This window comes from Cyanistes caeruleus, chromosome 8 (assembly GCF_971803275.1).
Source record: "Cyanistes caeruleus chromosome 8, bCyaCae1.hap1.1, whole genome shotgun sequence".
In the NCBI taxonomy this organism is placed as follows: Eukaryota; Metazoa; Chordata; class Aves; order Passeriformes; family Paridae; genus Cyanistes; species Cyanistes caeruleus.
In genome coordinates, this window is record NC_141708.1 from 28,397,176 (window position 1) to 28,515,229 (window position 118,054).

General features: G+C 41.2%; 3 long non-coding RNA genes across 5 annotated transcripts in view; all 3 read right to left on the reverse strand.

The window, feature by feature from the left end:
* LOC111931446 (uncharacterized) overlaps window positions 1-12,820 on the reverse strand; it is an 18,933-nt gene extending 6,113 nt beyond the window's left edge. The window contains exons 1-2 of one of the 2 annotated variants that reach the window (XR_002865545.2): window positions 12,738-12,820; window positions 11,886-12,043 (exon numbers count right to left, since the gene is read on the reverse strand). This is a non-coding gene — a long non-coding RNA (uncharacterized LOC111931446). Of the gene's footprint in view, window positions 1-11,885; window positions 12,044-12,545 lie in introns of both variants that reach the window. The other variant, XR_002865544.2, reaches the window with a different exon arrangement.
* Window positions 12,821-29,881: 17,061 nt separating this feature from the next.
* On the reverse strand, window positions 29,882-100,939 carry LOC111931445 (uncharacterized). 2 transcript variants are annotated; one of them, XR_015290080.1, is made up of 11 exons: window positions 92,675-92,744; window positions 92,040-92,098; window positions 86,870-86,954; window positions 86,430-86,545; window positions 79,146-79,198; window positions 78,791-78,907; window positions 67,012-67,062; window positions 64,525-64,614; window positions 61,531-61,654; window positions 30,707-31,008; window positions 29,882-30,387 (listed from the first exon to the last, which is right to left on the reverse strand). It is a non-coding gene; the product is annotated as an uncharacterized LOC111931445 (long non-coding RNA). The 2 variants fall into 2 exon arrangements; XR_002865543.2 differs by lacking the exons at window positions 29,882-30,387; window positions 30,707-31,008; window positions 78,791-78,907; window positions 92,040-92,098; window positions 92,675-92,744 and adding exons at window positions 47,920-51,048; window positions 97,243-97,360; window positions 99,283-99,366; window positions 100,845-100,939.
* A 3,874-nt stretch (window positions 100,940-104,813) lies between these two features.
* On the reverse strand, window positions 104,814-105,693 carry LOC147651953 (uncharacterized). The gene is made up of 2 exons (XR_015290081.1): window positions 105,570-105,693; window positions 104,814-105,209 (listed from the first exon to the last, which is right to left on the reverse strand). It is a non-coding gene; the product is annotated as an uncharacterized LOC147651953 (long non-coding RNA).
* Between the last annotated feature and the right edge of the window lie 12,361 nt (window positions 105,694-118,054).

A 118,054-nucleotide genomic window follows, 5' to 3' on the forward strand; every position in this document is an offset into this window, starting at 1 on the left:
ATATTTACATGGGTTCTCATTCCCCATCAGGCCTGTCTCAGATTCCCTGGCTGTTTTGATTACCAGTGACCAGAGGGAAGAAAAGGGCAGGATAGGAGAGTAGCAGGCACATAACAGGAATACACACTCTTACTTTCTATCCCTTTGAAGAAAAAGGATTTTCTGGGCTAGATTTTCATCTCCTTCCCCTTTTTATTCAGAGTGACAGTTATTTGATCCTGTGTGTCATGTCAATAGTTTGGACAAATTAATGTACACCCCTTGGGTGATATTTAGAGTAGGAACATTGGCTAAACTACTACAAACCATTGCATTTTCTTAGCAATAGTAACACCTATTTTAGCTATTTTAGCTTGGAGGAGTTGCTTGGGGCTTTTTTTTTTTTTTGTGTCAGCATCTGATTGCAAGTCCCTAGGAAAAGTTCTTGATTAAGTGTCCATACATCAGATGATTCAGTCGCTGCACAAACATGGAAAGACCTCGTTGCACTCATTAGAGGCCAGCTCATGCTTCCTTATGTGCTGGGATAATTAACAACACACTGCACTCTGCAGACAACTCAAACATGGCAGGAACGGGGTAAGGACAGAAAAAAAAAATAAAAAAATAATAATACAATCATTATCCATTACCTATTGAGTTTTTATGCAGCCCAAAATACCTCCAGGAAGGGGCACTTAGTCCATACAATTGTCAGAGCATTAGACAGCTAAAGTCAGCTCCAGTTCTCCACATTCCACTACAGCTGTGCCCATTAATTACCATCCATGAATCCTATCCTTTAGATACTTATCTGCCAGGTCCATGAAGAGAACTCACTTCCCCCAAAGAGCACAAGACAATAATCACTGCTGGAAGCAAATGTAGGAGGGAAAGGTATTACAGACCATTGGCTGTCTCCTGAGCCATCCTTACAAAAATTTCTTTGTAGGAGGAACAGTGGAGGAAACACATATAAAACCAGTCAGGGGGTGCACTTGTCAGATGAAGAGGATGCAGATAAGGACCAGGGCTTTCTCCTTTTACAGGGTGAGTGCAGACTGGTGGAGTTCTGAAAATATGTGCTGGAAAGGACAGAACTATTGATCTGTATTAAAGGGAAGGACATGCTTCCCACATGCTGGTGGGAAGGGAAAGGGTGGCTAAAAATACAACAGTAATTCCATTTTTCAGTCAGAAAGGAAAAAGAGAAAATGCCTTCCTATTTTACTCAGCAAGTCAAAGACATTGTGATTTGTAATCAGATCAATAGAGCCAGCTCCTAATCTGCTCAATTCCTCACTTGCTGTAAGCCTACACCTGATCTGTCAGCAGCAGGGGTGAAAATGATTGATCTGTGACTTTGTTGGCATAATAAATGCCAGTGTACATAGAAGAGGATCATGCCTAACACTGGCTACCAGCTCAGGCTATCAAATCATACCAGCTATATATCTAGCTATAAACACAGATGTTTTGTTATTTTCTGTCTCCTTCTTGGAACCCCTGAGTGTCTGCAAGGGGTTGTGAGGAAAATAAGAGGGGGCCGTGAGTCTTGGTGAGCAGGAAAACAGCACAGACAAAAGTTTACCATTTGATATTCTTGGTGCTTTTTATTCCTTTTTTTCTGAAAAGGCTTTCAAGAGCTATGCCTTTCCCTTCACTGCCTCTGCCACAAGTACACAACCAGCCTTAAATATAGAGGAATTTGAATTTCTTTAAGCAACAAAATATTTTCAGTCCTAAAGAACAGCCTATATCCTTGTCTGAATCTTCAACAACTTCCCTTCCTTTTCACTGCTTTCCTCCTCTTCCCTTCCACCCTTTCCCTTTTCTGACCCTCCACCTCTTCTGTCTATGTCTGGAGCCTTTAAAAAAAAAAAAAGACTGGACTCCCTTTAAAGGCTATTCTCAGTCAGAAGAACATGTATTTCGTCAAGACTCACTGCTGTTCATATTTCCACAAAAGCTTCTAAATGCAATAAAAGCAGTGCAAAAAAAGATACATTTCCTGTTGCTGTTTAAAAGATGAAAGCAGAAAACAGCTCAGAATTAGCACCCCAGTTCCCCTCCAAGATGAGTGTTTTTAAAAAATCCAAAGTATAAGAGCAGTAATAACAGAGAGATGCCATAGTTTCAAACCTTTTCTTTCCCTTGTTCTTTTCTTTCTTTTCCTTTGTCTTTTGGCAGCTGTGAATAATTCTGCACCCTGGAATTGTTCTGCAGGCTATTAATGTCTGTGACCTTTTGCATCAACAACAGCTCTAGTTCCCAGTCATTTCTGGAAGTGCTACCTAACATGAATTTAACATGACTGAGGCAGCCTCCTACAGACACACAGACACACAGAGCCCTTTCTGAGATGTGCAGGAGGGTGCTTCATCCCATCCATAGAGAAGAAAATTAAATCCCTTCATCAGAGAGTTATCTGCCTTGCAAACAGCTGTGTTTCATGGCAACAGGCAGCATCCACCTCTGTTACAACCTCCCCAAGCCTTCCTGGGGAAATAAAAGCAGGGAGGATGATTTCATTATATAAGGAAAATAAGATCTCATTAAGTCTGAGCCATGATGGGGTTCTCCTTTGAGTTAGCTCTGCTGCTGCTTTTACTTTTTAAGAGTGTGTAAAGAACCCATATGTGATCAAACAGATATCAAGAGCATTCTCCAAATCTATGATCACATGCCTGCTACATCAAGAGGGCCTCTCGTTCTTTTTAGATTCATTTCATCAAACAGACTGGAGTCTGGTTCCCAACAGCACAGCAGTGCTTCAGGAGTCTCCCATGATGAAAACAAATAGCAGGTGTCCTCTTGAAATATAAAGCAAGTGCTAAGCAGATATGCAGGATGAAAGGGATCAAAACATAGATGCTTTTAAAAACACTTTAAAATGTTAAGGTATGCCTTTCTTCACTTAGGAGCCAAAGAGTGGTCAAAAGAATTTGTAAAAAGTTGGTTTTGTTTGGGTTTTTTGGTTTTTTAAACAGGTTAAATTAATTGCCTCAACAGGTCGAGAATTACCCAGCTTAACTCCCGACTGTGGTTTATGCTTCTTATGTCCAGAAACCAAAGTTAAGATCATGGGTGTTGTTTTTCCAGTTAAAATCATGAGTGAGATGTTAAAACAGGCTGTAGAGATGTGCTGGACTCCAGCAATGTCTAAAACCAGACATGACCATTGTAGAACAGTGTCTGTGTAAGCTTTCCTTAGCAAATAAGAGATCAAGGAATTCCAAATATGTTCCTTGCCAGCTGCCATCAGACATTAACTTTGCTGACAAAATTTTTTTGTGTGTCTGTTTCTCCTGGTTCAGGCTTCTCATTTTATTTCCAGTCACACAGAGCAATGAACAAGGCCTTCTGGAAAATTTCCCCTGAAATCCATTTGTCAGGGCAAAATGAGTTTCTGACAAAACAAAACATTTCATGAAATTTGTCCTTCTTGTGGTATATATTAAATGTTCCTAAAAATCTGTTCAATTAAATTCTTTTTAGATGAAGCTCTTCACATTCTCTGATGAGGAGCTGATTATTTGTAAAGCAAACTAAGAATAAAAAAGTTCTGGCCTGGTTTTTGTTTACATTTTCCTTGGAAAAAATCCCTCATCACACAGCCCTATAACAAACTGGCTGCCTGATCAAGGAACCACAGCACCAAGGAAAGCAGACATGATATCCTTCTGGAAAAGAACAAAACTAAATTGCTTCTCCTATAATAAAGATTTTTGCAGCTGAGAATAAGGGGCAAGGGGATAACATTGTAAACGTAGGGAAATATTTCAGGATTCCTGAGAAATCCCAAGTTCCTGGAAATGAGTGATCCTCTCAAAAACCCATCTTCCAAAGTGGAAGAATACTGTGATTTCCCAGACTGTCTCTATAATACACTGCACAATGATGAACCTTCATCTGGAAATCACTGTAATCCAAACTGTGACTAATATTACCAGAACTGTTGTTTTGAAATGACTCAGCTCCTGATCACCCACTGCAGGGAGCACTTCACTGTGGAGTCAGTGATTTGAGATGAGCCCAGGAAAGGAGCTGCTGCTCACTAAGAACTGCTCAAGAGTCACATTCCTGGGAATGAAGAGTGGAGTTACTCAAACCATGAATGGTTGCTCCTCTGTCGTGTTATAGCTGATAGGGAAAGGCCTGGATACCCCTGGAGCTGGTACCTTGGAAATACCAATCCATCTGCATGGCTCTGTGAGCACTGGTTTGGCAGAGCAACGTGGGGACAGCAGCACATCTGCTGCCTGGATTACACTTGGTTTAGAAAGAGAGGCACAACTGTTGATGTATTCACGAAAAATTACACATTGGGAAAAACAAAACAAAAAAAGAACCTAAAAAAAATGCAAATTTGTTTTGCTGTATCCAATATGTTCTTGTCTCTTGTCTAAAAGACCCATCTGGTCTAAAAACATGCAGCACCTGTGTAAATTGTTATGTATTCTTGCTTGAAGTGTCAAATATTCCTTGTTGTGAAAATAACTAATGGATAATAAAGGGAATTTTTTTTTAATACACTTGCATGTTGATGTACCCCTGACTTTAGTGTACCCACATTTGCTGGATTCTTCAATGAAAGGGTTTTCACACAAAGATGGGTTTGCTGGGCAGAGGAGAGAAAACAGATAAAAAATGGACAAAAGACTTATTATCCCACTTTTCATATCTCAGAAATAACTTTCTTTACAACTGTCTAAGCTGGGCTCCTCTAGCTCTTTTCTGATGTAGAAAAACAATATTCTCAGTCTTTCTAAAAGGTAACTAAGTCACAGAGCAAAGAAAGAAATTAAATACTGCAGAAGTAATCTACATCTCAGACATATCCAAACAAATCCCAGTTAGTGATGATGCTACATATGTATTTTTTTCTATCCCAGGTAAAGGCTATGTCCCTTGGGGTTTTTTGGTGCAGTACTTTTAACTGTCAGAGAAGTGCAGCAGAACTTTGTTCCCTAAGATTTGACTGCTGCAGCTCAGAATAAAAGAATGGGAAAGAATGAGCAGATGGTGTTGAGGTCACTGGCATAACATCCTGGGCTGTAGAAAGAGACTTCATCCACACCCTAAAGTCTGCAATGCAAACCTGCCCATTTCCTAGCTGGCTGAAAAAACAGATTATGATTCAATTATCTCTTTTGAAAATACAGCAAGGAATTCCACTGTGATCCATATGATTTGTGTTTGAAGGTCTCAAAGCACTAGAATAAAATAAACTTTGTGTTTTCATGGTTATTATTATTGCAATGATTGCATTAAAAAGGAGACAAAGTCTATGAAGTCTGACAAGGTACATGAAGCCACTGCCCTTGGTTGGGAACAGGCTCAGGCCCATGGAGACCTCAGGTCCCACTCCAGAAGTTTGCTGTAAGTTAAGGTGGTCAGCCAGACTCCCACAGCCAGAAACACACCTGTGTGCTCTCCAGAAGGGATGAGGAGATGCTTCTCACCTGGACTTACAGCTCTTCTGTTTTCCAGGAGAATCAACTAGCTATTGTTCTGCTCATTTTGTAGCAGAAAAAGTTTTCTCTCTACTCCTCAGGTAATTCTGTGCAAAGTCAGGTAAGTCAAGAGTAGGTGAAAGATCCAGAAAAAAGTTGGAAGAACAAGGGCAAAAATCATGCTTAGCATCCTGCTCAACTGAGCTATTACAATGCTGCAGGAGGATTTAAATGAATCAACTTAATCATTCTTCTTATTATCATTGCAATTAATTGCTGGATTTCTAAGGCAGCATCACTTTGTTACTCAGTATTTTTGTGACTCTTCACCTTCCTCATTTACTTATCTGGTGTAAATTAAACACAGCTTGGGGAGCTGCCTGTTCTTAAGCATTCTTTGTTATGCAGTCTTCATCATTTCAAGTTTTGAAATGTAAAGTACATGTTAGAATCCAATTAGAATGACAAATGAATCATGAGAAAATCTAATGGCATAAAACAAATGTGAAAGCTTAAACAGTTTCCAATTTACGCTCATATTGTATATAGGTGATGCAGCTCACCTTGCCAAATGGCACCATTAGCATTTAGATTTCTGAGGAACACCATATGCACTGAAAGGATATTGATTACTGCACGCTGCTGGAAGGAAAATGAAAGCAAAGAAAGGCGCGACAGTTCTGGATGAGGTGTGATTTCAATTGCTTTAATCCAGACTGAGGGATTAAGGAGATCATCCCTCTATGGCTGGAGCTGTTCCCTTGCTGCTAAGGTATGTGCAAACCAAAATTGTCCCAGGTTCCTGTGTAAATCCATTACAGACAAGAAAGGAAATGGCACCATTATCTCTCTTCACCTGTTCATCTCCAAACAGACCTTCCAGACTCAGCAGGACAATCTAGGGAATCTTTTGGGGTGCAGGTCTCAGATCAGAAAAGGGAGAGGTGTTGGTTTGCTACACCAAGAAGTCAAAAGTCTGTTTATTTCAAGAGATATTTGAGAAAGGAACAAGGGAGGGGGTACAGGAGAGAGATAAGTGGAAAGGTGAGAACAAAGGAAGCAGAGAAAATGGTAATGATTGCACTAAAAAGAGAGATAAGCCTGTAAAAACATTAGAAATTAGTTTAGTGCATAACAGAATTTAGTATTCAATCATCTGAGCAAAAGTATGAAAGAGGGAGGAGAAGCAGAGAACAGAATAAACACATAAAGGAGGATTGAAACATTAATGGGACTGGAATGGGGAGGGAATGAATGCTAAAAAATAGTTCAAGGAAAACAACCAGGGCCTGCACTGCTGAGGCCAGACAGGTAAACACAGAATTAGAATAGTCTGAGGATTTTTTTCTGCTGCTGTAATTAAAAGCAGCTCTTTTTATCAATTACACTACCAAGCTGTGCCAAAACATACATACCTACAGATATAAGCAGATACAACAGGACACATGCATGAAACAGAGGACAGTTATGGTAATTTTTAAGCTTTCAAGACACCTGAAAGTGCCTGTCAAAGGAAATTTGTTCAGGGGTGAGTAGCAGTGATTAACAAACCTGGCCAAGTTTACATACAAGTTCTTAACTTTGATGGAGAGCAGAAAAATGATGCTGTATATTTTAATATTTGTGCAGCTGCTGTTCACCCACTTTCAAAATGTTCTCTTGGTGGCAGACACCTGCAAACGTGCACGGAATTCACTTATCCTCCAAAAGGGAAAGAACAGACAGGTACCAAGAAATCCAACAGGAAGAAATTATCTAAAAAAAAAACCACACACACAAAAACCCTGAGGTACTTGTTAACATGTTCCCTCAGCATAGCAATATTGCACAAATATTCTGCAGGACAGTGTGCAAGCTTCTGGGAACACATTAAACCTTGGTTCTCCAAACTTTGCAAGTAATTGCTTAAAGGCAATATCCCTAGCAGCCAACTGAGGCTGAACATCTGGGTGGTGGATGCTTGATTCCTAGGTGGAGCCTGAAGCCAGGGCTGCAGGATGTTGGAGAAATGGCAGATGACATTTTCATGCTCTGCTTCTGCACTGCTCATTGCTGCCCTCGGAGGGGCTGCATTGTTAGCAGACCATAAAGGTTGTGTCTGAATGGATTGTCTGAACATTTTTTTCTGAATGAGGACTTCCAGATCAATACCAGACCTTTAGCATTCCAATTGGTCCTGTGCATCTTCTAGAGCAAACAAACAAACAAAGCAAGAGAAATCACAAGGACATGTTTTTATAGAATTTAAATCTAACCTGCCATATAGAAAATCTACAATAAAATTGCACTTTGTTTTTCCCTTTCTGTGACTTACTCAAACTGTAAATGACTTTTGGTAAAGATCTCATGGCCACAAGTCCAAGACTGTCAGTCGAACATAGAAATCCTTCGCCTCCAGTGTGCAATGGAGCTGTCTTTGAAGAATTGTGTGCAGGCTCAGAGTTTGGCAAGGAACCTGATGTGCTGGTCCAGTGTTTGTGCCCACGTAACTCTGCATCATTAGAAATTAATAGATTTTTTTTTTTATAGAAACAGGAAAGCTAGACAAAGAAAGCTCCTGCTCAAACCACGACTGCTAAATGCAAAATCAAACCCAAAGGCCCTTCAGTTCCTAATGGTAACTGCAAGAAAAGCTTTGAAATAACTAAAGATTTTTCCCAACTTTTGCTACTGCACTCACCTCTGTGCTAAGACCCTCTGAGGTTTATATGATCTTCTTGACATAACAACAGTGCAAAATACCAGACTCATCCCCTATACACAATATATTATATTTGAGTCCATACCCCACCACACTCTTGCCACACAAGCTCATCTCTTCCTAGTCATGACAAATGACGATGATGTCATGATCGAAAATATGATCGAACATGCAACACCAAGCAAATAAGATTTTGGAAGTTGGTTGGTTTTGCTGTATTTTCTTTCATTTTTTGTCATAAGTGTTGTATAATCTGTGTGGAGATGAGCATGAAATCTCTTATATTTTTTTTTAATTGCTGCTTTCACTATCAGTTTCTATTACCTTTTCTTTTTTCTCTCTGCTCTTATGTTTGACTCTGTCACACAACTTTTGCAGAGAACTGAGAACAACCAACCTGCCAGTAAAAGGGTGCCTGCTAACCCTGGAGAGCCTGCAGCCTTCCCTGGCAAATATATGAATGGCAATTTGAAGATTCTCAAAGCCACATGAAAAACAGTGTCTATCGCAGACACAACTTCTCTATTCACTGTTAAAAGCACTTCTGCATCTTTGTACCTTGCACCACTGAAGTCTGCCATTTGTATAGCAAACACAAGTCAAAATGTCATAAATGTCACTTACTAAGCATCAGACCCAAGAATGAAGATAATCTGAAATGTTCAAAAGAATTTTGCCATTATGAAAGATGAGATTGGAACAACATATTTATTCAAAGTTCACATCATATGTCATTGCTGTAGTTCACTATATGTGAATTCCTGGAAATATGACTCTACCTGTGTCTGCATGCAAAACAATTTTTGTGTAAATGTGCATGTTAAGGGTTGTTATGGTTCTTTTCACATCTCTTTGTAAATCCCTCTTGCTGTTCTGCCCTCTGTAGCCTTCCAAATTTTACCCTTAGGTTTGAGTTGCAGAAATCAGGTGATTTATTAGAAACAATTTTTCTCCTGCCAGTTTGCACCCCTTGTGGTATGGAACAGCCAGGGCACTTGATGGCCACCCAAGAGGTTGGCAAGAGCCAGGGCAAAGAAGGGAGGGCTGCAACTCATTTGGCCTCAAATGAACACTTGAAATCCTTTGCTGCATGAGCAGCCAGCCAGGATTTTATATAAAAGTTGTCAAAAGTAGGACCTTGAATTTCAACAGGGTTGATTCCACAGAGGATCGTAGATTTTGCTATGTTTTGTGTTTCTGATAGGGATAGCTGTATCATATGGTTTAGGAAGCTTTCAATCTGTGCTTGTTTTGTAGTAAATATCTGATTAAACTACTGGGAAAGCCAGGGGGAAAGGATTAATAAAGCTATTTAGTACTGTCAGCCTTCATAATGAGATAAAGAGAATTTCAAGGACCAAGGAAATAAAAGAAATGGAAGAAAGATAACATACAAATAGCAAAAGTAGCTGACTACATATTCACTCAAGTATTGAAGGTATTTTGGAGGTGAATTTTGCACTGTTGGTTGACAAATTTAAGTGTCTGATTGACTGACTGATGTTTGCTTGAATCTGAAGAGTCTCAAGGTGTTTGTTTTACTCAGAAGGTAAAACCTTTCCAAGCCCATTCAATAGCACACAGCAGATCAGCATTTTCCTCTGTCTAATTCAGAGTTTCTGCTCATTGGCCAGCAAACACCAGGTCTCAGTGAAAACCAAAAACTAAATAATCTTCTCACATGTGACCCTAATGATGACAGTACTACCTTTCCAAAGGAATTTGCACACTGTCTCTTCTTGTAATGAATTTGATCCTGCTGCTTGTGGCCTTGTTTTCATTGCTGTAAGTCTTTATCCAAAGGTATGTTATACACAGCAAGTGAGTTTTACATAGCTGCAGCAACATCGTTCATGTTCTGGAAAGTTTTTCCCTCCACAAGCTAAGTATGAAAATCTGAAATTAATTTACAGTTCCCAAGTGACTCTGATGGACTTTGCACTGCATTTTAGATTGAATTTTCCCAGCAGAAAGTTTGGCCTTCAGTGTTGAATTTCTCCAATTTTAATCCAAATATAAGTTCCAGTGTGTTGCTCTGAGTTTACTTTTTTCTTTTTCCAGGAAACTTCTTTCTGCATTATGTGAGTTATTATAAGATTAGTGGCATTTTCTGGAGTTTATGAGAAAATCCCTAGAAAATCTAACTCCTCTTATATCTTCTGAATGAGATAAAGAACAGCCTGCCCATTATCTTTGTATTGCCTATTCCCTGGCGTGACCTTATCTCGTGCTGCTACAAGAAAATATTTATTGGCATTATTTCCAAGTCTACTCCTTCCTCAGGCCCCAACAGAAGTTTTATAATGTTCAAGCATCCAGTAAAGGTGTGTAGGTAGTAAGAAATACTCTATATTGTGAGATAAGCTGCTTGGTGAAACTTTCCAACAAACTAAGGTTTCACAGGTAGGTTTTTGATGTGACAGACAAAAGGGGTTTGGCTTTCTGATCTGATTGAAAGACAAAATAAGACTCGATTCCAGGGAACAGCCCTATTTTATGTACCAGTCATACTAGTCAGAAGTCTTTGCAGTCTGATCAACAAGTTTGGGCTGAAGTAGACCAGCTAACTTTCTAATGCAGTCTGCTTAACCCTTGTGAATTTCATTTCAGGAAACAGAAAGCATCTGGATGGGTGGGGTGAGGTGCTATTTCATTTCCCACGTGTAGAAGAAGGGAATTTTCCCTGGAGCCGCTGTCCTGTGCAGAGCAGTGCTGAGCACTGTCCCTGCACAGCACGGGAATTACAGGGCTCAGCAGGGGAAGGCAGGAGAGTCTGGCAGAACGCTGACCCAGCCACACAGGACATCTTCTGACAAGGTATCTAAATCACAGCAATTTGTGAGACCAGCAGAGCCCAGATGAATGGCAGGTGTGAGATTTATAGGAACTCTTTGTAATCCTGCAGCAACAAACCCTTTGGAGAGAACAGATGTGAAGGGGGAAGAAACAATATGATGGAGGAAAGAAGAAAAGCTGAACAAAGAACAGACATGTCCCTTGTAGGAACAGTAGGGAAGGGGAGAAGAGAGAGCATTCTTTCTTTCACATGGGTTTATTCTTCATTCTAAATATGTTATATTTCCCTCCAGAAGTCATTTCCACAGTTTCTTTAAATTTCAGCTAGGGAACTGCTCTTTCCACTGGTAGTTTTTCAGGCAAATGAAATCAAATTCCTGCCTAGATCAGCCCTAGGCTGTCTCCACCACCAATATTCTACTGTCAAAGTAACCAAACTATTCTGAGTAATTTTCTTTTTGCAGCAAACTTTCCTTCCCCTCCTCTAAAGAATTTCCCAACAGGGAGGGAGAACATATTTTCCCTGCTTCACGTGACCCTTGCACAAAGGAAAAAGAGGCACAAGAACAGTGAATTTCATTTGTGCCTGTTTTGTAGTGTCAATAAGCTTACAATCCCTAGTTATTTTCAGGATGGAACAACCTACTTTTCTCAACTCATTTTTATGAATTTTGTTTGGAAACCTCCCCAGAATAATCTAGGAAGCAGAAGATTAAATGTGCCATCTTCACAAGTTCCCTATTTCACCTGTGGCAGTCTGACATGTGAGAAAGGACCCCAGTACCACTGCAGTGAGCCCCTGGAACAAAAAAGATCCTCACATGGACAGAAAGCTTGCACACATATTTCTGACTTCAGGGCTGGGGCCATATTTTGTGAAAAGTCTTTCCAAACATGTTGTGACACAATGGGAAATGGCAAGTTAAGAAATGTGAAAATGAGAAAGAAATTACCTCCAGTGAAGAACACATCCCTTTGTATCTTGGCACTCTTCCCATGGATCTGTTATGTGCTTCTCAGCACTATTCTGTCTGTACCACTTCCAGGACATTCTTGGTAATGTCAGGGGCACTAACAGAGGCAGGAAAAAACACCTTCCATGAGTTCTGGGCTAGAAAAAAAGGAAAAATGTGACTTGGAGTTTATAGCTCAAATATAAAAACAGTTAAAACTAAAACAACTCTTGAAAGGAGGAGAAGAAACTGCACAGGTGGTTGTGGCCCTCAGCCAGAGCACCTTTTGCAACCACCCAGAAGGACCAGAGCAGTGAACTACACTTCACCTCCAGCTTCACATAAAGGACATTGTTGTTGCCTCTCTGGTAAGGCAGGTTTAACCATGCAAGTGGTAACAGAACTGTCCTGGAGAGCAGAGAGACTGCTGGATCAGGTATCTGTTCCTCACTAAAAAGACAGACAAGGACTTCATTTGGATTGTAAGCTTACATTTATTACTGCTTTCCAGGACCTCTATTTACTGAGGAAACGTGGACTCTCTTCTATCCTCTATATAACCTAAAAAGTTCCCAACACTTCAATACCACAGTTCATAGTTTGTGTGTGTCAGAAAAGGTAGTGGAGATGGAAGAATGAAGAAACCTTTCCCTCCAATACCTTGTGAGGTTATTCAACTAAGATCACAGGAACAGCAAGAAACATCTTGAAAATAGGCATGCCATTAAAAGAACTCCTAGGTTTCATTATGCCGCTTACATCTCAGCGAGCACCACTTCCTTTTGATAACTTTCCTGATATTTGAAAAAAACCCTGTACTATCCTGCAAAAAAATAACATGAAATACAGTACATTTTGTCCAGTAAACATGCAGAGAAAAAGCATCATTGCAACAGCACCACTGTTTTCCAAGCCTGAAGCACAGCTGAAGGTTCTTTATCATTCTATCTGTAGTGCTTACACCTGTGAGGAGCATAACCCGATGAATAAGGATGTGATAATGTTACAGAAACCCGCTGATAGCAGAGCAGCTCCTCTGACATCTGATTTGTTCCATGTGGCTCACACATTATTCCTTATTTCTCTGCTGCAAGATTTCACAGAATATTCTGTGTTGGAAGGGGCCCACGAGGATCATCAAGTCCAACTTTTAAGTGAATGGTGTGTACAGGGATCAAACTTATGACCATGCTCTGACCAGCAGAGCTAACCTCAGGGTTTTACTGAACATTGTACCACAGTTTGCAATTAAAATAAAACAATTATTAAAAGTTCAACTTGGCACAACAAAAAATAAGCTCCAATTTTGGGAAAAGATTTTCTGGGACCCTCTTTATTTCAACACAAAGTTCACAATTTCACTTTCACCTTCTGAAATTCAGCTCTCATAAGAACAGCGTCTCGGTGTTTCCTGCTGCATCATATTCTGCTCCCTCCATGCACAGATGACCTGGTGTTTAGACAAGTCCCTGAGTAACATTTCTCTATCAGGGAATGCTCAGATTCTCTCTGAACAGTGTAAGGAAAGGTCCCCACCTCCTCGGGGAGTAGGTAAAATTGCACACAAAAAAGTTAAATCTGGGTGGAAAACACATCTTTCTTCTTGCACAACAGTGAAAGTTTTAAAAAGTTATCCAACTCTGAAATATGAGTATTACAAGAAGTTTGTACTCGATATACAGAGACAAGTAAATATGTTTCTGGGTCAATCAAATTATTTGGGGCTCCTTATGTTTGTGCTACTTTCCCACATTTGTCAAGCTTAGTGGACAGGGTGACACTGATACCTGGGCTTCTTCCCATGAGCAGGACAAAATCAAGCCTGGATCAAGGAGGGGCAATTTATGTCACTCTATGGACAGAAAGCTTTGAAAACATTTCTTTCTGCTTCTTTGGAATTAATAAAATCCGTGATGTACTTGTTCTGGCGAGGGAGGTAAATAAGGGGGAATAAGAAATGTAAAGAATTATATTGGCCCTGCAATATAATATATATATATATACATTACATTCATATATATATATATGAATCAAGGCTGTTAGTTTGCCTTTATAACATTGTGTGTTTTTTGATATTTTAGTGCTCAATTCTCTATCATTATGACAGTTCATGCCAGTTGGTGATTGGTTTGGTGCTGGAAGCATCACACAAGAAATACTCTTCATAGTGAAGGGCCATTACAACACATTTTCTGAATGACCCCTGGTAAGAAACTCCTCCCAGACAATCAGTGCCATTCCTATAGGGTTGAAAATACTCAGCAAGTTGCCTTTTCTCTTTGTATCACCTACATGAAGGAAAAAAAAAATAAATTATGTATTCTCCCCAAAACTACCACTGTGCAGGTAGATCAATCCATTGTCACTTTAGCAGCAATACAGAGAAATTGAATGGTGTCCTTTAATGAGTAACATTATGGCTTCTTGGAGCTCCAGAGTACTTCTTGGAGGCATCTCAAGAACACAGAGACTGAATTTTCAGTTAGAAGAACAGGATTAATGAAAGGGGAAGTGGGCATGACTACAAGGAAGATAGGAGAGATGAAGCATACCCAAGCTGCTGGAGAATATCTGTAGACCAGGTGTCCAAAAGCCACTGCTCAGAGCAGAAATATGGATGTCACAGCAGTCCAGACTGTGGTCCTCAAGTCTTTCTTCCCTTCAAACATAAACTGCTTTTCTGCTAAGAGATCTGCAAGTCACTGCTGGCTTTAGTTACACTTCAGAACAGTCACAGGTCTGACAGGATTTGAGACTGAACACTGGACAGATTATTGACTCACCATCCTCCATGCAAATCAACCTTACACTGCCAGGCAGTTCAAGGTTGTGCCAAAGGCCTTCCCACCTTCTAAGGACATCTAAATTCATTTGCAGGGAGATGAATCTTGTTGACTGGTAAAGGCTGTGACTGGAAAACATCTGGAAGTTTAACTTCCTAAACTGTGGTCCTGCTAAGGACCACAAAGCCCAGGAGAGAAAATCATGAGTTTGTCATTGCTGACACTGGCATAACAGAAAATTATTCATGTAACTTGTGTGTATGTGGTGTCTGTGTATATATATATATCTTCAGGTGCTTCTGTGCATCAGTGGAAATCCCAATGGCAGTTGGAGAGTTCCAAGACCCATTTTCTGGGATTTTGCAGGCAGCAGGTATTTTTTCTGAGCCCTGACACCATTTGCAGCAGACCCCATGACTTTTCTTCTGGGTAATTTCCCAAACTGGTGTCTCAACACTACCTTTCATTCAGTGTCAGTTCTAAGCAGGCTTCCCTTGGGGATCACAAGAAGCCATACAGCCCAGATCACAGCATCTTGAGAGGTCCTGCAAGAGGCATGAGAACACCTGCTCTTTTAACCAGGGCCATAGTCAGCAGTAACTGAACAGGCAAAACTAAGAAAAAAGAAAGTAAGTACAAAGCTGGAGGGCAAGCAACAGAAATCAAACCAAAGCTATAAAGACAAGTCGGTTCTTCTCTTGGTGTCCCACAATACCAGGTCTTTGGGGCTTTTAATTTTAACTCAGCAGTATTTGTAGGCCCTGTGAACATGTTTTTCATTGATTGTTCTGGTACAGTCCCAGGGGCAAAGACCCTGCCATTCTTTCATTGAAATTCACTCTATGTGCTTCTCTTCATGGTAGTTCATTTTCACAGAAGGGGAATTGAGCTACTCTGACTTGTCCCCAGGACACACAACAGTGGATGGAAATAACACCCAGGCTTTGTAAAAGTTCTTAATACAATTACTTTTTGCTTGAGGCAAAGCAAAAATCAATAAAATGTGTGCATCTGATGTGAAAACCTCACATTTCTTGGCCTGTATCAGTCCTTGGATTTTCAGTTCACTGTGGAGGTGGAAAGAACTGGAAAAAGTCATGTGGAGCCCACACTAGAAAAAAAAAAAATCACAAATTGGCACAGAAGGTCCAAGCCTGTGAGAGAAACAAAATTTGTAAACCAGGCTAGTGGAGAGCCACATATTCCAGTCAGCTATAATCAAATACAGGGCCCAACATTCACAATTAACTTCCAGCATTAACCAAATATTTTAAGTCTTGTTTCATATTTCTCCAAACTATGCTGTTTCCATGGGTAAGGAAAAAGCACTAGTTTTGCTATGAAAATAACAAAGTTTACCTACTTTCCTTAAAATGAAAACATTTGACTTAAAAAAAAAATAAAAAGAAAAAAGAAAGGCAGACACATAGTTTCCCCATGCATCAACTTTTCAAAACTTCTCAATTCTGCAATTATTGAGCTTAGGGCTTGGAAAGAGGAAATGGGTCTAGTGCTCAACAGAGATTGCTTGAGATCCTTGCTTTCAAGGTCTTCTGCTTCTACAGGGAGCAACAAACTCCAACAAACTTGTAGCAAATACAAATGGTGCTAAAGTTTAAAACAGGAAGAATTTCTAGCCAAAAGTTCTTAACCTGTTCCTTGAAAGAGAAAAAGACAAAAGAGGAAAGCTCTCTTTTTGCAGCAGAGCTGTGCAAGATGCCTGAGAGGAGGAAATAGAAGTAAGATCAAGACTCTCCAGACTCCAAGAAAGCCTCTCCACATCCCCAAAAAGTGCTGTGGAAGGTGTCACAAGACGAACAGGGACATTATGAGTGCTGAATCTATCACTCAAACTCATGCCACTGTTTAGCAATGGCTTGGTGCTCCCTTCCCAGGAATACAGCAGCCCATGTTTGGATGTTAACCATCCAAACATGTTTGGATGCTTAACCTGGGAAGTGTTCAGACTGCAATAGAAATTCCCTTCTCATCACTGCAGAGAAAAACAGTGAGCAGCTCTTAGCCTGCTGATGTCCTTGCCATCATCTCCTTGGTCAAAGCTCCAAGGTACCTGTTTCTTCCTGGTGCTGCTGGATGTTTTCATTCTTTGTTCCTTCACAAGGGTGAAAAACACAAGCTGTGAACTTAGAAAGCAAGCAGGGAAGGTGCTTTCTTTAATCAGTTTGTTTTGCTTTTTTCCTTAATTAGGCAAGCACATCTTTTCCTGGCTTTGGCTAAGACCCAGTGTCCTCCCCACTCTATTTTCAAGGACCCAGCACCTCCTTTGGTTATTTTTGCTGGCATTATCAGTTCATGAGGGAAATAACTTATTATTAATATACTGAGGGACTCTAATTTCCCCTGAACTTGGTGATTACAGGGCCTCAGCCTGAATACATACACATTTCTGCTGCATCTTGTCTAACAAGATTTGATTGAATATTAATTGAGATTTCATAGTAAACTGACCTGTACTAATTTGTTCATTATTTTTGTAAGACAGTTTTGGGCTGGGTCTTTGACATCTGACCAAAATGACTCTTTAAATTATGGTGTTATACTTGTAGTACTCTTGTAACAGATAATTTGTAAATGTAATGCACTGGCCAGAATGGCATGTCTACAGTTATTGTTGAAAACTTAGAATGAAAAAGAAATTAAAATTCTAAGGTGCATCTCAGTAGCTCCATAATCACGTTTGGGCGTGCTAATAAAGGTTGATACATTCTTTGATACTTGATGCTATTCCCCAGTGATAGAAAGCAGAAAATTCATGACATTTTGCTAATTAACTTGAGCACTTCATTTTATGATATGAGCAAGTAAAACGTTAAGCATGATATTAATATTCTCTGAGAATTCAATACATGCAAATGACTCAAAGTGTTTCCAAGCATACTTCAAAGGCAAAAGCCAGTTTGCTGTAGCCCAGATGCTGAGTGTATTACACATCTGCACTGATGCATTTCGTACCAATACCATGGACCAGAAATCCCCAGTGCAGGCAGGAGCTGTGACTTCCAGCACCACTGTCACCCCCCTTCAAGAAATGACTCTGCACTCAGGCAAATGGTAAGGGATTCTGTGATTGAGAGAACAGATATTTTAGTAATAGATATGGTTTCATGTGAACTTTAATTTGCCTGTTTTCAATTAGCTTGTTTCTTTTACCACGCATACTAATTTGAAATTGTGGTTTAGACACATTTAAATAGCATTTGCTAATTAGCAAATTAGAACCTGGCAAATCAGATGCAAATCACTGATTTATATACACAATGTGAATGCTCTTGGCTCCATTTCTCCAGCAGTTATTTAACTATGGAAAACTGAAGGAATACAGAGTGTAAAACCTCCCTTCACATCGTAGCTGGGGCAGGGAGTTGCTTGGTTATTTCAGTTATTTCAACAATGAAATGAGCCACTCTATTTACATCAACAAATCAAAGCCTTGTTTTGAGCTACATCTGGACTGAAGATTGAGAGAAGGAGTATTTCAAATTTCAGTATTACTTCTTTACACTTCCAATTACTTCCACAACAGCCATCTTGTATATTTTTTGCAAGGATAGGGAACCACTGTCAGAGAAATATTTGTAAGAGCTGTGTGGCAATTGAAGAAATCATGTTTGCTTGCTAAGGCTACTCCTGTTTTACTCTCAGGCCAAAGTAAGCCAATCATTTCATTTTTTTAATTGCTCACATGTTACTCACACATGGATAAGTTCCCTGAAGAGTATTCACTGAGCTTTTAGTTCTAAAATGCATGAGATACAGATCTCAGATTTAGCCTCGAGCCTTTTCCCTCAATGGTTGTCAAAATAAAGTATAAAGGAATTCCACCTGAAATTGACTGTGTTTCAGTGAAAGTCAAGACATTTCACACTACAGAGAAGATAACCTTGGAAAATCCCTTTGTTTCAGGATAAGAGAGGCCAGTTTCCCTTCTGTTTAGAAACTATGACTGCCTTTTTTAGGCAGGATTCATGTTCACTTGTGTATATTATTTTAACAAATTGTCTTCACAGCAGGAGGGAGCTTCTTGTTTTTAAGATAAATTCTTAGCAGCTCCAATTGTGGCCACCTACAGACCAGATTTCATGCAGAATCAAGAGTCCCTATCTGAAAGGTGAAACAAAGGAGCTGGTAAGAGAAATAACAACGTGTAAGATGTGGGGATGAAAATATACCAAACTTTATAAGGGAAACAAAACAAACCAAAAGAGATGATATAAGTGAAGAATTACTGGTATGCTTCTTTCAAACTAACAGAAAATAAATTTGCTGAAAGGCCTGCCTGTTGCTGGGACACCCCGAAACACCAGGAGCCTCTTCCTCTTACTGAAGCAGAAGGAAGCAGTGGGTTTTTTAAAATTTGTGTAATATGAGGCAGCTGAGCTAAACTCTCTGACAAAGCCCACCTGAAATTTTAGCCACTGATTCTACACACTCTGCCCTTCTGCCTGAATCTTGGGAGTCCTGCCCAAGTCGGGGGGGGTTGAACACACACCTCAGCCTTTCTAGGGCTGGGGCCTTACTGAAGCACAGGCCAGCCCTGTGGCACATGCCACTTCATCATTTGAGGTCAGTCCTTGAAAGGGAGCATCCAAATCAGCATGGAAACTTAGGTCAGATAATGTAATCTAAAACCTGGATTAAACTGCTAAACTTCAAAGAAACAGATTATTTTTCAGCCAGATGTGTGAGGGCAGGCACTGACAGCTGGGAGAATTTGAAACGTGGGCTAAAAGCCAACAGAAAAAGGTGAAACTTCTCCCTTAGTAGCTGAGTGGATTTAGTTTAATGCCAGAATACCCTCATCCTACATGTATCCTACCCACTGCTGCCTTCCAGCTTCCAGGAATGCACACAGCACAAGGTCTGGAAGTTTAGACACAAATGTGGTGCAGGAAGCAGCACAAAACTCTTTCTCAACCTAAATTAGTTGAGTCTCAAAGAAAGCAGACGAGGACATGACAAGGATCCTGTGCACAGGAGCTGTCACTGCCATCCAGTTTGAATGTGGTGATCAAGGACCTTCAAACAAGTGAAATGTCCTTCAGTGAAAGGAATAAAAAGATGAAAGATATTTTTGTAAACAGAAAAAACAAAGCTGTCACATACAAAATTACTTCAGAGTGGAAGATGAGTTTGGAGATGTTTTCCTAGTTTGATCTGGTATTCATCTAAACAAACTAATGGCACTACCTATATTCTATATTGTTAGGAAAGAAACCTCTTTAAGTTCTTCTATGACATGTGGATTTAAGACCTGCATATTTATATGAAAAGACCTGCAAGTAACTTTGCATTTTAGGTGGCCAATTGAATCCTCACTCTTTGAATCCATAAGCATGTAAAAGCTAGCAGTGACTTTGCTGTCTTGTTTATCTAAAAATCAGGAGTTGAAAGGCACAGAGAAATAGCCCACATGAAACACATGAATAGTTTAATGACAAACAAACAAACATATGAGGCAGCAGAGTGCTGCACAGCAGTATAAAACCCAGATAAGCCTCTATAGCATCTTCAACCAAAGCAAAAAGCGGTACGTATGATGAAAGAAAGAAGCAGGAAAAAAAAGGAAAAATGGTCATAAAATATTAATAATTTCAAAACCTACAGTGGCCAGGTGAAGAGCAGGAGAAAGGAAAATAACTCATTCATCATCCAGAACAGGTTCCTGAGGAGCTGATTCATGTTAAATCATTCATGCAATTGTTTTCTGAATTAAGGCCTAGAAATCAAAGGTGCAGACTTGTAAACACCGTTGGGTGTCACAGTATTGAGCACAACCTTTTGCCATCCAAGTAGTCCAAGGGAGCTCCGGTCAGATACCTGGGCTGTGTGTGCTCTCTACTTTTAGAATCCAAAATAAAAGCTTCTCTGAGTTCCTCAGACAAAGAAAATAATTAAAATAAATTAAGCCATAGGTATGAAGTAGAAGTGTAAGTTTTACTTTTAAGAAGGTAGAAATAGCTTAAACACCTTAAGAGTCTGTGTTAGCTAGTGAAAAGCCTTATTACCCAGTTTAAAGTTCAGTGGTAATACCCTTCACAGATTCAACTTAGCTCTATGTCTAGAGCTAATGGTAATGTCTAGAGCTATAATGAAAATAAAGCTTGCATTCTTAGAAGAGATAGGATTATTCATGTACACAGATAATACCCTATACATAAGATTTAGGTAAAAAGAACATTGCTTTCACATCCCAGAAGGAAGCTTAGACTGGTGTAGAAAGTTTTGTTTTAGAATCATGTTTTTAGGTGATTGGATGATTTACAAATTTAATCCCCTGTATCGGGCATCTCACTCACTCACTCACACACACACACACACCCCCACACACCCACCTGGAGAAGAACAGCAGCACCATCATCATCACCAACTGCTTCTGCAGGCTGGGACAATAGAACTCCACTCCAAGAAGCTGCTGTTCCAAATATCGGGACTTTATACCAGAGAGCTGCTGCTCAGAAATCGGAACTTGATGCCAAAAACTTTTAGCAAGGACTTTAACTCTCTGAACTCTACTTTGAGACTGATGCTTTTATACAATAAATATCTTTCTAGCAATCAACAACTGCTCATGTGTCCTTAAGACCTGGAAAACCCCTTGAATCCCCATTGAAGCACTGATACCCTACAAGGAGAACTAAAGGTACAATAGCCCAGGAAAATATAGCCCTGAGGAGCCTAGGAAAAATCATGAATATTTGATGAGTTCCTTGAATAAAGGAATCTGCTCTGACCTGAGCAGTGTCATTCCAGGTCTGAGGTGAGGTTCCTTCCTTTCAGGACAGGTGTTCAATGTAATTGTCCCCGAACAGTTGCCTCCAGGCTCTTCCCCTGACTGCCATAATCCCAGAATTGAACCACAGAAGCCAGGTAACACACTGAGAGCCAACAGTCAGCCAAGCAGAGAGGCATCTCTCTGAGCCAGCAGGGATTTCCTGAGGACAAACCAAAAATCTCACCTTTCTTCACAATAAAAGCTAGAGGAATATACCTGCTTTGAGGAGCCTTTCCCCTTCACAAAACCACTTCCTTTAACCATTTAACCACCTTCTTTAAAATCCTCCCTCCCTCCCTCCCTCTGAAGGCTTAAAATAATCACAAAAAAATATAATGTCATTTACTGTCATCAGTTCACCCAACATCTGCAGGTTTTTTTAATGGAGAGGGAGAGAAACAGTAATGTCTTTTGAAAAGATGCAAGGATCTGCTTCACCAGATTTTAAAATTACAGTCTGAAAATGAACTGCATGCTCTACTTGGAGATTCTTCCAATGGAAAAAAAAAATCAACATGTTTTAAGACATTGTTTTGTAAACCTTGCATAGAGCCAACTGCAGTCTATCATATCAAGTTTTCTTCTGGATTGATTCTCCCAGAAAGGTTTCATCAGCTTACAAGCAGCAGGGTTGTTGTTTCATTTCCCCTTAGGATTCTGCTGTGTGTCAAAGTAAGAAATTGAGACTAAACAAGAAAACGTGGGGTAAAGTTTAAGTACCTCTGCTGTGAAAGCTGTTAAATGAGAAACAGGCATTGCAGACTACAAGTGTCAATTAGGAACTAGTTCCACTGGGAAATGACATTTTCACATTGTTTCTGCCTTCTGGTTTGCTGTTGACAAATCTGAGTTTAGGAAAGTTATCCTCTCATTACACGTATTCCTGACATCTTTCCTTTGCAGGCCTGTCAGAACAGACATTTCACAAAACTTATTTGCCACTATCATTTTAAATTAATAAAAAAATTCAAATACTATAGTAAAAATATTGAATTTCCTCCCTGCTCACGGCAAATCTGGGGCACTCGGTTGTCAGAATGAAGTAATGATTTTGGAAATCTCTGGCTTTTGGCACCCAAATGTAAGTATTTCAGTGAGATCTGATCTATGATTGACAGGCAGGTGCAATGCAGTCCCAAAAGTCTCCCTTATAGCTTGTAAATTGCATTGCCTTTGTGGGGGGGTGGGGAAAGGAAAAAATGGAGAAGAGTCGGAATGACTGGAAGCAAAATATCCAGCGAATTCTTTATGAACCCTGGTGAATTCCAAAAACCGAACATTATTCCACAGTGTTTCAAAAGTGCTTTTTAGGAGCTGAACTCATTCTCAGGAGCACACCTTCTCCTATGTGGGGATGTAATTGCCAGGGACAGCGTCCTGGTCCTGCCTTGGAGGGATGACATGACCAGTGTGGAGTTACCACCTCCAGCAAAGCTCTGCTGCAGGAACATCCCCAGCTTTTGGGATGGGAGATGGTCTGTTCCAAACCCCACTGCAGGGGTTAAAAGGTTTTGAGCCCAGCACAAAAGGCTTTACAACAATAACAAATCAATCTATACAGAGCCCTAGCTTATGAAAAATGGCTGATTGACTCCTGAGTGGCTGAAAAGGCGTAGCTGAAATTGAAATTCAGTCTTGTAATTCTGTCTCCATATGCTATTGTAATTCCATCAGTCTCCTTTCACCACTCACTCCTGGACTCCTTCAGGCTGAGATTTCATGTATCACTTACCCCCACACTTATATATGAAATCAGGGAAGAGACTTGATCTTCTAACATGTGGCATCATGCCACTGCGCTTCCCAAGGACCAAAAATACCTTCCCCTGCACTAGCACCAGGATAATTGGAATGCGCTGCCATCAACACCAGAGTGGATGTTTCTGCTGCATCTGCATTCCACATGGACTGTGAATTTGACAAGCTCCCATAATAATGGAAAACATTTCCGACAACTTTCGGAGCTAATATATTCTGATCCCTACAGAGCAAATTTTCTAAAAGAGAAGTGTATCAATTTACAGCTATGGGTTGGTTAAGAAAGGCAGAGCTTTCCACAGAAAGGAATATAACAGTGAAGACACAAAGGCAGAGAAAAGTTATTTTCAAAACTTTCAAGCATGCATTGTGCCTAAAGCAAAGTTTGCATTTCCCCTTCTCAAAGGCCATTTAATTCCAGGGAAACTTGGGAACACAGGCTTGAGTTAGAACCATCAAAGACTTTGGCAGAGGGCCTGCTCAGTTACTGGCAAATGAATAGCTGAGAGTTTCCCTGGGATATCTGATCCCACACCTAATAACACACAGAGATGACAGGAAACCCTGAGTGGAGTCCCACATAGAATAATAGCTGCTAGAAAGTAGCAAGACACGTGTGGACTCAGAAGATGCAAGTGGGCATGGACAGATTCAGAGAAAAGCCATAGGAACTCCCCAGGACTTGAATAAGCAGGTTCAGGACTATGCAGGAATGATGGACAGTGCCCTCCAGTAAGGCAGGCTAACATAGGAGTTCCCCTTCTTCCTCATTTCATAACGATTTTTGATGTATCACTGTGGTAGAAATTCAAACACAGCTCTGTAGTGGGATTTTTCCTCCTAAGTGCTGCCATTGAGCAAAACACAATCAAAATACAGCTGGCAAGAGCATGGAAGTCCAATATACTGTGGGGTACAAGATGGCAAGCAGCCTCTCTCTTCTGCAGTCAGCAGCCTCTGCAGATTTATTTTATTATAATATATTAATATTATATATTTACATTACATATAATAAAATTTATATGTTCTTATATATCTATAATTGTCTAAGAATAGAATAGAATAGAATAGAATAGAATAGAATAGAATAGAATAGAATAGAATAGAATAGAATAGAATAGAATAGGATTATTTATAACTCTATTAAGGTTATATTAAGGTACATTAACCTATAAGGTTAAATCCTTCAGATGAGTCTAATTTCCGTGCCATGAACCAAAGTTTCTGCTCCTGTGGGCAGACAAACCCATGCCTTTGCAATGTGGGCAGACATCAAGAGCCTAGAGAAAAATTTCCATTTCCAAAGTTGTGAATTTGAAATTTGCTTCTCATGTTCATCCAAAATAAACCAAATGCTTTGATCTCCAGATGCAGCACTCTCTCCAGGTTTTGGGGGAACAGGATCTATTGACATTTTTGGATCTGGCTTGACCTAACACCATTCAAACTAATTCACAGTTTGATAAGAAGAGCAATTTCTGATTTTTGTCTTACTTCATTAAATTTGATGATACATCAAAGGTGTCTGCAGTAAGAAGTGGCTGTGATATTATGATATTCAACAGAAAATTAATGTTTTTCAGTAACACTGCTTATGGAGCTAAATGGTCAGCACATATGTTCACACACTGGAACCAGGCATCCACATTGTAAGGCTCAAACTTGAGGGCAGGGCAAGATAAATATGATGCACAGTTATTCTGCATGTTTCTCTCTCACATTTCAGGCTGCCCATTGCAACAACATCTACAAGGGTCTATTCAGCTAGAAAAGAAGAGATGCCATCCAGAAAGTGGCAGAAAAGCATAATGGCAATATTTGGCTTTTAAGCTATGAATGTACAAGTCCAAAGGAAAGACCTTCCCAGGGTCATCTTTCTGGGACATTTCTTTCCTTTCAACTGACCATTCACCAGTCACGAGAAATCCTTGGGTAAAAAAGAGTATTTAAGCCCCCAGTCTTCTTGAACACAGATTTGTGGACTTTAATATCATTATGCTACAAAGTTTGCCTCAGCAGCTGCTTTGATGCTACACATGTCACCTAAATGAGCAGATGGAAATTAAAAAGAATTGTGTCCTATCAGTGTGCTTGGACAAGACACTTAACTTAAGGAACAATTCAAAGGTTCTCACCATACACTGTGTACAGTCTACAAATTTTGACCTTGAATCATCACAAGCAGTTCAGATACATTACTTAAAAATGAATCAAGCTGGCAGTCTTTAGAAATTTCAGCCCTAAAGCTATTGATTCTGGTTTTGCATAACAATTGTCAGCAGTCTATAAATTTTTACTTAAAAGAAGAAAACTGTTGAGCCAGAAAGCTTTTGCTTATTTTCACTCACTTTCTCTCCTCTGAATAACACCAGCCATGTTTTCTAGAATATTACATCGCCTCCTTTTTCTTGTTGTTAAGGCTGTCATTTTTTTATTCATGCAGGTAGACAGTAAGTCAGCATATAGCCTATTTTTCTATGACAAAACCTTTGCAGTTCCACCAAAGAATTCCCAGCAGAAATTTGTGAAAGCAGCATCACGATGCTTGCACTGGAGTGCTACTCTCAGTGGCCACCTCTCTCCCCTGGCTGCAGACCTCTGCTCACAAGCCATGGGGGCTATTGCTTTCCTATTCTGTTCAAAAGGACAGCTCTTAAAACTCTGCCCTTTGCACAACACGAGAGATAGCATACAGACACAGTTACTGAGAAGATGAGGGTTTGCAGTGCCTGCCTGCACCTTTGCAAGGCACAGACACTAGGCTAGTCATGCTTCCCTGTTCTGATCGTTCCTCAGCTGCAAACAGTGCGCAGAACCAAAACGTTATCTTCCCTATAAAAAGCTTCCCAGTGCTTGTAAAGCATGATGAAACCGACACAAATGTGAATTCAACACACTGCCTCCTCCTTACCGGCTGCCAGACTCAGCAAGTTTGTGAGCCACCTTACTGAGGCTGTTCTGTGGGACAGGAGCAGCTCCACACTGCTGTCATGTTCTCCAAGCAGCCCGATGCTAACCCTGCTCTCCCTATCGATTCTGCTCACTTGACAACATTGATTTTTGGTTTTCCTCTCCACCTTTCTGTTATGATGAAAAAGCTGTGACATTTGCACTGGCTCCTTTTCTGTGCCCCAGGATCATCTGTGGGGGAACACACACCAAGATGCCAGGGGAGCTACTGAGGGGAATAAAGAGGGTCCAGAGAGTGACCCGTGTCGCTGGCCTGTGCATCACACAGAAAAGACATCTCAAATACATGGAAGGTAAACACTCCTGTGGGTGTACACACACACACATAAAATACCTACTAGTAAAGAGACAGCATTATTCCTTTCCATGTTGAAAAATGTCTTGCTTTATGAAAGAAGTTGTACATTGAGCCATTGAGCACATTCAGGCACAGCCACAGCCATGCCCAGCTGGCCTCTGGTGGCCTGCACTAATGGGCTGCACTCAAGCTCTCCTCGTCCTGCCAAGGCCAGAACAAAGTCAGGCTCAAATCAGGGAGCCATAAGGCCCCCTTCAGTCTTTTAGTTATACCCAGTGAGTACTGAGGGCATCTGTGAATCTTGCCAAAAAACCTTGAGAAAGTTTCCTCTGGTTTTGAAAATGGTCATATAGGATTGTTGTTTTCAAAAGGTTTCTGAAAAGGGTTCAGCCTATTCTGATGTGCCTCTTCTTACCATTTTCAAGCCTTCTCCATTCACTGTCAGTGCTGGCACTTGTGAAAGCATCACTGCCTCTCTATGCAGCTTTTGGAAAGGGAAGGATATTATCCCACTGTATTTTAGAGAGACTAGGTGCAGAAGAATGAATGAATCATGAAAATTCCTAAATACTGAAGTACAGCCTGGGCTCCAGGAAGTGCAGTCACTGGGCCCTGTGCTCTCCCACCCTCTGCTGTGAATTGATTTGCTACCTTCCAAAGCTTGCAAGTCCAGTACTGCAGTCATTGAACCCATTGAACACCCTGAAGCAACTACAAAATCTTACCAAATGTTTTAAAAGCTGCAGCAAAAATTCCATAGTCTTGATTTGTTCCAGAAAAGCCTCACCTTTAACAAAATTCCCAATGACCACAAAGAGAATAGCAATATCCAGCCCTTTTTTTTTGCTGGAGCACAGTCCTAGTCCACCTCTAAGACCTAGGGAACCATACTTCAAATTATCTCAGAGGAAACCCATGAAGAGGTTATTAAACAAGTGCTAAACATGATGAAAATTCCTTTCCATTTGAAAGAGCTCCTTTAATTCTGTCTCTCAGGTGGCTAATTCAAAGCTTAAACACATGATTAACAGGGTATAAGGAAAAAACATTTTAAGCTGCTGTTTTAAGACAGCAGTGCCTGTATCCTACTGATTCATACACTCATAATGCATTCTGGAAATGGGGATGGTTTAATCTGGGGTCCTTTTTGTCCTTGTGCCTCTGGATAGTCAATCTCCCACCTTTACCTATCTCAAGATGCAATTTGATGCTGTGTTTTCAGCTTGCACACACTAATACACTCCAAGAGAAGACCTGCAAATGCCTTTCTGTACACCCCATGTTTCCTAATTCCAGAAATGCTGTCCCAGAAATATATTACCATTCCACTGCCAAGAGAAATGGTGTCTCGAGGTGCTCCCACCCCTCCTGCCACAGAACCCTCAGCTTTTGGGAAAGGGTATCTATAGTAGCATCAAAAAAATACAAAACTGACAGCACCATTGGCAGATGTTAGGGGAGAAGCTGAATAGAGAATAGAGAAAGCCTGTGAGTGAGTACATGAGAGGCAGACATGCACTCTGAACTCTATCATCGTTTCTCAAATTTCATACCCTTCGAGTTGTAAAGTAGGTAGATTTTTTTTTTTAACATGAAAGAAGCAAAAGGTCCATGTTAAAAATATTCCACACAGCATTTTTGAAACTGCTTTTGCAAACAGAATAAAGCCTGATGTATCAAGTGGTATGAAGTTACTTTTCCATATTATGTAAAAATGTACAACAGATACAAAATACACAGTAGCTAATGTCAAATTTACTATTGACCTCAGCAGATCTTTACATTTCCTGCTCCTGTGACAGTCTGAGCAGTGTGTGAAACACAGAGGTTACTTGGAATGCACACTGTTAATTCAGAGTGGCATTAAGAGGTTATTGAAGCAGAAGGGTCAGTGTGCTGCAGCTTGGACACACCAGGTGATGGAGACAAGCGTGTGCTGGGAGATGTTTGCTGAAGCAGAGGCTGCTGGGGAGAGACATTTTGTTCAGAAGTGACAACACCCTCCTTCTCTAGTGAGCTCCTGAGTCCCTGCATTGTTGTCAGCACCTTCTCCTCAGTGAGATTAACCCCAAATTCCGAGTCCCAAGGAGGGCTGGCTGGACACAGAGATGCTAATTCCTACTTAAAGGAGCTGGCTGGGAGAGGCTGGGTGCCCCAGGGGGCCAACACTCCTCCTTTTCCAATAGAATTTCAATGCTGCTGCTGCCTATTGCAATGGTTCTCTATTTTCTTCCCCCTCCCATTTTAACCTGATTAGCCCATTAGGCAAATGAGACGAGATTTTAGCAGTTTTTCAAAGATAAAATGTCCAAAATATTTGAGAAGATCTTGTTCTGAAATTTCCTAAAGCATATTTCACTGAAATATGCTTTAGGAAATAAAAAATTTGTGCAGAAGTAAAGCAGAAAAATTTCAATGACTATTATCAGGATATTTTCTTTCAGCAGGGCCAGGGGCTTGTGTTCACTATTTACTTAAGTAATTGGAGAAATACTCCAATCTACAGAGAAGCCCAGGAAGTTTGAAACAACCCCTAATACCTTTCTGCGTCTTTGAAAATGTTCTAATTATCAAATAGTAGCTGTCAATTATTGGTGTGAATAATATTTTGCTTTTCTTTGCTCTTCCTGATCCTCTGGTAGGACTGAGGGTGAACACTGCTATCTAAGGATAAGATCATCCTTGCTGGTTTTTGTTTGGTTGTTTTTTTTACAGACACTTGCACATTTGAGTTAGTAGCACATCTTTAAATATTTGAAAGCTATCATCTTGATACGCTTTGAAGAATAGACAGCAAAACCCCACCTCCTATGCTGAGCTTGGTTTCTATTTTTAATAAACTGTGTCCTTTTCTTCTACCTCCCCATTGCTTCTTTTTAATATTTAGAGGGGAAAGCAAATTCCCTGTAAGCAACTAAATACTAGGGACAGTAAAAGGAATATATTGTTATGAGTCTAAAATGAAGGGAGATATAGATTAGAGTTTGCAGCACAGGAAAAAAGAAAAATCATTTAGAAAAGAAATTCATACATTAGAGGTGTTTGGAGATTACTTTCTTCTTTAAAATTTTGTGAAGCAAAATATATTGTGATACACATACAAATTCCAACGTCTAAAGAAAACAGACAGAAAGAATATATATTTTTGAACTGTCTGAAAATTTATAAATTGTGATATATTATGAAATTTCCTTTTAAAAACAGGAGAAAATGTACTAGGGAAGTCATGGCACTTTATATGTGTGTGTTTTGGATAAGCAAGCCCAGGCCTTTTATTGTACATTGATTGATTTTAAGTACAGATTTTATACAATGCGGGCACTTAGGATATTTCTCATTTTTAAAAATTCATTATAGGAAGTTGAGATAGATTTAGAAGAGAACACAACACATATTTGTAAAATAATTTCAGTTTATTGACCAAAGCCATTAAAGACACTGCAGACAACAGCATTACTTGACAGTCCTCATCGAGTTATTGATTCACTTTTCTCTCCCAAAAGCACAGTTGCTCGGGCTGTGTTCAGTTTGCTGAGCACGAGGCAGAAGGCGCCTTTTCATTGCCGCTCTTGCCGTTGTTGTCAGACTCCCCTGTGCTGGTTTTGGCAGGAATGCGTTGCTGTGCGCTGCCTGCTGCGGCAGAGACAGCACTCCTGACTCTCAGGTGTGTGTGCATCTCTGGCCCCAGCAAACTGGGGAGTCTCTTCTGGATTCCTGCTTTGCCCTTGCACTTCCATCTTACAGGAACTACTGGAAAGGCTTGCAGCAGCCTGTGTATGCCATGGTGATCTTGATACAGCTGGAAAATGAGAAAATCCTGAAGTGTGAGCTTCCTGATGGAACAGAATACATCCACAGGTCTCTTCCCACAAAGGAATGGATCTTGATGCTGTGAAAAATCTGAAAGGTACCCAAAGTCAGCTGGTGAGAGTGTGCTCCGATGAAGCAGTGCTCACAAAGAATTCAGTGGGGCAGGAGGGTCAGGCATGAAGAGATCTAAACACAGATGGGCACCCAACTCAAACTGGTTACATCAGCAGTGGAATTGAACCCCAGAGCTGTAAGAGGTTTCAAGAACCAGGTATCTGTGATGGCAGACAAGGAGCCCTTGGGTTTCTTTCCCCTGTCTGCTCACATGAGCCCCAGCCAGGACCGCACACGCTGCCGGGTGCTGGGCGTGCTCTGATGTGGGGAGCACCGCAGGTCCTCTGCCCCACACCTGCTCTCTCCAGGCAGCAGCAGCTCCTGCTCAGCCTCTTCACAATGCTCATTGCTTTGGAGCAACACCACAGCCACCTGGGACCCAGAGAAACCTCCTGGGAACGGATTCTGTGGAAATGAAGCTCCTGCAGCTCACTGAAGCTGCTCCAGGAGTAGCCCATTGCTGTAGTCCAGTGACTCCTCTGCAGATGGCCACAGCTGCTGCAGCCCTTGGAGGAGAATTCAGTATGTTGTTTCTTGTTCATCCTGAGCCTGTTTGACAAAGGAGCTCCCAGAGAAGAGCCAGGCTTCCTAACTGTGCTGTAACGCAGAATGCATTATCCACAATTAAAAACATGATTACAGGCACTTATTCCTCAAATTCTTTTCCTAGTTGTAGATTAAATGGCAAAAGCATGAATGGGTTTGTTTCAGAATAACTATCAAGAATGCAGACAGACTTTGATCTAATTTTCTGGGCTTATCCATGGCATGTCTGTGCTTCTGGAAGGGAAGAAGCACTTGATCCCATCTCAGCATGTAAGAAAAGAACAGTTTAGGGATCTGTGTCTTTTCTGTGTGCTGTGAATGATGACACACACACAGGGAAAGCAGCAATACAACCAGCACAGGCCCCAGACCTACTTACAGCTGACTTCTTACAGCTTGGTGTCAGCCTGAATTTCCTTCAATTCATTTGAAAAAGTTGCAGATAATGACAACACATTAGTAACTGTGCAGAGGAGTAACTCCAGAATGAAAAACACTTGTTCTGAATGGGGAAGTGTATTCATAAAGTAAAACATTGCCCATTCCACATTTTACTGACTGGTCTGGCATTTTCCAGTGGCACCACATTCTCATCAGAATTCCCACTGCAGTGCTATTGCCTGGTGCAATCCCACCCCCAAGTGCCTGAGATGATAATCATCATCAAACTCCTCTGTTGCTAGACAACCTTCTGATCAGGGACGACTTCAATGGATGTGATCAGACTAAAAAAACAGAAAAAAAAAAAAGTTTCCAGTCCTGTTCTGGTTAAAGAACTCCCAGCGACCAGCAGGAAATCAGTGCTGTGGAAATATGGTATCCCAGGAGAACTGACCCAGCATGCTGCCACTGTTAGAAGTGAAAGGCAGATAGTTCAGGTAATGGCAGTACTGTCAGTTTCCTGCATTGGAGAGAAAAGTGTCAACTGAGAAACAGGCTAAAAAAGCATCTAGACCAGGTGGCTTTATTCCTGAAGGTCCAGAAATACCAAAGAGAAACAACCTTGCAATGACTCTAATTCATTATAGCACTAGGGAACCTGCCAAACAACTCAACCATAAAACAAAAATACAGACTTCTCTACTCACAGTGTTGGGGCAGATGGATGAGAACAATTGGTTTCTTGTATGGAAAACAGGGGAAGAGAACAGGCTCCCAAATCCAAAACCAAGTGTATAAGAAATAAAAGTAATAAGGTAATGGTACTACCTACTTAAAAAGGCACTTAGGTCCCCGTTTTACAACTCATGGTTGCTGCATGCATCCTGCCAGGTACAGCTGGAAACAAACAGCTTGTCTGATATTGGCACTAGGCAGTGGGGCAGGCATTGGAAGAACCCCACTTCCTTTACTGGTTTACTTTGAGGGAGGAAAAACACAAACTGAAGGACATCAGAGCATCACAGTTATGAAGAGACAATGTCTATAAAGGAGGGGAAAGAAGCAAAAGCTTTCATGGCAGGTATGAAAAATAAACAAGGGTCTTCCAGCTCAGATAAAACAAGGATCTGGGAAAGCCAAGACTTAACAACTTATCGGTCACCAGCTGAGCAATGAGTGCTTTGACTTGTGATAGGAACTTTTTCTTATTCTTCCTTTGCATCAAATTACAATGTTTTTATCCTTGGTGTATATCTCTAGGGAACAATGGCTGAGAACTGACTGCAAGGCAACAAACAGTACTGAGGGAATGCCACAAAACTAACAGTCACTTGAATCCCTTCCCTTAGTGAATTCACATCAGCAGTATTTACACCCATTGCATGTTCTCTCCAGCTAAACACACCAGAGAATGTGACTGTTGGCAGGAATCAGGCAAATGAACAGTGAATAATAAGCTCAAGTAGAGACTATTCACAGGAACTGAATCTTGAATTTGCATTCAGGTCAGAAATGCTGGTGACAGCAGGCTCTGCTCACCCAAGCAGAGACAGGCACAGACTGTGGCTTCTCTGTCTGCTTTTTGACTTTCAAACCATTCCCTCACATGGATACAGACACCATCTTACTTTGTTCCCTGATATTAAAAAATGCAACAGTCTGAGCTGATTCAAAGAAATGATGAGAAGAGACATCTGTCAAAAAGATGACTTGTTTTTAAATGGTTTCTACATCTGTTTCAGAGCCATCAGCAACAGCATTCATGGCCTTTGGGAGTGGGTGACAGTGCTTAGGATGGAGCTGCTAAGAAGTCCATAGTACAGACAAGCAAAAAGCACTTTGTATCCAGCCTCTTTAGCTTGCTGCTGTGCTAAAAGGAAGCCAGATTCTTCGTACATGGCATGTCTTCATTTTTGTAATTAAAAACTTCATCAATTGGGTCTGCTTTATGTGATTTTAAAACCCTGGCAGAAAAGAAACTGAGAGATTTCGTAACTTTCAACACCTTCTCAACCCTACAAAATTTGGAGAATAAAAAAAGTGCTTTTCAAAATTCTCTCAGCCTCCCTTTGGCTTAAGTCTCTGCACTTTCCACCGTACTGTCTTTGCTACTGTTTTCAGGGACTAGAGAGTATTCCCTCACTTAACTGCACTGTCAGGGGAGATTAATGCAAGGTGGGAGCTGTAAGAGAGGGAATTTAGCTTGCCTGTCTTTGTTCAAGGTCATTCAACCACTCCCTTCAAAGAGCCCTCTGGCACCTGAGCTTTCCCACCATAGGAATTATTCCCCAATTATATTTACCCAGAGGTGGGTACCAAGCCTTTCCTAGAAGCAGCCAATATTTCAAGCTGTTTAGAGAGCTCTCAGCAAGACCTGACTGCTCCTTCTCTCCCAGCCTCATCCTGTGCTGCTGTGACCCCGTCCCAGCAGAGAGCAGAGCAGCTCAGGTGCCTCTCTCTTTCTGCTTTACCTGGGAGCTGCAAGGATTCATTTCAGCTGGGGAAAAGTTTCACTCCTTGAAGGAAGCAGCTGTGGTCTTATCTCTCCACAGAACCAGAGTTATTTCTCTGCTTGCCAAGAGTACAAGAGTACTGAGTTTCCTTGTTGGCTCAGACTTTTCAGCGATTGCTGGGACTTTCAGGTGATCTGCATTATTTTTAGATTGGACTCTGCTGCATCCTACCACAACAAAAGGTTCAGGGCTGCATTTATGCAAAAGAAAACAAAACACCTTCTTGTCATTATTTTTTAAGCAAATTCCCCATCATTTTAAAGCTGCATTTGGAACTAAAGTAAATAACAGTTTCACAGCATTTGCAGCCCAAAACAGGGGAAGGGATTTGTTGTGCAAAAACACGATACAAACAGCACAAGAGAATGGACTTCCTTCCTACAAATATCTCATCCATCATATTCTGACAAGCATGCTGACAAGAAAGGAGTGAAATGTCACAGGCATTCTCTAGCAGATTATGTCTAATTGACAAATTTACACCCCTATGAGGCAGCGCTGTATCTGAGGGGGTTCCTTTACTCACTGAAAAGAATCAGAGTCAAAACTATTCCCAGGATGATGTTCTTCTCTTCTTCCTTTACTCTCTGTACTTCCCTGCTGTGCAACACACACACTCTCATCTGGTCACATCCTCACAGCATATGAATAACCACAACTTCACTGCAAAATGAGAAAGAATGGGTTGTCTTGGAAAGGACTGTAAATACTATCCAGTTCCAACCCCCTGCCATGGGCAGGGACACCTTCCATCATCCCAGGTTACTCAGAGCCCCATCCAGCCTGGCCTTGAACACTCCCAGGGATGGGGCATCCACAGCTTCTCTGGGCAATCTGTGCCAGGGCCTCACCACCCTCACTCACAGTAAAGAATTCCTTCCTGATATCCAATCTAAACCTTCTCCCTGGGAACAAAGGTATTCACAGACACAGCATATGTGTGTTTGAGCAAATTACCTTCCTTAATACAGAGGATTAATTAATCAGAGTATTAATAAATGGTATAGACATTTCAAACTCCTTTAGAATTTATAAAGCATTTAGAACTGTCAGCAACAAATTATAGCCAAGTAATACAGAGCAGGATGGGAATGAACAAAATGGACACCTACCAAGGGTCAGAGTTAGCCCATCTAATCTAGGAACTGGATTTTCCCAGTTATCTAAGTTCTCCAAGTGTGATAGATGCTGCCTCTCTGAGGATCCACAACAGCCTGAGAAGGTCATGTGTACACTAAAGCTCACAAATTCACTAACACACTGCTTTTTACACCCCAGCATGGCTGTCTTCCAATCTTCTTCTCTTAGCACAGTGACTGGCAAATTTATCTAAAACATGGCAGATTTAGATTCAACATTCTCCTTTTGCAGGGACTATAAACAAGATCCCAGTTAAATTCCCTAAAATTCAAACCAAAATGTTTTATCTAATCTCCCCATTAAAGATGAAAAATACTTCCTGAGTCACAGAAAACAAAAAGAAAAGAAAAAAAAGAAAAGAAAATTAATTACTGCATTGCATGCTGACTGCGAGTTCCATCTGGGAGAGGAAGAAGCTAAATCTGAGGATATTTACTGTGAGATAAATAAGCCTGAAATCCAAGAACTTGCAGATAAATTAAGGAGTTAACTACCACATTACTTCTCACTCTTACAAACTTGGCTTCAATCAATATTTTGCTATTCACTGAAAATCAAAAATCTCAGCAGACTGATGGCTGGGGCACTCCACCAGCCCGTACAACATGCAGGCACTGGTCCTGTCAAGCTAAGGGAAACAAAATCACATCTCTCACATCCTGGATATGAGCTCTTAACACTGATGTATTCAGTAAAATCTGAAGAGTAGGAAGAAAATAGCTTTGCACTTCTTTCACCTGTACAGTAAGAAGGAGCTGTTTCAAGGACCTGTTCATAGCAAATTCTTCATCAATATAAATCCCAGGATAATTTAGAGCCAAGGACAAGAACCTGAGGAGGACTTGGTCAGCTCAGAGCAGACACTGCAGTATCCTGCACTGAATTACCCAGGCCTCTGCAAGCAGCTCCAAGACAATTCCACTCTGTCTGTCGCTGAGGCAAAGCACTCCCAGCCCACAGCTTGGCAGCCTGGCTTCACATCTGACTCAGCTCCCAGAACGTCTTGTCTTTCCTTCCCCTTCCACAGCTCACAATCCAGCTTATTTTAAGCCCAGAGGCATTCAAACAATACAAAAACTTTCAGGGGATGCTGTTCCATGCATAATTTAGCTTCTCTTGTCATTTGGATGTCCTACAGGTACCACACCAGTTCTCCAGAAACAGAGAGGGATTGGAGGAGTTGTGTTTGTGTTTGTATTAGTTATCATCTTAACTGAAACAGATTGAACACACTAGAATTTTGAGGAACAAGCTTCCCTCCAGCCTGGCTGGTGGGATACAGCTCCCTTCTGTGGAGACAGCATGACACAGGCACAGACTGCCTCGTTTCCCCAGGAGCCTGGACAGGTTAAAAGAAGGGAAAACACATTTCCTACCTATCTAACACAATGCAACAGAGAGAGAGAGAGAGATGAATTGCTTTGCTTAGTCTATCATTACCTTGTCATAAAACACTTTTAGCCTAATGCTTCATTCCATGGAAGCCTCGCAGCAGTGTACTCCCTTTTGGGGGACACAAGCAACTGGCTCCAAAATACATTCTGCAGAGGAGGAATCCATGTTGAGGGTTTAAATTATCTGACTATCTTTAATCTTAATCCAGGAAACCATGGAGGATCTGGTGGTTATTTATAACTGGGCTAGGGTGAGCTGCTGCGAGCAGGGTAATTGGAACAGTATTTCAGCCTGTCTGCCACTGATTCGTGTAATGGCTGATGTTAGCTACGGCATAATCGCAGCGCTAAATGGAAAATAAAGAATAAAAATGCTTTAAACATATGTTTTTATGTTGTGTTTTATGATCACATTTTTTATTGCACTTTTAAATTCTGTTGTTCCTTCCTTTCTGACATCAATTTACTTGCCTGGCAGCAGTTTTGTGTATTAAAGCTTGAGAAAGCTGATCTGCTTTCTCTTATTCTCTTGATTATGGGAGCTTTCAGCCTGAGAGCTGCTAAATTCTAAAGACTGAGGTCTATGACCTCTTTTTAAAGTTGCTGTTACAAAAAAAGAGATCCGTTCATGCAAATTATTGTCCCTTAAAAAATAATCTTTATTTCCCAGAAAGATGTTATTTTGTTCTTTCCTCTATGAATTTTTCAGCATATACTGTTAATTCTTCAATCCATTACTTGTCATATACTATTTTTGATATTTAACAATAATTCCAGTTAACTGATTTAGTGCTGCCTCAAATCAGGAAAGACATCATGCCCACTAATTCATCTCCTTTTAAAGGAGAAAGTACTCCCAGACCTCATCTTCTATTTCTGTGCCAAGGTGCCTTGCAATTCCTCCAGCCAGCACCAAACATCCATTTGTGTCCCTAAGTCACCGTCCAGCCTTGGGGACTTGTGGGTGGGTCACACCCACTTGATTTTTGGGTAGGGATCTGTTTTCCCATCACCCCTCCTGCAGCTTGGTATTACAGGTTCCCTTTGGTTTACACTCTGCTTCCAGCACCCAAATCAACAGGAACAGCACCCAAATGTCACCTCTCAGTCCCTGGATGCCAAACCACAGCCCTGTGACAAACAGCCCGCTTGCCAGGTTATAGCAGGAGCCACCTGCACACCAGCTGGTGCTCAAAGGCTCCAGAATTCCCTGCTCCAGAGCCATGCTCCAGTTTTAATGGCAGCAAACCAGGTCCATTTCCAGCAATTCCTGTATGTGTTTTGTCAGAAGCTCCTCAAAGCCAGTGAATTTCTGTGATATATGCTAGACTTGACAAATATGCTATTCCCAAGAAATATATATTTTCTCAAAGAATTTTCAGCTTTCAGAATCTGGGGCAATCCCAGGCAATGCCAGACAAATTAAGGCAAGCCTTAACTGTCAAACAGAAGCTGTCAATCTGCACATCCCAGCCATGGAACCACTGCATTCCCAGCCACCTCCAAGGTAAACTCCCAGGCTGCAATCCTCTTCCCCTCAACCTCTGAATTTTAAACCCTAGTTCTTCCATCCCCTTAGGAACCATCCAGCCTAGAGTCTTAAAGAGTTTTCTCAGGCTGAAGCCCAAGTCCATAAACTTAATTCCAGTCCAGTTCTGCCCTGTGTTCTGATTTCCACACATATCTGTCCAGGAAGCACTATTCTCTTGCAGAATCTCCTTTAACATCACAGACAGCATCATTACCACATTAATAATGCTCTGAGAGGAAGGGATGGGCTGAACACAATAAAAATCTCTTGTAAACTGGCTGGATTTGATCCAGTGTATTTCACTTTAATACCATCCCTGACAGGTGCTGAGAAGTGTCCTGCAAGAAGCATAACTAGGAACTAATAAGTGTTAAATCTGCTGATACTTACACAGGAGAATAACAAATGAAGTGCAGCCAGACCGCCCAGCAGAGTCACACCAGCTGCTGGCTAAAGGCACATGTTTTATTCACTGCCCTTTGCCACGCTCCTTCTCATGCACATATAAACTGCCCAATCCTTTTTATTATGCAAAAAGTAAATCTGGTATTTCCAGAAGGGAATTCAGGCAGTAAACAAGAAATAGTGCTGGGAAGAAGGGCTCAGCCAAATGCATCCAAGGGACGCGTGGGCCAGGAGAATGTGGAGACCAACAGAGACTCTGTCATAAATCAGTGAGTTATCACCTTTCTCTCTCATGGGATGGCATCTGGATATTTTTAACCCCCCAACAATAACCTTCTAAGAACATAACAGAAAAGTTTTGTGGCTTGCTACAGGGAAAATGTTATCATCTGCACAATCGCACTGAGAAGAGGTCACTTGCTTCCTTGGAAAGATTACAGAAAAAGGAAGAAATCATAGCAAGGGACTCTGTGAAACATGAGTACCTAGAAACCCACTGAGAAAACCTAATCCCCTATAACTGCTGTGCAGAAGTTGAAAGGCAGCCATTTAACCTTTGGACTGCCACTGCTACACAGCTACAAAAGCATCCATGTGAAACCTTTAAGTGGTCAAAGCTAGAGATGGGCGAGACTTCTCCTACTCCCATGAAGTCTGACCCACTCAGCCCCCAGTCAGAGGATTTATCAATTACAGCTAATAAATACTTCACCAATACAAAAACTTAGCATATTTCTAAATCTGGAAATGTTACTCTTTCTCAGGCAGAGAGTTCCTCATCTGAGCAGGCAGTACAAATGTATTTTTCTACAGAAGAGACACTCGCTGCTCCTGGCATTCGTTCATATTACTGAAGTAGCTTCTTTTTCACAGCAGAGACATGTTCTAGGAGGGCTGGGATATAATTTTACAGACATAGGCTTGGGTGAATCCTGCCTTAGGGGTGGTGTTATCTAATGGTAAATATACTGCACATACTACAGAAGGGTGAAATGTTACTTTCCTTAATCTAAAAAACATGTCTATGACAGAAGAGAGCTTATAACATTAAAATCAAAGAGATAAGACTTACAGGAATCACAGGCACAAAGGCTCTGAAAATGCTCCCAGCACAGTCAAGCAAATACAAGCACAGTGCCCTCACAATGACCAAGACTATTCCCCACCAAAAATGGGTCTCTGGAGGATCAAATCTCTGAAGGTCATGTGGCAGAAACCTGTCTCAGATGGGTCATATCTGGTTACTGTTCCTTTCAGCAAGAATCATAGACTCAGGAAATATCCTGAGCTGGGAGGGCCCCACAAGGTTCCCCTAAGTCCAACTCCCAGCCCTGCACAGGACACCCCAAGGATCACACCCTGTGCCCGAGATTTGTCCAAACACTCCCTGAGCTCTGTCAGCCTTGGTGCTGTGATCAGTTCCCTGGGGAGCTGCTGCAGTGCCTGACCCCCTTCTGGGGGAAGAACTTTTTCCTTACATACAACCTAAATTACAGTAAATCAGGTCTTAGCCATAAACCTTTTCAAACACTTTTCTTTACCAGGATGCACACTCCCAAGAGGGGGCTTCAATATTTTGTGAATACTCCTCGATCCTGTGCTCCTTCTGTTCCTGGTGTAAAGCAGCTGGGCCTGGCCAGCTGCCATCCTATCCTCCCACTCTCTCTTGTATGCCAACAATATTCTGAGCCATTTGTCATTAAAAAAAAAAAAGGATTACTTCTGTCTACCTTCCTTATAGCCTTGCTGCCTCTGGCCAATAGCTTAGTACCATGTCCATGTCTGTTCCTCACTGGATATTTCCAAGCTCATGCTGAGCAAGGCTCAGCCTCACTCAGACCTTGGTTTATGTCCATGCACAGCTCCGTGGGGAGTGCAGAGAGGTGAAACCACGACCACCCAGGGACTGCTGATGGATCAGAGCCTCTGAGAAGCTGACAAAAGAGCAGTCAGGCTTGCACACCAAACTGCTCAGGCAGCTTGTTCGAGAAATCTGCACCCAGAGAAAGGGGCACCCAAGTTCTCGCATGCTGCGACAACTTGAGAAAATGTAAAAATAGAGCAGGGGTAGGAGGAAAGATATAGTGAAATACAAAAGCTATTTTCCTCCTAAAACGAAGGTGAAAAACATCAAAATATTAATTGTGAAATAACTGAACAGCTGTGGCATCTGATATATCAGAGATGGGCTCCTGGATGTGCACAGCACTCACATGCACACACATTCCCAATACTGTGAGGAGTTTTGCCAACTCTTGGGCACTGCAAGTCCTCCATACAAATAGCTTGAGAGCTCTGCTGAATACAGGTGGGCTTAAAATATGCTTTAATTTAAACATTTGCCTATATTCCTTGCTGAATCAGAATGAAAAGCCTGTGTGTTGGCACAGTCTGAGTTTTACAGATGCAAGAATTATACCAAGGAGAATGGAGTCTGTAATTTCCAGCAACATAACAGACTTACAAAGCTATCAAGGGCCACAAACAAGAGGAAGAGAAACAAGGCCAAGATTTTTATCTGTCCTTGAATCATGGCAGAACGCAAAGGAAGACACAGAGGAAAATCTTTCTTTTCCTCCTTTTCTCCTCTCTTAGCTGAATGAGTGTGTGTCTGCAGCTCCATTCAAATCGGATTATCTCACTTTCAGAAATGAATTCACCAAGGAAACAGCTGCTTATCACGAGGCTGCAAATAGGATGCCCCCCAGACCACCAGCTCCCACAACCTGGGATGAGCAATTAGAAACGTGTAGGGCTAAATGAATGTTTGCTCTTCATCACAGAAGACAAGTATTGATAAGTTTTCACTATGCCCTTTCCTTGCTGCTTTCTTTCTCACACTGCTTGCCCCAAGGTGAACTTCATAATTTGAAAATTATGAGAGAGTCACATTCATATTATTCCACTAAAAACATGTGAGGTTTTCTATAGATACCTCTGGTCAAACTTTTTAACATTTCTCTTTAACAAGAGAAGAAAATCATGGCTCTAATTTGAAATGTATATTGACGAGGCCATGATTGAGATTTTTAATGTAGAGTGAAAAAATAACCACAAAACTCAACAAACAAACCAAAAAATAAAAGGAAAAAACTGATAAACGAGGGTATATTTCATTTGGGTGACTTAATATACCTCCACATCGATGACTAACCTTATCAAGCCAAGGGTTCTTGAGGTGTTTTTGTCAAGAGGGTGGAATTGCATTTCCTTCTGCTGAAGAGCAGCACCAAGACTCCACAGCAGGACTGTCAGCTTTGAGCATGGGTAAAAAATGTGTATGTCTGCTCCCAACCACACAGATACATCCATTATCCAGTGTTTAATCCTGTTATACATCTGACCACTGGCCCATCCCTTACACATGCAGCCACTCTTTGCCAAACAGGCACTGCTCTAGAAAGTGCTAAGAGTTATTTACTTTCAAGCCCTTGGAAGTAAATATGGAGAAGCTTATCTAAATATTTAAGTGAATTAGATTATCTTGTTTCTCAGAGAAACTAAATAAACTACACAGAGTATTTTTGTGTGAAAAGAAGCTAAAGAGACACAAAGAAGGTGCCTGAAACTTTCTTAAGTGCTTACCTTAAGCAATGATACATCCTACAAAATCAGGTCATTCCAAGGCTTTCAAGGATCTTGGAAATTTTTGCATAAAAACAAATTTTAAATGACACACTAAGGACTGATTTGAAAGTATAAAGCAGTCACAGAACACAGACTTGAATGGTAGCTCCTAGTGAGCATAGCTTGAAGTTGCTCATGAAAGTGGCCTTGAGAGTAACTTCCTTCTGTCACGAACAGGTCAAAAAGATTGTGAAGACTGTTCCCAGTGAGCTGGGGAGAAATGAGCCCTAGAATTCCAGAAATTTCTTGGTGCTAGACCTGTAGTTCAGTGCTAGGGACAGGCTTTGTTCCTGAGAGTGCTGACACAGCGAGGACATGACACAGGGACTGCTTAGGTGAAAGAGCCTGTTGTGGAATTCAGTATGTTCTGGACCAGCAATGAGCCCTTTTCCTCAGCCCAACAGCTGGTATTCAGATGATGGATTACATGAATTTTGTGCTCCTAAAAGAGCTGTGTGATTTCTTCTGTCCCAGGCTGACAGGATTAAGGATTAATGAAGTCTGGAGAGGAGCTCCCACTGATGAAATCAAGCAGCTGCCATCTCCCTTCCTCCCAGAATGAGTCAGGATTCTTTTTTGTTCATTTGTTTCACACCGACACTGCAACACTGCTCTATACCACCAAGAAGAAAAAGAAATAAGCAACAACAAAACAAATTTTGGATTTGCAACTTAAATACTGAAGGGAAACATGGGAAAAGAGGGAAGCTTCAAGTGTCAAGTATTGCTGTTTGTCTCCCAGCACAGGGGGTGTTACCAAACCATCAAAGATGCTCAGTGGTTCTCCCCAGCCTCAGCCTTGCTGAGATCATGGCTTGATGCTGTCAGGTTTTGGGCCACGCCAAGGAGGGAGCATCCTGCCTCAGCATCCATGGCTTTTGTGAGGGCAAGGCTTCTGGCAAGGCTGGAGGCAAACCAAAAAAAGGGCCAGACTAAATCCTGTTGCTGCTGTATGGCTCAGCAAGCATGAAGTATTTATCAGTCTGAGCAAGCCAATTGCTTTGCCAGTCCCAATAGCAGCTGCTCAGATGAGTGCTGCCACTCCCTGCCGTGCAGGAGCTGCAGAAGGGTCACTCAGCTCGCTGCTCACCCAGCTCCTGCTTTGTGGGACTGAGATAACTGTGCAAACAGAGCCCAGGAGAAATCAGAGCAACACTGCTATGGGCTGCTGTCTTCAGAACACATGGCTGCCTTATCCTCAAACCACAGGGTTAATGAAGAGATGCCAAAGGATCTGAAGGTGAATTGGGAACAGAGAGATTGATTTTGCAAACTGCTGAACTGAACTCTAGATTAAATGTGAGCCCAGAGATAAGTAAAGTAGGCCTTAAAGCCGTAACACCCTACTGCTCCTCCCAGTCTTCAATTTCTCTTTCTCCTCTCCTCTGCAACAGATTGATAAGAATTACTCAATAATCACCACATCCCCTGGGCTTCAGCCTTCAAGTAACAGAGAAGACCTTATCTCTGTCCCGGGAGTAAATTCTCCTGGGTTGTCCTTTTTCCAGTTTTTCCACTATTTGCTCTGAACTTTAAGAAGAGAATATCAGACTCCTAATCCTAGTATAAAATCTTCTCTCATTTAATAACAATCAGGGGGAAATGTAGCAATCAATAATCATATTCAATAAGCCTTTTGTGTGTATAAGATTCTGCATTTGATTTTGTATGTCACTCAACATTTTCTGCTTCTGTTCTCAGCCTGTTCTGAAAAGTTATAGTTCTCTGCTTTTCTGCTTTTTTTGTTTAGTGAGGCCTCAGCCTCTTCAGCACAAGGTCCCTAAAGCAGCCCCCAAATCACAGTGCCCAAAGGTACTTGTAATGATATATTCATATATACACACACACCCCTATACAGACAGGTATTTCAAACTAGAGTTATGGTGAAATCTCTCATATTTTGGGAAGAGAAGAGGAATATTATTAAACTCAGAGGCACTAAACAATTGGTAAATCATAAATATATATACCCTAAATAAACCAGGTTCTATTAGCTGTACTCTACCATTCCATTTGAGAGAACTGCCCCTCAGAAAAACAATAAAATGGCATTTCAGGCTCCAACTCTTACTTCAGTTTAAAACAAGTCCTTAGCAGTAGAAAATGAAAGAAATTATTTTAATAGATAATGAGTTTCAAGGTGAGCACCTTACCCCTGGCACTTTTCAATTAAGAGTGCAGGACTTACGTGTCTTGAGAATACTGACAGTGCTGTTCCAATATATTTTTAGAGGATTGCCCTCAGGGCTCCAGTTTCTTCAATCCACATCCCCCTCTCTTCCTTCCCAGGTTCCTGCTGAGTTACTGATAACCCATAATATTTCAGCCTCTCTCATCTTTTCCACCTTTTTCCCAGCTGAAGCTGAACAAACATTTTTTAACCTGCTTTATTGTTTTTCTCCCAGCTGAAGGCCCCACATGTTTGAACATCATCAGGAAAGCGATGCTGGTTGGTTGGGCATTGGCAGACTGGCCTGAGGAATTCTGCCAGGGCTGTCTCTGGGACTGCATACACATTTCTCTGGTCAAGCCTCAGCTTGCTCAGTGTGGAGAACAAGCAGCAACCTGGGTGTGAGCAAACACCTGCCCTCGTCCCTCTCCTGTTTTACACCCAAGTCTGGGATTGTTAAAAGGTGATTTTGGGGAACTTTGGTCTTTCTGCCGCTTACAACAACCAGCTTGAACCCCAAACTGGATTTGGACCAACACAGAGCACAAGGTTATCAGTCCCTACCTGTTTCACACATTCAAAATAAAGCAACTGCAATGTTCAGAGGAAAAGAGTTCCTGTTTGCCATCCCATATGGATTCATACTTCTTTTCATTCCTTTACCATTTTTCACAATAGATAAATACAAACAAAACAAAAGCTTCTCTAATTAATTTCAACATCTTGTCACAAGGATGAGAAGTTCCAGGTTGCAGACATTTCTGTACCCACTGACAGCTGTGCTATGATGATTATTATTAATAACTGCTACAAGTATGCTTGAAGTAGCACAAGAGCACTGAACAGGCAGCCCAAAGACATTATTTATTTCTTGGCTCGTGTTAGATTTATTGTATTAAGGGACTTTTTGTAATCAATCTACAGCTCCTGAAAACTCTACCGCCTTCCTAATGTGGGGAGAATGTAGCTCCTATCAACTAGGTGTGAAGATTATGAGGCCAGTGTTGACAAAGCACAGCAGCAAGTCCCCTCTTCACCACGTGCCTGGCACAATGGGGAGTTTACAAATCCCTGGATCTTTGTAAAAGGACATAAGACCCAGTTTTTATTGCACATTTCACCTGCCATTGCTGGAAGGAGCCAGTGATGTGTCCAGACAGATAAATCACAGATTTCATCAGATGAAATTAAGGAAAAATAGCACCCTCCTAGTTTCCATTAACACAGAACAGTACTGCTTCACCAAAACCACCCTATCATGGGGGAGAAAAAACATTTCTCCAGATCTGATTGAGAAAAAGATGAAGACAAAAGCTCAAACTTGCTAAAAAGAAAGGGAGAGAAACCTTTAGAGGGGATTGCCAGGGCTGTGCTCTGATCCTCTCTTTTGATATAGGTGGACTGAGAGATTTGTATCAGGGGGCTACAGAATCTCAGAGCCCATCAAACACCTCTGCTCTTGTCCAGAATCCATCTGGATGGGTTGATGCAGAGGGATGGTTTACTTTCACACCTTTCCCTCTGCATTTCAACACTTTGGGTTACCTGAAAGACCAGCTCTGTGAATGTGTGGAGTTTTAGGTAAAGTTCCTTCACTGTCCAGAGCACCACAGGGAAAGAGAATCTCAATATAAAGACAGTGGCAGTGGAGACATCCTCTTCATTGGCAGAAGGAAATGAAGGGAGGATCCAGTCTCACTGACTTTTAGGATGTGAGAACATAATTTTCCATTATTCTAGCTCCTCCTTTTCATAATCAAAAGGCTACTTATACACACACCTAAGGCTCAGTGTGCAACATATGCACAAAAGTCCTTTAGGATTACCAAGATCAGTAACACATTCTCAGGTACCATAAGTTTACAGGTCAGTATCTAGGAAGATCATCACTGCATTTATTTGTGGCTTATTTATGCAGAGATAAAAATATACACAATTCTGTAAGTTCACACTTGTTTTTGCACACCCTAGTCTTTTACACAGATAATGCAAACTCAAGCAAGTCTACACCATGAACTGCTAGATTATAATTATGATTTTTGTTTGTGAGACTGTAACTACAGAGTGAGTTCTACTACTGGATTATTCAAAACCATTCCGAGGAAAGGCAGAGTTTCACGGATCATCCTTTCTAATTCTTGTCTCTTCTAAAAGGTAACAATTCTAAGAAAATCCATGGAGATATCTTTGATATATAAACCAGCTAAAAGAGTTTCCTCACATGATTAAGATAGCAGTAGCCCCCAGTCAAGGCCAGAGGAAACCTGGTGACACAGATAGGAGGGAGACAGCCAAAAATGAGAGTCTGTGACAGCTCACTGACTGCACAGGAGCTGCGCATCCCTGCGTTTGCAAATTAGCTGCCTCAGAATTTCAAAGGGAGCTCAAAAGATTCAAATGACAAGTATGCTCCCATCTGGTGAAAAATTCTCTTTCAAAAAAGAGGAGAATCATGCTGTACTGACCAAAGTGCCCTGCCAGTAAGACTTTGAAATAACAACACACAATTTTCTCCAGCTGAGAAGAAAACTGCTTGGGAAAAGTTTCCAGTCACAGATTTGAAAACCTCTGCAGGCTCACTCAATGCAAAAACCACAGAATTTATGAAAAAGCAATCCATGTGACCCAAAAAAATCATACCCACCTATTAGCAAAATCCATATGTAATAGAACTACCAGCTTGCATAGAGTAACTAATAAACAGCAGGCTCCTCTTTTTCTCAAATCCATCCAAGTCCAGATATTTTTCACAGAATAATATAAAAATAATTTCTCCTAAGAATAAATTAAAGAAACATTTCTGGTTTTTTTTTCTCTTGGCTCAACAAAAAATAGTTCACCTATTTGAATAGTTTGCTCAAGCATGTGGAGACAAACTTTCAGAAATTTTATTCAAACTTATCAAATAAAAGTGACAGGATGTGATAAATATTTTTTTATCACAAGCTGATCAAAAGGTAGATCTGTAATATCTGTATCTTATTCCAGATGATTTCCAATGTAGATAATTTCCATCAATGAGGTTTTCTAATGTCAGAAACATTCATTACATGCAGGCTCCTATAATCTGTTGGGAAATTGCTCCTTCTAAACTAATTAACAGGAGAGCTTACAGTGATAACATAATTGAAGCAGTGCATATGAAATAAATGGTCTGATCAACATCAATCCCTGTTCAATAACCTACTAATACATCATTCATACAAGCACTTAACCTACAACTGGGATCATTCTGCAGCAAGTAGAACAAGACAAAAACACTGGCAAAATCATCCAAACTATTTTAATGACATGAACAGCAGTGATTCTTCTGAATAAGTCTAAATGACATCACCAGTTATGAGCTTCCTTTTTCTAGACATCTACATTTCCACCACCCTAGTTGCATTAGAAAGAGGTTTTGGAAATACAAGTTCAGTGTTGGGGACCCAGATGTCGCACTACGTTAGGAACGGTGATAAGCGCAACACTGACTCCTTAACTTCATTGTCCAAGAGAGCAAAGTTCATTATTTTTATCTTCTTTTATACACATGTTTGAGAAGGTCCAAGGGGTAAAACTCTTATTGGTCATTAAAGCAACACATCCACCATCATTGGTTAAGTGGAACACTATCCCTTGACTGTTTCCTAAACACCACCTCCTAAGATTGTTGTCCTTTACCAAGGACTGTTTGGATTCTTTTGGATTCTTCCTCATGCTTTCTCAGGCCAGAATGAGAAGCCTGTGTGACTTAGTTTCACACAGGCTCTGTTCCCTGCCTGCTTTTGCATTTAGCATCCACAGTCAGAGATCTAAAAATTGGTCCCACCAAGTTTTATTTCTCTTGCAGAAAGATCAAAAAGTTCTGATTTTAACTGAGAAGTTCAACTCATTAGTTAAGCTTGGAGATGCCTTACCCACCTCTCCAACAAAAAATGAACAAACAAATTTAGAATAAAATACAATACCTCATTACACATAGCATGCTTTATCTTTTAATTTTAGCCCAAAATATATGAGCAGAAGATGCTAAAAATTTTTAATTTTAAGGACAGGAAGAACTGTGGCAACAACCTCATCAGATCTGCTTGAAAGTATGTGGAATGCTCCCCAGCAATTCTTATACCAAAAGGAATAAAATCTGGCTGAACTAAAAGCACTCCTCTTAGAAAGCAAATTCTTATTTAAAGGCTGTGAGTAGTGATCAACAAATCACTTTCCTCAATAAATTACTGTAGCAGTTAATTAAAATGTGTCCCTTATGTTCAGTTTTCTTTGGCATCCAACATGTAGAGAGCAGACTTTGTTTTATCTTGCATTACATCCAGGCAAATTTTGTAAGGTCTGGCAGTCATTTTTCTCTACAAAAACGGATAGAAACTGGAGGCATCTTTCTGGTGCACTGCCTGATGCTTCTACACCATAAAAAAAAGGCACAAACACTGCTTCTACTCCAGTTCCTGCTAGTGGCTGGTGCCTGAGAACTTTTGTGCTGCAGCTACCACATGTGTCACAACTTGTGCCAGCACCTCTTCAATCACAACCACCACCTGCCCTGGCTAGGGTGCTCTAGTCCAGGAGCCCCAACACATGCTGCCACCACACCTTCATTCTGTGGTGCAGAGAGATTTTTCTGCAATAAATACAAAAGCCCTCTAATCTTCTTCAGTTTTCCCTCCACACTGCATATGCACTTGATGAAAGATGCCTTGTTATTGTCTCCTTGCTACTCTGAACAGACGGCACTTGTAAACTCTCCCAAAAGGATAAAGATTTCAAAAGATCTGTGGGAAGCAGGACAAAAGGATCTTTTTGGTTTCCTACAGCCCAGCTTCTCCTATGGACTCCTTTTGCCTCTCCCCAGGTTATGTAGACTCCCATTCCCACCACACAGAGGGGAAAAGTTGACTCTGCCATTTCCAGCTGTGTGCAAGGGCAGGAGGAATGGGAACTGCAGGAATGCCCCAGCCCAGGTGTGGAGCCTTTCCTGAGCAGGGGTGGGCAGGGATGGGTCGCTAATCCTGCTCTCTCAGCTCTTCTCCCTGCCCCAGCTGAGGCAGGAATGCAGCCCAGTGCCCTGGGCAATTCCAGGCTTTGCTGTATCTCAAACCTGCCCTGAAACCACCCTCATGCAGATCCTCTGATGTCAATGGACCGGAGCTGTGTGTGTTGGGGTGAATCACATTAGAGCTATTTAGTACAGGGAATTGCTATATTTATAACATAACAGTGGCAACTGAAGTGCTCCAAGGTCCCTGGACTCACACTTCTATCTTATGGAATTACTTTGTCATTGAGGTGTCAAAGCCAGGAGCATCAGGATGACAGTTTGTTAAAATGGGCAAGCTAAAAGATTCTGATAAGTTAACACTTGAATGACTTATGAACCACTCATTTTAATATTTGATTTAAGTTTTAGGGAGTTGATTGCATGTGGAAGTGCAGGGTCTGACAATAAACAAAGGGGTAATTCATAGGGCAAAAGCCTTTTGCTTCACACCAAACTGCAGGATCGTGGCAGGCTGTCTCTTCTTCTGAACCTGTTTCTCCTACAGCTGGTTTGAACACACACTGGTCCTGGGCATCTCCCACACAGGAACAGCTGGAATACGTGACAGCTCTGTAATCCAGACATGCTTTTGGTTTGCACCATTGTTTTGTTTGCAGATCTAACATCAACTACAACAAAAAAGGAGGTTCACCTACCACTCTCAGCCCTCAGCTTCTTGCCACCATCTCTCTGACAGCTGTTGCTGAACTGGGGGGACCTCACTTTTCCTGGTAGAGCTGTTTGGAAGACTTCTTGTTTTGATCAGAAGAAATGGCTGGGTTAGCCAAATGGAACAGCTCTGACAAGTATGAGGGGCTGGGAGAGGGTGTGAGATATCTCACACCATACAGGACCCTCAACACACACCATGGGTGGGTGCTTTTACCCAAGCTTGGGGCCCTTTCCCATCAGACGCTGTGCAAGCAGCCACCAAAACACAGCTGTGGCATGAACAGGCAAGAATTAAGTGGAACTATCCCCAGAGCTCTTCTTTTACAACACACACTCCCTGAGATTCCAGAAGAGTTTATAAAATCCCAGAGGAGTCTGGAATACCAAAAGGCATTTTAAGAGGCAGAACCCAGAATGACTCACATTAAGAAAAAAAGGGATGCAGCAACAATCTCTCCCCTGTCATTTATGTCCTTGCAGTCAGGCTTCATCTAGCTCAGCCTTTAGCTGGGTGATGACTAACACTTATTTGTGAGTTCCCGTGGAGAACTCATCCTTTTTCCATTTCTTCCCAAACTGGCTTTGCTCTTCTCTCACCGTGACCTTGGTCTCTGTCAGGCTGCTGGCTGAGTGTTCCTGACCTGCCCTGTTCTCCCCAGGCTTCTCCCCCAGCCACCAAAAGCTGCTCATTGTGGAAGAGCAATCTCCTCCTTTCTGAGACCACAGTGAGCCTCAAGTGCAGAAGCTGAAGAAGGAAAACAGGCAAATAGTTTCTCTGCTGTCTGGTCACCTCCTTTTCAAAGGAATGTAACTCAGTGAAATTACAGTGCAGGGAAGTCAAAAAGTCACTACCCATCACGTGTACAGGAGACACAAACCACATCCAAGTTCTTAATATTCCCAGTGAGCAATTCCAGGCACTTGTGCATTGCTTTATGGCAGCATGGACAGGAACTAAAATGTATTTAGGGAGCTTCTATTAGAAACATGGTATTTTCATCTAAAGGCCTCAGGCTCTGTTATTAATTTTTAAATATATTAACAAATAAGATGATCTTTGTTATTTAGAGAAAAGCAGAAGGAAACAGGGACCAGAACAGTGCATCGACTAGAACACGGCTAAAGACAGAAGAAGTGAAATTATGGTACAAAAATGCTGGGACAAGGAAGGATACAGAGGTACAGAGAGAATGCCATTGTCTTCAACTTCCAGGTCTCAAAAATGCCTGAGAATGAAGTCAAAAATATTATCATAAACTTCTTGAAGTACTTACCTCTGCTATTCCTTCCTTTCATAATTTAAAACACACTCTACATGAAAAATCTATCATCCCAAATTTCATTTTACGGTACAACATAATGAATCAAAATTAAATATTTCAGAACAATAAAGGAAGAAATCATAGAAATGAAAAAGCTGTAGTTAGGTCACTCAAAATCCCAAATAATTGGTTTGAAAAATTATTTGAAACCAGCCAGATCCTGACAGTTGGGGTTTTTAACACAATGGGATTTTTCTAATAAAAAACTATTCTGTTTATTATTTTTTGACTGCTTGACTTCAAGTAAAGCTCATTTTAAGCAGATCATATTGCAATTAGATCTAATAGCTTTTGGAAAGCATGGATAAAGACCTACACCACTGAACTCTGAGGGAGAGAGATTTGCCTTATACCAGTGAATTAATATGCTTCAATAAGTCCATTCTTGTTTGTGAGGAACTGGCTGATATTTCCTGCAAACAGACCCTGCATGACACTTAGTAAATAGAATGCAGGTAAAATACTTACCATTGCAGTATAGATTTCTAAGCAACATTTTTCACTGTCATGATGCAAATTCATTGCAGAGCCAAATGTCCCAGGGTGGACTCAGTTATGGGACTCTCATTTGATCATTTGGCTGTGGCTGCAGGTTCTCCACTTGAGCAGCACATCAGGATCTCTGAGATCCAACAGTGCCTGCATGTACAACCAAAAATCTGTAGGCCAGCTGGCCAACAGCACAGCCCCATTTTCCATTGGCTGTACATTCCTGGTTGGGATCTTCCTGGAACTGATAAAGCATGGGGCAGACTATTTTTTTGTTTCCCTAAAACACGTTTCACCCCAAACAGGCCACGTACAGCATAAGATGACAACATCCTTGAAGATATTGTTTTGCACAGAAGAATTTGTGCATCATCAAGAAGAAAGGTGAGTTCTGCTGAATGTATAATGCCAATTTTGACAGGAAATCTATGTTTTCTCTAAGAGGCAAAGTATCAAATTAGCAAAGACAGCACAGTTCCAGAAAACTGCAGCTCAGCAGTTAACTTATGCAAGTGATGAACTTGGCATAAGTGACCTGAAAATTCCACCTCCCTAGAAACCCTGAGATGTGTAATAAAACCAGAGTGATTAACGTGCCTGACTCTCCCTGTGTGTACATCACTGGCATGGGGCCCTGCTGGGGCAGATCCACCTGGATGTGCTCTGGATGTGGAGTCAAATGGGATGGCACACCAAAAGAAGATGTTGCAAATGCCCGTGCACCTTTTGACCTCTATTTTTAAACTTCAGCAATCAGCAAGGACGGTAGTGCAGGGGGTTTGCCTCCACCCTCACAATACAGCTGAAAACCCAGAGATGATGGGGAATTTGAACAGATCCTTCTGTCTGTGTAACCACAAAGGAAGGACACTGGCAGCTCAGTGCTGGTATCCAGCCAGCAGGTACATTACCTCAGACCCCACAGATGGTTTCAGGAGTTCTGCAGCTACACAAATGACAGCCTTTCCCTTCCAGCCTGCCATCTCTGAACAGACTAACTTACCTTTTTTAAGTATTAATGAGTGCTCTCAACCAAGTTTTCTCTACTGAGTGAGCTGAGGCCTTGACAAACCAATTAGTGCGAGATTTTTGCAACACCTACCAATGCTATTTAGTGCTGTTCTAGAAAGTGCTCACTGACTGAGAGCTTTCTGGTGAGCTGGCAGAAACCAAATTGCCAAAAATAATTTTCCCCCAAGGGCACAAACCACTTTGATACATTTTCTATTTTGAAAAACATAACAAGTGTTCCAGAACTGCCACTGATTCTTAATGTGTTGGGCTGTTATTAAAGAACCAGCCTCAGATTTCAGCTTGACATTCCTTGTTTAGAAATCATTTGCCTTGAAATGCACAAAAGTGTGTAATTTAAGTGAATAACAATGTAACACAACACAAGTATATATGTACAGTATATATTTACCTCAAGATATTTTAAAACTCTGAAGCAGCAATATACAAGGGACAATGATAAGAATTGCAGGATTTTTTTGGAATCCAGAAAGAGGAGAAATAAGAAATAAAATATTGAGTTTTAGGACAGCTCACGGAAGATGTGTTTGATTTCATGCAGCAGAAGTTGTCCCTGCTTTCAGTCATTAACATGAATACACAAGCATTGACCAGGGAAACAAACCCAAGGGACCTTCAAGGGGACTGTGGGCATCCTTAGGGAGCACTGCCCCACTACAATGCCTCCTGACCTCTAAATCCTGCTGGCATGCCCTGCTCCAATGCCCTCAGGCTTTCATGCCAGTTAAGTCAGAGCTTTGTGTGCTGCTTCTCCGAGCATTTCATCCTCAGCTCTCCATTTCCCACAGGACGGTCTCACGGCTGCCATAGCTGGAATTGACCAGGGCTATGATGGGATCTCTGAAGAAGATTTTCCACACAGTGGCTCTCCCCTGCCACAATAATTCCCAAGTTCTAATTTTCCTCATGCCACGGCTCCTCAAGAGCAGTGAGTTATGAAGTTTGGAGACTGAGGAAGGAAAATGATCAATCCAGCAGGCTCCAGTCTCCCGCCTGGCATGCAGGAGAACTTCAGAGCATTCAGGAGATGGGAAAAGTTGCAAGGTTCATGTCCAAACAAACCTGAATGGGGCATTGATCAGTAATTTACAGTCACCCAGGCTGAGCCCTACCCTACTGGTACTGTGAAGGTGTTTCTCTTTCTCCAACACTTCTCCAAGTATTTGTGACCCACACAATGGTATAACCATGACTGGAAGGCAAGTAAGATACCAGCTAACCCCAGCACCCCTGAAAGCTTAATGATTAAATATATAGTATGTTCTTACTTTCTTGTACTTCACATGCTCTCTGCAGCTGAGCTGCACAAAGGACAAAACCCTAACAAACTTTGGCTTCTGTTTTCCAGAGGAAAAAATGGATTTCTAACAAACACCTGCCTGAACTTCAGTGTACGCAGCCTAGAACAAAGCAGCCATCACACTGTATTTATTTTGGGAAGATTTTTCTAGGTGTCAGAGAATGTCTCCTTCCTCTGAATTTTTCAGTGTGTAAGTCTTTGAATAATCTTTTATGCACTGAGGGTATTGAAATATTAAGCTCTAACAAAAAGAAGGTTTCATGGAAAAAAAAATAAAATTAGAACCACCTCTTTTTAATGAGCCAAGTCTATGGCTGTTTCTCAGAGTTTTCCATAGAGAAAGAACTGAGCTCTTGGGTGAGGTGAGAAGCAACCAGAAGTGTCAGCAAAAAGAACATGCTTTCTCCTGGCTGCCACTTCAGTCTAATTCTGTGCTAGAAAGTCATACATTTCTCAGTATTATCAGTTAGCAAAAGAAACCAAGTAGATTATCAGTTAATGCTATGGGATTGCTAACACTGCCAACATGGGAAAGGTCTCCCAATTCCAAAATGCTTATATAGCCAAGCACATGGAAATATTTAAAAATAATGAAACCTTAGAGATTTCCTGACTTTAAGAACATCCTCTACCAGTAAGATATTGTATCGTCTTTAATAAAAAGAAGAATCAGTCCCAGCAATGCCCTATTCACCAATCAGGTGATAGATTCATCTTTTTCTCTCATCCTCTCCTGCAGACTTTCTTTACAACATGTTCAGTCTTACAGGTATTTAAATAAAAGTCTATGCCCTTTGAATGTTATTAGTGAACTTTTCTGCCCAAAGGTCAGCATCCCCTCTGAGTGTACTGCATGCCTGTGGACAAAATACAGAGGTAGTATCACAAACTGAAATAAAATAACATGGTTACAAACCATGTGTCAGCTAATACTGAGCAGTCCACCCTTAACTTCTCATTAATAATTTGTACTCTGCCATTTTAGACAAAAAAAGAAAAGGAGTTGGAGAAGAACAAAAACAAACACAAAAAAACCCCAAAAACCAAAGCATCTTAGAAAATCTCACTCGAAGTTGGTGCCTAATATAAATTCCATAATCTGGAATTACTTGGCCAGATCATCCTGCCAGAATGTCCTGCCCTGTGTGGAAACCTGGAAGAGGCACTTGCTGTTGAACCACACATCAAAGTAGAGAGCAGAGCCAAGCTGCTCTGAGGTACAGTGGGAAGTTTTTCTAAAGATCAGAACACAGCGAGATGGAAGCACGGAGCAGGAGCCTGCAGTCACACAGCCTGCCTGCCAGGCAATCAGAGCCTGTCAATAAACCAATACCCTGCCTGACTCATCCCTCCCTATTCCCCATGCCCACCGCCTGCCTTGCAGGTACTTTGTATTCCCTGAATTGCCTCGCTGCTTGAGCTACTCAGGCGCAGAGTTAACAAAACCCAAGCGTGAGTTCATGCAGCTCTGTCTCTGTGAAGGGAAGGAAGGAGGAAGCAGAATGCAGAAAGCACAGATAATGCTGTTGCCTTACCATGGGCCTTTCTCAAAGCCATTGATTTTCTGTCACAGCTTTTTACTGAAATCACAGCATGGCCTTCTGGCTGACTGAGATGCATTTTTGTGTACACATGCTCCCTGGCGTGTCTATATTATCACATTATCCTCACATGCCAATTCTCAGCATCCCTGTCACCCCTAGAAGCTGACACACGGGTTTCTTTTATAAAAACATAAAGCTGCAATAAATTCCAGCCTAGCTTAAACTAAACCCATTGCTGCTGATTCTTATTCAGAGTACCTGATTCCCAGCATCAAAATTCTCCCTCTCCTTGTTTGTCTTTCTTTGAGGGAAAATGCTGTTTACTGAGAAGCTGTGCTAAAGCTCTAATTAACACATGTTGCGCTGAGCAAAAAGCACACCAGCAAATAAGCCTGTTTTAAGCCTATTTTTAAATCACATTGCATTCAAGACATGCTCCCTCTGTTGAGTAGGCCCACACAGTCACTTAGGGCTCAGTGTCTGCTTCAACTGCTGGCTGTTTCCCAAGTTTTCCCTCCCTTCTGTCTTATTCCCTGCCCATGGAGACAACAAAAGAGCTATTTCCACAATCAAGAGAGGCTCCTTGCTGAGTCAAAAGAACGAGCTCTAGTTAGAGGAAAATACTCTCAGACACAGGTGTGCAAGCGACATCATAATTACAGTCAGAATAGATGGCCTGCAAATAGCCTGGCATTTGTAATTAACAGTGCTCTCTAATGAAGACCACTCTGTGTGCCATTACCACCTAATAATGCTTCATAGCTGCATGAACAATTTATTTCACCGAGAAAATGAGGATCAAATATTCACAGAAGTAACCTACCCTAGAGTGCAAGATCCTCCAGTCAGGGATGAAATTGTGGGTTCTTTAAATACCCATCAAAATGAATTTGTTCTTAAACACTAGTTTACAGCTGAGATACAAGCCGAGCTAATGGGAGCTGCATCACGTAAATCTTTTCTGGAACCTGGTGAGATTCATCTGCAGGTCCTGAGGGGACATGGCTTAAGCTACAATCCATCATATTTGAGAAGTCATGGCAGTTCAGTGAAGTTCCCATTGACTGGAAAAGGGGAAATATAACCCCTACTTTTAAAAAGGGGAAAAAAGGAAGACGTGGAGAGCTACAGGTTGGTCAGTCTCAGCTTGGTGCTCAACAAGATCACACTACAGCACGTAGGGAGGTGACTGGTGACAGCCACACCATGGCTTCAATAGGGCAAGTGGTACCTGACAAATTTGATGGCAAACTGTGACAGTTATAGTGTTAGTGGATAAGTGAAAAGCAACACTGGCATCTACTTGGGCTTGTGCAAAGCGTTTGACACTGTCTTGTTTGATGTCTTTGTGCCTCAACCAGAAAGACATTGCTGAGAAAAAAGGATTAAACCTGGAAGATCTGGTGAGCAGGGAATAGCTTCACTCTAAGTGACCTTGCAACTGGGAATGCTGGTCATTCTTCTTTCAGTGTGGGAAAAACTAGTATTTGCCAGGATGAACTAAGCCTGAGAGATCCTGTGTCCCATGTGCCTGTGTCCCCGTGTCCCTCTGCCTCCTGGTGTTGCTGGTGAGGCAATGAAATAAATCTGTTCTTTGTATTGCAGCTGGGGCTTGCTGCTTGCCCTGCTTTCCTCTTTGTGTTGATTCACACACACATGGATTTGATGTGTGGATAAGGAATTGGCTGGATGGCACATTCAAAGAGCTGTGGTCAATAACCCAAGTCCAAGAGGAGAGCAGTGATAAATCCATTCCTCTGGGACTGGCACTGATACTTTGTTGGTGAGACTGACAGTGGGATCAGTCCACCCTCAGCAGGTTTGCTGATGACCAAAGCTGTGTGGTGGAAACACTGGAGGGAAGAGATCCAGAGGGACCTGGATAGGCTTGAGAACTGGGTCTGTGTGAAATTCATGAAGACAGGGAAGTTCTTCAGCAAGTTCCTCCTCTCCCTAACTCAGCTTGGACTCGATCTGAAGCTGAACTGATTCTATGATCTATGTCAGAAAGGACAAGAGGCCCAGCTGCAGCAGCTGGTACGGGTTTTATCCCAAAGTTTATAAGTCACTTTGCAGAAAGCATAAAGTACTTTTATATTCTGCTGGTGCCAGAGAATCACCATTAATGCCAGTTTTTAATATATCCAGGGTTAATAGAATTGAGGAAATCCCAGTGTAAGGATGTTAGATATTTGCTTGTCTCCAATTCAAATGTTATCCTGATGAGGTCAGGGCCTTATTGTACAAGGATGCCAGGACCTGCAGAATAATGGTAAGAACATGCCCCCATTTCTTAAGAATGATAGCACCAATTAGCATTTGCATCACACTTAGTGTCAGAGTACCCCTGGGCACTCTCCAAAGCACATCTCTGCCCCACAGTGGTTGTTCAGCAGTGCTGGAGCAGCACCACTGTGCTCTGCACCTGCCCTTCCTCCTCCCTCCCGGCAGCACTGGCAGGGCCAGGTGGAGCTCACAGAGCTCTCGGGGTGCAATACTGCAGCATTCACGGGGCAAACAAATGCAAGAGGCTCTGAAAGCTCCTGGGACTGCCTGGCTTTCTCCAAGCCTCCTGCAGGACCAGCTTCCTGCCCCTGTCCCTCTGGCAGTACCCAAATGCCCACACTGGAGCAATTCCAGTCAGGCAGCACTGCAGAATGCCCTGGACATAATCCGCTTTGCACAGCCCATTGTGAGAGAAGATGAAACATGACACAGATGGAGGAGAGAAAACCTGGCTTATCCATACTGATTTTGGTGGTTTTCTGACAATTCATGCCAAGCCAAATCACAGCCAAAACAGTTTTAAATCGTAGTATGAAGTTGAAAGGAAATGAATGCAGTGTCTGGCCATACCTAGGGATTAGTTTTGTCAGGACAAAACCTCCTATAGCTGACTTAATAACTTGGCAAAAGCACTGTAAATAAAGGCAACGCTGAATCTGCCAATTTCCAGCTTGTCGAGCTCCTCCACAACCAACAAACCACAAAAGTAATTACAGACAGTTAAAATGCAAAGAGCAGGAGGCCTTTTCCTAAAAGGCACAATTACTGTGCCCCTAGAGGCTGGGTTTAAGTCTACACCCTGAATTAATTTCCATTCATTTCCATCTGAAATTCGTTTGGCTTTCCCAAGATGTAAGTTTGAGATGTTTCCAATTTATCTGAGACTTCATCATGAAGGAACTTGCAGTACACACTTCAGTGACATGTTTAAGTCCCTCATTCCCATGACATTTGGCAATAGTCAGCTTTCTGTGAGGCAGGCTTCTAAACAGCCAAAAATAAAGATCTTGCTTTCAGCATCTTAATTTAGAGTTTTCAGTATCAGAGCATTGCTTTGTCACAAAAAATGAACTATTTATTTGCAGGGACATGTTGATAATCCTATGTATCTGTTGGCTGCAGGGCCTACAGATGCTCCTATGAACATCTAATCTTGTTTGTTGTATAAAAATGATATGAATTTCACCACAAGTGCTTGCATTCCTCAGAACATTTCTTGTTTTTTTGAATAGAAACACACATACACATTCAGCACGGAAACAAGCTTGAATCCAGCTACACAAATGTTGTAAGAACAACAGAGGGAAATAAATGAAATGTTACAGCCCTTCCACATTGTCCATGCAGGCAAAGAGCTGATGAGAATGCTCTTGCTCTCAGAAGAGAATAAGAAGAGTTTATAATAATCCAAAAATTATTAAAAAAAATGTTCCTGTGCTGCTCAACACGCTGAAAGCTTCTCACTGATAGGTGTTCACACCATTTAACTTTAGACATTCTCAGTTTAATACCTCCATGTACAGGTACTGAAAAGAAGGCAGGTTCCTAACATAGATTCTCTGTATCACCCTCCAGAAGTCTCATTTTCCTTCAAGGTACCCAGGTTCTTAAGAAATATTCTAAGAACACCCTTTATTGTTTCATTTTCTGGCTCTTGGCTAGAATATGCATTGTTCTTTCGCAGTAGGTAATTTATTCAGAGGCATTTTCCAAGTCAGAGGAGCTACTCCCAGCCCCAGCTGAGCTTCTTGGTAAATTTGCCCTGTGCAGAACAGCAAACACAGAGAGGACAAAGCAGAGGAGGGTTCAGCTGCACCAGTAAAGCACACTCTGGGGCTACACAAACTCCCCTAGAACAAAAGGACATTTAAATTCAGGGGGAGGGAGTCTTTTATAAATCTGGAAACAGATGGTTCCTGTGTGTACTGTACTTTCATCTACATTTTTCCCAGGGCCACAGAGGAGCCGAGACTGGTGCTGATTTGGAGAAGTCCAGACCCTTTCTGCCACTTGTTAACAGGAGCTGAACAGGGAGCAAGCACAGCCATGCTGTTTCCACCTGCACGCTGGAATGCCCACAGGACACACCAAATGCAGATCCTTATGGATTGTCTGCAGAAATAACCAGGCTGTTCTCAGCAATCACTGGGAATCCCACTGCCAGAGCTACAGACCTTCACACCTAATCTGCTTTGGGGCCAGACAACACCACAGATCACAACCAAGGTCAGCAGTGTTTGATGCTTTCCCATTTCCAACTTCAGTACGTGAAGTAACCAAAGTTTCTATAGGACCTGCTCTTTCCAGACTTTATCAAGACACAAACAGAAATCAAAAATGTCCTGTTGCTGTTTAAGTCCTGGTTAAATCCTGCCAGAGCATATCTGTACACTTCACTAAAAAGCCCCACTAAAGCAGAGTAGATTTGTGTCAAGCGAGCATGTGACACTGTTTCTCTCTTCCCTTTATGCATCCTCACCACAGACACACCAAGCACCTGCTTGAGAAGCTTGTGCTTTGCAGAACAGTTACAAAGAGCATCATTCACAAAAGCCTCTATAAGTTACCAAGCCGGTATTTCAGTCATTCAGGGTTATTTGCTGCCAGGAACATACAAGTTAATGTGACCCTTTACAACATCTACCCTTAAGATGCCTCCAAGCCATGATGGGATTACAAAATTTGAAATCTGCTGAGGCAGATGGAACATTTCCTATTAGAATGACCTGAAAAATACAGGGTGTGCCCATTCCCTCAAAATTCCGATTCACTGGGTTTTGGTTTTGTTTTTTTTTCCTGCTCTGCTGATTTGCAGACCCTTAAGCATTTCCCTTGGATCCCCCAATGTCAGCATAATAATAATATTCTTGCCTTTCTTAATTACCTTTCTCAGATCTCTTAGCAGCAGCTAATAGACCAACAGGGATCCATAGAGAATAATCTGAAAGTGATGAGTTAATAACTTCGTAAGGACAGGCCCTTAAGTGATTGCCCTTCAAAGAAGGATGCACTTTAATAACAGTGTATATATTATATAGACATTTCCTGTTCTTCTGTCTTGCATAACAGAAATAACAACTGCAACCTTTGCAATCCTTTGACATTACATTTGTTTAAACTGTCACAAAACCTGCCCAGAGCACACTGGGGCAGTCAGGGTCAGCAAAATGGTGAATCCCAGGCTCAGGAATTACACACAGCTACAGTATGCAAAACAGACTTGATGGTAATGCTTATTTTTATGTGGCTCCCTCCGTGAGCAGAGTTACAAAATGCTCCATGCAGAGCCAATCATTCACAGTTCAAGCAACCAGGGATGGTGCTGAGGGAAACCTCATTTCAAAAGGAAAGTAATATAGATTTTAGTACTGGAAGTTTTAATGGTAATGCACACTAGAGAGAAATAGCACTTAGAAAAATGCACTGATGATACTGTCTTTTCAACAGAGACATCAGAGCAATGATTTCTATGGTGCTTTTGATCCTGGACTCTGAAGGTGAAATTTTCTGTTCAGGAGCTGATGCATAAGTTTTTATGAGGCTCTCATTAACCTTACCTTGAAACTTTCAGTGGCACACACACTTTTGCTAGACACTGTGTAGAGGTAAATTTGAGGAAAATGAAATCTATTAAAAAACTACAAACTTCAAGACCAACAATTTCACTCAGAAGTTTTTTATCTGAACTCTCCTTAGATGACTCACGACAGCTCTCAAGCCCCAAGGAACACTCACCTGGAATGTCATGTGAAGGATGCTGCAGACATACAACTCAGGTTTGTAAAATCAAGCCAAGGCAATAAATTTGGTCAACAGGCAAAATCCAGGGTCGCTTTCTCTACAGCACTGGGACACTGACCTGTGAGAAAGGAGAGGGGAGAAAAGAGTTCAAGACCACTTCTTAAGATTGTGCAGAGAAACAGATTGTCAGGTATTAATCCTCAGCACCAGGTGCCAAATTCACAAGGTAACAGCCCAGTTGTAACTTTCCCACCTCAGCAAGCAGGGAAAACAGTATCAGTCCTTTTAGTCCTGTTTGTGAAAGATGAAATCTTTAAAAAACCTGGTCATTGTTGACAAAACAAATAGACCACGTAATGCTGGCTATAAGCTGCAGCTGAAATGTGTGTTTAAATTATACATAGAACAAATTCAGAAGCCATCCATGCTCCAAAGGGTGTTCAAGAAGGTATTTAACGATTTCTGTGAACAATTTGCCAAGTGAAAACATCCAAACCTATTTCAAAAGTTCTTTGCCTCAGGCACCAGCTCTATCTCTACATTAAGTTTTCATACACAGAGAGCTAGAGAGCAGATGGCCACTGCAAGCAGTTTTCAACAGGGATGTTTCAGTCTCTCAGTCATAGGTTTATCTGAGCAGCCTGTGCCCTGTTAACAGAAACATCCTGAAGCCCAAAGATCAGGATTGCTTAACCATTCACATAAAAATATGAAGAAGAAATGCAGACACTACAGGAATTCATTATATGACGCTGTTAATTGGCAAGTCATCTGTCAACCTGACACTGGGCTTCCAGTGGCTTCTCTGGCTACTCAGACACCTGAGAAAGACCTGTTTTCAGACTCCTCATGTGAAAACCTGAGCAACATTTGCTCTAGGATGCACATCATGTTAGCTAAAATTAACCTTTTTGTCTTTCAATTTTTTCAATTGTCTAAATTCTGACTTCCCAAGCATCATTTCTCTTTGCAAGTTTAACTTGCTATGATGTAGATGGAAACAGTGCAGAATGTTTCCAGCTGCCTGGCTCTGAAGGAACAGAAAAGATGTAATCTTGGAGGTGGGAAAAGAGGGAAAAAAGAACTGCTTTGTTGTTACACACTACTCCTTGTTCAAAAGGCTGTGTGACACCTCCAAGTTTTGACAACACAGCTGCATTTATATATATATCTGCTTATGATGAGAGTTCCCATCAGCTCAAACCTGGCATTATGCCTGACTGGCAATTCATTACTTACTGTAATTTAGGAGCACTTTTTACATCATAGCAGCTCTTCTTTACTGTTCTCTCTCCCCTCTCCCCTGAGCATGCCAGGGAGCTGATGTGCCTAACTGGAGATGCCATCACTGTGCTCTGGGGCTGTGCTCCCCAGCTGTGCAAAGGAACAGCCTGCTTCTTCCAAACAGGGGCTCAGAGAGATGCTCCAAATCACACTCTGAGGCTGCCTCTTTCCCCACCCACTACAGACACAGCCAAGATAAGTAAAATGAGTAATGAAGGGGAAAAACATAAAGCAGGGTTCTGTTCAAGAATTAATGTGCTCATTTTAACTCAACAAGCTCAATCTTCCCTGTTTACAGCCTAAATTACCTCCTTTAACACTGAAACAGTAGAGTGAGAACACTTCCACTGCTTCCCTCATGGTAAGCAGACAGGTGCATGCTGCTTGTTGGAGGAAAAAAATGAGCCTCCTAATAGGATAATATAGTTTGGGTTATATTAGTTACAGAAAAATTGAGATGAGAAAGCTGCAAGGGCATAATCATCATGAAACATGGGGCTGATTACTGCGAAGTGCTGAGCTCCAGACAAAGTCATTGGGTGTTATATGTGCTTTATAATATGATCACTGCTGTCTTTCCACAAATTATGGGCAAAAGGTAGGTTTTCATACAGCTACACATCCAAGTTTCCTTCACTAAGTATTTTTATATATAAATTTTTACAATATGCAGCTCATAACAGTACCCATTTAAACCTCTGTCAGTGCACAGAACAGCACAATTATTTATAATCCATATATAGAATGCAGAAATTGTATAGCACTCAATGAACATGCACTGCTGCATATTCATACAGAGGAAAAATATAATGGAGACATTTCTTGAATGAAGATCAATCCTCTTGACCAATGTAATGGAAAGAAAATGAGGGCTAATGAGAAGATCAATCAAAGAAAATTCAAAGACTTCCAGATATTACTCCAAATAGAGATCAGAGGAAAAGTGCTTTCACGTCACAGAGATTTTCCAGTGTGTCTGAGGGACCTGGACACTCTACAGGTTCACAGGCCCTGTTCTGGATGTGGGCAGAGAAAGCATCACACAGCACCAGCTGCACCTACCAGTGGGCTGGGCAGCCTGTTATCCTACAGTGAAAACAAAGCTTCTGCAGTAAAGGAACAAGATAAAAACTTGGCAGTCAAGAGCATTCTTGAAAAACCTTTGCACCTGTGCCAAGGGAACATCTCTGCTGGTATCATCCCAGACAGGAGCTCAGAGCAAACAGGAGGAAGGGCAAAAGGCAGAGGCTCTAGCAGAAAGTCCATCAATGATACTTTAAGTGACTTGAACTGTGAGCCAAGAAATGAATAAATTATGACATCAAAGTCTGCACTCATATAAGTGACAGGGTGATAGTTTAACTTTTTTTTTTATGTTGGGGGAACTCATTACCTACAGAAATGTTTATGTGCTCTCCAAAAAAAAAAAATTCACTTTCTTCTCTTAAATTACTGTTACTGGCATTCCTATTGACAGGGAGAAATACAGAACCACACAAAACTGCACAAATCACAACATAACACTTCAATGTGTCCATCAGCTAATGCTAATCTATAATTGAACACTGTGTAGGTACTCAGGAAATCCATTAATCTATATAGATTGTTCCTTCAGGATGAGTGCTTCAGGTTACTTTACATAAGGAAAGGCATCCAAGGTCTAGGACACTGTTAAAAAACCCACAGATCTACATAAATACTTACTAGGCATTTCAGGAGAGACATCTGACAACTAGAATGCTCGATAACTTCAAAAAGAATACACTCACTGAAAATGTCCACCACAGAAAATGCCTGCAAAGACATAAAAGGACTTAATTGACTTTGAAAATCAGTCTAAACTTGTCCAAAATTGTGATCCCAAGGTTTACCCCTAGCCATTTCTCTCCTTTACACAGATGGCTCCTCTGTTTGACTGAGAAACAAATTGGGCAAAGAATGCAAATACATTAATGCTTTAACAGATTTTAATGCTAATTGTCTCTATTACCAAATCAAAGGTGTGGTGTAATAAAATTGAGACAAACCCCATGAAAATCACAACTGAAATTAAAAAAAAAAAACAAACAATGGGAAAACTTAAATCTCTCTCTTTAGAGAGGCATTAGTCTAGAGGCATTACTTCCTCTAGTCAAAATGCTTTGGTGTAAAGACCTGCAACTCCCATCCACTTTTGAAACAAAACTCTAAGCACATCCTGATAATAAGCAAAATATCAGAATGGGTTCAGTGCTGTGTTCAAATGATAAGCAGAGGGAAACAGAACACCACTGACACCATTCAAGACAGAGAGAAATGCTCTGCAACATAATAGAAGTCCTTATATTTATTGAAAAACACATTTCTTTGCAATAACATGCCATAAGCCAATTGTTCCCTTTCTCAAAGACTCCTATTTTCACAAGTGTGTTTCCTTCAGTGGCCCCAGTTGTTCATATGGATTTTCACACATACAGTTCTCTATTCTGTGAGAAGTTGGAGATGAAAACTTGTTTGAAATCTTTTCACTCTCAGAAGAGACTGACTGATGAGAGCATGAGGATGGCAACATAGGGAAGGAAAAAAGCCTTGTTTCAGAGTCATGTCCATGTGTGACAGCAACCCAGCAGGGATTTTATTAATGGCAACTTGCAGGTTATTGCTGTGCAGCTGAGCTGAGTGCTCCAGTGTGTGCATACACATGGTAACTGAGAAGAGCCTTCCCTGCTCCATCAGCCAGTGCTGGCTCAGAATTGAGAGTTGCTTGCTCTGATGGATGGTTCAGGCTCATTAAGATAAGCACATCTGGTGGCCCACTGCACCTGGAGATCATCTGAGCAACTATCCCAGGTAAAACATCTCCTTTCATTAAAAAGAACATGAGCAATTGAGCTTCTGCTGTTTCTCTTGGATAAAGATTCCAAGAAAGCTTAATGGAAGCAGTTTCCCACTGTAGGCAAAGAGATGACACCAAATCACCACCTGGCTCATGGATCTGCTGAGAACTTGGCGATGAGGACAGAGCTTATTTTCCTTATTAGCAGAAATAAGGCAAGTTGGAAAGGTGTATGCCTTAACAGGAAATCATGTTTAGAATACTTTGAGGATAGGCTCCACTGTTATCTCAGAACTGGCATTCTGAGCTAAAGGAAACCCAAACTATTAGACAGCTCTGAAAACAAAAACTGCTGCACTTTACCCTAAAAAAATTAAAATACCACTCTGTCTGCAGGACAAAGCTGAAGTGTATCAGCAAATCTCTTATCTTCCTTACAACTCCTCTTCAGCTTTTCAAGATTTTAAAAATTAGCTGCTTATCCCCCCAGCTTTAAAGGAGACATGACTTTTCATGAGACTTACTAATATTCTGATATGTTTAACTAGCAGGAGATCTCTAGAATATACCTTTTATAAAAGGAATGCTAGTGTGCACCTGCTCCTTGCTCCTCTTCTGCTCTGCAGTGTTTTCAGTGGCAGGCTATATCTGAATTTGATTTCCTGCTTCCACTGGTCTCCTTGGTACTCAGAGAGCCAAAGTCACCACTGAATTCTTGGCAGAGGCCAAGCTTTAATTCACCAGTAATGCGATCCCTAGAATTACTGATAAACTGTTTAAGTGCTGGATACATTTATGTAAGTTGTATAGAAGAACTTGTCATTGATTTACTCTTTGCCAAACAGTTTAGCACTCTGAAACAAAACACAGACTTTCTGAAAGCTGCTGTCACTCCATTCAGCAACACTGCACCTATGGGTGAGAGCAAATGCTACTTCTACAGGGATTCTTCCTTACCCTGAAAGGGAGAGGAATAGATTGTTGTTATGGTATGAAGAACTTTTACTATTTACTTTGCTTTCATTTCTTGACTTCACAGAAGCATTCATTCATTCACTGATTTTTTTTAAAGTCAAAGCCATTGATGACAGGGGATTGCCCTTTACTGTACCATAAAGGGCTGCCTGCCACCCTCCAAAGGCACTGCTCCAAATTAAAATATGATTAGACTCTCTAGGGTGACCTTGTGAAAAGGCAGGTGTGTGTTTACTTTCTCTGCCTTCCAAATCAACCTTGCTCAGTTTAGAAGTAAAGAAAAGATGTTTTACCTAATTGCCAGCCCTGAGACTCTGTGAAGTCTCAGTAACAGTAAAGACAAGGAAATAGTTAATGATTCTCAATAAAGAGCATAAATAGTTAACGATCCTGGTAGCTACCTGCAAGCAGACTCCAGGTCACTCATCCACAGCTGGGCTGAATCTGCAAGGCTGACAAATAAAAAAGCAAAAAATGTTTATTTTTTTACCAAAATGTTAAGTCATAATTTACAGCAGAGTAATCCTTCATAGCTGCTCTGCAAGAAAGTGCCTTATCTGCCCCTTAATTTCATACAGCAGTTAGCCAAAGGTTTTCTCTGCCTTTTTGCTGAAACAATACCCATTATAGGATGTTAGCATGGGCAGCAACTCAAGAACTCCTTGGGACGGGGAGCTGATTGGTTTTATTTTAATACATTATCCCAGACAGTTGCTTTCAGCCATGGCCAATGGATTTAACTCCCTGCACTTGAGGAGTATCTGAAATTCCCCTCCCAGCAGGCTCACCAAGGATTACCAGGAATCACTGAATCACCTGAGAAGCCAGAGCTACAGGAACAGGGCACTGGGTCATCAATTAATCCCTACTGAGAAAGAGGAAGTTGTCAAACCTGCTTTTCTGCCACTCAGGCTCCATGCTTTGGCCATCACAAAACTGACCCTAAGAGAACTTGTCTGAAACTGCCAAGCTGGAAGTGCAGCATTGATTGGATTGCACTCCCAAAGCCTGTCAGCAATCACGAGCAGCACTTGCTGGACAACCTGCAGCACTTGACTCAGCACTCACTGGACAATGGTAGCAGCCACTGTCCAGATTAAAGCACACCCAAATTACAGCCATTTTCTGTCTGCAGATCAAGAGTCACAGGACTGTCTTTTCCATGACACCACTTTAGGCCCCTGCTGCTCCTTGCAGCAGGACACAATTTTCCCCTTGCAGTTTAGAGAGACACTAGAAAAGTCTGCTGCTGAGAGGAAATTAAAACTGCAGTAGCCATTAAGATGGGAAAAAGATGTTCATTCCAGGAGATAAATATGGCAATGCTTATTCTGCTGCCTTCTACACAAGATTCATTTAGGTATTCCTGACAAGGTTTCTTGTTCACACACAAACTCTTCCACCTTCAAGTACAATCCCTGCCTGATCCCAAACTAGTGCTTGCATCAGGGGCCTAAGGTGAATTTGGAGACTGGTCTTCTTCAGCCCAGCCTTCTCCAGAGGGAACACACCCTACATTTCCCTTTGCTGCATAGGTGGAAAAACTTCCAACAAGTCTACTCTTGTTTTTTGAGAATGTGCAAAATGAAAGGTCACATGGGATGTACCATATGGAGCAAAATAAGATATGCCAGCTATGTTTTCTCATTTTGGTGTCCAGAACAAAGTTCACACAAACCTTGTTGTTTGTTTTGATGTTACTCACAATCTGAACAATTGTAGAGAAGGCAACCAATATGAACTAAATGTAACACTACTTATTACTTTCACATCCCTTTAAGCCCAGGTGCAAGGCAGAAGCAGATGTGGACATTCATTTTCTCTTTATTTTCAGGCAAGCAGGCCTATCTGCCCAACTTTATTCACCACCCTCGGGAGGTATTCCTGCTGCCTTGGATTTACAATGCCAGAGGGTAACTTCTGTGAAGAGACTAACATCCCTGCAGATAAAGGAAAGAAAGGAGTTCTCCTGCAGAGTAGTTCAGAGCAGGACCTGTAGCCAGGCCCTGAGTAGCACTTCTGATAAAACTCTTTATCTCCACTGAGGAACCACAGAGAGGAGAATGGAGAAAATTATGTCCCTTAAACCGAGCTATTTCAGTATCTTATGGAAGGTTTCAGGGTTCAAAGCTTTTTCTGATTTTTTATACTTGAATTCAATCAAACCCAGTCGATTTGCATAAAAAGCCCATTTGAAAATAACTAGCTAGAAGTGCCAAATTGCCAGCCCAGGAGGAGAAGCATTTTTTATGAGCAGTGTGGAGTTCTCATGACCAGAAGGATACACTTTCAGTACCCTTCACAATGCCTGGCACAGAAAGACCACCAAAAGGTGGGAAAGATTCATTTCAACATTCTTTGATATCGTACAATCTTTACTAAAAATGCTAAATAGCTTTAAATGTGTATCAACTTGTATAGTTCTTTATTACAAACTCATTAAAATTATTTTGATTAATCTCTCATCAATTTTCAACTGGTAATTAGCTTTACAGAGACTACAAGATATGTAATGTATAATGCAACTTCTAACTATTTCCACGCTGAAATGTAGCAGAAAAATGGGGAACTTAATAGCAGAAACTTCTTCTGACTCATGGTAGGTTTATGAGTTGTCAGAGTGAAGAATAAATGCACTAACTTAATGGGAAAATATAACAGCCATTCTGTACATGTCATAGCTCAGGTGCCGCTTCAGAGCTAAGAATATCCTTATCCAGCAAAAGCAATTAAATATATGCTTAGCTTTAAGCAATCCCACAGGAATCCACAACATCTAAAAAGTAAGTAGTAATGATGAATAGAATTGTTACTCGTCACTCTGGAGGAATATTTATATAACAATGTCCTAACTGAGGCAAAGGAAGAATTTCACTGTGACTTTCTCACTGTCAAAATTATTTGCTTCAACTCTGAACTATTAGTTTTCAATGTGTGTGTATGTATTTCCACGAAGGTGAACAAAAAATACCTTGTCTTCATTTTGGAACCCATTTGCTCACATATTGTATACACCAGAGTTTCTGGAAAAGGAAATTAGGATTGCAAGAGACCTCTGAATGGCCTGAAAAATGAGTGGTGAAATTATTTTGCCATTATCTTTCTCAAGTACATTCCTAATTCTGATTCTAAGTCACCTTAGAGTCCACTCACTGACACCCTTGGCTTTTTCTCATCTCTCAGCTCTTCTGGGAAGCAGCTGTTTTGTTTCTCAGCACAAGATCCCGTTCAGCTGTAGCCACTGCCTTTTCCCACAGCCAAGTAAAGCACCAAACACCAAACATCTCTTTTGCTTTGCTGGGAGAGAATTACTGGGTGAAGTACTGGGGAGACAGTGTGTGGATATCTTATTTAAATAGTGGCTGAGGGAAGAGCCCCATGATGGATGAGGTGCTCAGTGGACTAGCTTCCCTAATAACTCACTAAACCCAAACAGCTCATGAATTTCTTCCTCCTCATGGGGCTCAGAAAACCATGCAGGATTCTGTCTTTCAGTTGCTTAGAGAATGAACCACTGCAAGGGTAGACAAAGGGTGGAAAGTTTACCTTTCTCTCAGGTGTTCTGATAATAGGAAGGGTAGGGAACACCCAGGACCACAGACAGGTTTCTGGTCTCCTTATAGGAGGTGATTGCAGGCAGCACTCTGCATGCCACCCAGGCCATTCCCACCGGGCTGAGGCTGGGAGAGAACAAGAATCAAACCAACAACCATCTTAAAGATCCTCACATGGGCCAGACCTGTTGTTCCACTCCCACTACAGCAACACACGGGGCCTTCCCTCCTCTCCCTTTTATCATATTTTAAAATGTAGCAAATCTGTTAATTAGTGTCAAAGAAACAATGCAAACTAGCTGAAAGCAGCTTTTCTGCCACTGATTGCTGACAAGCTAATAGGCCTGACATTTCCTTCAGCACACTACTCCTTTGATTAATGCAGCTTCACAATTATTTCTTTAAAAAATTTGTGTAATACTCTCCCATGGCATCAATTGATTTAAATATAAGACAAAGATGAAGCAGAGGTGGACTTTGAAAATGGGGAAAAAAGTTATAATGAGGTTCATAGTCAGGGAGGCTGTTACACCAAATCTTGGGCAGTTTATTACTGACTTAGGTAATAGCAAGGATCTTTTAAAAGGAAAAGTGGGATCAGCAGCACTTTCCTGTGATGGGCACCTGTTGCTAAAAATTCTTGGAGAAGAATTCTCTTATGTGAGACTGCCAACACTTTTGCGAAAGACTTGCACAAGAATAAATCTCTTCTTCAGTATTTCAATCTAAATTATTGAAAATAAGTAGCTACATTTTGTTTATCTTGTTTTACCTTTGTCAAGTCAAGCTGCCTCCAGCTGGCTATCCCAAAGCTCAAAGGCTGCTCCAGCATTTTTGAGCAAAACATATTCTTTTGTCTTCAGGCTTACATACATGAAATGCAACAGTGACTTTACAATCAGTCTGAAGTTTGTATTTTCTAGTCTGACTGAATTTGCCATGTGAAACACTCAACCTGAGAGGTTCAGTCTGGATTTTTATTTTCAGTTTCTCCCTGGCAAAAAGCTGCCACCCTCTCTGCTTGTAAACATGATCCCTTTCCCAAGATCATCAGCAGAGTTAGTGGACTGAAAAGTGGAACATTTGGTTGGTTGCTGTTTCCAAAGTTTTCTAGAAGAGTCAGGGTAAAATCAACACCCTTTGATGACTCTGCTTGGGGTTCTTGAGGAAAATACCATACATGACCTTACAGTCTGTTTGTGCCCATCTATCCTTCTGTTCTCACGCCTCTCCTTCCTCCAAAACTTTCTGTTACCAAATTAGAAATATAAACACATTCAAAAAAGGCAGCTCCATAGAAGAGAATTTTTGTGGCTGAAAAATTTTTAGCTGATTTTTTCTTTTTTTTTTTTTTTTTTTGTCTTCCCTACATACTGAAGATATGAGATCTGTAAAATCCACTCACTCCTCAATGCACAGAAAATCCAACCCCCAGCAAGGAACAGCCATCGAGGCTGGTTTGGGAAGGATGAAACCCTTGAGCAGACCCACTGCTGGCTGAGAGAGGCTGTGCTGTGTCCAGCAGGGGGATGACTAAGCAACATTCCACATCTACAGACAGGGATATTCCCGTGAGGGAGACTGATTCAAATCTCTTTACACCACAGTTCTAAAAGGGAAACCTCACAGGTCCTGCCTGTCCATAGCAGATGCCCCTGCCACAAGGCTTCTATCTGCTCCTTGCTACAGCATGTGACATTTTCCTCAGCTTCTGGAGATGCAGAGTTTCCTGGACACTAATGAATTTCCATGAAAGGCTTCAGTTTCAGTGAATCAGCTTTTCCTAATGAAAAACGACACTGACAGAAATTTCTCTGCCAGCTCTCTCACATTGGATAACCTTCAGAAACACAATTCACCTCTATGTTTCTCCATCTTGAAACAGGGCAGTACACCAACCTCTTTTTTACAACCTTCTCTGAGATGTATGGACAAAAGCACTGTGTAAGATCAAAATATCATTATTATTTATTATTCTAACCATCACAGAGACAATAAGGGAAAAGCAAAACACTGTGATACTGAGGTAACACAAAAAAGCCATTCCTCTAGCAACACTTTTTAAATTTTACAGCTCAGGCTTTCTTTTTTCTTTTGGCAGCTGTCTAAAAGGTTGATATAATTCCCCAATATCAAAACTGAAAAAAAGTTTCTCATCTCTTAAAGTAAGCAGGCAAAGAAAACAGGAAAAAAAAAAAATCTATAAGCATACATACAGCCTCTGATGGTTTTGTCTCAAAGCAAGATTTTTTTTTGTTGCCAGCATTTTCTTGAGCACACAAAGAATCAGTCCTGAAAAAGATCTCCATTATTGCAAGAGCCATATCCAGCATTTTACACTTCAGGGACAAAACTCTTTGAAATCTCAGAATACAACTTAAATGCTAGTAATAAAAGCAGATTAAGCATCCACTCATATCATCAACAAAAAATCCACACAGAACAATGCTTTATGGAATAAATCTCTGTATCAACAAAGTATCTATGTATTTAAATGCCATTCAGCAGAGATTTCCACCAGAAGTTATTTCCCCCCATTTCAGTGGGATTATAAAATATTCATACAAGACACAGAAATATTTATACACCACATGCAAAAACCCATTCTCTTCTGCAGAGAGTTTTGGGAAGTATAAAAATGTAACCCAGGTTGGTAGAGGACACTTCCTCAACACCAGTTCAAGCTCAACTCCCATCCTAGAAAATCTGGCTGTAGGAACAAACTGGGACCTCTGAAAGAAGGACAATAGGAAAAGTTATGGAATGTGGTGATATCCAAATATTTCAACCAGCTGAGACTGATGTTGAGTGCAGACAAACCCATTAGCTTGAGATACCCAAGAAAGCACACAAACACGATAAAATCTCCAGAGAAGAGGCCTCCTTTAGTTATTACAACCTGGACTTCCTCTGGAACAGGGCAGGCACACCACCTTACATCAGTACTTCATGTCCTATTTCCTTGCTCTTTCACAATGATCAGGACTTAAGCATATGAACTCTTTCTCATGCTAAAACCTTTGCACATAGGTGCCAAAAAAGCCCAAAAGTCCTTGCAAAAAAGAATGGGCAGCTACATATATCACAATACATCTTGTAAGGGCAAAGTTCCAGCTTACTGTCAATATGAACGTAGAAAGCAAAGAACATTTTCTATTAACTGATATTCACAGACTGCTGCAGCAGGTTTTGTCCTGATCTTCCTCCTCCCACAGTTCCACTATCTTTCAATTATCCAGGTACCAAAGTATAAAAACCAAGGAATAATCAAGAAAAATGAAAAAATTATGTCTCCTTTGCTACCTCCATCTTCTTTTCCTACTTCTTCCATTTTCAGAGTATTTTTCAAACAAGAGGCAATATAGCATGACCATAAAAATTATTACAGGCTCTTAAAATACCCTCTTGGCTTTGGAAAGAGACTTCAAAATGTTAAATAATTTCTGTCAGCCTTCAAGACATTAAAACCTCTGGAAAATATTCAAACTCTGTGCCTGGGAGAGAGAATTATTTCTGTAATTGAAAGAGGAACCGCAAAACACAAGTACATGGGCTCTTGGGAGATTAAACAATCAGCTATCAACTCAAAATGTACACTTGGGCTGCTTTTTTCTGCTTTGGTTGGTTTCAAGGTGAAAACTTAGTATTTCATAAAATACAATTACCGCATTTTGCATTGGAAGTTCCAGATCCCCCCCAAAAATAATGTGTAGGAGTGGTGAGTCTTCACACAGAGATTAATCCATAGAGAGGAGAAATGGAAGGCAGCCTCCCTGCCAGCCCATAATGAGTTTTATTCTACCTACAAACTGAATGCATCTACCTGTGGGACACTGTGAGTTATTTTCATACGTCAGAGATGGAGCAGTTCATTTAAAGTGACTTTTCTTATCTACCTGGCATGGTTAAGTGGCTGCTGTGCAAAAAGCCATGCATGGAAAGAAAGGTGTCCAAATGCAACAACCCTCCCAGCAGAAGACATGGAGACAGAGACAAGGTACGAGCCTGATGAGCAGCAGCCTTAGGATGGCGTTTTTGGGGCATCCCTCTTGGCCTTTCAACACCTTCAGGTACTTTGCTGAATTTATTTGTCAGAAAAGTCCCTTGGTTTCCATCAAGCACAAGTCCTTGCTTCCCTCCAGAGGGTCAGTCTGTTCCATCGCTTCCATTCCAGTCTGGGCACACAGCCACATAAATCATGAAGGAAAATCTGAACTTTTCCAATGTTCAGCAACAACTCATGGTCAATTCTAGCCATTTTAGGCCTGGGGAGGTTATTTGCCTCCTTATTTTGCTGGGATTTTGATGTGATGTTTGATTTGGGTTTTGGTTGGGGTTTTTTGGGTTGTGTTTTTCCTTGTTTGGTTTAAAATCTTGTTTAAGTTGTTTTATACGGCCCTAAACAAAACACAAAACTTAATTTGGCTTTTCTAGATGTCTTTCTAGTAAATGTTCTCACTTTCTTTGGTAATTTACTGCAGTTTTAGTCTCTAATCAGATATACAATCTGGGGTTTGCATTTATAAACAGTTTCCACTGGCAATAACTGGAGCCATATTTGTAGAATCAAATGTTAAATGCAACCAATAATGATGTGCCTATGTTCATTGTCAGCAAGGTTGCACTTGCATGATAGTGCTGATTCAGGGGATCAAAGCACTTTATATATCTTTATATATATATATACACACATACATACATATATATAAAAATGTGTGTGTGTGTGTATATATACATTTTATATATACATTTATATATATATATATAATTAAGCAATTAAGGTCAAGGTTTGTTTAGTGCTATTGCTCCACAGTTTTTGTTCCTGCAGTAAATCCCTGCAAGACAGACACAAAAATATTAGGAATGTTTAAGGTTTGGTGCCTGTTCTTCACTAACCAGCAAGGATTAGAGATTAGTTAGTGCAGAGACAAGCACAGCAGAAGTAATTAAAGCAAAGTGCCTCATGAAGGACACTGAACAATGTTTCAGCAGAACTTCAGAAGAGCTCAGGATTCCTGTTTTACCTTTTGCTATAACATGCCATTGCAAGGCCCAAATCCCTATCCAAGCACTGTGTAACACTCTCTAAACTCCAACTGAAGTGAGCCAAACAAGAGGCTCAGACACAGCTAGCACAGCCTCTGCCACTCTGCCCACTTGGTTCACAAAGGACACTCACTCTGTGCTGCTTCTCCTTTGTATTTTTAGACTATCAAGGCTACAACAGCCATCAGCTACATTTTGCAAAGCCTAATGACAGAGATTATTCAGATTCTCCGAGTGGCAAGTGTCAGCCCCAGACAGAATGAATCAGTAGCTTAATCCTTTATCTTGTCCTAGGGCTTTATAGCATGTATGACTCACAACATGGTGCTTGCAGAGCTGTTTCAGAATATTCAGGTCTCATGAGCATATTTTAGCTGTTATGTTACTGCTGGATGACTAATTCTCAGGATATTAACTTTCCTGTAAAGGGCCATGCTCAGCTGCACTGCTATAGTTCTGTTTCTCCCACCTAACAGTGATGGCCAGCGAGATCCAAACCACCAATGAGAATTGCAAGAAGCAAAAAACAAAAGAATCCTTACCAACATCTCCAAGCACCAGTGCTGCTTAGAGCAGCCTTTCTCAACAAGAAAAAAAATTCTCAAAGAAATTCTCAAAAATTCTTTGATAAGAGCAGCCACAACTTGGAGAGCACCGAGTGGATAGTGATGCATTTTGAGATGCTCCCAATTACATAGAATTGGTTTTAAGGCTGCTTTCGAAAGAAAGGAAGAGGTCTAAAAGGGAAAAGGTTATTTGAGAAGAGAGAAAGTAATAACAGAAAACCAGACAGAATCTAATGAGATCTAAAGCTAGAAATTAGAAGATAAAGTAGCAATATAATACCTAAACTATTAGAAAATAATCTAAAGAGAACGGCAAAGAAGAATATAGCAAAGGAAAACTGGCAAAGAGGTGGGCAATTTAGGGTTAGTAAAATATTCAGAAAAGCTTCATTTTTATTATCAGTTCCTGATAATAAAATGGAGGTGAGCTAAACTGTATGAATTAAATGCACATGCAAAACACGTGCCAGGTAACAAACACATGCCAGGAGAAATCTAACTCTTGCTCATCAAACCATGAACTACCCTATCTCTGTGCTGCACCAACACACCACATTTTGATTCAGCCCCAGGTAGAAACCCAACACAAACAAAGGCTGTATCAGGAGCATTTATTGAAATTCTTGCTGCAGTAAGTTACCTTGGTGAGATCCTGGTGGGTTTTATCTCCTTCACCAAGACACACGTGGTACACAGTTACAGGAGCTGCACTTCAGCACCTGCCTGCTCTCCTTCTGTCTCCACAATGGATGTGCCTCCACTGCTGCTCCCCACAGTGACTGACCCCAGAGCAGGAGCACTTACACTGACAAGCAGGACCTGTGGTTTCTTGCATGCCTTGCTTTTTCACATGGCCCCAGCCTCCATCTTTCCATGGCCTGGCTCCATCTTCTTGATATCCTGCCTGCACACCTTTATGAGCTTCCCCTGAGCCATCTCTTCCCAGGATTTGCCTGGAGTTATTATTGCTTACAATTCAAGTCAATTTTCTGAGTGCTGAGTGTTAGATCTGATGAAAAAGATTTAATATTTTCAATGCTTTTCTGCACAAACTGAATTTACCTTGTAAGTCCAAGCCCTTTTCTTGAATTTCATAATTGGTGACCATATACACTCTACTAGAGCTGATAAGAACAGGTAGCATTATTTAGGATCCAGTTGCAAGTCACTCTGGTCCTTACCACAGGCTTTTGACCTTTTGGATCTCTTATGGTCCAGGTGAAAGCTAATCACAGGAATTCTGATTGTTCTGCCTGATCTCTTCCCCCAGCACAAGCACACACTGCTACAAACTGAAACAAAGACCACAAACTCCCTCAAAGGATCATCAAAACCAAGACAGTCTTACAGAAGCTCTCTCCTAACCCACTCTCACCAGCATCACCAAAGATCCTGTCTGACAGCTAATCAACATTAGTTACCATAACTACACTGTATGAATTACCTAGTGAAGGGAAAAGAATCCCCAACTGGAAGTTACATTAAAACACAATAAATCCCCTATCAAAGTCATTATCTGAATCACTGATGCAGTCAAGTGCAAGAGGCATCTGATCTGTAAAAGGGATTTGTTTATCAAGCAGAATTTCAAGTCTTTAAGAACATAGCATCAGCAGGAGCAGCCTCACAATTTAAGTCTTAACACAGAACAATCTCAGATATCAAGTAAACATTTTGCCAACAACTAGTTAAATTCACAGAGGCAGGAATACTGGATGCAGAGAACCATAACTATTTCCCTGCCCTTTAATAGCACAGAGGGTTTTCAAAGATTTTTTTTCACTGCATGACATTCAATCAAGTCATTTAATAGTTTAATTTTGACAGGGCCCATGAATGTACAGTTCCCATTCTCTCCCTCACCAGTCAAAGCAGCACCAAATTTCACTGCAGAGCTTTCTGAGGCACCGAGGTGCACAGAGGAAAATATGCTCAGCTTAAAAAGATAAATGCTTGTCAAAAGCAACTGCATTTCCTGCCCATTGTTTCCTCCTCTTTTCATAAACTTATTGCTCTTCTTTTATCAAAATAGAAATTCTGTCATGGCAAACATTGTCCTAAACTCTACAGTTACCAGATGTGAAAATGTCAAGATATTAAACATGTGTGTACACAATGCAGAAACTCCAGCCCAGCCATCAGGCTTTGTGTTTCTTTACTCAGTCTTTTTCTGTAAAAAACATGCTCTAGAAAATTGAAGTGTAAATAAGAATGTGAACTACCAACACCACGAGTGATTTACGATGAATAGGGAAAATGAGAGGTTCTCTCTTTGCATTCAGTGAATTAACCAAATAAGAAGAAATCTGTTGTGATCCTAAATAGTGCAGGTGCAACCACAGGGAGGTTTCTTTACAGGTTCTTGCATCATGAAATGGTTAAAAAACAAACAAACCAACCAGAAAATACTGCAGGTTTAGGAGTTTGATTGAAATGTAATGGAAAGCATATTTTTAAGATACTTTATTATTTTTCAATTAGGATCCCTTAAATTTTTCTTTCTACACTGAAGACAGATGAATTTTCCAAGAAGCTCTGCTGCCTTTCAGGTACTTGCTTATTTACCAGGACCAGACGCAGGGAAATATTGCACCCATCCCCATGAACCCAATCATGGAAATCTCTCCTTTATCTCAAGTTAACCTGGGCTTAAAATTTAACCAATGTCAGATGTATTTCTGTAGAGCACAGGTAGATTCCCTGCCTGCCTCAAAACCCTGAAGAAGAGCATTTCAGCATCAGCTTTTCATCCTCTCCAATTCAGGACTGCTGAAGTTACATAATAAACTCACTTGGAAAATTTCAAAACTATTTTCATCTTTGGATTGAAACATCTCAATCTTATTTTTTCAAAAAAATAACAATTGAAAGGTATTTGTTCAAGTGGCTCCCTCTTCTCAGGGAACAGAAATTATCTGTGTGGCAAATGGAGAGGGTGGGTTGATTTTAGCAGAGTTAGGCAGAGGCCTGTGATTTGGCCAGGTTTCAGGCAAGACAGGAAAGGCTACACTTACAAGAGAATTGTCTCCAGCAGCACATGTGGCATCTCAATCTTCCGAGTTATAACTTCATCTCCACGTTTTCCAAAGCGAGTAAAAAAGTATTTTATTGATGTAATCCATGAGATAACCCTTTGAGAAATCCAATATGCTATTGAAAGATTACTATTATTGAAGTTCCCAGCAGTTCAACTAGACACTTTTCAGAAGTGAATCTTGAAATTTCTCATCCTGTCCCTTTATTCTGTGAAGTGCCCATTGATTGAGGTGATGATGTGCATCAAGCACAAAGGGTTAATTGCTGTGCATCACTTTTACTTAAAATAATTCCAGTAGAAAAGGCAGCTGTAACAGCCTATTGTGTACTTACTTTCAGGGAGTCTGAGCACATTTTCTGTGGAAACCATGGCAATTTGGATGTTCCTGACAAACAAAGAAATAATTACCCTTGCAGCCATTGAATTCAACTATGTGCACATGATGAAAAAAAACCAACTAGGAAATAAATGTCCATTTCAGCCTTCTTAGGCTGCAACAAATTACCCAAACCTAAGGTATAACCAGCTTTAGCAACAAAACTTGAAAACATTTTCTCTCACTCCTTTTCTTTCATTCTATTAATTAATTGCTTAAATACAGCTAAAAATTCTTTGTAAAAGTAAGGCCTTTTAAGTACATACAGACATTTTAAAAACTGCTTCTCTTGTGTGTTCTGGGAGTCAGAGGCAGGTAAAGGAAAACAAAAGGAAGTTAGAAAAATGGAGAAAAGGGAGGGAAACTGAAAGAGTAGGAGCTTCAGAAAAAAGCCCCTTCATACATAAAACTGTTCATTTCTGGGTAGCTTGGAAAGCATTCCTGCTTGTTCACAGAAACAAGAAAGCCCCCTGAAAGTGGGATCAATCCTAATGAAATTCATAAATCCCACAGAGCAGCTTGGAGAAGGCAGGGACTGGCTGTCCCTGTGGTAGGACAAATGTTTGCAGAGTCTGGAAAGCACAGATAATAACAATAGCAATAAATTATAGCCATTCTCAGCCTTTCTTCAGCTCATTCCTTTGCTCTGCAAACTTACAAATACTGAAGGCAAATGTTTAGCTCTTCATTATTTCATTTGCAGTGATTCCTCCAGCCAAATCACAAAATATAAACTGAGGAGCTAGATAAGAGTTTTCTCACAGAAAAGCCAACAAGCACAGGGAATTTGGGAAGTACCACTGAAATCTAATGGAAAACCAGGCTTTTCCTACCACTGCAAAACTTCTGTTCAGCCAGTGCCTCTGTCTGAGGAGAATTTTCCCCAACTGACCCAGGATACCTTCTTGGCTGAGGATGAAGAGGAACCATCCTGACACATTAGCAAAAAATTTCCTGCTTAATACTGACACAAGAAATTGCTGCTTGGTCCCCAGAGGATCAGGTGGCACTGGGAGGCAAACACACCTTGCTTGTACTCAAGGTCACTGGCCAAGAGGGCTGGTACCTCTGGAGCTCAAACCCAACATGTACACAAGGCTTGCTGCACAAAAGAGGAAGGCTTGAAGAAATTATCAGGAAGAATAGAAATAATTTATTTTCTTGGGAGAAGCAATTGTGTGCAAATGATCTCCTCTGTACAATTAAACTCTTTTTTCTTAGCCTGCTAAGAAATGCAAAAAGATGGACAGCCTAACAAAATGGTTAGCAGAGGTAATAGGAAATAATATAGTTTATTGTATTTCAGATTAGCTGTGCTTTCACAAAAAGACTGCTCCAGCAGGCTGAACAAAACACCACTCCCTTGTGGGTTAGATGGGAGAAATTACCTTTTCAGGTTTTAATTTTAAGCTTAAATTTATGAAACACTAATCCACGATCCATTAAAGATAGCATTTGCCAGTATAGCCAGCAAAGCAGGAATGCTTACAGGCTTTCAGAAGTGTGTATTTTAAAGGAGAAGAATCATTGGACTCAGCCTTTTCCATTGTTCCCACAGTTCTCTGGCAACACTTCAAAAAGGAATTGGCATAAAAACCTGTACAATCTGTTCTCCTCAAACAAGGCAAAGATTTTGCCTTTTTTTCTTCATCTTTGATATATAGGGACTTTTTACAAAGGGAAGGGACAAAGCAGAAGACAGAGATCTTTGTTTCTTTTTGGGGTTTTTTTTTAATATATATGCAGATATAACCATTGAGCAGATCAAACACCCCTCATGTCCAGCAGCCAGCCCAGCCTGTCTGATAGTGGAATATGGCACACTACAGCTTCAGGACAAATGCACTGTTATTTCCCCCAAGCACCCCTTCATTCTCCAGAAAACTGCAGTTTGGGGATTTCTGGAGTCAGAAACAATGTCTTGATATTTCCAAGTCTTCAGAGGAATTTTCCCATTTTTTTTTCTGAACTCATGTAAACTTTTACTTTATGTGGAACATTCTGCAAGCTGTGCAATCTACTGTTGCTATTTATCAGTGCTGAACTGACCACCTGCTGATTTCATCTGATATCTCTTAATTTTACTATTGGAGGGAAAAAAATGAACAAACTCTCCCCTCTTTTCTGCCTATTCCCTCTCAACAACCTCTTTTCTACCCTAAAGGCTATTCCTCTGTATGGTATGATGGTGCTGAGGTTTCAGGACCTTCTTTACACCTCCCTGTGTAACTTTTCCAGCTATACCCAGAAGCCTAGTGAGCAGAGGGAACCAGGAGTATGCACAGGATTCTGGATGGGTTTCATTTGTTCTATTGTTTCCACAATATATCTAACACATTATATATATTTTTAGGAGAGTAATGACAATTGAGGTAATATTTTCACCAAACCATCCATCAGGGTGCTAAAATCTGATTCCTAATTGAAAGAAACGGCTCAGAATCCATAATTTTATATGTACAGACAGGATTATTTTCCTCTTCTGTTCATCACTTTGCATTTATCTACACAAAGTTACATCCACCATTTCTTTCACTCAAAGACTTCATCTCATATACTTGCTCTGCATTTCTTTCAGGTTGCCCTTTGTCATTAATATACTGACAATCCTAGGACTGTCAACAAACCATCTCCTGTTTTCACTTTCACTTCCTCATTTCACTCCCAGAATTATTTTGACCACGATTATCTCAAAGATCATATGTTAATCAGCACTGACTCAAATACAAGTCTCTCTCTGTTAACAACATTGTCCACTTGAAAACTGATCATCCAGTTCTATGTTCTTTCCAATTTTTTTATCCATGCAATGGCAAGAACATGCAACTTAAGGGAAAACAGTGGGCATCTTCATTCTTGAAGCTGCTTTAATGAAGATAAAGCTCCCATATTAAGGTAACCTGCATTATTTGGAATGCATTTGTTTTCTAGCTACTAAAAAAATTATTAAAATTGACAAATCTGTGAGGCTTAACTGTCCTTATCAGAAAGTATGCTATTTCTGCCTCCTATTGAGCCCTTTTCTGCACAGTGATCTCCTTTGGAGGCTCATCAGGGGTTCAGGCCACAGAGTCCATGGTTGAGGTTCAGTTTGCACCTGAGACCTCAGCTCAAGAGCCACAAAACCAGGAAACAGAAAATACCACAAGCACTTCAAGGGAAAAAAACAGGGATTAGAGAGTCTTCCATATGCCATATAAGGAAAATAAAAAGTAAATCATTAATGCTTTCTTTTACTCTGTAGCTTTAACACAGCTCCACTTTTGTGTACTAGACATTCATTAGCCTTGACAAATCTTTGCTCTTTAGTAACAGACCAGGGCAGAACAGCAGAATTTTAAAGGCTCTGGTTGCCTTCCCTGTAGTAGAGCTGTGAGATTTGTCCCTCTGTTTCCACAGAAACTGAGACAACAACAATAGTACTTGCAAATAGCATCACACCCAAATACACTGTGGGCTCTATCTGCAAAAATATCTGACAGTGAACGTCATTCTGGACAATTTCATGGGAACAAGAGATTGAAAAAATTTACTCCCTCTAGACTGGTACCTTAATGTTAAAATTACGTATTTATCTGGAAATGTGTGTTTATAGTACACATCTAGAAACTCTCTCTGTATTTTTATGATGTGATTAAGCAGCTTCAGTTTGCTAGTACTTGCTTATCAGTCTTTGATGAAACACCTTTTAAAGAATGTTGAAAGATGCTATTTTTCCCCTAACTACTGTAGTAGAATGGAAGTGGAATTGGGTGATTTGTTAATTTTATTTATTCTGCATTAGTTTAAGAATGATACACATTACCTCTCCCAAGCAGTACAACTCCAGTTAAAGATTAAATAAAATGAGAAGTATCCAGTTCAAGATGCAACAGAAAAAGCACAAACAGATTGTCTGTGTCCCCATTTAATTATTGCCAAGATTTTAAAATCAATACCTAACTCAGAATATTCATGTTAGCATATCAAAATTCAGAGAACTAGACAGTCCCAGGCAAAGATACGTGGTTTGGTTTTTCTGGGGTGCTACAGTAGTCAGAGAAGGACAACTTTGAAAAATTGATTATTGTTCTTTTCCCAAAATCTGAGAGAGAACATCTGAAGTACCAGTAAAGTTTTCCAATTTCCTTTAAATGCTGTCTCCCTTTTATTTCCAATTCTGAACACAATGTTTAAAATGAATGAGTCATCATTTTAATATCACCAGATGAAAGATCCATATAAACTATTGCAGAAGAGCCTTTGTGAAATAGATGCTGGAGAGCAAGTGGGCCACTGACAATGGTCTTATCTTGATGGCTTTTAGTTGAGGCTGAGGTTTCAGCAGATCTTACCAGGCTGGGCAAATCACCCCATCCAGTGGTGACCCCATCTTTGAGCTGCTGGGCCCTTGTCTCCTCTGTGCTGGACAGGAACACCTTTGACAGCAGCACAACACAGACACTTGCTAAGCAAACTTGTCTGAGCTACAGCCATTAGTAAAAGTGTGTCTCTAGCTTAGTTTAACTGGCTTTGCAAGTGAATCGACACCAACCAAATTAAATTTCAGTTAATGAAGTTTGAGAGCATCAGCAGAAGGATTCGTGTGAAGTAACTATTCCACTCCAAAACATAATTCAGATTATTCTCTTTTGCTTGTGTCCTCTCCACATGAAGAAGCTATTTCTAAATCAACCACCCAAACTCCACTCAGCTGGACCTGGATTTAGAAACACAGTAATTCCATCAATTCCAACAATCCCACCTCTGTGCTTAAAGGTGTTTACCTCTAGCTGAACTAAATTAGGCCTTATTCTTATTTATATTACTTTTCTGTAAAAACTTTTCTTATTACTATATTACTTTTCTGTCCCCCTTTGTACAGGAACTTCTCCATTAGTATTCAGAAAAATCAAAGCTCTGTATCTGAATGCTCCACTCTAGGGAACACAACTTGTATCTTGTATTATTACCAGTACACTCAAACCCTGTTTTTTAAGAGAAATGCCGTACTCAAAACATAAATTTTGGTTTCCTGCAGAGATTATGAGGAGATATCCTTTGGTTCTTGCTGTGAGGCAGGGCTGATCACACCCTTGCAGCCTTCCCTTCCAGCCTCACATCCCCAGGAAATCACTGGAAAGCAGTTATTGTTTTAATTACAACTTTCAATAACCAGCCAAACTTATGGCAGCTGCTGTACTAGGGTAAGTATAAAACCTTTCTTTAAATTCTTCCATTAATAAAATCTGTTGGAAACAAGAGGAAGAAAATCTGTATCTTGTGCAAGATTAAATTAGAAGTACCAAAACGTCTTCAACTCCTTTTGTTCTTGCAGAGTTGGAGAGAAAATTTGTCAAATATCCACACCTTTAAAATGTATTTATCCAATGAGGAGCATGAACCCAGGAAAAAAATTCCAAATGCCAAGATCTATTCTTTAATGAAGAGGAATAAATTTGTCCCAACCCTACCAGAAGTCACTGTGGCACATGGTAGAACTCTCATGGATCTCCTGGTGCCCATGTGTCCTATCAGCCTGAATTCCTAAGCTTTTAAGCATCTCTCCTCTCTGGGCAGGCTGGTGCTTGTCCTACACTGACAGCCTCTGGTTCCCCTGGAGCACAAGTGTCTGAAGGCAGGGCTGAAGTGCAGCTGGAGCACTCGGATACTGTGCAACCATCTGTGCAGTCTCGCAGCAGCTGCTCATCTAAATGTCCTCAGAATGCTGCACTGATGAGTCTTTTCACTTCTGCTCAGGAGGTGATAAGAGAGCATTTTACCCCAAGCTGTGGCCCAGATGTATTGAACCCTAAATACATTACTTCTGTTTTGTTTTCATTTTAGAACGAAAATTAATAAACACTGCTATTTGCAATGGATCAGCTCACTCATCTGCCGGGGGATTTTCTCTGTGGCTCCTTCCAGTCACTTCTCAACACTAAGCTGTTGTGTTCCACAGCCACAGGATCACATCCAGAGAAGCTACAGTTACCAGGAGCAGGCATGGGACACCAATGAGATGGACTTCTGCTCAGGAAACCATTTATTCAACACAAACTCAGACCCAGAGACAGAGAGCCCAGAACAGAGGCAGGGTGATGGTTTTGAGGGACAGAACCAGGGTGGAGTTTAAGGTCAGGGACCACTAGGAACACAGCAAAGGAGAAACCCCAGGGGCTCAAACCCAATCAGAACCCCTGGGCTGCCACCCCATGAGGGTCTGGGGTAGGGCAACTCTTCCAGGGCTCACAGGGCCCATCCCCTGAGGCAGAGGTTTTAGAATTCACACTAGCCAGGCTTTATAGCCACTTACCTGGAACTAAATCTTTGCCTCCCTGGGGCACCTCACACTGATCTACCATGGGGTCATTCACAAACCTTCAAAAGATCTTTGGGTCAGGGGTTACTTTGCTCATTTTCAGAGTGAATGTTCTGTCTGCATAGGAAAATGCCTGTACTGATCTCTGCCATTTCCTCTTCCCTCTTTCTCTCTGTCCCTCCAAGCTTCCAAAGCTGACTTTAATCTGCTATCCAGAACAGAAAATGCTCACATGGAGTCACTGCTTCACTAACAGGAATCTCTGTCCTCTCCTGGTATTGCCTGAACGATTTTATTTCATTTGTATACTTGTCTTCCTGTTGCATACAATCGTGTGTCTAAGTGGTTAATGGAAATGTAATAATGCCAATTGCCAGCCTTTCAAAGTTATTCCAGCGACACAGGTCAGTCACTCACCTCTTCACTGAGCAGACTGTTAGAGACTCACCCTGTTAAACTAGATGAGAGCAAAGGTAAAACCAGGCAGCACCCAAGACAGGACCTATAGAGAGCAGAAACAGCTGGGAAGGATGGCGAAGTGATTTTACAGCAGCACAAAGAGGTGATTGGTTACACAGTGAGGCTCTGTGTCATGAAATATTTCATTCCTTCATGGTCACTCTAGTCACTGCTCCTACTTAAAACCTTAGAGCTCTGTCTCTTTGGTTTTCCTTTTAATTGCAAAGTAGAAGGTGAGAAAGTAGTACATTGGCTGTGCAAATAGAGATAAATAGGCTATCTAACAGTATTGAAGCAACAGCAAAAGAATGTTATGCCTAGTTTCAGACTTTCTTCTTTTTCTAGGAAGGCAGTAGGGGCTCCAGAGGAGTGATTCAGAGGACTTGGCAATAAAACCAAGAGAAGTGGGCTAGAGGAGTATGAGGAACAGCAAGTTTGTAGAGCTCAGTGGCAAGTGAAAAACCTCCAGTGAGCACTTACCTCATTTACATGATGTTCACCACAGTTCATGGCACTCAGGAACAAGCACTGTGACAGCTCCAACAACAAAGGCAGTTTTCAGGGTGGAGAGAAGCAACCATAGGCCAGTGCACAGTCTGAAAGGCAGATGAGGTGAGAGCTCAGACTGAGCACAGGTAGTCTCAGGAGTCTTTCTTTCAAAGGATTCCAGGGAATTCCCTCTGTAGATGAATCCCAATGCCTTCTGACAAAACAATTGAGCACTTCCTTAATTTGTACAGAGAATAGATAGAGGGCTTTCCTGCATACAAAAGCTCAAAAGGACAGGAGGTAAAACAGCAGAGCATAGCAAGTGTGTGCACACACTCAGAATGTGCCAGGGAAATGTCATTTATTTTCCTCAGACTGAGGCAGAAGAGAAATACTCAGAGCTGTTTGTAGACTCTAGGTAAAATTGATACCTGTGTGCAGGTTTATTGGCCAACACTCAGGTTCTCCTGGTCACCAGAGGATCTTTGAGTCTATGCCCATTCCAGTGAAGAATATCTAGAAAGGCATCATTATGTCATTTCACAATTCATGGAAAGAAATGTATTCTTCTCCACTTGAAATCCTGTAAAGTCCCAACAAGTAAGTAAACTTGATGTCAGAATTTAACCACAGGTGTGACAAAACCAGCTTGGTCTCAAAGGCACCTAAACACATTTAGGTGACAATCTGTTTCCAATTCCTGTTCACACACTTTTCATTCTTCTATGAAAGATGCCACAGGAAAAAAAAAAGACATTTGTCTCCCACACTATTTGAATTTAGGAACTGGAAGCTTGCCACATTTTCATTTGCACTAAGAGAAGTAACAAGATAAAATCTACTGGGCTTGAGCAATTTTGGAAGATGCAGTAGAAGGTAAGGAGATCTTTTATCAGACAAGAGTCTGGAAGCACAAGCAAAGGTCCTGGTTTTGAAGTGGAAGGTTTTGACTTTCACTTCCCACTGCTGAGAAGGTACCACTTTAGGACGTGTTAGGAAAGGTAACTCTCGGATACCTGTAGGGACTACAGGGACACAGAGCAGCATAACAAGGTCAAGAGTGAGAAGCTCCCTCCCCTCTGGAGTGATAAATGGGATCACAACCCTTATTTTGGGATAGGCTCAAGGTTCTAAAGCCCTAAGGGTCCACAATTCAGCCTGAGAAAAAGTTCAGACATCACTCAGACCCTCCTACCCTGGCCCAAAGGACAAAACTGAACAAAGTTCCCCTGTCTGCCGCTACCACTTCTGGATAAGTGAAACTTAATGCTCTCTACATAACCCCCACCTTTTGTCAAAACACACATTGCCATATTTTATGTAACCCTGCACCCTCACCCAAGACTCTGACTGGGAGAATGTAGAAAAACACCCAAACAACTTCCTTTGAAACCAGGAATCCTGTTGACACTCAGCCATGTTGGCCAACAGACAACTCAGATCACAGCACCTGTAATGTGATTTCTTGGATAAACCCAGAAGGACGAGGGCAACATTACAAACAAAATCGTGAGAAGCAGAGTAAAGCCTGCCCTACCCCACAGAGAGACACAAATATAAAACAGCTACACTAACTCTGAGGGGAGTGACACTGTGCTGTGCCTTGCTGCATTCAAATGAAATGGCAGGAAAAACCTGCTGGAAGAAAAGTTGTTCGACTCTGCACTGATAAAGGCTTAGTGATTTAAAGGCTCATCAGAAGGACAACTGCTGAGGTTTTGAATTGCCTGCTAGAAATAACTCGAGGAAGCTATTCCTTACAAAGATCCCAAAACTTGCCTGGTTGGGCTTTGTTTTATTGTTCTGGTGATTGCCTATTTTTGTTTTTTTGGCTTTGTGTTGTTTGTTTCAAGCTAGCAGGAATTTAGTTTTATTAGTTATTTAAAAATAATATTTTGGACTTTTAAAAATATCTGATACACATGGCTGCGGGGTTTTTTTTGTCCATTTCTTTGATTGGGTTTATCTCTCCCCTCCAAAAAAAAAACAGCCCTACTTTATGCTTTACACAGCCTTATCTTGCAACCTAGTATTTATAGCATTTGTATCCTAACCTTTTATACCAGCAACTGTTGAGTTATCTCTCCGCCCTTTACTTGACTTTATTACATGCAGCGAGAACACGGTGGATCCCAGAGGTATTATATGCTCAGAAAAAAAAAAAAAAACAACCATAAAAATCACAGCTTTTGATCTGCCATAAGTCTCATTTCACATCACATGAAATGATATGTGCATTTCTTATTTTTTGATTAAAAATGCCTAAAGTGAATATTCCACTGGCTTTCCCCCTAACCCACCCATTACACACCACCAGGTAATTATGGTCTAGTGGGTCTGATACACAGCATGGCTGCTGTGCACACTGACATCCTTCACAGGCTAAAACTGATGCTATGAGGTTAAATCCTGCCAGTTTAGCTCCTGAAAGTGATCCCCACTGCACATGTAGGACAGGACTGCCACCTGAGGGAAGGGGAAAGCTGGGCATTAGACCAGGTGTGTCATCAATCTGCATCTCTCACAACAGCTTTATTAGAGACACAGGGCTTCAGGATGCACCTCCTGGAAGGACTCAGAAACTCCAGCTTCCCTTGCTGTGGCTCAGAACAGCACTTTGTCTTCCATTTGATGTGTTCACAGCCCTCAGGTGGAAGACAGCAAAGTGACCAAACAGATACTCTGAGAAGTACAAATTCTTTGGTGGTATGACCTTGTGTATCAGTAGAACTGCTTAGGCAGATTGAAACTGCTTGATTCCAAATGCCACCTGAACGGGAAACAAACAGAATCCAATAGTCCCAGGCTAGCCATAAGATTGCATCTGTACATAAGGCTGGCCACAAAAGATAACTCAGTGGGGCTTTCCTTCCAGACTACATATGAACTTTGATTAAGCATTGTTTTATTATTTTATGTTTTATTATTTCAGACATTACCTTGGAAAACTGCTAGATGGTGCTAGAATATATACATATGCAATACAATGCTAATACAGGGGTTTAAGCTGCAATCCTGCTCTCTGGAATTAGCCATTGATGTAATTGCCTTATGACTGCTTGTTGCATATGAACAGAGAGCTGTGTCCAGGATGGAGGACGGCAGAATCTTATTTTCTCATGCTTTGCAGGGGTGAACATAGAGAAACACTCAGCTGGACTCACATCAGGGCCCAAGTCAAGGAGATTGACTCATCCCCTGTCCAGTGACAAAGTTCAGGGCACAGCCCTGCACACATTTAACAAGCATGCAGCTCTATGGATTCTATATTCCAAGAACAAGCCATCCTGCATAAAAAGAGCTTCTTCCAGAGTACACTGTGTTCCTTCTCAATGCAAATATTCTTGGAAAAAGAAAAAAAAGAGACAAAAGAAGAAAAAATGAGGAAAAAAAGGCAACCAACCAAACAGAAAAAAATAAATATGTTCCTAAGCATGTTTACAGCAAAGGAGAATTTGGTGAAGAAACCCTAATTGCCTGGAACTTGTGTTACCAGTCTAGTTAATATTACTGATTTTTGAGTGGTTTGTATGGGGAAATTTAAAAACAGTATGTCATAAAAATATGGGATTAGAAATGAGAGATGAAGTTAGAAAGAAGTATGGTAACAAATGAAGCGTCACTGGAGCAGTACAGACTTGATCCATAATCTACTGGAGTTTTCATATGGGAAAAATATATATTAGATATACAAAAATATATATAAATAGAAATTTTAAAATTGTATTAATATACTCGATTCTTAACGTCGATGGCCAATCTTGTGGACACTGAGGGAAAGGAAAGCCCCAAGCAGACTAAGACCAGCTTTAATTACTGTTAATCTGTAGAGACATCCAAATCAGAAATATCATCCTGGCATTTTCCTGTTTACCAGCTGCAGATCAAGCTCTTTAACATTTAATCTTTGTAAGTACTTGCCCTTTGAAAACCCCTCCTTTCCTCATCTTTCCCTCAGCAAATCACCTCCTGTGCTCCTGGTGCACAGCAGTTCCTGCCAGCTTCTCCTGGCTATTCCCTGCCTGGGGAGCTTTCCTTCCAAGCCCCTCTCTCTGCTCTGAAGTTTCTCCTTCCTAGGAGGGGAATATCAGCTTTCAAGTTAAAACCCCAGGAGCTCAGGGTACTCCTGGGCACATTCCTGGGGATGGGCAGTGTTTCTGGAAAAGCAACCAGAACTGCCCCAGCAGAACTGCATGGCTGTCCTTGAAGACAGAGCACCTAAAGAGCTGCTGAGATCAAAACAACACCTGGGCCAGCCTAGAAGCACAAAAACTACTCCAGGAGATCAGAGCTGCTTTGTCCCTAGATGGAGGCAGTATTTGTACCACCTCGGCCAACAAACCTACACTTCATCGGGTGGCAAGCACCGATGACCACACTGCAGTGTTTACCCCTCAGGCCAGCAGCACCTGAGAAACCAAACACCTCATTTTGCCAAGATACTGTATCCAATAAATTGTAGTGTAAATAGATTCGTTTTCAGCTTCCTGTGTTTGTGTCTTTCTCCCATATAGAAGAGTCTTTCAGCAGGAAATTTCAGGCATTCCTGAAATCTTTCAGAATAAAAAGTAAAATAAGAACGGAAGTTATAAAGTGAATTCACTTCTCAGAAATCATTGTGCAAGATTAATCTATTTTCTCCTGGAAGTAAGCCTTATCACACATCTCATCTCTTATACTCTTTCAGACCGCTAAGTAACTGCACCCACCCCCAGAGGAGTACTAGAAATTCCTGGTACAGTTTGTGGTTTCCAAGAGCAAAATTACATGGAACTGCCTTTGCTTGACCTTTCCTTTTCCAACATGTTATTTCTACATTTTTGAAGAAACCATATATAATAATGATAAAAACATCTCTTAAGACTTCTCTCTATAGATTTTTTGGTAAGTCTGTATGACATTTCCAAGAAAGCAAATTACTGGCATTGAATTTATCAACTTCTTTTTGTACTTTCAACATGAAGTATGAGAGAAAATTTTCCTTTCCTGGAGAAAAAAGAAAAAACAACTTCGTTGCCATTTTGCTGCCTGATTGAGGTGAGGATTTCTTCTTTGTACCAAATTTTAAAAAAACCAAACAATTTATGGGAAGAAAAAGCCTATATGATTAGCACAGTTTATCTAAAAATCATATTAACTTTATTGACTCTATGACACATATTTATTATTATATATGCAATATATAATATTATATATATAATATATTATTATAATAATAATATATTTATTAATATCTGTAGAACACCCATTAAGAAAGATTTTAATTATTTTTCCTCTGAAAAAAACTAAGCCACATTTGTTCAAACAAGTCAAATTGAGGATTCAGGCAAAGCACTCAAGCACATTTCCATCTCCTGCACCCGTAATTGTTTATGCAGTAAGGCTGTACCCACCCACACCAGGCAATGGCCATTTCCCATAGACACCTTTTAGATAAATGACTGCACCTAGAGACACACAGTCCTTGTAAACACAGAAGAGAGCACTTAAGTACAAATGAAATACCCAGATCTGGAGAACCACAGCCCTTGAGTAGGCCACAGAACTTTCCAGACTATAAACGCCCATGTCACACAGCTGATGAAATTAGCACTTTATTACCTGGTGTTCCAAATCAGCAAATGAGGTTCAGGTGGAAGGTGGAAGAAAATCCAGATCACCTGATGCTCATCAAATGAAGCAGCTGATTACCCAAACAGTCTTCATTTGATGTTAATTCAACATGAATGACATTCACATATCACTCATATTGGTCAGTTCTGCCCAAGTTACCTCATCATGCACTAAGCACAACTCCTCCCACTCCCACACCTCTGCAAACCCCACGGTGACACTTCTATTCCAGGTAATTAAAAATAAAATTTAAAAATTCATTTTTCCACTGCAGAGTCTATTTGTCCCCATAGTTTCTCTTAGTACAAACTTTAACATGGATTTAACACTATTATTAGGCTGTAAACATTATGCTCTGCCAGGCATTACATTTCTGCCATGGCTCTGCTGGCTCAGAAGCCTACTGCCTTAGAGAGGACATTTCCCAAAACAGCTCTCTCCAGCCCCATCAGTGCTGGATTTTCCCCAGGCAGCTCCCAGCACCGGGCCAAGAGCGGGCTGTTCCCAGAAATTAGTGCAGTCCAGGATACAGCTGTAGGGCTTAAGCTCTATGGCACAGGCTGTCAAGTGTGCAGGAGCAAGGATGGCAAGAGGTCTTCTGTGAGGTTTCCAAAAAGGCTTACTCTCCAAAAGGGTCAGGGACAAAACACAGAGAAACTGCATGTGTAGGAGCTTCTATATGGCAGAGATCTCAGGGGGAGGGAACAATCTTTAACCAATAGGGAAAACACAGGGGAGGATCAAAGGGTGGGATCCACAATATACAAACCAATGGGGAGCACAGGGGGAGGGGAACAGATCAAACAAACCAATGGGGTTTCAAATATTAGGAGATTTCCAAGGGGGTTCCAGAGCAGGAGGCAGGTACCATGTGGGATTGACAACTCAGAAGGAGAAGGAACAGAAAACATTCTGTAACAAGGGGTAGGTCTTAGGGAAGACAGACAGCTAGAGGGAAGGGTATAACAGACTAAAGCAACAAAGAAGAGGGGAAACAGTACAGACTATTAGAGACAAAAACACACCACAACCATCAGGAACTGGGAGATGCTGGCTTGCAGGCAGCAGAGAACTGGCTATAACCTGTGGCGCCAGGAGTCAGAGCCTCAATGGACCTGTCTTAGCAAGAATCGTTCCCCAGCAGCTCTGGGCCTCACCAGAGGCTGGCACAGTCCTGTGCAAAGCAGCAATTTCCTTGTCTCTATGAACGTATCAGGAGTCCTACTGACTCTGGACTGATTCCTTCTCCTCTTCCTACCCCACTTTTAATGCCAGCTACCCACTCTCTTTTCCAGACCACACGAAGAAACTTGCTGTCTCAGGTCACTACCCTCTAAATCCTGCCTCTCCACTCCCCCAGCAGACAGACTAGTAGGAATTACTTATCACTGTGCAATATGTACCTACAGGTCTTTCAAATATCTGACAAAAGATGAAATACCCAAATATCAAGTTTGGTGCTCTCTTGTTTTCTTGCGAGGAAACACGTATTTTTCCCCTCTGACAGCAGTAAAAAGATGAAGCAAGAAAGCATGTCATGTATTTTCACTAAAATTTTCTTACCCTAGTGCTTATGCTATAAATGTACTTACTGCCTTATCACTAAATTTTATCTTGCTGACAAAAGTTTCCATAACAGCCATAGGATTCACAGTGGGAAGTACAGATATATGAATGCCAGCAGCTCCCGAACAGCTACTGAAAGGCCAAATCACCTCCTTCATGTTCAGAAACAAAACCTGAGCTGCAGGAGGAATGCTGAAACAGTGGATAAGCTGTGGGCCATCAAAGGATGGGAGATGTGTAAGGGATACAGACTGAGAGACTGGAAAGGCTGAAAGCTGCTGCCAGTGACAAGGAACAATCTCCTTTGCACAGGACAGGTCCTGCAGGGGCTCTGGACTGCACCAAGAGCACAGACCTGAGTTCTCTAGATCACCCCACCCTCAAAAGCAGGAAAAGTGCCTGGAGGCACAGACCAGGGTAGCTGCAGGCTGGAGAGGGCACCAGTCCAGACACACACAGTCCTTTGGGTGTCTGGCAGGATCTTTTGGTTCTCTGGCAGAGCTTTCACACAGTGCTGGCCTGGTGACAGCTGTGTCAGCATTAGCCACCACAGAAAAGCACTAACTCACTGTAAAGACCCCCTGCCACACGCAACCTCCCATCACCTCTCACTTGGGAAAGGGAAAAGAACTCATCAACACAGAAATTAATTTGACAGTAACCTTGAGAGGCTTTGGGGAATTCTCTGGCTTGCCTAATAGCTACAGAGGGACTTTCTGCACTGGGATTTCATATAATCTAACTGTTTGCTATTTAAACAGAAAATAATCTTTTAGAGCCTGCAACTACCTTGGACTGAGTCCCCTTACAATTACAAAAGTGATTGTGTTTGAATAGCCGGCTTTCTCCTTCACTGCTCCACTTCACTCTCGTGACTTCTACAGGGAAATCATCCTTTGGACATCACAGGTAGATGCTCCAGGCATTACTGGGCTGCCCAATCCTCAGTATCTCAGCCTCACTGCTAGTACTAGTCTGGGCAGAAGAGAATTGAACTGTTACAAAGAAGAGTAGTTGTTTTGACACCTTTGAGAATCCTTATGCACACTGGAAAAGTCTCCTCCTATTAGCACTCATAACTAGGAGTCACTTAACCTTCGACTGTATAACACAGTCAAATTCCATGATATATTAGATTGCCACTGTAGAAATAATTAAGGAAGACAGTGCAGCAAATAATAATTTACAATGGTGTGTCTGCAATCCCAAGTTCTCAGCATGTTCTACAACTGTTAATGAAAAATAGGTGAATGAGAACGGGCTATGTGATTAATGTTACAGTCCTTCCCACTGCAAAAATGTCATGGAGGGAGGCTAACACCGTTCAAAACTGACAGGAGAAGGGAGAATGCCTGGATAACAGAATGCAACTCTCTCTTTGCTTAGTTTCATTTAAAAAGGTATGGGCCTGTTAAAATTTCATGCAAGCTTGCTAAGTTGACTGTCCTTATAAAAAGAGTAATTATACACACACTTTAAGCACGAAGCAGCACAATAATTAAATGAGTAATTGCCTTCCCACTTTTAAGCTGTCATGCAATTAAACTTAATTAAACATTCTCTATACTTCACTAATCTTATACAAACAGAAGAAGGTAAGAAGGGTGTGGCAAAGAAAGGGCATTTGGCAGAAGGTTGAGCCTATTATTCCGTCTATAATAAAAAAATAACACTGTACAGTCAGCTCTAGGTTCTCATGTCATTGCCTTGTTCCTGGCCAGAATATAACCTGGTCTGAGCTGCAAGATGAGCAATTATACACTGCTTAATTTTGAGTGGCATTCTTCTATGTAACATTGCAAAATGCTCTTCAAAAGAAACAAGTCCAAGAAAAGGGAAATGCTGGCATTTTAGACCAGAGGGAGTAAAGAATTCTGTACAGAAAAGCTGGTCCGAATGTAAAACAAAATCTTTAAGGCAAACACAAGTCCAAGGTTTCTCTTTTCCCCAGCAGAGGAACTGTTGTAGAGACACAGTAGAGGAAGGGCCAAGAAAAGACATGGGAATTTTGTTGACAAGGATACAAGAGAGCTGCGGTGCAAGAACAATTGTGAACTTGCTCCTCTCCTGGTCTGAAATACAAATAAGCTTTGTAAAAGCACAGCCCACATATTTCTGCTAATTATTTATTCATTCCCAGAAAGCTGTATCACATCTAGTCTCTCTGGATGCATGTTATTATGTTAAATGACAACATTAAGAGAAATAAATTCATTCTCTCAAGTAGCAAGGATTCTGTCTTCCATTGCTCCCTGAGGCAAAGGCAAAAAAAAAGCAGCAAAACAGGTACATCTCAAAGCAAAACCTGACTATGCTCTGTAAATATAATGTTTAACTCCTGGTGTCCTCAGATTCTGGCCCACCCTCATAACCCACATGTCTGCACACACTTTTCTGCTCCTTTTCTTTGCAACTGAGTCCTGATTCCAAGTGCCACAGAAGAAATTTGAACACATCGCAGCAAAATGTAGCTGGGAAAATCAGTTTTGCACTTCTCCACCCTCATTTCTTCCAACAGGCAGAGCAATGCAGAGCAATGCCATGTGACTGAAACCTGCCATTAATATTAGCACATGGTTTGAAACTATCAGCACAATGACAGGACAAAGACAGGATGCTTGAAGATAAGGTGTTATTTTTAAAAAGATGGGGGAAAACCCAATAACAATACTGAGCAACTTTCCAAACTCTGAGAAACTGAAAAATGGGTGAAAATCACCACACTATACACCCACCCCTGCTGCCCCATACTATTTATTTACCATTGCCTGATGATGATAAACTGCAGCTGTGGTTAAAATGTATCAAGAAAAATTTTATGTTTGATTCTCATTCCAACTCCCACAGCAAGTAAAATATCACAGGTTGATAAAGTCTATTCCAGCTGAAAACAGGACAGAAGCATTTCTTTCTGGAAGATGACACTGGTTTTTATGCTTTCTAGGCCAAAACAAGTAAAGGAACATGTTGAAAACACTGGAAGTGCAGTGCTGAGGAAAGGGCTGTTACAGGCAGTCTGTGTTGGTTTGCAGACAAGCCTGAGAGCCCAGGTAACGCTGGTTTTGGCTGCTTTGCTCCTGCTGTCAGCCCTCTATGCCACCAGAGACGTGCAGGGCCATGCAGCCCCCAGCAGGCACACAGTGACAGGGCCAGGCTCCAGCTCCCTTGCTCCATGGCTGACTGAGAAGCTGAGGACACTGAACCCAGTGCCAGCAACCTCACAGCTGCAGGAAGCCTCCAGGAGACACAGCCTCAGCTGCTTAATCCAACCTGACAAGTTCCAAAGGATGTTTTCTTTCCGGTCTGGGACATTCTATCGTTTTGTTAATGGCCTAGAAGTCAACAGTCCTCTATAGCTGACATTGATTAAGTGGGTTGTGATTTGAATTCAGAATCAGCAACATAGAAACTGTATTAAAGTTATGGTTTCTGCCTATGAACCATTGCCCCACCCATACCCACATGTCCAAAAATGAAATTCCAGACCAGAACTCATCCACAACTAATATACCCTTTTTTCCCCCCTTTGATTTAGGCTCTGGTTTGGAATTATCAATTTTCACTTCCCCCCCCACCCCCAGCTTGTTTTGTTTCCACATCTTTCTGTTAGATTTGGTAGCATTACCTCAAGTCCTGCTGCTTTCTGACACAGAGGCAGCACACCTCCTTCCAGCCCCAAGAGTGAGACTCTCACCTGCTACTGAGGAACTTTGTTCAGAGGGACAACTTCCATGTTACCTTCACTGTGGGAACAAAGAAAACAGTCATATAAAACTAATTTCCCAATAGGAATGCTCAAGGCAATACTGTGGGACAGCAATGTCAACTCACCCACGCCATCCCCACTCTGGCTGACATACCCAGCCCAGGCTAGTTTTAGCAGACCCAGAAAGTATGTGATTGTTTCTGTGACACGATTTTCTTTATGCATGGTTTCCACGATGGTCCTGACATATTTTACTGTATATCTGCAAACAACAGAAACCTCCTCTCTCCTGGATTTACAGCGTGCAGGGAGTGAGGCACAGGCAGCACAGGGCTGTGTTTAATGCTGGGGAAGTTGCTTCAGGGTTGTGTTTAACTATGGGAAGTGATTGTCTCTGGCTGGTAGGGGCTGAAAATACGGTGGGATTTGCTATTTGCTGGATTTTAAGGAGCACTGTGATTTCTATCAGCCAAATTTGTAATATTGCTGAAATACTTATGGAATGAACAGCTGGAGCCTGCTCACACCAGACTCAGCGTCAGGCCTCACTCTCCACACTGGCTGCTCCCTCAGGATTGCTCAGTAGGCACAAGCAGGCTTCATTAAAGATACGTGATATTTTTCAACTGGGCTTTCACATTATTTCTCCAAAAGGCACAGGAACTCTCAAATTTAGAAGCAAAAGATATAGAAAAAGTAAGTACAGGAGGAATCTTGACCTCCTCTTAGTGCAATCTCCCCCCAGTGCAAGGTGGTCTGAGGTCAGGTTAGTCAGCTGAGGATAACCTATTTCCTCTCAGGGTAACCTATTTCAATATTTCATCATCCTCATGATAAATTTTTCTTTCCTAGTAACTATTGAGAATCTCCTTTGATGTAATTTGTCTCTATGCCTTTCATCCTTTCTGTAAACACCTCCACGAAGATGTTGGCTGTCCTTTGTACACTCTCCCTGCCATTACATTGCAAAATGGTCTTTTCATAGCTGAGCCCACAGCAAGGCAGACTAAAAGAACCCTCAGTGTCACTTCCATCTTTATGGTGTGACTGCCATCCTGCCACCATCATCTCTTTTCCTCTGCACAGATAGGCAAGGCCTGGCTCTTTGTTGGCTTAGACGACCTCAGGTCTAACCAGTACAGCTACAGCAATACATGACCTGCCTTATATTGCAAAAACATTGCAACTTCACTATTAATAACTGCACTAAACGTTAAGTGAGAAAATAGACAGATAGGGGTATGCCCTGCTGGAAACAGCCTCCCTGCCACTTTAACAAATACAAAAACAGAGTAATAAAGAGCCCTTCTGGCTTCAGTCTGGTGCAGCAACAAAATTATTAGCTGTTCTCACAATCTTCTTTACTGCAACAATAAATATGGAACTGAAAATAAGAAAGAAAAAGAAATCCACTTGGCTCAGAGACTACTTCTTGGCAATCAATACATTCTGAATAACCTACAAAATTGTGGTCTATAAGAGGTAGTCAAGTCTCACTGTCCGTCTTCCTTTAAGCACTGATGTTCATAATGGTCCCTTACTTAGTGTTTGTTTCCATTGCTGCTGGAGCTCAGCTCCGTTCTCTTTCCCCAGAAGAGAATAAAAGGTGAACAGACTGAGGCAGCCTTTGACTACACACTTTCACTTGCTAGGCAAGTCTTATCCTTGCCTCGAAGCTGATTTGCGAAGATCTGGGGGTACAGAAAATGGCACAAAACCTGTAGAATTACTCAGAGACTTGCTAATAGGCTCAGTAGGGAGAAAAAACGTTTCACAGGTCTCTTTTTTTTTTTATTATTATATTTTTTTTACATCCAGTAAATTGGTGTGGGGACGAGTACTTTCTTTGCAAGTCAATGCAACTGGATCATGAACATTCATTCTTCAAACCCAGTTCAGGACATTAGGGCAGAAAAGCACAAACCCAAAAACACCAGAATAAAACCCAGGGAGATTTACCTTTTATAAACATGCATCCATCCAAAATGATTTACCCTTTATAAACATGCATCCAGAACTCTTTTGTTGGAGAAAGTGTTGTTTCTGTGGAGAAAAAAAAAATGCCCCCTTACTCCAGGAAGTTCTCACTGCCAAAACAAGGAGAAGCAAGTGTCTAAAATACTGTCAACACTGTCAGTCCTAGCACAGGTTAATATGTGCACTAAACCTTCATGCAAAGCACGAGACAAGGCTTGTGAAAGCTGTTTTTTCATACTACCCAGAAACAGAGTGCTCTCTGATTTTATATAGTGCACTTCTAACTTCTCCAAAGTGCTTTCCTGTATAACATATTAGGCTGTAGGAGATAGTTTCCAACATGCTGAGGGTTGCTCCCTCCCATACTGTGCCACATTGCACCTGACCCTTCAGCTCCACAAGCCCAGGGCGCTCCCTCCAATCCTCCAGATGTAGATCTGGGCGCAGATTCCTCATCTCTCCCGGCAGTACCTCCCACAGAGTCCCATTACCAAAGCTATGAAAGCAGCTGTGAGCTCCTGCACAAAACTCCTGCAAACCTGGAACTGCCCTGCAGAGCTCCTCACCATCAGATTACAGCAGGAGTCAGAAAGCCAACCTCAGGCACAGAGCAGTTTCACAGCCTCACAAAATACCTCACAAAGCACGGAGGCCATGGCTGGATGTGTGTTAGGCGCCCACGTGCCCATGCCAGCTAAAGGTGCTTCAAGGGAGGCACAACAAAGAACTGCTGGAGAGTCAGCCCAAGGCAAGGAAAAAGAATACTTGGAGAAACTTCCAACAAAAAGCAGAACTCCCTTGTGCCTTCTGTGGCTGCTGGGATGTTAAGTGACTGTTCTCTCCATCCTCTGAAGGCGTGTGGGCATCTGTGGACAATGAGTGCTCATTAACATCGATTCATTAACCTGGAATTAAGGACGTTGTTCATCACAGCAGCACAAATGCTACAGACTGAGAGATGCTGTGCATTAGGCAGCAATTTCACTGATCAGAAAGACAGGTTTGAACTGCAAACAGCTATCCATGAAAGGATTGGCACAGGAGAGAGATCAGCATATGGACCCAGGCTTCATGCAGCAAAACACATTTATTAGTGACCCAGACTCAGTTCATAAGCACTTAAGGTAGGAATCTAAAGGTGGCAAGTTTGGTGTATCACACTCCTAATCCTCTAAGGCAGCTAATCCACAGTTAAGACTTAAATTCAGGGGAATGGCTCAAAATGCTGTTAAGGCTTTTATTCAGTTGGCAGCTTTTCACAATCTAAAGCTAATCAGCAAGCCTGGGTCCCTGAGCGTAATTTGCTCAATTTAGTTTGCAGAAACAAAACTCAGAGAAAATAGGGAGCACTGGCTGAGGGCTGGTGAAAGACATCTGGAAAAGGGAAAGTAGACCCATGCATCTGAAGCCATTTCAGACATGGGTCTGACAATGCTGTCAGCCCAGAGACTGAGTTCAGCTATGCCGACGGTGGCAGCAGCTAAAAGCACAGAAACAGGTACTTGCCAGACCAGAGAAGAACCAATTTATGCCATAGTCAGTACCTTGATACAGTGAGAGTGGCAGAGTTGTAAAGCTCTATCCTTTTGTTTGGCTGGATGCTCAGCTCTGAGTCCCTCAAGGTGAACAGCGATTTCTTCTTGTGAATGAAAGAGCATATCATCAGCTTGGTGTTAAGGAGTGATTAATTCAATACTGAAAATTAACATTTCTCCTTTTGACCCTGTAACCTTGTTCAGTCATATTACTTTGACACAGTATTAAATCTCTGTCTTATTTGTACCCACCATCAAGCTTGTAAAAGCTAAAACTAGAAGCAATACATTTTTTCTTTTAAGAAATGTGCATGATTGAAAGGCTAAAGAAAGCTGCTATCTCCTGTCTTATCGTTCTTTATAAAGTTCTCTTTATGATTTCAAAATGGCAAGAAATATGCTATGAAATCCAGTGATAAAATATCTGAAAATGTCTGAAATACTAGTAGTAACTAAAGTGCTTCAGCATCCTCCTCCTTTAAATATCCCCATCTGTGAGTGGATATATCACCTTACTCTCACTGAATTCTGTGAAGTCCATGAACAGAACAAACTGTATACACATAAAATAATACAAAATAAGATGGAATAAGATTCTAGCACTTTTTTTTTTTCATTCCAGAACTGAGAATAATAACAAAATCAAACCAAGATTTCACTGGAAGTACCCAAGTGTTCAAAAGGAAATTGAGTAGCTTTTGGAGATAGGAAGGTCACTCCATGTCAATCACAAGGTTTGACTTAACAATACCACTAACCACTGATGGCTCCTACACAGACTGAAAAGATTCATAATATCAATCAGATAGAGAATCCTTTAAACATTTACTAGCACTTTTCAGCCTGCTTTTATTACCTTACATTGATAAGTGACTCACAAAGGCTTGAATTAGTTATACTGCAATTAAGATGTGGAAAGCAGCCTCTGAAATGGGCATCTATTAACTCTTTCAACAGTCCAATTAGGAATGCAAAACAAAGAATACATCACAAGGCAATACACATTTCAGCCAGTTAAAAGCAGTAGCTGGCTGAAATTGAGATAACATTACTACCTGTAAAAACCTTGGAGAGAAATTCCATGGGAATTGAATGAATTTAAAAGCAATTCTTTAAAAAAACACATAGCAAATTAAAAAACTAAGACATAAATTCTTCACTAAAGTAGTCTGTTTTACTCGATCCTTTCACATAAATTCCTAAGGGATTTATTCAATTTCTTCTGCAATCAAGTCACTCCATGCTAATAAGGTATAGATTTAACCTGGCAATATTCTTCTCCTAGAAGAGCTGTTTTCCAGCTTTTACCACAGAGCAGCCTCTCTGCCATTCATTCTGCAGCTGAGATCTCTCCATGTCATGGCTTAAGACATTTTTCAATTAGAAAACTAACTGAAAGCCAGTCCATATTCGGTTGTTTTCCAAAGGTTGTACTTGCTAGGACCACGCCTACCCGGCTAAATCAGTGCTGTGCATTCTCTTCCCGCAGCGATCGGGGCAAGGCTGTGCTTTGTGCAGCACCATGACTGATGGCCCTGCTGATGTATCAGTGTCCCAGAGGCTTTGGGAAGGGCTGAGCAGACGGGCAGCCTGTGTGCTCACACTGCCACCCCTGCTCCTGCCGCGCACAGGGACAGCCTCGGAACACCACATACCTGCAATTTAACTGCCCCTGACCTTTTCAGGTTTTCAAGTTCAGGATTTAACTGCTTGGCTCCATTAGGAACAGCAGGAGGTGAGCAGTTAAAACCCCTAAAAAGGCTTTGAAAGCTGCCTGCTAAATGTTCAGGTGTCTCTCTGCGATTCAGCGGCTGGCAGGAGGGAGGGCAGGCTGAGGAATGAGGGAGCAGTTTCTGTAGGAAAGAGGACAGGAGGAATATATGAGCTAAGTTTGGCTGCTGTAAAACCGGCAGCTCTAAAAAGACATTGGGGAAGAGTCTGGCAGCTCCCCCTCCGTGCCTCATTACACAGGGCACTACACTTCTGCAGGGCTTCCCAGATGTGGGGAAAGTTACCGAGGCTTCCGGAGCAGCAGTTTATTCTGCTCTTCCAAAGCAGTTTGATTTGGGCTTTTTGCAGTTTGGCTTGGGCTTTTTTCCCACTGCAGCCTGCAATTTGACAGTGAGCCTGTAAAACTGCCTAAGCAGCTTCCAGGCAGGGTGGATCCCCCAAGCGTCTCTGGCAGGAAATCAGCAGCTGGAAGGTCTGCAATGCATGTCATGGCTAAGGCCATCCTGCCAGCTGGGTGTCAGCGCCACTTAGAGCAAGGAGGATGCCTTCCAATGTAACACTTTTTAAATCCCAGAGAGGTGGCATGTCATTTCAGTGGCATTATCTCAGTTATAGACAAGTCTATCCACTCCCATGCAGTATCTACATTCCTCCTCCCACCGCCTTGGAACCTGAATTGTCTCTGGTCAATACAGCTCAATTATTTTCTTAATCTATTTGTAAATCACTTCTCCTGATTGATGCAGACTTCTGGATGCTGGGAACGACATTGTAAAGTTTGTGTTGAAGTATAAATTCAGGTTGTTGTTGCAGCAGCAGGTTCCTGGAAAGATGACAGTGGAGACCCTGCCGTGGCCACTCCTGCTGAGAGGGTTGTGTACTCTCTCTGTTCAAGGGCTACTGAGAAAGCCAGGAATGATTCCCAACACAGGAGCCACTGGAAACTGCTATGAAAAGCTAAGGCTTTTACAAAAATGGAGAATTTGTTTGTGTCTGTTGCAAAAAGGAAGAAAACCACCAAAATATGAAAAATTAGGCAGAATTTTCACAGTTATTTTACAGCAGAAAAATTCTTTTGGGTGTTTTTTTACAGTGATTTCTAAAGACCCTTGGCTCTATTCAGGAGGTCACATATATATACCCCTTTGAGAACACAAATTGATTTTAATTTAATTATTCTTTTAGTAGCTTTTCTCATTGCTAAAGGAAATATACATGTGTATAAATCAAGGATTCCCTCACACAAACTATTTGTTCTTATATCACTAGAGTGGCATCTCAGATACTTACAGGTAAAATGAAATGTCTGGGATAGTTAAAATCCTTAATGTGTTCAGGATTTTTTCCTCCTGATCAGACAGGGGGTTCTGCCAAGCCCCACTGGCTATTCACAGGGCCAGGTACAGCTGTGACCCATGAAAGCTGTAAAAGAAAACCAGCTACTTGGCTGAGTAAATCTTCACCATCAGAACAGAGCTCAAATTGACAGGTTCCAGTTGATTTCCCTCCCCAGGCCCCGTTAATTACAAGCTCTTTTAATTACTACATGCATGCAAGGGGTGGAAACAACAAGATTTAATTACCACACTCCCACCAAGAGTGACCCAGCTTGGCCACTGCAGCAGGAGCTCTCACAAAATGCTGTTCAATAACACAGCAGGTCTCCAGCATGGCAGCATCATCCTCTGGCACTCAACCCAGAAATGCAGCGGCTGGTGGAAGCATCTCCTTTCTGCCTGCTCCTCTTCCTGTTCAAGCAGGGCTTGGCACAGCTGCTGGTCCCACAGCTGGAACGCTGCTGATGGCAAGGAAAACTCCTGCAACTTTCTGGATGGGCAATGTCCATATTGATTCTCTCCCCCCACTTCTCAGACTCTTCTCCTAACTCTGCAAAAGGTAGGGTAGAAAGTTCAAATGTTCCAGGAGTGTGCTTTTCCCCTCCTGAAACACATCCATGGCTGGTGTCTAAGGTGTACCTGGGCAAGCCCAGAGACCCTGCTGTGAGCTCAGCACCATGGAAGCAGCTATACCTGGGAGGGGGGGAGGCAGGAACCCACACATCCCCAGGCCTCTGCTATTTTCACTATAGGAGACCATGCCCAGAGCCCTGAAGAAGAATGAATAGCTCTGGTGGGTCCAGCTGCCCTGACTCAAAACAACTTATAAGTGATAAACAGTGAAGGAAAGGAACCATCTAAGTCCTCATCAAACATAGCTACATGCAGAAAACAGAACTAATGCAAACAATTTTATTTTCACTTTTATTTGCACAATCCTGCAAGATCAGTCAGCAGTAACAACCCCTGAACAAAAGGTAGGGAATAGTATGGACTGAAACAGGGACCTAACACTGCTCAGCCCCTCTGAACAGTGCCTCCAGTCCAGCTGTGCTGAAAACAACTCTGCAAGAGTTCCAAGTGAGCTTTGGGTAGCAGCTTTATGGGTCCCAAACTGCAGTGTGATGAACAGCGTGTACAGAAACCACCACAGTCTGTCAGGAAGGATATTAAGACCTTCTGGTAAAGAACTTCAGCAAACACTCAGTCAGCCTGAATTTATGATCTGATCCTTCAATCCTTTGCTCCAGAAGTGATTCGCCCTTGGCTCCTTCATATAAGCTGAGCTTATTCCTGAGTGTATCTTCTGGAAAAGACAGACAGGGACTCAGATGAGCTCAAAAGTTTCACTTGATGCTTTACTTAACTGTTTTCTATTAATTCTTTCCTTAAAAAAAAAAAAAAGTGTTAGCTTCCTGCATAAGCAAGAAGAACCAGCAATACAGGCTGATAATTTAGAGTTGTGAACTCAAATCAATAAATAAATAGATCTGTTCAGTCACCACCTCCCAGAGCTGAGGAGAATTAAAAACCAATTAAAAACTACACATCTGCCTCCAAATCAGTCAAACAGAAAGAGAAGGACAATTATAGGGCAATGATTGTCAAGAGAAAGTGGATCTTCTTGGACCACCTTTTATGGCTGATGATATAGCAATTAACTTACAAATAAAGTAACCCAAAATCACTATGTTATAAACCAGTGGTTCCAATTTTAGAAAGCAACAGACTCTTATTGATCAGCTCAGAACAGTTTGCATTTGATTCATGAAACTGTGCCTCAGGTTGCCAAGAACAGAGCTTCTCCTTAATTAATAGTAATAAGCACCAGCTCAGAAGCCTCACACTTATCAGACCCCAAAGGGGCACCAGCTGAAGCAGGAATCTCAGTGGGAAGCTTTTATCCAGCCAGAAGCAGAAGCACAGAGATTAGTAAGAGACAGTGTTTACAAAAGATGCATTAATGATCTTTGATGTTCTTTCATAATGTCTCTAGCACTGCCAAAAATAACATCTTTTTGGGCTTTAGCAAAACACCACAGCTCATGAACCTGCCCCAAAGTGGCTGCATCCCTAATTTTCACAGCTACAAATCGTTAATAAGCTATCAGAGACCAGTGAGCAAGCTCATTATACCTAAGAAATAAAATGTATGTTTTATGTTTTTCTGTGGCAGAACCTTCTGGAAAAAAGAAAAAAAAAAAAAAAAAGTGGCCATTCATGACTCATGATGCAAAAGCATTTAGACACAAATACAGACAGCAGGTCCACTGAATGCTCACATTAGGCAGGAATCATTCCACTTTGGTTTAGGACACCCAGCATCAGCTATTTGCATAGAGCAGATCACTTGCTTGCAGAATTAAATCCACTAAAGCACAAGTGGTGATGCCAGGTCAGAATTTTGTCCCCAGCTTCATCCTCAGGAATACACCAGCTAAACTCTAAGTCTACCATTGAGTCTGACATTCAGCAGCCTGCTTGGCTCAAAGTGCTGGCACCCAAAGAGGGAAAAGGAGCATCTTGTAGTCAGGGCACTCATGTCAGTGAGCTCCTTGAGAGCCCATAAGGTGCTGTTCAGCTGGCAGTGAAACAAATGGAAATGTCACCTGAATGACCGATGCTGTGCAAAGTAAACAGAGACTGAACTGGCTTCCATGGAGCATCTGAGGCACCAAGACAAAAAGAAATGTAAACCATTTCTTTTCTAAAACTGAGCAACCATTTTCTTCAATCCTTCCATTTAGAGGGAAAAAGTAACAGCCATTTCAAAGTGCCAAGAAACCTCTGTACCTTTCAAACCCCTCATGAATTACACCCACGTACAGTACCACACATTGCTAATCCTTTCCATGAATCTGGTCCAACACCAGCTGCTCCAGCTGCAACCTTTTAGCTAAAAACCTCTGCACAGAGCACCATACACCTCCAGACCACAGGGCTACAGCATGTCTTCCAGAGAGTTCCCCAGCAGCTGGTTATTCACAGCCTTGTCTGCAGTGCAGTGCAGGGAGCTCCCCCATTCTCCCATGCACCTCAAGAATCTGGCTCCTGTCCCTGGGAGTGCCCTGTGTCACACATGTGAAATGGCAGAGGAGGGAGTTGGGGCCTCTCACCCACCAGTATGATGACTACCAATGGAAATTCCCCTTCCAGAAGCCCCCAGAGATGTGGATCTTTGCACTGGAACAATGCTGCCTTGACCTGGCTTCAATGTGCACTTCCCTCCTGGTCTTACACACTCCCAGGGTTTAGAGAAATCTCAGGGCTGCCTTCAGCAAAGCCAGAGTCTCTGCAAAGCACCAGCCCCCGGACCACAAAACATGCCAGAGAAGTACAAAATTAAGAGAGCTCCTGTGCTGAGGGAGTGAGTTTCCTTAATCCCTGTCACTGGTACTGCTGGCCACGTTGAGCATCGAGATTCATCGGGTCGGTCATGACAAGTGGTCACTGTGGTCACCAGAGAGCCAAGCCACCAGCAGGCATCCAACCCAAACTCTACAACTGCTGAAAAGGCAAGTAACAAAGTCTACAGGACATCCAACACTGGGCAAGTGGCCAGAGATTTCCCAGCATGGCAGGAAGGCACCTTAGCATTTTGCAGCTAAAAACCCCAAAAAACCAAAAGAACCCAAGGAACTCAAAAATAATCACCACAGAGATCATGTCAGAATAAATGGTCCATTCTGAGAAATGGTCTTGTTTGAGCCATGGCCATTAACTTCCAAAACAAAAGAATAAAACAAGGCACAGCTCTGTACAGTGCTGTCAGCAGCTGGGCCAGCTGCTCTGGGAGTAAGGGCATTTCCATCAGATCTCACTCAGGTACCCTGCCATGGCAGCAGGCTCAGCTGCAGCCAGTCAGAACACAGGCAAGTACCAAAGGTGTGCTGAGAGGTCAGGCATGTTTTAATGGAGCAAATTAAAGGAAGAAAATAGAGGTGGAATCCTTATCAAAGCTACAGCTTCAAAAAGACTTATAAATAGCTTACTTAAAATGAATTCAGACGGTGTGTGCTTCTTTCTTCCACAAAACCACCCAAACCCCAAAGCTGAGAATTAATTATTCCCCCACCTTTGATAGCACAGAAGCTGACAATAGGGCTTTGGACAGCAAGGAAACATCTCTGAGGAGCAGACTCAGGACATTTCCTTGGTTCCACAAGTAAGAGGTTAATTCCCTGTCAGTCTGCACTCTGCTGTTGAAAGGTTTGTGTCCTCTGTAGTTCGGCAATGAAAAGACAAACTCAGTAATGCCCATGGTTCCCTATGGAAGAGAGGAACAAAGAAGTAGCTACCAATAATCAAATCACAAAGTACAAAGACCAAATGTAATCTATGACTGACAGGAAAAGCAGGCAAGGTGACATGGAGATCAAAAGCTGGCCTGAGTAAATTAGCTGCAGATGGCTTTAAAACAGAGAGGAAGGGAAAAGATTCAGAATTATTTAAGTTACTGGGCTGATACATTTATAATTACAAATAAAAGGAATCCACACATGTAAACAGCTAGAACACTGTGCAGATGCCTGGCAGGTGAGAGTGTGGACATGTATGAAAACATCCCAGGGAAATAAAAAGAAAAAGGTGTGTTTGGGTTCAGCTACTGTGCACTGTCATTGAGCTGGGACAGGGATAGTATTTAACATACTTGGTTCTGCTACTGGTCTGAAAGTTACTGCAACTGAGGTGAGTCTGCACTGGATCCTGCTGCCCTATCCTTCCTCCAAGGGATTTTACAAGATTGATGTTCCAGCTTTCTCCCACACCCCCACTAATGCAGCATCCTCCTGCCCCTCAACAGCCACTGCCAAACCTTCTACACATGAGGCAGAATCACCTTCCTGCCCTCCAGACTGGTGGTAGATATCAATAATAACTCATACTATAATATCTGTGGAACATAGGAGAAAAAGCCATCACTACTTAAAAAAATCCAGCCAAAACACAAAAACTCCCTCTGCTGGATTCAGCCTGAAAAAATAATGGCACAAAGCACAAGTGTCTCGAAAGGTGACACACATCCAGCAGCAGCATGTTTGCTAAGTACCATGTATTTCTACAGAGCTAACATAAATAAAATCCTGGCTATTTACTGCTAAAATTAACATAAATCATCATATAAGTGTGATTTACTTGCTATCGGTTAAAATAAAGATTCTGTCTGAGAAGAGTGATGAGGAGAAGTTTTCTGGATAAACACTATAAAGGAAAAATCACATGTGAACATGGGTACAGGCTTATGTGGACTCAGTTTACCTGAAAGGTCAGAGGGACATTCTTTATCAGTTGCACTTCAGGAGTTATTAAGAATCTTTTCCTTGTGTAATGGAACAGAACTGCTAGAAAAATAAAAAAGCTTGAGTCTAAGGTTTTACAGAGCTACAGGTCAAACAAACAAGAGATTCCCAATGAAAAGACCCAGGTCTAATACATCTCTGATTTAATTTCCTGAAAAATTGCTTGTTTATATCTATCTCAATTCAGGTCAGTAATGTGCAGTTGATAGGTTCTTCTAACCTTAGTTAATAGTTGCTCTACTTAAAGGAATCCTTTCTTTAAATTAAATCTCATCACAACAGGTTTCATCTTCCATATGAATAAAATCTGAATAAAGTTTTGATGCCAAGCACAAGTGATTACTTCCATGGCTGAAGGTCAGAGGAGGAAGTGTTACCTACTGGATAAAAAATTCAAGAAACCATATGAGCAAGTAATTATTTCTTTTTAAATTTGTAACAGAAGTATGCTCAAGAAATCAGGCTCATTTAAAACACAATGAAAACAGGTCCCAGTAACGAGACTGATTTCTGCTTATTTCATCTGTGTTTTGTACAGGAAAGTTTACACAAGATTAAACAGGAAAGTAAATACACAGGGGTTCTCCTTGAGTAGTTTTCTAACGGTGACCACCAGCAACACAAATTGTGTTGGTGTAGTGAAATGACCATTTCTTCCCAGCAGAAAACCTTTGCTCTGCAGGGTGTGTGCACTGAAAGAGCAGTCAAAGATTTCTGTAGGTGCTTGGAGTTGCCAACACGTTTAGCATTTAGTCTTTATCTCCCACCTCTCCTGTGGACTTCCCACCTGAGCAGTCGGTAAGCTGAATGATAAATACAGGAATTTAAATAATAAATAATAAATGCCGGAGCAAGACAAGACTGTCACAGAGACCAGGCTGGGGAAACAACGAATTTATCCCAGTTCAAATTACACAGATTCTTCAGCGGGGGTTTCCAATGTCTGTTTTGCCTCCCCCACCTCCTAAGAGTCGATTGCTTCTCTCCACTGAGCACCTGCTCCTGCTCGCTGAAAACAAGAAAGCAGCAGTGCTTAGCTCGGGGCTGGCCCATCAGAGCAAGGAGGAGAGGGTGAGCAGCCCCTGCTCTGTGCTCACCTCCCTGGAAGGTGTGTGACAGCCGGGGACAGGGCCGGCTGCTTGCATTGCACTGCCCTCTGCTGTCACAGGAGCCAAGCTGGGGAAACACCGCCTCGCCTCCAGCTGGCCCCAACAGAAAGGGGATGGACGCGAGTTTTTATTTCTTCAAGGGATTTTTCCCACACAAACCATTTCGTCTTGCTCACTGTTATCACCTGCCTGCTATCAATGTATAATTAAAGTAATAATCCTAATTCTTGTCTTTTTCTGTTAGTAGAGTTCCAAGCGCTTTACTGAGAAAACATGTACTATCAGATTTCAGGGTTTATCCTTCAGACACTGCCTAAAATATGTTTGCTAAGGCCTGGGCGATTGGTACTGAGCTTAGATCTCTTAGCACAACCCAGACACCCATGCTCCTACTTAAGAGTAACAGCTGAAAAGCCCTTCTGTAACATTTACCATGTAGCCATAAGAGTATTTCTAACACCCCTCCTCAAATTTGCTAGTTTCTTCCTGCACTAGCACATTGCAGGATGGGACACAAGAAACATATAAAAAAATGATGCTGTGTTTTTCTGTCTCAGCAACATAACAAGTGTAATACAGCTCTGTGTAATAGACCTTTTTTATCCTTCAAAATAAATAAATTTCTATGAAATCAGACAATATTACTTGGCAGAATAATAACTCACAAAGATAATCCCTTAAGAGAATGAACACACTCAAGGCAGCTCCAAAAAGTGTCATAAGAAGCACATTTTAAAGGAAATAAGTATTTTTATGCCTAAATACAAACTCCAAACATACAGTACTTTTTCAGTGCCCTGTATGTCCCAGAAATGCCACACACAGAGCTTTTAACAGCTGTTAATATAATGCTCACACACAGACCTTAACTAATTCCTGTGAAGTCAGGAATTGAATGCTGGGATGAAAAGCACAGGAGCATGATTGGCAGAGAGCCTGTGCATCATTAGGCTTCCTGCATGGGAATACCAAATCTGCAACAGTTTATAAGCATATGGTTTGAACGTCAGACTTTCTAGAAACGTAAGAATGTTGGCAGATCAGCTCAGCCTGACAACCTTCTGCTGTGTCTTGTGGCAATAACTGCTTCCCTACTCCTGCCTGATCCAGGAGCTCACACAAGGGACTGTCCCCTGTGACTGGGGGCCACTGCCTCATCACTGGGGGACAGGAAAACACAGCAACAACCCACAGAAACTACACAGCAGAGAGTTACAAACCAGGGCTGTGCTCAGAGCTGCCTGTAGCAGTCTCCGTGACACACAATCACTTAGCCAACAGTGAGTGGAATTAAAAAGGAAAGATCCACAAACTCCCAACAGTTTGTATAAATGTGATGAATATCTTAGGGATCCTCTTGGAAGATGGGCCCACCCCATGAGATTGCCAGTGTGCTGTTTGGGATACAGGTTTCCATGAGGACTTCCTCACAGAGCTCCTGAGAGCTTTGCTGTGCCACATGTAACTCACACAGAGAAACCATTCCCTCTCATTTGCACTTCATGAATTCCTGCAAATAACTGCCACAGAACTCTTTTAAGATGGAAATTCACTGGATCTAATAAAAGAGTCTCAACAAGGTCCACAAAACTTTCATGCAAGGAATTACCTAAATTTCTTTAGAAGACTCCCAAGCAGGTGAATGCAGGAAGATTATTATAGTGTTCAAGAAAATAAGGGTGGATTCGTTTCCTCAGGGAATTTTTTTCATGCTGTCAGCATACAATCTTGCAAGCCTTGACTTTGCTAACACTGGTACTATTCCTATTTTATTTATGAGGAGACTAAGGCAGAGAGATTAAAGGTAGCATGGGATAATTAGTACAGTTTGTCAAACTGAGTAGCAATTAAAATGGAATTGTGGGAATAGCTGGACTTTTGTATTACTAAGCATTGAAATTTATCACACCAAATGATCCAAATCTTTAAAGGCTCATAGGTTTTATATGCATACACTTCTGATATAGCTAAATTAGTATATTTACCACCCCTAGACTCACCACTGTGTACACAAAGGGTGCTCTGATGATCATGAGGAAATGAGGCTCATGAAACAGGCTGCTTTTTAAGGGTGCCTCTAACTGTAGCACCCAAGATAATGATGTTATCAGGTCTCTTCAAAATAAAATCTAAAGAACTGTTTTGATTGGAGAGGTGCTGAAAAACACGTGTTGTCAGAATGTGAAACTCCACTGAAATTTAAATGCTTCTCCCAAATTGGTGCTTTTTATGGAATTTTCAGAAAAAAAACCAAAGTGAAGTAACTGTTGGAATGTCCAGTGTCTGCAACTGGCTTTAAATGCCCCTCATTTTGGACTGTTTCAGCAGCTTGCACTGTAATAGGCTTTAAAAGCCAACCTCTCATGAAATGCTTTCAACAACTGAAGCAATTCTCAGAGCCTGTGATAGCAGAAAGCATTTTAAACAGCTCAGAAGTTTTCAGATTATGCTCTGTTTTGGAGTAATCAAATTCAAAATCCTTATTAAGGTTTCTGGTCAATTACTTCTGCCTTCAGCGTCTTACTAAGAACTCATACTGTGTTTTCAGTGAGGACTTGGAGCAAGCCTGCAGGGTACCCCATATATTGTATAAGAGCTGAGGGCTCCTACTGCCTGTGGCTTCAAAGAAAATTATTAGAAATCCTAACTGACACCCACCCTTTTAGCTTTCAGACTGACTGATCAGCACTAAATATCTGAGTAACTAATTTTTAGAGCTGGATCATTTATGTTTAATGCTTTGTACTACAAGCCAATTCTTGTTTGAAACAGCAGGTAATACCCAAACCCAGGGCAAGCAGCAACTGCACGTATCTGGTTGAGGCTACGAATAGTTTAATATTAACTTGTCTTGTGGTTCAGCTGTACTCAATTGTGCTCGTAAAACCTCACATTTCTGTCAAAGGGAAGGTGCCAGGGGTGTTCATTCTGGGTTGCAAAGGAAGGGAAATGTCTGAAATGTCTCACCCTCTCTCATCTTTTCCCCACGTGTAACATTCTGCCCAACAGCAGTAAAGCAGCTCTGCTCCAGTCAGGAGACCACTGCTTTCAGTTTGGACAGCAGCAGGTTGCTTACCACTGCCAGGAAGACTGCCTCTGGATGAGGAAGACAGAAAAGGGGTCAATCACAGCTTTTAGGGACACTGTTTCCATAGTCATTGCATCAGCTGTTAACACTCGATGATCACGTTGATAAGGATTAGACATCATGGTAACACAGTCTGCTCCACCAAGTGACAAAGAGCACGCTTACCCAGGAGGATTACAGCGCAGGAGGATACATTCACACTATCTTCCTTCTTGGGAAGAAAGTTCAAGCCTTCTTAGTTTGAACCTGGAAACCCTGTGCATCTTTCCACCCCCAAAACCCCTGCAAATTTTCAAAGACGATCCTGAAGCTAACATTAGCTTAAAGATTACAAGTGCCTGTCTGCAGTATTTTTAAAATGCTCTTTCTTCAAACTACAGGATTTTCCTCCCTTTTTGATCATAATTTCTAACTTGAACTTCCATCTACTGAAATAGGTCAGATTAATTAATGGAGCAGATTTCCTTTCATCTCAAGAACAGCAAACCATTCAAACCATGGGCAAAATACTGACATACAATTAGGACTTGCATATTTGCACATGTTGTATTCATTTGGACTTCTGTGGTGAAATAACTCTCTGAAAGAATCTTACAATAATGATTTTAACTCATTAAATACATAAATACTCTTCCTAACTGCACTACAGGTGCCGTAATATACCTTTAAGAACTAGCCATCTCAGTCCATATTCATCTGCAATCAATACATTAAAATGTTCATCTTTTCTATGTTTTTTTTTTTCCCCCTCCTTTTCTTTTTCCTTTAACAGTCTCATGCTAAAAGCCTGCCATTTCTGTTGGAGAGACAATTCCAAGGAAAAAATCCACTCTCTAAGTGTAAGCCTAATCTCCCTGTCACCCTAGATTTTCTGTCTACAGTTCTGTCTACGTTTTGCACAATGACTCGAAAAAACATAGAAGTGAACAGTCAAGAGAAAGAGATACTTATTAGAATTATGACTTTAATTTTTATTCACTAGAGCAACATTGAGGAAAGAATTTTTACATACAGGTTTTTTAATCAACTTTACAAGCAAATTCCAATATACAGTATTTACTCTGGCCTGGGTTAAAAAACCAAAAACAACAAAGCAGATAGTAAGGATACCTCTTGTTTTAGCTACTATTGAATTGAAGATTTTGCTACACAGGAGTTATGTTGGTTTTATGGCGGTGCTTTTACAATTAAGTAGGCAGTGAGCAGCTTTACCATAACAGTGACTGAATTTCCTTGATAGCACAGTTGTAAGATGACTACTGAGCCCTACCACCAGGGTCACATTAAATCTACTCTGCTCAGAAAAAGCCTCTGTAACGAGATAAGGAACAGCTACGGAAGCCAAATTCAAGAACTGATTTCCATTTGTATGGCAAGAAAATGTCTGTATTAAGAGGATTATGTGCTGTGCAAAACCAGAAATACTTCCCCCCCCAACATGCAACCTACCCCAGTATGATACTTTAGAATGTGCATATGGCTGTGACATGCAAACAAAGGAAATCACGCAAATGGTATTCAGTTTTCAGGCATCGTTACAACAAATCAGCATTTAGATCAAGGATTAAATGAACTGTACTGACCTATGATGCAGTCTAGTTGCTATGCCTACTCTCACTGCTACAAGATGGAAAGTTGAGGAACCCTTTCTTTTTTTTTTCTGAACTGTATGAAAATTGTGTCATTTTTTGGATTTTCAGGGCCTTTGTAATTATTTTGAGAAAGTTGGAGAGATAATATTGCACTTCTTTTCTCAAAAGCATATTCTGGGACTGTTATTCTTTAAAAGCTATGCTAGTCCTAGGGAAATTTTGCCATTGGCTTTGATTGGCAGTAGGAAGTGCTAGCTTCAGGGAAGGAGAAGGTAATAATGATCTGGCTGTAACATCAGTGTTAGAATTCCACAGTTAAATTAAGGTCATTGCACAACAAAAACTCAGTACACTATATGAATACTTTTAAACATGCTAGAGTGCATATCGATCCTGTGAAAGTGATGTGAAAATACCTTGGAAACAGCAACACTACCGGGGAAATTTGTTTCAAACAAAAGCCACACACAGCAGGAGGCATCTAGATTATTTTAGGCACAACTCCAAGCAATAAAGCTCATTTAAAGTGCAATTCTGTTCTTTTCTTTTGTGTTTATTCACTTGTTAAAACACGTAATTGCCTCTGTACACACATACTGAACAGTAGTTTAATACTTTTGTGAATATTGCACAAAAGAATGAGAAATTAAAAAAAAAAAATGGCAAAAAATCAGTTTTATAAACCTAAAAAACCCCCTGAAGATATCAAATATTTAAATATACACATTTTGGATAATCTGCACCAGTACTGATGATATATCTGCACTTTCCATAAGGTAGATATGGTACCTGAAAATACTCACTTAATCCCATTTGACAAGCACTCTCAGAGCCCTCTCATCCAGCACTCCCCAAACCTCATCTTTCACCAAGGTGATGCTTCAAACCTCACTTCTTCACCACTTCTCTCCCAGCTGCCCATCTCCTGACAGGCTTTGCCATACTCTGGACTTACTATACATGCAACAGAGCCTTCCCTGGTAAAGTCTGAAGAGCCCAATCATGCAGTTGTCTTAGAGGGATGCGAGGTTAGCAGCTGAACACAAACACAAGCCAGGCTAGCATCTGTCTCATCCATGATCAAATCCTGCTGGCTCCAGCTCAGTGTCTCACTAATCTGTCAGGACAAAACGGGGAAATGCTATAAAAAAGGACTATAATCTACTTAAGCTCCTTTAATACATATATACACACCCATATAAATATAGCATTTTCTTCTGGAAAAAAAATTTAGGAACTGGTTTTTTTAATGAAAACCTTGATCATCTCGATATTCTTGGCTTAATTTGCTTTGATCATCTCCTTAATTTTCAGTAAAGGTGCAGATATGAATAAAGATGTAGATACTTGTACTTTTAAATGTAAACATAAAAATTGAAACATCACTAAATCAGGCTGGCAATACCTCCAGAATAAGAAGCAGAATATGATGAATTTCTGGCAATAACATTAGATTAAATTGTATTTTTACAGAAAATCATATACAACTAACAATAAAATCAGCTTCTCTTCAAGGAAAGTAAACTTAAAAAACACACCTTCCATAGAAATCTATATGGACCGGAAAATGAACCAGGAATCTGCTCATTCCCTCAGCAGTCTTTAAACTCCTGAGAAACACAGTTAGCTGCCAGGAGCTAGTTTTGGGGAATATAAAAAGTGAATCTTATTTATTTTTTATTTTTATTTAAGTAAATACATACACTAAATACCACTAATTTAATGCTTTTCATGGAGATAAATTTTTACCAGAGCATAACTGTTACTGCAATCTCAAGTTGTGGTTTCTGACCCTATACCAACTAGAACAATTAACATTATTTGTCTTGTTATGTCTTGCTTGCATTGTCATTGCCTCAGTTCATAGCAAGTCTTGCAGGTCCCTTATTTCAGACTGATGTAAATAGTTCTGAAAAAGAATCTCCCCCTACCCATTTTTCCCCCCCAAGCTTTTAATTTTTCCACTTCATTGTCAGTTAAATAAAATTACAGTGTGAAAAATCCAAAATAATTATTGAATATCAACTATGTACTGAAAACTCAGGTGTGACAACTCTTTTTTCCTTCACCCAACTGAAGTATCCATTAGGATATGCCCAGTTAAAGGGCTTATATTATAGAATCTGAATACTGATTTATGAAATGTCTACACCTACCCACTTTAATTCTCTCAGAGAAAATACTGCAATGTATCAATGTCCTACAGCCAGAGCCTAGAACAAACTAACACTTTGTTGCATTTTACTGAGATTATGTGCTCTTCAGGAACAGATTCTGAGCCAAGTTGTTGCAACTTCTGTTGTTGCCTTCTGCTGCTGTTGTTAAAACCACCTTCAGAACAGAAAAAAAAAAAAAGAAAAAAGAACTCAACCAGTAACATCCGAAGAGTCACGGGAAAGACAGGAAAAAATTGGAGATGGGATATAACATCAAATTTCTGGAAAGCCTCTTGACTGGATATGCGCATATGTAACTCACATCGTTTGTGTCATGGTCCCAGAGTGCACCAAGACTACTTTCAGAAAAAATACTTCTCCTAGAGAGCACAAAAATGTACATTTTTTTTTTTTATGCTTAATTTCCCCAAAAAGCTCCTTACCAGGTATCATGCACTTCTTCAGAAATTACAAGAAAAAACCCAAACAAACACCAAAACAAAACAAAACCAAATTAAAAAAAAACCAAAATAACATCTTTGAAAAACTCTTAAGAGTACCAGCTCTGGATTAGGACATAATAGGATTATTCAAAGCATATAAGTGGGGTTATTTTTTTTTTTTCCTTTTTAAAAAATAGTTATATTTTTAATATAAGTTTTATTCTGTAAAATAGTTTCAAATTCTTACACATATGGCAAAGTTTGTGCAAAATTTCAAGTCAGGTACTTCAGAGCCTTTCAATATTAAACAGAAATCAATAAATACAAGCAGAACAATAAAAGTTTAAAAAATTAATTAAAATGCATGTTGTGCAACCTCAACATAGGTGTTCTGGACCCCTTATTCCCAGAGGCTCCCTACTTACCAATTCCTAAGAGCCTGCATTGGAAGGTTTGGATAAAC